Source organism: Oncorhynchus clarkii, chromosome 11, assembly GCF_045791955.1.
Source record: "Oncorhynchus clarkii lewisi isolate Uvic-CL-2024 chromosome 11, UVic_Ocla_1.0, whole genome shotgun sequence".
NCBI lineage: Eukaryota > Metazoa > Chordata > Actinopteri > Salmoniformes > Salmonidae > Oncorhynchus > Oncorhynchus clarkii.
In genome coordinates, this window is record NC_092157.1 from 27242528 (window position 1) to 27386207 (window position 143680).

The 143680-nt window shown below is 43.0% G+C and overlaps 2 protein-coding genes across 2 annotated transcripts; one reads left to right on the forward strand and one right to left on the reverse strand.

Annotated features, from left to right (window-relative positions):
* Positions 1–53976: 53976 nt before the first annotated feature.
* On the reverse strand, positions 53977–66074 carry LOC139420694 (mitogen-activated protein kinase kinase kinase 8-like). Its single transcript, XM_071170916.1, has 8 exons — positions 65939–66074; positions 65106–65488; positions 63760–63933; positions 62750–63011; positions 59173–59279; positions 57761–57913; positions 56186–56429; positions 53977–55976 (listed from the first exon to the last, which is right to left on the reverse strand). The coding sequence occupies exons 2-8, from the start codon at positions 65460–65462 to the stop codon at positions 55846–55848; spliced, it is 1428 nt and encodes a 475-aa protein (XP_071027017.1). The 5' UTR covers positions 65463–65488; positions 65939–66074; the 3' UTR covers positions 53977–55845.
* Positions 66075–66550: 476 nt separating this feature from the next.
* Positions 66551–94447, forward strand: LOC139420419 (mitochondrial poly(A) polymerase). The gene is made up of 9 exons (XM_071170499.1): positions 66551–66728; positions 74347–74513; positions 74650–74883; positions 75376–75600; positions 78652–78863; positions 80783–81009; positions 83596–83688; positions 83803–83876; positions 92459–94447. Exons 1-9 carry the CDS (start codon positions 66551–66553, stop codon positions 92795–92797), a joined length of 1749 nt encoding a protein of 582 aa, XP_071026600.1. The 3' UTR covers positions 92798–94447.
* The last annotated feature ends 49233 nt before the right edge of the window (positions 94448–143680 follow it).

The window sequence follows — 143680 nt, forward strand, 5'->3', positions numbered from 1 at the left end:
TGGAGAAAAAAGGGCTTGCACATTGATAATCACACCAAAGACAGCATTAATGAAAAGTAATAGAAGGCGTCATTTCTAAAAGCCCATTTTACACCATAGCCTGCTGAATTTGCAAGATAACTTTTCCTTCATTTTTATTTCGGCACAAATTAAAATGTTCCACTGACTTGCCCATGAATTTATTCTTCAGCATTGTCTCAACATGCAAGCGCAGTTACAAGTCTGCTAGACTTAGCGGCAGGCAAACAAGCTAAATTCACCGTTGTAGTACGGATGAAGCCGAAGCTGGTTAGATTTAGAAAACATTGAGTAGATCTAGCTTGCTTCATAGGATACCCCTCTGGAGCTCAAATTCCCCTGGGGGCGTGTGGTGCGCACGCGTGCACGCCCCTCACCACTCTCAATCCCTACCAACCACAGGCTTTTAAGTTGACCTCCATTAGGTAAGTGAGCAATTAGTGGACTTATGGGAACTTAGAAACTGTCACAATAACAGGATGTGTTTTTAGGGAGGGGGTGTGGTTAAGCCTGGGTGCCTGAGAGAGGGAGTGGTCATCTTCCCATAGCCTGGGGCTTATTTGGGCATTTCAGATGTGAGGTCTTGTCACTGATAGGCCGTGGGATCAGTTTTGACATGCCACCATCCCTCTATCCCTCTATCCCTCCCTTCCTCCACCCCATTCTCTTTCCCTCCTCCCAGACAGTCAGTATAGTTAGATAAATACACACACTCATATAAAAGAGCATCTTAAGAGCCTAATGGAGTTAAGCGCCCCAATGAAAGCAACACCAGTCCAATAAACGTCATGCTGTAAGGCTCGGCACAAACAAAGGCTCAAGTACAGTTTGGATCTGTTTACGCATCACTACTTAAAGGGACATTGGTTGTACTTGGAAAAATGTCAGTTCCTCGTAAAATGGCCTGTCTGAGAGGTTCACTTGTAGTATGAGTGTGTTGTTTATTTGTGCCAATGTTAGATCAACTCAGACAGTAGACAAGATTTTAATTTAAATGCTGTTTGTTCACGGAGAGGATGTTCCATGCTCTGTCTCTGTTCTTCTCTCTCTCCATTCAAAACGTACTGGCATTGGGAACGTGTTTACGTTGCCAAAGCAAGTGAATCAAACAATTAAAACGGTCTCTCTCATAATGCTACACATTTGGTGCCAATTGCAACCATCGAAAGCTACCTGATCATTAGTTAAACCATCAGTACAAGGCAGTTAACCCACTGTTCTTAGGCCGTCGTTGAAAATAAGAATTTATTCTTAACTGACTTGCCTAGTTAAATAAATAACTATAAATAATAATAAATAAAAAATACATGCTAAACTCACTCTCACAGCTGATCTCAATTGCAATCAACATTGGAGATTTTACCACTCCCTAACACAGATGTCAAGGTTCTCTTTAAGTCTTGATTGAGGCCTCTGGTTGGTATTATCATTGGAACAACTTTAGTCCTACTTTTTGAACATACTAAGGGTGATTTATCTGTTTGACAATCATGAAAAAAATGATTTCCTTGTTTACCATTGCAAATCTACCGTGACAATTTGCAGGTAGCCTAGTGGTTAAGAGTGTTGGGCCGGTAACCGAAAGATTGCTGGTTCAAATGTGCCCTCGATGTGTACTTTAATAAGGCATTTCACCCAAATTCGCACTGGATAAGAGTGTCTGCTAAAATGTACATTTCTCAGCAAGATTGGGGGTAAAATAACCCTGGACAGTCCATGTTCAAAAGGGGCTTTATTGACATTATTATTATTTGTTGCCAAAGCAAGTGAATTAAACAATTAAACGCTCTCTCTCATAATGCTACACATTTGGGGCCAATTAAATGCCTGCCTTGGTTTCTCAAATGACTGCCTCGTCTGGTTCACCAACTACTTCTCAGACAGAGTTCAGTGTGTCAAATTGGAGAACCTGTTGTCCAGACCTCTGGCAGTCTCTATGGGGGTGCCACAGGGTTCAACTCTCGGGCCGAGTCTTTTCTCTGTATACAGCAATGATGTCGCTCTTGCTGCTGGTGATTCGCAGACGACACCATTCTGTATACTTCTGGCCCTTCTTTGGACATTGTGTTAACAAACCTCCAGATGTGCTTCAATGCCATACAACACTCCTTCCGTTGCCTCCAACTGCTCAAAAATGCAAGTAAAACTAAATGCATGCTCTTCAACCGATCGCTGCCCGCACCTGCCCACCCGTCTAGCATCACTACTCTGGACGGTTCTGACTTAGAACTTGTGGACAACTACAAATACCTAGGTGTCTGGTTAGACTATAAACTCTCCTTCCAGACTCACATTAAGCATATCCAATCCCAAATTAAATCTAGAATAGGCTTCCTATTTCCCAACAAAGCATCCTTCACTCATGCTGCCAAACATAACCTTGTAAAACTGACTATCCTACCGATCCTTGACTTCGGCGATGTAATTTACAAAATAGCCTCCAACACTCTACTCAGCAAATTGGATGCAGTCTATCACAGTGCCATCTGCTTTGTCACCAAAGCCCCATATACTACCCACCACTGCGACCTGTATGTTCTCGTTGGCTGGCCCTCGCTTCATATTCGTCGCCAAACCCACTGGCTCCAGGTCATCTACAAATCTTTGCTAGGTAAAGCCCCACCTTATCTCAGCTCACTGGTCACCATAGCAGCACCCACCCGTAGCACACGCTCCAGCAGGTATATTTCACTGGTCACCCCCAAATCCAACTTCTCCTTTGGCCGTCTTTCCTTCCAGTTCTCTGCCCATCTGTAAATAGCCCACCCACCCAATTTTTTAAATTATTTTTTGGTCCTTTGCACCCCAGTATCTCTACTTGCACATTCATCTTCTGCTCATCTATCACTCCAGTGTTTAATTGCTATATTGTAATTATTTTGCCACTATGGCCTGCTTATTGCCTCACACTGTATATATAATTTTCTATTGTGTTATTGACTGTACGTTTGTTTGTGTAACTCTGTAATGTTTTTGTAGCGCTGCTTTGCTTTATCTTGGCCAGGTCACAGTTGTAAATGAGAACGTGTTCTCAACTGGCCTACCTGGTTAAATAAAGGTGAAAAAAAATAAATATATAAAAATTCATGTGTGTAACTAAATCAAGTAAATTGTTACATAATTTGTATTTTTTTTGCCATTTAAGGTGAAATGTTGAAATGAAGTATAGGCTTACTACTTCGATATTCTTCTAATCTAATAAATATTTTTACATTCACCAGCCTTACTGTTTCTGATGCTCTATTTGGGGAGGGAGAATCTATAAAAGTTGTCTGGTATCATAATCACTAGACACGGTAACAACGGCTGCGTGTAATCTCCCATTAGTAGCGTTAAAGAGATCTTGCAGGAGCACGTTAAATTCTACTGTTCGTTGCAATCGAGCGTTCCCACATACAAAAATGATACAGTATACTACGGTTATAAAAACAAAGAGAGCCGCACACTCCATATATATATAATATAAACTCCCAGTCATTTATTGGGAGGTTAAATATATACCCAATATGTTCCCCCTGTTGATGATGCTTATTATGCATTATGGTTAAACCAAAAGATTACATGTAATGTTTTTTTTTTAATGAAATTGGAAATATTTAAATATATAGGTGAAATGAAATGAAACAATAATGTTGATGCTAATATTATGCTAATGATAACAATGGCATAATATATTCAATATGCTGTGGGCTATTGCCTTTTAACATTTTCGCTCAGTTCATTCTGATAAATTTAGCAATTATGACACACCTCTCACTATTGTGATTGGTTGCACTAATTGCACGTTCACGACATTACCCTGAAAAAGACACAGTGATGCCGAAACGTTGGTGGTTTTTTATCCAATAAATTACTGGGAGGTTATTCATATGGAGTGTGTCACTCCCTTTGTTTTTCTAGCTTTTAGTTTACTCTCCGTAGAAGCCTAATGTTTCAGGAAACCTACTGGACAAATAGTAAAAGGGTACATTTTCTATAACTTCTACTGTATGTATATACAGTATGTATGTACAGTATGTATGTGGTCTAAACAGCTAGCTCAGCACTCTAGCTCTTTTCTACAACCTGTAGAGAACACAATATATGGTCTATACTTGGCATGTAGGTTTCTCACTTATGGGTGGCACGATATGGGAGCGGGGAATGAACATCAAATACTGCAAATCAAATACTGTTGTATTTACTGTAGTTAAAAAAAAGTGTTGTGTTTTTGTGGACTGTGGTGTTTTTGCGGACACTACTGTAGTAATTAGGGGTCAGGGCCCAAGCTTCATCTGTCTCCCCGTACAGTTTCACCCTCCATGGGCCGGTCTCACCCTCACGATCCCAACTGAAATTAGTCCCTTCCCAGTCTCACCCTCCCTCCAGCCCAACTGGACCTAGTCCCTTCCCACAAAGGAAGGGCGTTCAAACCTGTCCTGACCTCTAACCTCAACAGCACTTCCTTAGTCGCAGCCAGCCTGGTTTCAATTACAAGATTGTAAAAATAAAAAAAATCAGGGCAAAGAGCGAGGCTTGTACATGTAAAGGGGTGGAGGGGTGAAGAGAGAGAACATTTTGAATCGGTTTCCCTCGAGTGACTTGTCTATTTGATGTCAGCTTTGTGGGACTGGGGCTGGCTGGCTGTGTTGCTCACAGTACAATCTCTCTCTCTCTCTCTCTCTCTCTCTCTCTCGCATCAACTCTCTGTCTCTCTCTTTTTGTCTCTCTCTTTTTATCTCTCTCTTTCAGAGGCACTCACTTCAAAGAGGAAACTCATCTCCCTCCTGCCGTCCTTCTCTCAGCAGAGACCACCAGGGGAAAACAACAGAGACAGAGAAAGAGAGAGGGGGGAGGAGGGAAAGACGGAAAGATGGCATCCCAGATTGGACAGTCTGGGGCCTGGCTTTTGAAGTGAATAAAGACAGAATTATGCTCAGAAGTCATTGATAAAAGCTCACAGGCCGTCACTCAGAGAGAGGGGGGACAACGTTGTGTCAAGTCTGTGTTGGGATGTGCCAGCTAACTGAAGAGTTGGGGGTGGTGGCAGGGGGCTTAAAAACCTGGCGGGGTATCGCCACGACGACAGACTCTTGACAGCACATGTTCCATTCTCCCTCCACTGAGGGGACCTGTTCCTGTTACGTTCTGGCATTGCCGTGACGACGCGGTGAAATGTTTCCTAAGTGGCCGTGCACCGGTGGGTTCGCACGCAAAATAAAAATGATGGCAGCGGTACCCTCAACGTGGTTTGGGTTATAATGACTTTCCATTATGATTGTCCACACAGCGAGCAGAGCAGAGCGGAGAGAGAAAGAGAAGAGAGGAGAGCCCTGCAGTCTTCCTGCCTCCCGTGGCTTGCTCCCCTCCTTCCTCTCTCTCCGTGGTGAAGAGATGCTTTGTTCGCTCCGTGAAGAGGATTTTCCAACCAGGGGCGTTTGGGAAGGAAAGTGGTGAAAAAGAAAAGTCAAGCACCACACTGTGAAGCATCAACTGTTATGTGGTGCTGGTGGTGCTCATAAAATGCCTGTTAAAAAGTGTGTGGCTGCATTCTAAATGGCACTTGTGATTTATATCACTTGTGCCACTGTTATTCTTCAATAGGAGGACCGATATTCGAAAGACTAGTTCAAATCTATTTCCAAACATTCACATTCAAGTATTTCAAGGATATTTTAGTCCAGGTTTGAAAGACAACAGAACACCTCTTGGGTGTGAGAAAATGATTTTGATCTAAGTTAAGATAGACAGATGCAGTGGACTAATGAAGTGGTACATAGAAGAGAGGGTCACTGTAAAAGTTAGAATACCCTCCCCTCTCCTCCCCAATGTACCGGCACAGATCCCAGATCTCACACGCTGAAAAAAACGAAGGTTCTTAAATATAAATATTTAAATATAAATAGCATACATTTTTCTAAACTATTCCACTGTTACTTGGTCTTATTGCACACCTTCCTGAAATGGTTGTTTCAGTTCAGATGGTTACGGTAGTTTCGTGTCTTATTCTTCGCAGCCCTGGCAATGCAGGTTGTGGGTGAATAAAAATGTTGGATATTCCCGCTATAGCCGGATTCCAATAGGAATTACACGTCACTTTGCAAGCCAGCATGAGTTTCAGTCCACGGTATCAGTCCAATAGCAGGCCAGATGAACTATGTATTGAAGAATTTAATAACCACTTCTTAATTTAGGATCTAACTTGGAGAAGGCCACAGGACTGTTAATTACTGAATGCAACAACCATGTTTCTGTCACTAGCAAGCACTAGCAAGCACCCTGGGAAATATGCTAATAAGGCTTAAAACCCTACTGCGGGGTTCTGTAGAGCCTCACGTAAAATGTTTCTGGTTTTACATTTGTGTATGGTATCTCCTATGGCATCGCTCTCAAGAACCTTATTTGGTTCCCACTTGCACCTTTATTTTTAAGAGTGTAGGACTCAACCAGCATCAAAGCAGCTCTTCCTCCGGTGGTATTTAACAGAAGTGTTTGAAATCCCTAGGAGCTGGTGTCCTCTCTCAGGCAGGATGAAACTCTGCACACGCTTACCAGCCATGTCAGACACTACACGCCTCATTCACTACACAGCACAGCCTAGCTGGTACAATGGGCACATTATTGGGATGAAAAGAGAGGCGAGGCACAGTGCAGGGGTAGGGGGTAAAGGGGTGGGGTAAGGGTGCGGCTGGAGAAGGGACAAGGAGATGACAGTGGTGTACCGAGTGCGTGTCATATTTTGGTAGTTGGCAGAAAGGGTACAAAGCGGAGGCCTGTTTGCGACAACACTTTGAATGCAGATAATATTTCACGGTCTATATTCTGCCTCCCACCCACTGTGCTCTGGAGAAGACAGTCGTCTCTTGCCTGCCCAGGATATTATGAATGTTGAATTGTTTCTTTCTTCATTGCAAAGGACACTGATCTTTTAGTTTATTTCTACTACACAGGGGTAGAAACATAGTTTAATTTGTTTAATAATAGTCACATGTACGGGGAAAATGACAATAGTTTATCCATAGAGATGTGCTTGTGTGTGCGTGTGTGCGTGTGTGTGTGTGTGCGTGTGTGTGTGAGTGTTGGTTTGTGTGTATCCATAGGTATAAGCCAGTGTGTGTACAGAACCTGATGTACACAACAGGGAAATGAAAGAAAGGTTAAAACCTCTCCTTAATCAGCGAACAGACCCAGAGGTCAGCTATAATAACCCACAGCCGACTGCTCTGTGTGTGTGTTAGTGTGTGTGTGTGTGTGTGTTAGTGTGCGTGTGTGTTAGTGTGCGTGTGTGTTAGTGTGTGTGTGTGTGTTAGTGTGCGTGTGTGTTAGTGTGTGAGTGTGTTACTGAGGATGTGTGTTAGTATGCGTGTGTGTTAGTGTTAGTGTGTGTGTGTGTGTGTGTGTGTGTGTGTGTGTGTGTGTGTGTGTGTGTGTGTGTGTGTGTGTGTGTGTGTGTGTGTGTGTGTGTGTGTGTGTGTGTGTGTGTGTGTGTGTGTGTTAGTGTGTGTGTCTGCTCCCGATGTGTGAAAGAGATAAAGACTTGCATAACAAAAAGGGGGCCCTGGCCAACACAAGGCCAACATTACTGCCCTATGTACAGTAAGCCAACCCCCTTTTTTTCCCTCAGTGCCAGGCTGTGTCTGTATTCAACATTTTTAAAGCAACATCAGTCACATATGAGTGAAGCTAATAATGACACATGCCGTTGAAGTCGTCGGAGGTGTTTTTCCACGACGTCGCTCACAAGCCATCACAGCCAATCAAAATATCTGACTTATCTTGGAGTTATCGCTGCATTCCACAGTGTTAAAACTGTGGACATGTGTGGGGGGGGGGTGCAAGGGGCCTCTTGTTGCTTTTACACTAATGCTGATGAATATTAATATTTTTAGAGGAACTAGTTAGATTTAGTGGGTGAACTCTGAGCAAACAGGGCTTCTTGAACAAACTACTCTTTGTAGAGAGAACATGGTGGTTGTGAAAAATGTTTAATAATAACTAAACTGTAGGTCTGCAAGGGTGAGAAATGCCTGGCTGGCTATGTGTGTGTGCGTCTACCATGCACTACTGTGTGTTAGCTAGGCTACCTCTTATTCCTCAACACTGTTGGACTGTTTTCCCCCAACAGAATTTTAATCCCATTTTCCACCTCAGTGTGACTTCCTTTCTCAACAGTACTCTTTAATTAAACTGACCAAGAGTCAGAGGAATTAGCACATATAACTTTTAATACGCTCCATGCTGTGTGCCAGCAAAACTAATGGACAACATTACTGACACCGCTATTGCCGCTAACACGCTGACCTGGGTTCAAATACTATTTGAAATAATTTAAATACTTTGAGTGTTTACTCTAGCATGCCTGGAGTGCCAGATGGGCCGGGTTTGTAATTTTGGATATATTCTATTGGTCCATTTAGCCAGGCAAGCTCAATCAAGTCCAGATAAAGTATTTCAAATGATTTCAAATAGTATTTGAACCCAGTTCTTTTAACAGGCTAACTCCACTGAACAAGTTCTGTCCCGCGGAGGGAGATTGTCATGTAGTTTTTCCAGTGTTAATAACATGACCTCTGAGGAACAGGTCACGCTGTGTGTACGAAAACTGTCTATTGGCTTTCTCCCTGAAAGGCTGTTTCTGGTAGATAATCACCAGTAGGAATTTGAGAAGGTCACAGCTCCCTTACGTTATGAATGCCATACAACTAATAAAACACGGCAAGTTCAACCCCTCAGGAGCCCAGCGGCCGCAGAGAGGGAGGTGTGTGTGTGTGTAATCTCGGACACCCAGAACTAAACTAGCTTAATTGCGTCAGATACTTGATTAAGTTTTGAGGGGAGATGTGTATCAGGCAAGTCTATTGGCTAAATGTCCCCTACCCTTACTACATTTGAAAGATTCTAAAACCTGCGAAAGCTAGATTTGTATAAATGATCAGTAACGTAAAAACTACGAAGCGTAAAAAAGTTCCCCATTAGTCGTCGACGCCTCCCAGTCAGTTGACAGATACTACTAAGTTACGTGCATCTGTGCATGAGAGATTAGTGTGTGTGACAATTTCTCTCCTTTCCCTTTTTGACCTTCCTTACTTTGTCACCAGCTTCATCCACAGTTCTTTCCTCCTCCCTTACACATCAAACCACCACAACATATTTCAACACCAGAAATTGCACAACAAAAATGAAACAACACACCTATAAAAAAACATGTTGAGCCTCATTCAGCCTCATTCTGTAGTCTCATTCAGCCTCATTCTGTAGAGACTCATTCAGCCTCATTCTGTTGAGCCTCATTCAGCCTCATTCTGTAGAGCCTCATTCAGTTGAGTCTCATTCAGCCTCATTCTGTTGAGCCTCATTCAGCCTCATTCTGTTGAGCCTCATTCAGCCTCATTCTGTTGAGCCTCATTCAGCCTCATTCTGTAGAGCCTCATTCAGCCACATTCTGTAGAGCCTCATTCAGCCTCATTCTGTTTAGCCTCATTCAGCCTCATTCTGTAGAGCCTCATTCAGCTTCATTCTGTAGAGCCTCATTCAACCTCATTCTGTAGAGCCTCATTCAGACCCATTCTGTAGAGCTTCATTCAGCCTCATTCTGTTGAGCCTCATTCAGCCTCATTCTGTTGAGGCTCATTCAGCCACATTCTGTAGAGCCTCATTCAGCCTCATTCTGTAGAGCCTCATTCAGACCCATTCTGTAGAGCTTCATTCAGCCTCATTCTGTTGAGCCTCATTCAGCCTCATTCTGTTGAGGCTCATTCAGCCACATTCTGTAGAGCCTCATTCAGCCTCATTCTGTTGAGCCTCATTCAGCCTCATTCTGTTGAGGCTTATTCAGCCACATTCTGTAGAGCCTCGTTCAGCCTCATTCTGTAGAGCCTCATTCAGACCCATTCTGTAGAGCTTCATTCAGCCTCATTCTGTTGAGCCTCATTCAGCCTCATTCTGTTGAGGCTCATTCAGCCACATTCTGTAGAGCCTCATTCAGCCTCATTCTGTTGAGCCTCATTCATCCTCATTCTGAGGCCTCATTCTGTAGAGCCTCATTCAGCCTCATTCTGTAGAGCCTCATTCAACCTCATTCTGTAGAGCCTCATTCAGCCTCATTCTGTAGAGCTTCATTCAGCCTCATTCTGTAGAGCCTCATTCAGCCTCATTCTGTTAAGCTTCATTCAGCCTCATTCTGTTGAGTCTCATTCAGCCGCATTCTGTAGAGCCTCATTCAGCCTCATTCTGTTGAGCCTCATTCAGCCTCATTCTGTTGAGCCTCATTCAGCCTCATTCTGTAGAGCCTCATTCAGCCACATTCTGTAGAGCCTCATTCAGCCTCATTCTGTTTAGCCTCATTCAGCCTCATTCTGTAGAGCCTCATTCAGCCACATTCTGTAGAGCCTCATTCAGCCTCATTCTGTTTAGCCTCATTCAGCCTCATTCTGTAGAGCCTCATTCAGCCTCATTCTGTAGAGCCTCATTCAACCTCATTCTGTAGAGCCTCATTCAGACCCATTCTGTAGAGCTTCATTCAGCCTCATTCTGTTGAGCCTCGTTCAGCCTCATTCTGTTGAGGCTCATTCAGCCACATTCTGTAGAGCCTCATTCAGCCTCATTCTGTAGAGCCTCATTCAGACCCATTCTGTAGAGCTTCATTCAGCCTCATTCTGTTGAGCCTCATTCAGCCTCATTCTGTTGAGGCTCATTCAGCCACATTCTGTAGAGCCTCATTCAGCCTCATTCTGTTGAGCCTCATTCAGCCTCATTCTGTTGAGGCTCATTCAGCCACATTCTGTAGAGCCTCGTTCAGCCTCATTCTGTAGAGCCTCATTCAGACCCATTCTGTAGAGCTTCATTCAGCCTCATTCTGTTGAGCCTCATTCAGCCTCATTCTGTTGAGGCTCATTCAGCCACATTCTGTAGAGCCTCATTCAGCCTCATTCTGTTGAGCCTCATTCATCCTCATTCTGAGGCCTCATTCTGTAGAGCCTCATTCAGCCTCATTCTGTAGAGCCTCATTCAACCTCATTCTGTAGAGCCTCATTCAGCCTCATTCTGTAGAGCTTCATTCAGCCTCATTCTGTAGAGCCTCATTCAGCCACATTCTGTTGAGCCTCATTCAGCCTCATTCTGTAGAGCCTCATTCAGCCTCATTCTGTTGAGTCTCATTCAGCCGCATTCTGTAAAGCCTCATTCAGACTCATTCTGTTGAGCCTCATTCAGGCTCATTCTGTTGAGCCTCATTCAGACTCATTCAGGCTCATTCTGTTGAGCCTCATTCAGCCTCATTCTGTAGAGCCTCATTCAGCCGCATTCTGTAGAGCCTCATTCAGCCTCATTCTGTAGAGCCTCATTCAGTCTCATTCTGTTGAGCCTCATTCAGACTCATTCTGTTGAGCCTCATTCAGCCTCATTCTGTTGAGCCTCATTCAGCCTCATTCTGTAGAGCCTCATTCAGCCACATTCTGTTGAGCCTCATTCAGCCTCATTCTGTAGAGCCTCATTCAGCCTCATTCTGTTGAGTCTCATTCAGCCGCATTCTGTAAAGCCTCATTCAGACTCATTCTGTTGAGCCTCATTCAGGCTCATTCTGTTGAGCCTCATTCAGACTCATTCAGGCTCATTCTGTTGAGCCTCATTCAGCCTCATTCTGTAGAGCCTCATTCAGCCTCATTCTGTAGAGCCTCATTCAGCCTCATTCTGTTAAGCTTCATTCAGCCTCATTCTGTTGAGTCTCATTCAGCCGCATTCTGTAGAGCCTCATTCAGCCTCACTCTGTAGAGCCTCATTCAGTCTCATTCTGTTGAGCCTCATTCAGACTCATTCTGTTGAGCCTCATTCAGCCTCATTCTGTTGAGCCTCATTCAGCCTCATTCTGTAGAGCCTCATTCAGCCACATTCTGTTGAGCCTCATTCAGCCTCATTCTGTTTAGCCTCATTCAGCCTCATTCTGTAGAGCCTCATTCAGCCTCATTCTGTAGAGCCTCATTCAACCTCATTCTGTAGAGCCTCATTCAGACCCATTCTGTAGAGCTTCATTCAGCCTAATTCTGTTGAGCCTCATTCAGCCTCATTCTGTTGAGGCTCATTCAGCCACATTCTGTAGAGCCTCATTCAGCCTCATTCTGTAGAGCCTCATTCAGACCCATTCTGTAGAGCTTCATTCAGCCTCATTCTGTTGAGCCTCATTCAGCCTCATTCTGTTGAGGCTCATTCAGCCACATTCTGTAGAGCCTCATTCAGCCTCATTCTGTTGAGCCTCATTCAGCCTCATTCTGTTGAGGCTCATTCAGCCACATTCTGTAGAGACTCATTCAGCCTCATTCTGTAGAGCCTCATTCAGACCCATTCTGTAGAGCTTCATTCAACCTCATTCTGTAGAGCCTCATTCAGACCCATTCTGTAGAGCTTCATTCAGCCTCATTCTGTTGAGCCTCATTCAGCCTCATTCTGTTGAGGCTCATTCAGCCACATTCTGTAGAGCCTCATTCAGCCTCATTCTGTAGAGCCTCATTCATCCTCATTCTGAGGCCTCATTCTGTAGAGCCTCATTCAGCCTCATTCTGTAGAGCCTCATTCAACCTCATTCTGTAGAGCCTCATTCAGCCTCATTCTGTAGAGCTTCATTCAGCCTCATTCTGTTGAGCCTCATTCAGCCTCATTCTGTTGAGTCTCATTCAGCCGCATTCTGTAGAGCCTCATTCAGACTCATTCTGTTGAGCCTCATTCAGCCTCATTCTGTTGAGCCTCATAATCCATCTTCTTCTGGATATGTTTCTCAGATGAGAAGGTGTCCAGGGTACCTCCCTCTGTGTGCGACCCTGACCTCTGACCTCTGCTCCAGGGGCCCATCTCCAGCTCTCTGACACCCTGAGAAAAGCCTTATTAAAGTGGGGGGAAGAGAAATATAGAAACAGAGAAAAAGTGAGATGGAGAGAGAGAGAGAGAGAGAGAGAGAGAGATTGTAGTGTGAGCAACAGAGCCAGTCCCGGCCCTACAGTAGACAAGTCACTCAAGTGAACTGTTTCAAAATGTTTTCTGTGTACTAGCCTGTCCATTCCTTTGGCCCGGGGAAGGCCTTTCTCTGCTTAATGAGTCCAGCTGACTCCTTCACTCAGGGTCAGGGGGAGACTGGGGGACGGGGGAGGCATGGGGAGGTAGGGGGTGGGGGGGGGTCAGTGTTAGAGACACATATTGAAACCTAAACCCCTCCAGAGTCTGTAGTCAGACAGGCCCAGCAGGGCTGAGGCCCTGGAACCCTCCCACACTTGAGCAGACAGAGTAGAGAGGGAGGCGCAGGGATCAAAGATCAGGTCCTTATTGAGTTCCTCTACCCTCCCTCTCTCCCCCTCTTTTTCACTCTCTCTCTCTGCTTTGGTTTCGGTGTGCCTTGAAGCGTGTGTGTGTGTGCGTGTGTGTGTGCGTGCGTGTACAAGAAAGAGAAAGTGCACGTCGGTCGGTTGGTGTCTTCACGTGTGTTTTTTCTTTGAGTCTGACGTAAGGCCTCTGTTGTCCCTATGATCTGTGTGTCATTCCCAAAGGACTCTCTCCTCCAATGAAGGGAGACCATAGACCATCGCACCTGGGTGCAGTCCACCTTTAGCCCCAATGTCAACACACACCATAACCAAACACATGGGTATACGTAGTATCAGCAACAACAAACCCTGTCTCCTCACTCCTCACCCGGAGTCAGAAGACAACCCACTGAACCTCAGCTTTCAAATCAAACTAAATGAGAGCTCAGCACATTTTGAATGCCTAAGACAAACATTGTGATGTGCAAAATGAAAAAAAGCCAATCAGTAAATATTAAAGATACTCTTATCTTGTGGTGCCTGTCTCTGCGTATAAAACTATCTTTATATGAGACAAAACTATAGCTCTGTCACTGCTGTCACACTGTGTGTGTTTGACTGACTCTCTCTCTTCTTGGTCCCACAAAGCCAGTGTCGGTGTTCTCTCTCCTCAAAGGGAGTCAGCCTCTCTCTCTCTCTCTCTCTCTCTCTACTCAGCACTTTGTTGAAGCACCTTTGGAAGCGATTACAGCCTGAAGTCTTCTTGGGTATGACGCTACAAGCTTGGCACACCTGTATTTGGGGGGTTTCTCCCGTTCTTCTTTGCAGATCCTCTCAAGCTCGGTCAGGTTGGATGGGGAGCGTCACTGCACAGCTATTTTCAGGTCTCTCCAGAGATCCTCGATCGGGTTCAAGTCTGGGCTCTGGCTGGGCGACTCAAGGACATTCAGAGTATTGTCCCGAAGCCACTTCTGCATTGCCTTGGCTGTGTGCTTAGGGTCATTGTCCTGTTGGAAGGTGAACCTTGCCCCAGTCTGAGGTCTTGAGTGCTCTGGAGCAGGTTTTCATTATGGATCTCTCTGTACTTTGCGCTGTTCCTCTTTCTTTCGATCCTGACTAGTTTCCCAGTCCCTGCCGCTAAAAGACATCACCACAGCATGATACTGCCACCACCATGCTTCACTGTAGGGATGGTATTGGCCTGATGACCATAATGTTCTTGGTCCTTCTCCCCCGATTGCTCAGTTTCCTGGGCAGCCAGCTCTAGGAAGAGTCTTGGTGGTTCCAAACTTCCTCCATTTAAGAAGTATGGAGGCCACTGTGTTCTTGGGGACCTTCAATGCTGAAGAAATTTTTTGGTACCCTTTCCCAGATCTGTGCCTCGACACAATCTTGTCCCTGCGCTCTAAGGATAATTCCTTCGACCTCATGGCTTGGTTTTTGCTCAGACATGCACTGTTAATCCAACAGTGCATCCAAATCATGTCCCATCAATTGAATTTACCACAGGTGGACTCCAATCAAGTTGTCAAAACATCTCAAGGATGATCAATGGAAACAGGATGCACCTGAGCTCAATTTTAAGTCTCATAGCAAAGGGTCTGAATACTTATGTAAATAAGGTATTTCGGTTTTCTATTTTTAATACATTTGCTAAAATTTCTAAAAACCTGTTTTTGCTTTGTCTTTATGGGGTATTGTGTGTAGATTCATGAGGAACATGTTTTTACGTTATCCATTTTAGAACAAGGCTGTAATGTAACAAAATGTGTAAAAAGTGAAGGGGTCTTCCCCAGTGATTTTACCCACGCACCGCTACTGTGAACCACTACGATAAATGTAATAGTTTTTCCCGAGTGTATTTTTAACAAAGCTGAAATTTACTTTACTTAAGTTCAAAGTGTAGGAATGTAGGCGAATTAATTCACTGACATGGCGTCATAGCAGGAAGATCGGAATGCTGTGAACCAAGTAGTTGTGAGTTCAAATCCCAGTTGAATAATAATTACTGCATAAATTACTGAAACATTTAATCATGTAAGTAAAATATGTATGTTAAAAGCACTGTGTCTGTCCTAATGACTCATTCTTTTATGTAAATATATATTTTTTACACATGTTCTTTCCGTAAGGGTGGAGTGAGGAGAAGTGGTAGGAGGAACACTCTTACTCCAGTGTGCAGGTTAAACAGTACAGGTTTAGTATGCTTCTGTTCTGTGTGTTCATGAGGTAGGGGGAGATAAGCTGTGTGGGCTATGTGTCAAGTAAAGAGCAAATGGTCATTGCAAAAACATACAGAGGGTGAACAAAAAAGCACACAAACAGGTGTACAAATACACACTCTCAAACAATGACCCGGTAAAGATCAAACTATCTACCCTGTTAGATACTGACACACATTTACTTTTTGGACATTCTCTCTGCCAACATAGAACCCAGCTAGCACATATTGTTCTGAGAACCATATGTTTCTTAGAGCTTGGTGAAAGTGTGGTTGTCCTATGGTTATTTTGCATAAACCTTTCCACGTCTTTCTTGGAATGGTGTAGGATAGTTGCTTGACTGGAACATTCTTAGCACATTTAAGGAACTTCACTTTTTTTTTTTGTATTTCTTTACTTTAACAGAACGTTTCCTAAAAGTTCAAACATTTTATAAATAAGAACATTCTCCAACTGGTTTGACATTGGGGATTTTCTTAATCAGTTCAGAGAACGATAAAAAAAAACAACGTTCTTCTGTGGGAATTGTTGTACTTCATCATACCGTTTCTTACAAGTACAGTCAAGGTTCTATTTAAAGCCATGTTCTAAAATTCTTCCAAGAACCTAAAGAAGAAAAAAAATTCTGTCGGAATTTCAGTACTTTAGCATAACGTTTCCTACAGGTTTCCTGGTGAATCTATTAAAGAAACGTTCTCAAATTGTTCCAAGAACGTGAAGAAACAATGTTCTTGTGTGGGAGTTTCAGTGCTTCCACAGAACGTTCCACGCAAGTACACATATACAGTGCTTTCCGTTCTCGGAGCATAAAGAAAACTTTCCACACAAAAAAAAAAAAAAAAAAACTTCAGTATGGTTCAGAGAAAATACATTCTGTTCTCAGCATCAACAAAACTCTCTATCGTTTATCTTGTTAAGTGTGTTCAGGTTTGTAGGCCATGCCCACTAATTAGCCACACCTGATATTGATGCCTGTTTCCTTTCAAATGGGGTCTGTTTGAATATACTAAAATAAACAGCTTTGTATGTGTAAAAAAACACAGCACGTTAGCTCCTTCCTGGTGACCCCGTGGACTAATTCCAAGAATAGAGAACAGAAAATTATAGGTTAAAATCTCACTGATGCCGTGTCACAATAAGAAAGAAATGTGTTTGCATGATTTATGCCTAGGAAATACATTTCCACGTGTCCTATCTGGGCTCTTACTGAAAGTTTTAAGGAAGTTATTCAAAAACCTCCAAATAACCTAGAATTTCCATTCTCAGAGCATTAATAAAACCTTCCAAGAAAAAGTTCAGGGAACCAGACCAAAACGTCCCTGCAACCGAAAAATAAAAGGCAAATTGTTCACTTCTGTTCTCAGACCGTTAAGGAAACATATGGCTTCGTTCCCACAACTAATGTGAAACCGAAAATATACGTTCCAACAACTTCCAAGGAACCAAATGCGATAGCTATTTAGCAAAACTGTGTAATCTGTCAAGCGACCTCCCTAGATGCATGGGTCCTTTGAGAGGTTATTCTCACCATTTTCACTAAAAAACATCACATGTGATTCTCTGCTTTTCTGAGGTGTAAAATTGACCCTGATCCACACACACACACGAAGCGCTTCGCCCCGTAACGAAACAGTAGTCTCAATGTTTCAGTTTGTGGTAAATCTTGTATTTTTAACGTTTATGTGCAACGGGTCAAACAATTACCAGCGCATAAATACATAACCTGTCGTCACGCTGAGTTAAGGAACCAGCCGGGGGAACAGGCAGGATGTTTTATGCCCTGTCAGGAGGCACACAGGCAGGCAGGGCAAACAGGGGAGTGGGCTGGGGCTGCCAACAAACCCTAAACTCAACCAATCACATATCGTACCGAGACTTAAACCGAACCCTAACCTTAACCAATTAGAATGACTTCCATAAACTTAACTGCTCCCCTTAGTTTCTTCCTTCTAGGCAGAGCTACCCTTAGAACAAAAATGGAAAAAGGAATCCGGCTGGGGCTGGGGTGATCTAGGTAGAGGTAAGTAGCCTACAGTGGAGAGAGAGATAGGGCTGTGTGATAGGCAAGGAAAATAGAGATGTGTATTCTGAAGCCTGTCTAGCTGCAGTTAAGATCAAAGAGAACCAGTCTGATAAGAGACACCACAGAGCACCTCCGACTGGAACCTAAATACACATCATACATCCCAGGCCTGGGGAAAAGGAGAACACTGCTTTTTCCCCCTGATATATCAGCTTAGTGAGGAATGAGGATGGAGGAGGAGGGACAGTTCGTTTCTTATGCTACTGGGCACTACTAATACTAAACATAGCTAAGGAGAGCTGATAGTCAAATCCAAGCTACGTCTGAAAGAGGTTACAGTACATCCAGGTGCAGGAAAGATTTAAAAAAAGATTAAATCAATTAAATAAAGAGTGAATTTCAAGAATTGACCACTGAATTGGCTCAAGATACCACTAAAATTAGACCACCCACCCCAGTGTTTCTGACCATAACCGCCTGGCCAACATAACCGTCTGGCCAGAGTATATCCATTAGCAACCAGCTCTCCAGACCCACTTTGAGTGTGACCTTAGAGTTGGCATGGCCCACTTTAGTTTGTTACCATTTATTTATCTAGGTGATATCTGAGATCAGGTCTGCGGCAACCTGCCATAGTCTACTATACTGAACAAAAATATAAACGCAACACGCAACGATTTCACAGATTTGACTGAGTTACAGTTCATATAAGGATTTTAGTCAATTGAAATAAATTAATTAGGCCCTAATCTATGGATTTCACATGACTGGGCAGGGGTGCAGTCATGGGTGGGCCTCCCAAGCCAGGCCCAGCCAATCAGAATTAGTTTTTCCCCACAAAAGGGTTTTATGACAGACAGAAACACTCCTCAGTTTCATCAGCTGTCCAGGTGGCTGGACAAAAATGCACATTTTAGAGTAGTGTTTTATTGTCCCCAGCACAAGGTGCACCTGTCTAATGATCATGCTGTTTAATCAGTTTCTTGGTATGCCATATAGAACCCAGCTATGATATGCCACACCTGTTAGGTGGATGGATTATCTTGGCAAAGGATAAATGGATAAAGTAACAGGGATGTAAATATTTGTGCACAACATTTTTGAGAAATAAGCTTAGTGTGATTATGGAACACTTCTGGAAATGCTGCCAAAGGTGCTTCAACTAAGTACTGAGTCAAGGGTCTGAATTAGGGAATTAGTGAATTAGGGATATCCAATATTTTCCTTGCCAAAAAAAAGGACACCGTTACCGTTAACGGATATTACATTTTTTTGTGGCCTTTTAAGCATTCTAGTACAGTTAAATAGGTAACACACACACACCAAAATGTTATTTTGTTGGCATTTTCCGTATGTCCTCATTATGTAAACCCTGTTTCTTGTCTGCATCGAAGTAGCGGTCCTTGTACCTAGCGTCGAGCATGTTGGCGATAGAGTAAAGAGGCTCAGAGAGAATTCCACCGATTCGCTTGTTCACAGCCTCTTGTAGAGTACTTTTGCAAGTTTTAACCCCACGGTCTGTGTCGGAAGTTGTTGTTGAGCAGGCGTTTCAATGCCATGACAGAGGGTATCACTTCTGCTGCAGACACAGTTGAGCTTATTTCTCCAGTCAGTTGTTCTAATGGAGCTAGGAGTGTTCATGTTTCAAACATGTTCTCAAATGCCATTGAAATGGCAGCAGTGGTATGAGAACCAGCACATTCTTGAACATGCAATACGGCTTTCCTCAGTACGAAATCCTTGTCGACCCACTGTGCTGTCAGACTCAGTATGATCATGGGGCTGACATGGCTGGTCCAAATGTCAGTTGTGAAGCTAATAGCCGTGAAGCCCATAGCAAGTAGCTCATAGATGTGCGTTTCAACAATACTGTGTAACTCCAGTAGGGCAACATCTGAAAAAGAGTGCCTACTTGGTAGTGTGTACTGGTGCTCGACCAGTCAGCGAAGCCAACATTATCCACGACAGAGAACGGTTGATTGTCAAGGGCAATGAATTCCCTTATCTTGGCGTTAATGGATTTCACCTTTGAGTTGTCTCGTTGAAATGTTCTTACTCTTTAAAATGACTGCTCAATTTGAACTTGTTTAGTTGCTGGAAGTGTGCGTATTGTTCTGCTTTTGTTCTGTGTAGCGCTGTATTTTCCGTGGCGTCATTACGTCATCTACTTACGTTATATAGGTATGCACGTCATCTACCTACGTTATATAGGTATGCACGTCATCTACCTACGTTATATAGGTATGCACGTCATCTACCTACGTTATATAGGTATGCAAGTCATCTACCTACGTTATGTAGGTATGCACGTCATCTACCTACGTTATATAGGTATGCACGTCATCTACCTACGTTATGTAGGTATGCACGTCATCTACCTACGTTATATAGGTATGCACGTCATCTACGTTCGTTATATAGGTATGCACGTCATCTACCTACGTTATATAGGTATGCACGTCATCTACCTACGTTATATAGGTATGCACGTCATCTACCTATGTTATATAGGTATGCACGTCATCTACCTACGTTACATAGGTATGCACGTCAGCTTTGACCTCGGTTTTGCACATCTGTGTTTAACTAGACATCGGACAATGCCGATGTTGACATTTTTAGCTAATATCGTCCGATTCCGATACGTTCACCAATATATTGTGCATCCCTAGTCTGAATACTTATGTAAATGTGATATTTTTTTTTTTTAATTATAAATGTGCAAAATAATCTAAAACCCTGTTTTTGCTTTGTCATTATGGGATATTGTGTGTAGATTGATGAGGAGAAAAACAACAATTTAATCCATTTTAGAATAAGGCTGTAATGTAACAAAATGTGGAAAAGGTCAAGTGGTCTGAGTACTTTCCAAATGCACTGTGTATTATAAATGCACACACGCACATGCAGGCAGACATATGCACACACACACACCACACATCCCCGGTCAGAGGCATTCAGGAAGCTTGAGGAGGATGTGAGGACAGGAGGGATGGGACAGTTCCCTTGTCACTCCTCAGCATTTGGGTTGGATTGATCTGTACTGCCGCATGTGTGTGTGTGTATGTATGTATTTTGGTTGGACTGATCTGGACTGAACTGGAATACTAACCTAGTCTTTCCATTCACCTCCCACAATAATCTCTTGGGCCACCCCAAGGACTGGACTCACACAAGCTCACCGGAACCACAGTGTCTAAAAATAACACACACATACTAACATACGCTCTAACATCACAATGGGTTGGCCTTTATACTAGCTATAGGAGACGACTTCTGAGTTCCTGTGTGTACGTGTTCGTGCTCGTTTTGCCTCCGTTTCCCTTTCCCCTAAGACTGAGCCACAGGAATCACACAAGAGGCAGCTTTACTCGTTCTGTGAATCCCCCTGACTCCCCAACCGCATGAATTCAACTTTTCCCCCATCCTGTATTTAGTGCTGTGTGAAATACATAAACCAACCCTTTATGAAGGCGAAAGACTGACTTTGCTGTGTTATTAGAATTGACAGTGAGTCGTTGAATAATGTTATACATTTCTGTGGTTTCCGGGGCTGGCCCCTAAGATCAAACAGGAACATTAATTCAGTGTTTTCCAGAGTTTGGCCTCCCCAGCTGATATTTATCGCAACATGTCAATGAGCTCACTGTGTCTGTCTGGCACTGGCACACCCTCCTAAACCTTCCCCTTCCCCTTAGTGTTGAGGCCGGGGGATGGTGAACTGCATGGCGGTTCCTGTTGGGGCCAGTGCCTAGGATGTTCGACAGGAATACATGGAAAAAACAAACCCTGAGATAAAGCATTTGAACTGTGAATGGATAACACATGTGCCAGCATGTGTTTGTGTGTGTGTATGTAGCCAGGGTCTGGCCACTGGCATACCACACACCCCCGCCCAAACAGTAAAAAAAATAATATATATATATGTAAAAATAAAAAAAGGCATTTTTTTTTTGCATTACAGGAAATTAGCTGTAAAATGGAAAACATTTGGCTCATGACAGAATAGCAGAAAATGTGCTTTAAAAATACTCAATTCTCTCAGCCTCATTGCAAAATGTTTAGAATAGCATGAAACTATCTGTAAAACAAATAAAATAGATAGCGTTATGTGTAGAAAAAGCAACATTCTCTCTTAGCCTCATGGACAAATGTGTAGGAATATCCCCAAAACAAATATATATATTTACACTACCAGTCAAAAGTTTTAACACACCTACTCATTCAAGGGTTGTCCTTTATTTTTACTATTTTCTACATTGTAGAATAATAGTGAACACATCAAAACTATGGAATCATGTAGTAACTAAAAAGTGTAAAAATACAGTATATTTTATATTTGCGATTCTTCAATGTAGCCAGCCTTTGCCTTAATGACAGCTTTGCACACTCTTGGCATTTTCTCAACCAGCTTCATGAGGTAGTCACCTGGAATGCATTTCAATTAACAGGTGTGCATTGTTGAAAGTTAATTTGTGGAATTCCTGTGTTTGAGCCAATCAGTTGTGTTGTGACAAGGTAGGGGTGGTATACAGAAGATAGTAAAACGAGTCCTAAATCGACATAACCTGACAGGCCGCTCAGCAAGGAAGAAGCCACTGCTCCAAAACCGCCATAAAAAAGCCAGACTATGGTTTGCAACTGCACATGGGGACAAATATCATACTTTTTGGAGAAATGTCCTTTGGTCTGATGGAACAAAAATAGAACTGTTTGGCAATAATGACCATCTTTATGTTCGGAGGATAAAGGGGGAGGCTTGCAAGCCAAAGAATACTATCTCAACCGTGAAGCATGGGGATGGCAGCATCATGTTGTTGGTGCATTGCTGCAGGAGGTACTGGTGCACTTCACAAAATAGATGGCAACATGAGGTAGGAAAATTATGTGGATATTATGGCAAAAAAATGGCTTAAGGACAACAAAGTCAAGGTATTGGAGTGGCCATCACAAAGCCCTGACCTCAATCCTATAGAAAATGTGCGTGTGCGAGCACGGAGGCCTACAAACCTGACTCAGTTACACCAGCTCTGTCAGGAGGAAAGGGCCAAAATTCACCCAACTTATTGTGGGAGCTTGTGGAAGGCTACCCGAAACGTTTGACCAAAGTTAAACCATTTAAAGGCAATGCTACCAAATACAAATTGAATGTATGTAAACTTCTGTGATGAAAGAAATAGAATCTGAAATAAATCATTCTCTCTACTATTATTCTGACATTACACATTCTTAAAATAAAGTGGTGATCCTAACTGACCTCTAACACTTTATTGGTTACTTCATGATTCCATGTGCTATTTTGTAGTTTTGATGTCTTCACTATTATTCTTCAATGTATAAAATAGTAAAATTAAGATAAACCCTTGAATGAGTAGGTGTCCAAATATATACATATATGGTTCCATTGGAAAGTATTTTAGACCCCTTGACTTTTTCCACATTTTGTTAGGGTACAGCCTTATTGGAAGGTGAACCTTCACCCCAGTCTGAGGTAGGTTTCCTCCAGACGTGACGCTTGGCATTCAGGCCAAAGGATTCAGTCTTGGTTTCATCAGACCAGAGAATCTTGTTTCACATGGTATGAGTCCTTTAGGTTCCTTTTGGCAAACTCGAAGTGGGCTGTCATGTGCCTTTTAATGAAGAGTGGCTTCTGTCTGGCCACTCTGCCATAATGGCCAGATTGGTGGTGCTGTAGAGATGGTTGTCCTTCTGGAAGGTTCTCCCATCTCCACCGAGGAACTCTGGACCTCTGTCAGAGTGACCATCGGGTTCTTGGTCACCTCCCTGACCAAGGCCCTTCTCCGCCGATTGCTAAGGCTCTAATCACAGCCAAAGGTGATTCAGCAAAGAACTGAGAAAAGGGTCTGAATTCTTATGTAAAATGTCTAAAAACCTGTTTTTGCTTTTTCATTTTGTGTAGATTGATAAAAAAAATATGTATATATATATATATCCATTTTATAAAAAGGCTGTAAGGTAACAAAATGTGAAAAAAGTCAAGGGGTCTGACTACTTTACAAATGCACTGTGTGTGTGTGTATATATATATATATATATATATATACATAACCCCAAAATTATGTGGCCACTTTCTAGTCGAACATCTCATTCCAACCAAAATCATGGGAACTAATATGGAGTTGGTCCCCCCTCTCTCTATATATATATATGTTTCTTTTGCCGGGGGGTTGGGACCCTTGCTCAGACATTGCAGGGGTCCCCACAAAACTGGAGTAGACCACTGTGACCGGCCCAGTCAGTGGAGCCATTGTGGGGACAGAGAGGAGAGAGGCAGGGAGGAGAGCTATAGCAGGGCATTAATCCCGGCCTCAACACACACACACACAGGGCCTGGGTTGTCTGTGTCTATAAATGGTTGAGAATAGGACACAGTTCTCACTGTGTGTGTGTTTAAAGAAGAGACAGAGTGAATGGAAGACCGTCCTCACTGTGTAAGTGTGTGTTTAGAAGGAGAGAGTGAATGAGGGACAGACAGCCTCCATTGTTCACTGTGTGTGTTTGAACAGTATGACCTTCCCCATGTCTATAGAAGAGAGGAACCAAAAGAGAGAAAAGGGCAGTTGTGAACGATTCCAACACAAAAAGACACAGAGCTAAATGTGGCTCACTGTTACCCCTGGGTCTGCGAGAGGAAGGGTGAGAAGAGTGAGGGTTTGTCTATGGTTAGAGCAGTGTCTGTTGGGATAGGAGGTTCCATTGACTGTGAGGAGAAGAGGAGGAGGAGGATGAGGAAGAGATGGAGGACTGTGGAACCTCTGTGGTTACACAATGTTCCGGAACTCGCACCCCACCCGCACCCCACCAACGGGATTCCATCGTCAGATGAGACCTATATGGAAAATTACTGCATTAATTAAAACCTCTACAGGCAGGTGGGACACAGGTCAGCCAAGGGACCCAGAGAGCAGAGAGATGTCTCTAATTCCTTCACTAACAATAGACTATTAATTCTGACAATCCCACTTATGGCCACCACATGAGTAAGGTCATTTGAATAATAATTGCCATCTGAAATTCAGTGCTCGTGTGCGATTCATTCAAAAAGTCTTGATGAGGGTTCAAAGAAAAAAAGAGGCCATAAATAATGAAAAATAAATAGATGTCTTGCAGTCTGGGGTACACAACACAACATGACACGAAAACATTAACTTCAAATAGTAGCTCATCCTGGTCGGCTGTAAATTGAAAATGACAACATTAAACCCAGTGTCATCAACATAAAAGCACCGAGTCGAACTTGAGTTGAAATTCCGTATACAATCATTGCTTTATATGTTTATCATTTCCCCACCAGAGTAAAACAACACAAAGCCCTGACAGATAATTCCACTTAATTTTTTATTTCTTCCTTTTCTTCTTCTGTTGGTCATTACTGTATGTTTCTTTTCTTCAGAAGGGAAGGATGGTGCCATGCTGAGAGAGAGAGAGAGAGAGAGAGAGAGAGAGAGAGAGAGAGAGGTAGAGAGAGAGAGAGGTAGAGAGAGAGAGAGAGAGAGAGAGAGAGTGTGTCCATGGTCAGTCTGGTCTCTTCAGGGGTAGAGGAAAGGTGGCTGGAGTGGTGTGTCCATGCTCAGTCTGGTCTCTTCAGGGGTAGAGGAAAGGTCCCTGGAGTGGTGTGTCCATGGTCAGTCTGGTCTCTTCAGGGGTAGAGGAAAGGTGGCTGGAGTGGTGTGTCCATGGTCAGTCTGGTCTCTTCAGGGGTAGAGGAAAGGTGGCTGGAGTGGTGTGTCCATGGTAAGACGTGGGACCATGAGAAGAGGAATCGACATGGTTATAGGGTGGGACACTAGGGCACTGGGACTTTGAAAATGAAACAATGGTTTCAGATGAAGAGATACTATTTCAACGATATAGTTATTGTCTGCATATTTTTCTCAAGTCCTATTTTGTGTTTACAACAGCATGGATTAATTCCCAAATGTCCCTATCATACTATACTAGTAGTTGAAGAAAAGTTACATTCCCTTTCGCAGAAGTATATGAATACATTTCAAAAAGGGGCCAAGAGTTTTTCTGGTCAGGTCACATAGTCAAGAAAAACTAAAGGCCCTAAACTTGAGGTGAACTTGAGTTTCAGTGTTGGCATGTCATATTTCAATAGGCCTCCTGTTATACCGTGTGCAAGTGATGTGTTCTTACGTCATACTTCCATGTTCATGTCCCTGGTCTTTTGAATGGGTTTCAAGATTATATCATGAAATTCATGAAAATGCAGTCATATAAGATATTTATAAAATTATATTTGTGTTTGTGGATTAATTTATTTCTGCCAGATGCCTTTCATGACAAGTTTGCACTAAAGACAATTGCACTACATTTTTTCAAGTTGCAGTCCATTCAAAAAGCCTACAAAAATGTTGAACTACAAGGCTGCTTGCCGCATCACTTGCATGGCTTATTATCCCTCTAGTGGTCACAGAGAGAATTTCACTACTGACACAGGTAGTATTTTTTAAGAGGGTGTTGATTTTTCTGAAGTGAGAGGAGAGTGAGTCATGCTGGCACCGACCGCCTGCCTTTCAGAATCAGGAAGGAGGGCTATAGTGTGTGTGTGTGTGTGTGTGTGTGTGTGTGTGTGTGTGTGTGTGTGTGTGTGTGTGTGTGTGTGTGTGTGTGTGTGTGTGTGTGTGTGTGTGTGTGTGTGTGTGTGTGTGTGTGTGTGTGTGTGTGTGTGTGTGTGTGAGGGCTATATCTATGTGAGAGACACCACCACCCTCTGAGTCAGGCCCTGAGCTTTACTGTTATTCTGCTCTACTAGGAAGAATTAGGGAATTTAGGGTCTATGTTTTTCCTGCAACACGGGTTAGAAAATCAGACATTTTCTGTGTACTTAGGCTAAGCCCTCCTCGGTCCTGCTAGGCACTATTCATTTATAACAGTGGGCAGGGAAAGCATCGTGAGGTGTTTATACGTTACAGCAGAAAGGAATAACATAAATCCCTGTGTAAACGTAATCCGTCTGTGATTGTAAACAGTCTGTCACAGTAATGGTTTAGGAAACAAATGAGGACCTCATGGTGGTGCCTCCAGTAAAAGCCTCCACCCCCCCCCACCCCCCCCCCCCCCCCCCCCCCCACCCTCTACCCCTTCACCCCAGTACCCCCCACCCTCTCCGGGGCCTCGAAGCTGAGCCTTGGGTTGGGAGAGGAAGGGGAGCAAGGGGATTCCTGGTCCCGGATCCTCTTGCCTCATGTGCGTCAGGAGGAGACACATTTCACAGGAATTTCTTTAGGACATCACAGACAACAATAACACAAATCTGTTAAGTGAAGTGGTATTTTTTTTAACATTTTCTACTTCTTCTCCAAAATCAGGGGCTGTGGCATGGTGAGCAATGCAGTCCCCCCTCCTCCCATCTCAGGCCAGGATAGGGAGGGAAGAGGACGACTGAGGGGGAGAGGAGGGGTGAGGACCCCCTGACTCCAAAGTGATCTAAGCCAGGAGGGGAGAGGGGTGAGGAGGCGAGAGAGGGGTGAGGAGGGGAAAGGGGAGAGAGGAGAGGAGGGGTGAGAAGCCCCTGACTGACTCCAAAGTAATCCAACAGGAAGCAGAGGAGGCTACCCAGAAACCCCAGTGGCATGGCCTCCCTAACGTGACAGAGCCACTATTCATATTCCAGGATGAAAGAAATTAAAACTACATCAACAATATCAGATGCAGAGAGAAAGAGAGAATGAGAGGGAGGCGGCGGGAGAGAGGGGGGGGATAGAGAGAGTGTATGTGTGAGAGAGAGAAAGAGAGAAAGAATAATGCCTTTCCTCCCCTGGTTTCCAACTGATGTTGTTTTAATGGTGTGTGAAGAGAGGGGGGTGAGAGTGAGGGGGAGGTAGACTTTGAACATAACTTATTTGCTTGTAATATCACCCCCTCCCTTTGTCTCCACTCTCTCTCCCTCTCTTTCTCAGTGCTTGAATGCAAAAAGGCTAAAAAGAAAACAAATACACTGCATAAAATAACTTTGGCTATTGCTCCTCTTATCTTTTAGAAAAAGTTTGATCAAGTAAATATATACTCTGTTTTTGGCCATAAACCATTCTCTTGAAACTTTGGCGCCACAACAACACAAACATGGTTGTTGTCGTGACAAACATCAGTCTCTCTGATCTCCTCATCTTCCTGTTGTACACAGAACAGAAGTAGCAGTGAACAATAGCTGGTTAACCAGAGGTGGTGGGAGGGAGAGAGGGTGAGGCTAGAATCAGTTAGGATGTACTGCCTGCTGTCCTCTCCCACACACATTCCAGCCAGCCTGTGTGTCTAGTTAAAAGCAGATAAACTATTTAGTGCATTACTTTTGAACAGGGCCCATAGGGTCAAAAGTAGTGCACTATATAGGGAAAAGGGTCCTCTTCCCGCTGACCATCGAGTAATACGCTCTATATACAAAAGTATGTGGACACCCCTTCAAATGAGTGGATTTGGCTTTTTCAGCCACACCGGTTGCTGAAAGGTGTATAAAATCGATCACACCGCCATACAATCTCCATAGACAAACATTGGCAGTAGAATGCCCCTACTGAAGAGCTCAGTGACACCATCATAGGATGGATAGGATAGGACCTTTCCAACAAGTCAGTTTGTCAAATTTCTACCCTGCTAGAGCTGCCCCGGTCAACTGTAAGTGCTGTTATTGTGAAGTGGAAACGTCTAGGAGCAACAACGGCTCAGCCGAGAAGTGGTAGGCCACACAAACTCACAGAACGGGACTGCCGAGTGCTGAAGCGCGTAGAGCATAAAAATAATCTGGCCTCTGTTGCAACACTCACTACCGAGTTCCAAACGGCCTCTGGAAGGAAGGTCAGCACAATAACTGTTTGTTAGGAGCTTCATGAAATGGGTCTCCATGGCCGAGCAGCCGCACACAAGCCTAAGACCACCATGCGCGATGCCAAGCATCAGCTGGAGTGGTGAAAAGCTCGCCGCTATCAGACTCTGGAGCAGTGGAAACGCTTGATCTGGTGTGATGAATCATGCTTCATTCTCTGGCAATCCGACGGACTAATCTGGGTTTGGTGGATGCCAGGAGCCGACCTACCCCAATGCTTAGTGCAAACTGTAAAGTTTGGTGGAGAAGAAATAACGGTCTAGGGCTGTTAAAAAAAATATATATAGCTTAACGCTACAGCATACAATGACATTCTAGACAATTTTGTGCTTCCAACTTTGTGGAAACAGTTTCCTTGAAACTTTCCTGTTTCAACATGACAATGTCCCCGTGCACAAAACAATGTCAAAACAGAAATCGTTTGTCGAGATTGGTGTGGAAGAACTTGACTGGCCTGCATTTGGGATGAATTGGAACACCAACTGCGAGCCAGGCCTAATCGCCCAACATCAGTGCCTGACCTCACTAATGCTCTTGTGGCTGAATGTTCCAACATCTAGTGGAAGCCTTTCCAGAAGAGGGGAGGCTGCTATAGTGGCAAAGGGGGGACCGACTCCATATTAATGCCCATGATTTTAGATTGAGATGTTCGACGAGCAGGTGTCCACATATTTTTGGTCATGTAGTGTATGTCAGGGGTAGAGAAAACAGGCCGGACAGACAAGCCTGAGAGTGACAGAGAGAGAGAGAGAGAGAGAGAGAGAGAGAGAGAGAGAGAGAGAGAGAGAGAGAGAGAGAGCAACACTCTGTATAGCCAACTGCCGGCACACACAGTGACACACACACACTCTCACACGTACACACATACACAGAGAGGGAGAGAGAAGAGAGGTCAAAGGTAACACAGACTACTGACATAAATCTTCCTCTTCTTCCTCTTCCTCCTCCACAAAGTTGACTTCTGTCTTCCTGCTACGGTTGTGTCTCCACAGTTCCCTGTTGAGTGTTCCAAAGGTACTTTAACATGGGAGTCTTGGACCAATAAAAATAGTGTTGGCCTCACCCTGCAAACAGACTGAAGTTGAGGAAAGGAATGAGAATGTCGGGGCTTCGTGTGTGCGATTAAAGTGGTAGGTTCAGACATAGGCTGAGAGAGAGGGGGACAGAATAAGAGGTTACTACATCCCGCTGGGAAGCAGGGGAGGTAAAGGTAGAAGGAGGGAGTTAAACGAAGGGAGGATGGGAGAATAGAGAGAGGGGCGTGGGGGCGGTTAGCAGCGGGCAGTCCAGAGGACAATGTGCACACCATAAGTGTTTGGTGCCTCGTTTCAAGTGAACACTTGGCACTCTGAAAGGGATGAAAAAGAACCCACCTCACACCTGAATGCTCATTTCCCTGCCTTCCAGCCCTCTGGGCTTCTCTCAGTGAACACTACATTCCTAATGACCATGTAATACAATGCCTAATAGTGTTTCATCATGTCAGTGTTAGAGAATTAAATGAAGCGAATTCTATGCCACCTTAGGAACTCTTACCATACATACAATGTAAATAGTACACAAATCTACTTCTCTTTCAATTAAATTCAAATTAGAAACTGTACTTTCAATGCCAAAGGGCCAATAAGCACCAGCAGATGAACGTAAACGTGAATTGAAGGAATAAATAGAGAATTGCTTTATCTGTAAAGTGGAATAGTCTATTTTGACTCCTTATTCTCCCTCCTTCTCTCTCTTCTCTCTCTTCTCTTTCCCACTCTATTCCCTGGGCCTCAGCCTCAGTGTGCATCCCAAATTCCCTTTTGACCAGGGGCCCTCATGGTTCTGGTCAAAACTAGAGCACTATGTAGGAAATAGAGAGCCATTTGTGACCACTGGCGATTTCACCATGAAAATAGTTTTTGGGAGATGCATGCCAGCAAAGCCACTACACAACACTAAACAATACATTCATTTCACTATAACGGTGACAAACAGTGCCCACAAACTGTTAGGGCCTACATAAAGCTGTCCCAACAGCAGAGCTTCTTTTCAGCACCATGGAGTGAATCTATTACCACCGCTACACCTGGCTATCAGCTGAGTCTGGCAGCGAAACAGGTCATTCAGCCTCATTTACCGCCTTTTAAAAAAACAGAGCTGATATGGCTGACTTGCTTAAACAAATGTGGTTTCTACTAACATTTGAGATGTACAAACTATCGCATAAGGGAACGATTAGCGGATAAGAGGCAATCTGTATTTTCGATTAAGACATTACTTAATGAGCGAGCTAAGACAGACGTAGTCAAAATAACTATTTTTTCAGCACTTTTGAAATGTACAGTGACAGAATTCAGAACATGGGCCATTCTTACTGTATTCTCCCTGTCCACCAAGTCAAAACTGTAGGATAAATAAAGGGGGCATACAAGCGGACAATGAAAGCTCTTACAATATTCGCTGTGGTCCTTCTTGTGGCCATATTTTGGCATGAAACTTTGTCATCAAGTCTGTCATTCTCTGGATTAATGGTGCTTTCAAGACAACTGGGAACTCAGAAAAAAACAAGGTTGAATCATGACATCAGTGATCTTCAGGTCGGAGCTCTAGAAAGAGGCCCAAGTTGCCGACTTCAAAACGTATTTTCCCAGTTGTCTTGAACTCACTAAAGTCTGAGATTTCCCAGTTTCCAGTTGTTTTGAACACGGCAGGAGTCATGATGGCTTGACATCATGGCCAATGTATTCAACCTTTCCTGGCCCACGGTGTTGTGCTTTTCCTTTTAAGCTTGGAAAAGAGACAGTTAAACCCAGCCTTGGACCACACACCCTCTCCACTGAATAGCAGGCAGGGGAAGCAAAATAGGGATTGCTTTGCAACACTTCAAGCTATCCACTGATTCCTTACAAACAACAACAATTGTTAAATTTGTGATTTCCAACTTTTTGTGTAATGTTCATGTCCAATGGCCAATGAACACTGATACGTTTTATCTATCATTTCTCTCCCTGTAGGTTTTGCAGTGATGTCCCCATGAGTGACAGAACACTGAGCCAATCACGGAACAACTAGAGAAGATTACCAACCCTTATGCTCTGTTTTTTTCCACTGTGTGCCGTCCACCACCACAGAAAGCACAGAGTTGGGCTGAAATACCTACATTTTGGAACTGCCTTACTCAAGAAACCAACCATGTTTGTATGCAGCTTTATTAACTCAGTGACAATGTTTTGTACATTGTTTGCAAACTGATATGTGACACGTATTAATGCCAAAATAACATGGAAAGCAGGCAACCAAAAAAATAACTGTTTGCAATGCAGCCTAAGTGGGATAAATCAGGGTTGAAGCCACAGAATGTGTTTCCTCCTGTTAATTAAGATTTAGTGCTTCTATTAACAACACTTGCCGGTGCTCTGTTTGTGTGTGTGCGTGTGTGTGTGTGTGTGTGTGTGTGTGTGTGTGTGTGTGTGTGTGTGTGTGTGTGTGTGTGTGTGTGTGTGTGTGTGTGTGTGTGTGTGTGTGTGTGTGTGTGTCAAAGCTCCAGATACACCATGCCAAGTACTCTGGAATAGGGATTAGAAGATTAAGGAGACAGTGAAATAATGAAATAACTTCTGCCAAGTTCTGTTAACTACAATCCACACATTTTTCACTCAATGTGCTCCTATTTCCCCAGTATAGACATGACCACGACCACTCTGTTCTGTGTATTGGATATCGTGATTTTACCTGGTTTGCGCTGTAGGTTTTCATGGGAGGAAAAAGTGGGGTTTGCTTCGTGAGTGCTGTGTTTCAGAGACAGGAGTGTGAGCAAGTCATGTTAACAATGCTCAACGTGAGACAAATGGCCCTGCTCAAAAGTAGTTGGAAAACCGGGACATGTTAGGAAAGTTGCAGGACTTTTGCAACCCTAAGACACCCCCACTGGGTTGGTTCTGGATATGTTGTTTTAACTACACAGGGTCATAGACTTCGCGGCGCTTTCTTTAGCCTTTCAAACAGCCAGGATGTTGAGGGACTAAGTCGGCATCCCAAAATGGCCCCCTATCCCTTATATATTGCATTACTTTTGTATGAGCCCTGGTCAAAACCAGTTCATTAATAGGGAACAGGGAGCCATTTAGGAGGCATCCCACTACAGTCCGACCACTGGCTATCAGCTTGTTTCATTTGAGTGTTTGTTTTACAGTAGTTCTATGTGTATCAAGTTATTGCCTATCACAATCAAATTATGTTCACACACACACACACACAGATAAGTACAAAGACTTAGGTCCATATTTTCAAGGGGGTCTCCCTTTGGGGAAGAGAGGTGCTTTCACTGAGGCTGGAGCAGAGATTACGACCCTTATCTTTACTGCAAGACTGGGAAACATACAGAACAGCAACACAAACAGCGCGTGAAGCAGCAGAACTGTGTAATGTGATAGCAGGCTACTGATGGAATCTATAGGTAGGGTAGTGGAGTGGAGAGGTTCTGTGTAGGTACTCAACAGAAAGAGCCTACAGTGAAAACAGCATTAAAATACCTCAACTTCTGATTGATCGTATTTAAAGTTCTTCATAATGTCACAACACACAGTATGTTGTGGTGAAGGTATTAGACAGACGTTAGGCAGACATTTATATCATAAATTCAACTGACATTGGGAGCACTAAACATGTAACATTCAGCCTGCATCCCAAATAGCACCCCGTTCCCTACATACTGTAGCTACGTGTGCACTATGGGCCCTGATTGTGCACTATATAGGGAATAGGCTGCTATTTTGGATGCAGATTTACATTTGATACAATCTGACTTGCCCCTAAAGAATGTTATTTCACAAAATCCTGTAGAGGTCCTGTCCAGTAGAACCCACGCTCATATCAAACATCCACCACCTTTCAATCTTTGACTGAGTAACACAAACTGCAAAAGATGGAGATTTTAGATATTACTGCTGCGGCCAACAAAGGACTTATTATTCCAAATGTTTATTGGTGATAAACACATCTGGAAACAGTTATCACCTCACTACCATGGTGGCAAACATTCACCACCCACCCAGTCCCTGTCAAAGTGCTTCCATACTCAGATACTCTCTGATTCAGAGGGGTTGGGTTAAATGTGGAAGACACATTTCAGTTGAATGCATTCAGTTGTGCAACTGACGAGGTATCCCCCTTCTCAATATGTTTTACTCCATGTCATTATAATGCCATTGCCAATGACAATACAGTAGCCTACTGTACACAGTATAAGCTGGAGAGAAAACTGAACTAGCTCCTTCTGGCAGAAGAGAGCCCACGCTTCCCAAATGGAACCCTATTCCCTTTATAGTGCACTGCTTTTGACCAGGGCTCTGGGGTGCCATTTGGGATGCATACTGAGTGTCCTCAAGAAGCACCTCAGGTAGGAACAGGCAGAAATTCTAAACTGGAAAAACCACTGGTGGTGAGCTCTGGTGAAATGAAACTACTCTGACTGAGATGTTGTCTTGCCACAGACAAAATCAGCTTGTTTTTCTTATTGAGACATTCAGATTCTGGAGGCCATTTTGCACCCAAGGGAGCAGGTTCTTCTCCAAAATAATTATTTCAGGACTCAACGTCAACTAAACAGAATTTGGGATGCGAGGTAACTTGATAAACACAGAAGTAAAACAAACATTGAAATGAAATGAAATAGAGAGAGTGAATTGGGGTGACCTGGCAGTCTCAGTGTCTCCAACCCACAGTTGTTTGTGTCATACTGAGATCCCAATGAAATTGCAGATCCAGAGAGAAAGGCTTGATGAAGACTCGGCCAGAAGCAGTAGAGCTTCGTCCCAAATGGCTATACCCTATGGGTCCTGGTCAAAAGTTGGGCACTACATGGGAATAGGGTGCCATTTGGTACACACATTTTATAGGAACAACTTGTGTTCTTCAGATTGTGTGATGTTGGCTAGGCCAGGCTGTCTCTAGCCAATCTGTGCCCCCGGGCATCCCTCTCTCCCCATAGATCCTCAGCCAGGACTGTCCAGGCTTTGCAAGGAAGCCTAGGGGAAAGGCACCTCAGAGAATATGTATCATGTTCCTGCTTCGAGTCAAACTGAAGGGCCTCAGCCCTCATCTCAGCTCGGCCCAGCAGAGGGCAAAACAAACAGGCAAACAACGTCAGGGTGACACCACAGCCAAATAAAACAAAGATAATATGCAGGGGCACGGAGGGATGCACACACACATACACCCACACATACCAGCAAACACACAAATAAATACACACAGCCCACAGACCAAACCAATTTTAGGAGGAAAAATAAACAGAATATGAGTGACTCCCGAGTCATGCATATACATAAACAGTGATAATGTATGTATGGCAAACACCGGGGGAATGACTCACACTCCCCTACAGCTGACTCAGGTTGTGTCACTAATGGCACCCTATGCACTGGTGCACTGCTTTTGACCGGGGCCATAGGGCTCTAGTCAAAAGTAGTGCACTAAATAGGGAACGGGTGCCGTTTTGGACGTTGCCTCATACGTAGCCTCATTTACAATACAGGACACAGAAGTGGTCTGAAGCCACTACCCTAAAACCTACTAATGTCAATGTGCCAGGTGCCACAGGTCGCATCCCATAAGAGAAGCACTGAGAGGAAAGAGGCTTCTTCATTGTAGTCTGTCATGTAAACGGCTCGTCAAATGTCATCCATTGGCAAATACAGAATACACTCCAGTCATAAAGTTCTGGAGTCTGCCCCAGCTGGTGCTTCTGACTCGGGTGACGTCCCAAATGGCACCCTATTCTCTATGTAGTGACCTCAAACGTAGTGCACTATGTAGGAAATAGGGTGACAGTTTGGACTCAAGAGAGAACTACGGCCATACAGACAAAGCTTTGTCAGGGGGGGCTGAGGAGAGGGCTCCTGTTCTGATGCATATTTGCATGTGATGATGGAGCACTCCTGACTTGAATAGAGACTGCCACTCTATGGACTGTGTCCCAAATGGCACCCTATTCCCTATTTAATGCCCTACTTTTGACTAGGGCACAAAGGGCTCTGGTGAAAACCAAAGTAGTGCACTATATAGGGAATACTGTAGGGTGCCATGTGGGACAGCCATAGACTCTCAATGGGCCTGTCAGTTTGAAAAGCCTCGGCCAGAAATGACCGATTTCTGTTTTTGCAAACATTGAAATTACTCTTTCTTTTTTCTTTTTTTCCCCTACGGCCAAACTGTTGTGTGAAGAAAGCAACCGTATTGCCATTGCAGGCACCGGCGTTTTAGCATCTTGCACATCATACTTACAACTCTACACACACACACACACACAAAAAACAACTCTCACACACACAGGTTCTGAGGTGCAACAGATTACAAAGTAGAGTGTAGTAAGGGGAGTTCTCCATGGCCTGTCCTGGTCTCTCTGGAGTAATCACCTGCTCGGTTGACTGCAGTGTTTCTACAGGAAACAATGGCTCCATTGTGACCAGTGGATTCCTTTGTGCCCTGGGTGAGCTTAGAGCCCCAGCACAGCAGCACTGGGTCCTGACTCGCAAACACATATGCACACACATGCAAGCATGCACACGCGCAATCCCTTTTGTGAGCACTGGCACACACACACACACACACACACACACACGAACACACACCCCAACGTCTGGAGCAACTCACTCAACCTTCTCCTATGGGACCCTACTAATCTTCCTGTGTGTGTGAGGGGCTTCACACCTGCCAGCACAGCTCTCACACACGCTCACAGAGACTTGGCTAGATGTGCTTTTACTCAGCCACATTTCCTCACTCACAACACATCATGTGGCGTCCATGAGAATCTCTTTAGTCACTCTCTTATTCATGGACTAATATTGGCATTTTTCACACCAAAAAAATTAATTGTTTCAATAGAATCTAGTGAAGTTAAGAGGGAGGTAAGGGCATTCTACTTGTTGTCCCATTTCAAAACACAGGCCAATTGCATCCTCTGCTGGAGATGTTAATATTTTCTGATTTCATGTGTAATACCGCTTGAAGCCCAAGCGAGGGGGATAAAGCACAACATGTTGAATTCAAGTTTCTGATTTAGCTAGCCTGAGGAAGTCCCTCCTTTATTCCAGGGTTTCCTAACTATGGCCAAAACAAAACGTGCATCCTGTTTGAGAAACCCTGCTTTATGCCATACTGTAATCATTTTGCCACTGTGGCTTATTTATTGCCTCACCCTCCTTATCTTACCTCATTTGTACACACTGTATATATACTTTTTCTATTAAATAAAGGTGAAATACATTCAATTCAATTAAAATGCAGTGGTCGGAAAAGGTATTCCATTCTCATACTTGAGTATAAATAAAAGATGCCTTAATAGAAAATTAATCAAGTAAAAGTGAATACTAGAGTAAAAAGTCTAAGAGTACACTACATGACCAAAAGTATGTGGACACCTGCTCGTCAAACATCTCATTCCGAAATTATGGGCATTAATATGGAGTTGGTCACCCCTTTGCTGCTATAATAGCCTCCACTCTTCTGGGTAGGCTTTCCACTAGATGTTGGAACATTGCCGTGGGGACTTGCTTCCATTCAGCCACAAGAGTATTAGTGAGGTCAGGCACTGATGTCGGGTGATTAGGCCTGGCTTCCAGTCGGCGTTCAAATTCATCCCAAAGGTGTTCGATGGGGTTGAGGTCAGGCCAGTCAAGTTCTTCCACACCGATCACGACAAACCATTTCTGTATGAACCTCATTTTGTCCTGCTGAAACAGGAAAGGGCCCCAAACTGTTACCACAAAGTTGGAAGCACAGAATCATCTACAATGTCATTGTAGATGTAGTGTGGGCCTAGCCCGAACCATGAAAAACAGCCCACCAAACTTTATTGTTGGCACTATGCATTGGGGCAGGTAGCTTTCTCCTGGCATCCGCCAAACCCAGATTCGTCCGTCAGACTACCAGATGGTGAAGTGTGATTTATCCAGAGAATGGATTTCCACACTGCTCCAGAGTCCAATGGCGGCGAGCTTTACACCACTCCAGCCGCAATGTGCATGGTGAACTTAGGCTTGTTTGCGCCTGCTCGGCCATGGAAACCCATTTTCATGAAGCTCCAGACGAACAGTTCTTGGGCTGACGTTGCTTCCAGAGGCAGTTTGGAACTCGGTAGTGAGTGTTGCAACCTGTCATGTAATCAAACTTCAATAACTACTAACAGTGTTAGTATAACTAACGGAGTAAAATAACTACTAACAGTGTTAGTATAACTAACGGAGTAAAATAACTACTAACAGTGTTAGTATAACTAACGGAGTAAAATAACTACTAACAGTGTTAGTATAACTAACGGAGTAAAATAACTACTAACAGTGTTAGTATAACTAACGGAGTAAAATAACTACTAACAGTGTTAGTATAACTAACGGAGTAAAATAACTACTAACAGTGTTAGTATAACTAACGGAGTAAAATAACTACTAACAGTGTTAGTATAACTAACGGAGTAAAATAACTACTAACGGTGTTAGTATAACTAACGGAGTAAAATAACTACTAACGGTGTTAGTATAACTAACGGAGTAAAATAACTACTAACAGTGTTAGTATAACTAACGGAGTAAAATAACTACTAACAGTGTTAGTATAACTAACGGAGTAAAATAACTACTAACAGTGTTAGTATAACTAACGGAGTAAAATAACTACTAACGGTGTTAGTATAACTAACGGAGTAAAATAACTACTAACGGTGTTAGTATAACTAACGGAGTAAAATAACTACTAACGGTGTTAGTATAACTAACGGAGTAAAATAACTACTAACGGTGTTAGTATAACTAACGGAGTAAAATAACTACTAACGGTGTTAGTATAACTAACGGAGTAAAATAACTACTAACGGTGTTAGTATAACTAACGGAGTAAAATAACTACTAACAGTGTTAGTATAACTAACGGAGTAAAATAACTACTAACAGTGTTAGTATAACTAACGGAGTAAAATAACTACTAACAGTGTTAGTATAACTAACGGAGTAAAATAACTACTAACAGTGTTAGTATAACTAACGGAGTAAAATAACTACTAACGGTGTTAGTATAACTAACGGAGTAAAATAACTACTAACGGTGTTAGTATAACTAACGGAGTAAAATAACTACTAACGGTGTTAGTATAACTAACGGAGTAAAATAACTACTAACAGTGTTAGTATAACTAACGGAGTAAAATAACTACTAACAGTGTTAGTATAACTAACGGAGTAAAATAACTACTAACAGTGTTAGTATAACTAACGGAGTAAAATAACTACTAACAGTGTTAGTATAACTAACGGAGTAAAATAACTACTAACAGTGTTAGTATAACTAACGGAGTAAAATAACTACTAACAGTGTTAGTATAACTAACGGAGTAAAATAACTACTAACAGTGTTAGTATAACTAACGGAGTAAAATAACTACTAACAGTGTTAGTATAACTAACGGAGTAAAATAACTACTAACAGTGTTAGTATAACTAACGGAGTAAAATAACTACTAACAGTGTTAGTATAACTAACGGAGTAAAATAACTACTAACAGTGTTAGTATAACTAACGGAGTAAAATAACTACTAACAGTGTTAGTATAACTAACGGAGTAAAATAACTACTAACAGTGTTAGTATAACTAACGGAGTAAAATAACTACTAACAGTGTTAGTATAACTAACGGAGTAAAATAACTACTAACGGTGTTAGTATAACTAACGGAGTAAAATAACTACTAACAGTGTTAGTATAACTAACGGAGTAAAATAACTACTAACGGTGTTAGTATAACTAACGGAGTAAAATAACTACTAACAGTGTATCTTTATGAAGGCACATTTACTGCCAACTTGACGTTGCTTCACATTATAAGCCACATGAGAGAGAGATGCGTTCCTCATGAACTCCTACATTCCCACAGGCCTCATCAGCACATGACAAATAAGGATAACATCTCCCCTTTTCAGAGAACAAATGGTAGACTGCCTTTGTCTCAGCAGACCTCAAGGGATTATTCTGCCCTTATGTCGGTAGGTCTGTTCCTGCCTAGTTCTTCTGGAACATTTCAACATAGTCATGAACGTAAAATATGAACTTTAACCCAAAATGCATATAATTTATTTCAACACAAAACTACCCCACAGGTAATTTAGAACTGTAACAACTTAACATCTGTTGTGTTGTCTTTTGTTTAGTTTTTTTGGTTCCCTCAGCACTGTTCGTGTGACTTGAGTCAGTCACCCACGCCTGTTTTCCAGGTGTGAGTCTGCTGAGGTCGCTGACTCTGAGACGCTTGTTGAAGCATTGCTGATCCGCAGTCCTTCTCTAATTGTCCTTTGAGCTGATCACAGCTGTGTTTGGGAGTGATGGGTTTAGCAGCGATGGGAGTGTTGGCACTGTGCTACGAATCTGTCGTGCCATCAGCAGTTGCGCTGGGCTGAAGCCATTCTAGGGTGGAGTTGACAGGTAGGCCAGCAAATATGCATTTTTCTACATTGTAATGGACACGGTTCAACCTTTGGTAGGTAGGCTGCTGTCAGGCTTCAGCTGTGGTACAGCAAAGCCAAGTTAGCCCATGCTCATGGTTCTAACAGGGGAAGTAATATGATAGAACAATGACTTTGTTGTGGGTCTCTTATCATTATCTGGATAGACACTTGTGGTTTCTAGCTCTCGTTACGCCAATCAAAGCAGTGGAACTTTACACCAATCAAAGCAGTGGAGTGTGTAGTGAAGCAAAACTTCAGTAACTCTGGGACTTCCCTTCCTGTGGCGGTCCTCATGAGAGCCAGTTTCATCGTAGTGCTTGATGGTTTTTGCGACTGCACTTGAAGAAACCTTCAAAGTTCTTGATATTTTCCGGATTGACTGGCCTTCATGTCTTAAAGTCATGACGGACTGTCATTTCTCTTTGCTTATTTGAGCTGTTCTTGCCATTATGTGGACTTGGTCTTTGCTGTCTTCTGTATACCACCCCTACCTTGTCACAACACAACTGATTGGCTCAAACACATTAAGAAGGAAAGAAATTCCACAAATTAACTTTTAACAAGACACACATAGGAAAAAGACACTCCATTCACATTTGCAGTTGGGATTTGTCACTTCAAGCCCAAATATACCATACTTTGACTAAAATTATGACTTTTTGATGTAAATCGATGTGCAACATCATGGGTAAGCTCTGGCCCTCGTCTTTCAGCTCGAAGAAGTGGATTTCTCCTGGTGTGGGTGTTTAATAGTGGTAGTACTTGGTCTAATAGTCGACTACTTGCCGTATGCCTTGAGGGATTTTCTTTTTTAGAAAAACAGACAATTAGTAGTTGACTGAGTGAGATGTGACTTCAAAGAAAGAACTATGCAAAAAGGTATGGCAATGTCCTACCAAGTAAACGCTAGCTCCTTGTAGCTGCGCAATGCAGGTCTCGCTCTGTCCCATTGACAAGATGAGGATGTTGAAAAGCCAATGTCAATGCCTCATCATTCTGCTTGTTTGTGCCTCCTTGGCTTGGTACAGAAATGAATAGATTTGCCCAGCGAGGGAATGAGGGATGCAAACTTACTTTATCTAACTAGATAGGCTACTCCTGCTTGGTGGACTTGTATAATGTTGTGCCAGTTGTCTTGTAGGGAGATTGATGCAGAAAAAACGCCTGCGGCAACCTCTGTGTCTGTCACAAACTCCCTGGTGTGGGAAACTGCTCGGAAATTACCGTGCCAACCCTCTGTGTGCTTTTATTTTGCTTGTAAAGCCCTATTCAGACTGTAAAAGTTTTACTGGGGTAGCTCAGGTAATGCAATAATGTGCACCAGCACAAATCACCACATCCATAATTTTAGTCCCGTCCGAATCTGCAGTGTCAGTCACATTTTACTCAGCAGGAATGTTTTTGTCCCAGCCCTAAAAAAACAACCTTTTTTCAGCAAACTCCCAGGTCCTCTGATAATACTTATCTCTGTGAATCGCCCTCCCTGTGTTTTGAGGGATATTAGAGTTCAACAGGTGCTGCAGCCCAGTTTGGGTAAGCACATGGGAACAAATTTAAGCTTATTCATGTAGCCTACAGATGAATGATCTGTTTTGTCATATATCAACTTTCATAGTGCCATACGTCTCTTTAAAAAGATAAAGTGGACGATATTGTGCCAATGATTCCATAAATTGCCAAATACATCAGTTAAGTTATTGTCTGCATAGTTTACAGTTCATGGTTCTTATTGATATGCATAATTATTTTGACTTTCTCCGAACTGAAGGATATGAGGCCAATATTAGGCTATTCCTAGACACTTAAAATATCTTCACTCCTAGAAGAGCCTCCAGGCTTCCGTCATATTGGCCAATTGTGAACGAGGGAAAAAATGAATTACAGGGGCAGGCAGTTAGGTAAAACTAATCCCGCCCGAATCGTCCACTGGAAAAGCAGGCAGACATTCTGGGGTAGTAACTACATAACCGACGTTCTATAATGTATATCTTATTTTCTCACAATGATGAGACTGCGTATAAATGGAGGGTTTTATTCTAGAATCCAATGAAATCTCAAATCTCTTATGAAGTGTTCCTTCATCCAAATAATGGTCCGAAATGAACACACACACCTTTGTCTTTAGTTACCATCTAATGACGCCAAAGACGGTAGGTCAAAGTTGAAACAGAGAAATTGGCTTGGCTGAAATATGGGAAATGTCCTCAAATCGCAGGAAAAGTGGGAGCTAGCCAGCCAACTGGCCTTGCTCCCCGACATGCGTTGTTTGCGGCGAGTACTGAGGATGCGGCTACGGAGGATATGGAGAGAAGTTTGGAGAAGCAACAGCTGCGCTCAATACGGTTGACAGTTCTGATGATATTGGTTGGGAGGATGAGGATCAGCAATAGGAACAAGAGAGACCATCCTACAGAAAACAGTGGCATTTCTAGTGGAGAGAGCGTGATGATGGTTAAGTTAGGGAACAAGAGTAATGATGTATCAGAGTGGAAGGTAGTGATGGTGTTTGATGTGACCACAGGGCCGCATCTACACCCTGTCCCATTAACCAATGACGTAAAGAAAGAGATAGGAGAAGTAAAACTAGCTAACTAACTTCATTGGAAATGTTAGACTGCTAATATTCTGTGCTAGCCATGCTCAGCACAGATGCTAAGTTCAGGGGAAACCATTATCTCTTTGCATAGATGATATTAAATCAAATTTGAAGGGAGGCATAGTGATTTTTTAGTTTAGCATTGCTATTGAGGTTTGAGAAGATTTTGCCTGAAAAAGTATGGACAGGATTCCTTAGTTTCAATGTCAGAGAATTTGTCCCATCCCCTTTGCGGTGTTTAGAAGCTGTTCAGTGGAAAGTAAAGAAAATATGTGCCAAGTATGGAGGGGAACATAACTACGGTCACTGTGGGAACAATGTGAAGGCTAAGTGTTGTAATTTTAGGGTGGAACATAGTGCAGCATTTGCTGATGCCAGGTGCAGAGAGAGGCCCAGAGATATAGAATCAATCATGATGTCTCATATGCAGAGGCTGTAGGCAGATTGGTGGAACTACTAGGTGGACTGATGGTGCTACCATGGCTGCTCCCGTAGTAAGTGGACGTACTGTCAGAACTGGGGCTTCTACTAATCCTGGCATGCTTTCGAGGCCCATTCAGAGAAATTGCTCCCATAACTGTCAAAGGACACTTTGATAGTAAATACATTTGACTTATAGCTTTCATTGGAAAGGTTATCATCGTGACTCGGATTGTAGAAAGCAGAAATGGCAGGTTGAATATTATTGTGGATACGGCAACAGAGTTATTGGGGTCAACAAATGTCACCCACTAGGCACACACTGTTGAATCAACATTGTTTCCACGTCATTTTAATGAAATGACGCGACTTGTCTGGCCTAACCAAATCATTTTTGGCATAAGGAGTGCCAAGGAGTCGAATGATGGCACAGACTGCTACACTACCCAGGCTAGACTTGACCCAATCAGAGACCTTCAATTCCCAATGTTCTACCATTCAGTTCATTGTAAACTCAGGGTTTTTAAACACATTTTCTTCTAATAACTGAAATGTAGGCTATAGCCTATTATCACGTTTGTTATTTTATAATGTTGAAGGCCTCAGCAAGTACAGTACCCATCCCCAACACCCCGATCACCACCACCCCATGAGAACTAATTACATTTTCTACCCTCTGGACTCACCATTAACACACCACACCCAAAATACCATTACAACACCTTCCTACTTCCTTCCTGCATCACATCCACTTACCCCCTACCTACCAATTTCCTCATGCTATCACCCCACTTCCCAAACGCCACACCATCCCATTCAGCAAACTCCCACACTTTTACCCTTGCACTTTCCCCAGGACCTCTACACCAGGCGGTGTCAGAGGAAGGCCCTAAAAATTGTCAAAGACCCCAGCCATCCCAGTCATAGACTGTTCTCTCTACTACCACATGGCAAGCGGTACCGGATTGCCAAGTCTAGGACAAAAAGGCTTCTCAATTGGGCCAACCAACCAGTGCTCCCGCACATTGGCTAACTGGGCTATCTGCACTGTGTCCCACCACCCGCCAACCCCTCTTTTACGCTACTGCTACTCTCTGTTAATCATATACAGTATGCATAGTCACTTTAACCATATCTACATGTACATACTACCTCAATCAGCCTGAGTAACCGTTGTCTGTATGTAGCCTCGCTACTTTTATAGCCTCGCTACTGTATATAGCCTGTCTTTTTACTGTTGTTTTATTTCTTTACTTACCTATTGTTCACCTAATACCTTTTTTTGCACTATTGGTTAGAGCCTGTAAGTAAGCATTTCACTGTAAGGTCTACTACACCTGTTGTATTCGGTGCACATGACAAATACACTTTGATTTGATTTGATATACACTGAGTATACTGTAGCAAGCATTAGGAACACTTACCTAATATTGAGTTGCAGCTAGGGCTGTGGCAGGAATGAAATTAGCTCAGCAGGTCATTGTCATGCAAAAGACTGCTGGTCTCACAGTAATTGACCATTAGTTAACATTAATACGTTGAGCGTCTCCAGGCCTCCATACAAGCAGCCTTATGGACGTCTACAGTGGAAAAGCTTGATCTGGTGTGATGAATCTCTGGCAGTCCGACGGACAAATCTGGGTTTGGTGGATGCCAGGAGTCACCTGTTACAATGCTTAGTACAAACTGTAAGGTTTGATGGAGGAGAAATAATGGTCTAGGGCTGTTTAAAAAACAATATATACAATACCGTTCGATAGTTTGGGGTCACTTAAAAATGTCCTTCTTTTTGAAAGAAAGGCATTTTTTTTGTCCATTAAAATAACATCAAGTTGATCAGAAATACAGTGTAGACATTGTTAATGTTGGAAATGACTATTATAGCTGGAAACTGCTAAAATGTTTAATGTAATATCTACATAGCCGTACAGAGGCCCATTATCAGCAACCATCTCTCCTGTGTTTCAATAGCACGTTGTGTTAGCTAATCCAAGTTTATCATTTAAAAAGGATAAATGATCAATAGAAAACCATTTTGCCATGTTTACAAGAGAGAACTTGTAAATCGGTCCATGTTAGCACAGCTGAAAACTGTTGTCCTGATTAAAGAAGCAATAAAACTGTCCTTCTTTAGACTAGTTGAGTATCTGGAGCATCAGCATTTGTGGGTTCGATTACAGGCTCAAAATGGCCAGAAACAAAGACCTTTCTTCTGAAACTCGTCAGTGTATTCTTGTTCTGAGAAATGAAGGCCATTCCATGAGAGAAATTGCCAAGAAACTGAAGATCTCATACAACGCTGTGTACTACTCCCTTCACAGAACAGCGCAAACTGTCTCTAACCAGAATAGAAAGAGGAGTGGGAGGCCCCGGTGCACAACTGAGCAAGAGGACAAGTACATTAGAGTATCTAGTTTGAGAAGTCCTCATGTTAATTAATTCTGTGTTCCCGGTCCAAAATTACCGCCCCATTATAGCTGATTATAAATCCATAATAATACATATATTATCACCTAATGTTGTGTTAGATCCTGTTTGTCAACTTAAGTTCTTGTGAACTTTACACGTTTTGAACTTCTATTTGCTAGTTATAGCCTGTAGGCATCATTGACCTGAGCTCATACAACTTGTTTTTGTTTTAAAAAAGCACGTATGGATTATTTTGACTATAACAAATTCTCAGATTAAACGTATTGTGCTATTTATCACAGACTACCTTGTGTCAAAGTTTAACAAGGACTACAGTGTCATGATCAAATATATGATCAAGAGCCTCACATACAGTATATTGTTTGGTCATTGTGCTGCCACAGAATGAATTGTGAGCAAGGCCTTTACATACCAAAGCTGCGAGAAAAGTTCTATATATTATTGAAACGATGTTGCGATTGTTTGTGAGAATGCCAACAGGTGTGGTTCCCGAGGGGGAAAGATTCTATTGGGGAAAGGTTCCCGTGGGGGTTGCCATGGAAGCCAAGAAGAGGAGTGAAGTGTGTCTGTGTGTGTGCGTGTGTGTGTGCTCAAACACACATGCATGTGGGGGTCTGGGAGAGGAAGTGTGTCCATCTGATGAATGGGCATGTGCCTGAACAAAATTTTATAAACTAATTGTAGTCTCACCCATTGATTTCTAATGACCGGTCAGGACCGGGAACACCACAGGTGTACAAAAGTGAAATAAAACACCCCAAATTTGATGAAAATCATCAAAATGTATTTTTTTATTCAGATGCCCGGTGTGGACAAAGTCATGGAACCTTATGACAATCAGATTGAATTAACTACATTTTTCAGAGAGAACTTGTAAATCGGTCCAATTCGACCGGAACACAGCAGGAGGGTTAAACAAATGCATTTCAAGGTGTTCAAAGTCATGCATTGAAAGGCATGTGGCACTTAACATCCTTCCTGTTGGCAGATCTCTATAAGTGACCAGGGGATTCTCTCTACCACATGGGAATGCCTCCGTGAAGTTCATCAATGTAGCCATGGAGCCTATTTTAACAGTTCACAATATCATCTGTATGGATGTGGAATGCGAGTGGATGAAGATAGCCATGCCTAACCAGGTGCAGTCAGTGGAGGACCTGTACCCGGCCAAAGACTATAACCCTTTGTCCCGAGAGCCCACAGAGAAGGATCTTTAGTGGATAAGGAACCGGACAGAGCAGGTTCAGTGGAATGGCTTGTCAGACCACTGAACAACTATTAATTTAGAACCTCAGAGAGTTACCACAAGTCGCAAAGAAAACAGGAGCTGCCTCCACTATTCCAGCACCATTTCAACTTCAACATTTCAACATCATCAAATCACCTCTGCTTAGTTTAATAACTAAAAGATACCAAAAACTATTTTGTCCAATCAACATAAGCTAAATATGATGTGGCTATCCATGGTTCTGATTTCTGTTTGTGCGTGTGTGTATGCACACGCGTACTTGTAGAGAAACGCCTATGCCGTCCTCCTCTCTTTCATGTTGACGAAACGGTCTATCGCTATCATACAGTACACACTTGTATTTGTTGTCCTAGGCTACATGTCTAAAATGCTTTCTCGCAAGCCTAACTTACATTCATGGGCAACGTTATGTAACAGTGCAGCTTCCGTCCCTCTCCTTGCCCCTACCTGGGCTGGAACCAGGGACCCTCTGCACACATCGATAACAGCCACCCTCGAAGCATCGTTACCCATCACTCTACAAAAGCCAGGGGAACAACTACTTCAAGGTCTCAGAGCGAGTGACGTCACCCATTGAAACACTATTAGCGCGCACCCCGCTAACTAGCTAGTCATCTCACATCGGTTACACTTAGCTAGTTAACATTAGCCTTCTACATCTAGCTACTTTACATATTGAACTTCCAGCCTCTCAGGTCAGGGGCACAACAATGTATGAATTAATGTTTGGATCAGAATCGCCGTTATAATCATTGGCCAGTAATTTAGGAAAGGGCCCGTTTTAGCTAGCTGGCCACCGGAGGACAACAACACAACAAGATGCAACAATTCAATTTTTTTCTGTTAATGAAGTGATTTGATAGGAGAGACTCCAAATCCAAGTTGGCTTCCCTTGACACTTTTTTTCTTTCTTTCGATGCTCAGTTTAGCTCCATGCTGATTTCCATACTTTTTTTGTCAAGAGAGGCCAAATGCTCGCTGGCTTCCCTTGCATTCAATGCTACGGACGGCAAAAGTGTCAATGGCATGTTTGGACCAGACAGTATCAGTGGGGCGCTGTTTCTCTCACACAGTGCTTTCTCCTGTGAGGTACATTCAGCCTCTTACGAATTTAAGGAAAGTTATGAAACACATAAGATACATTATTTGATGTTTTATTTTATACATTTTTTGAAAGTTTTTTGGGGGAAGCTTGGATCCATGAATACACGTCACTGTCTAGGGTACAATTTGCCCAAAGAGGTGAAGTATTGCGATGAGATATACGACTGTACTTCTGATTCTTATTCTAAAAAGGAAAGTTTAGACCCTCAGCCTTGAGGTCACTGAGAAGTACCAACAGTGATAGAAGGATCATCTACTAGCCCAGTATGAAAAGGGCTAGCCTCGGGCTAACTTAATTTCCATCCCTGCTGACGTATAACTGTCTTCACAGATCATTTGATTAGTCATGTACAAAAGATGCACTCGGGGAACAAAACCGTTTGTGTTTTGTATGGGAAAACAGTGAGCCCACAAGTCCTTTGTGAGATAGCTAGTCAGCTAGTTAATATTAGCTCACCGTTCGTGTAGTCACACTTTTCCACATGGTGACAAGCTACCTAATGTTAGCCCACCAGTGCAGGGCTATTTAGCTAACGTTTCAAATCAAATCCAACTTTATTGGTCACATATACATATTTAGCAGATGTTATTGCAGGTGTAGCGAAATGCTGGTGTTCCTAGCTCCAACAGTGCAGTAGTATCTAACAATTCACAACAATACACCTACACATTTAAAAGTAAAAGATTGGAATTAAGACATTTATAAATATTAGATTGAGCAATGTTGGCGTGGCATTGACTAAAATACAGTAGAATAGAATGCAGTATATAGAGTTGAAGTTGGAAGTTTACATACACTTAGATTGGAGTCATTAAAACTCATTTTTCAACCTCTCCAGAAATTTCTTGTTAACAAACTATAGTTTTGGCAAGTTGGTTAGGATATCTACTTTGTGCATGACACAAGTAATTTTGCCAACAGTTGTTTACAAACAGATTATTTCACTTATAATTCACTGTATCACAATTCCAGTGGGTCAGAAGTTTACATACACTATGTTGACAGCTTGGAACATTCCAGAAAATGATGTCATGGCTTTAGAAACTTCTGATAGGCTATTTGACATAATTTGAGTCAATTGGAGATGTACTTGTGGACGTATTTCAAGGCCTATCTTCAAATTCAGTGCCTCTTTGCTTGACATCATGGGAAAATCTAAAGAAATCAGCCGAAGACCTCAGAATTTTCTTTGTAGACCTCCACAAGTCTGGTTCATCCTTGGGAGCAATTTCCAAATGCCTGAAGGTACCACGTTCATCTGTACAAACAATAGTACGCAAGTATAAACACCATGGGACCACGCAGTCGTCATACCGCTCAGGAAGGAGAAAAGTTCTGTCTCCTAGAGATGAACATACTTTGGTGCGGAAGGTGAAAATCAATCCCAGAACAACAGCAAAGGACCATGCGAAGATGCTGAAGGAAACGGGTACAAAAGTATCTATACCAAAAGTAAAACAAGTCCTATATCAACATGACTTGAAAGTCCGCTCGGCAAGGTAGAAGCCACTGCTCTAAAACCGCCATAAAAAAGCCAGACTATGGTTTTTCAACTGCACGGGGACAAAGATGGTACTTTTTGGAGAAATGTCCTCTGGTCTGATGAAACAAAAATAGAACTGTTTGGCCATAATGACCATCGCTATGTTTGGAAGGAAAAAGGGGTAGGCTTGCAAGCCAAAGAACACCATCCCAACCGTGAAGCACAGGGGTGGCAGCATCATGTTGTGGGGGTGCTTTGCTGCAGGAGGGACTGGTGCACTTCACAAAATAGATGGCACCATGAGGTAGGAGAATTATGTGGATATATTGAAGAAACATCTCAAGACATCAGTCTTGAGTTAAAGCTTGGTCGCAAATGGGTCTTCCAAATGAACATTGACCCCATGCATACTTACAAAGTTGTGGCAAAATGGCTTAAGGACAACAAAGTCAAGGTATTGGAGTGGCCATCACAAAGTCCTGACCTCAATCCTATAGAACACTTGTGTGCAGAACTGAAAAAAGCATGTGTGAGCAAGGAGGCCTACAAACCTGACTCAGTTACACCAGCTCTGTCAGGAGGAATGGGCCAAAATTCACCCAACTTATTGTGGGAAGCTTGTGGAAGGCTACCCGAAATGTTTGAGTGTATGTAAACTTATGACCCACTGTGAATGTAATGAAATAAATAAAAGCTACTATTATTTTGACATTTCACATTCTTAAAATAAAGTGTTGATCCTAACTGACCTGAGACAGGGAATTTTTACTCTGATTAAATGTCAGGAATAGTGAAAAACTGAGTTTAAATGTATTTCATTTTGGGGGTGGGGGGGGGGGTGTAATTACAGGCGAATATACTGATTAAATGTACCTTGTCCAAGAGAGGTTATCAAAACATCTCCCCAGGGTAAGCCTACACAAAACACAGACCCTATACGAAGTAGTTCTAAAATCCCCTACGGAAAAATTAATGTTGTAGAAATGATTGGAACCATTTCCGGGTTTAACAACTAAGTTTTATGGGTATTATGACTCATACTGTTGTACTCAATACGCTCTCTACCAGACGCATGGATAGAATGTTTGGAGCGTCGTATAAGGTAACCAGTACATCCACATAATAATACAGTCCATAGTCAAAGGCGATTACTAGAATTTGTTACATTTTGGACTATAGGCTAGACCAATTATATTCCAAAGACATCTTAAATCTTTTTTCATCATTTTGTCCTGTGCGTAATATGCGGTAGGCTAAGTATTGTAAACTCAGCCAAAAAAAGAAACGTCCTCTCACTGTCAACTGCGTTTATTTTCAGCAAACATTAACATATGTAAATATTTGTATGAACATAACAAGAATCAACAACTGAGACATAAACTGAACAAGTTCCACATTGAATAATGTGTCCCTGAACAAAGGGGGGGGTCAAATCAAAAGTAACAGTCAGTATCTGGTGTGCTCACCAGCTGCATTAAGTACTGCAGTGCATCTCCTCCTCATGGACTGCACCAGATTTGCCAGTTCCTCCTGTGAGATGTTACCCCACTCTTCTACCAAGGCACCTGCAAGTTCCCTCACATTTTTGGGGGGGAATGGCCCTAGCCCTCACCCTCTGATCCAGCAGGTCCCAGACATGCTCAATGGGATTGAGATCCGGCCTCTTCGCTGGCCATGGCAGAACACAGACTTTCCTGTCTTGCAGGAAATCACGCACAGAACGAGCAGTATGGCTGGTGGCATTGTCATGCTGGAGGGTCATGTCAGGATGAGCTTGCAGGAAGGGTACCACATGAGGGAGGAGGATGTCTTCCCTGTAACACACAGCGTTGAGATTTCCTGCAATGACAACAAGCTCAGTCCGATGATGCTGTGACACACTGCCCCAGACCATGACGGACCCTCCACGTCCAAATCGATCCCGCTCCAGAGTACAGGCCTCGGTGTAACGCTCATTCCTTCGGCGATAAACGCAAATCTGACCATCACCCCTGGTTAGACAAAACCATGACTCGTCAGTGAAGAGCAATTTTTGCCAGTCCTGTCTGGTCCAGCGACGGTGGGTTTGTGCTCATAGGCGACTTTGTTGCCAGTGATGTCTGGTGAGGACCTGCCTTACAACAGGCCTACAAGCCCTCAGTCCTGCCTCTCTCAGCCTATTGCGGACAGTCTGAGCACTGATGGAGGGATTGTGTGTTCCTGGTGTAACTCGGGCAGTTGTTGTTGCCATCCTGTACCTGTCCCGCAGGTGTGATTTTCGGATGTACCGATCCTGTGCAGGTGTTGCTACACGTGGTCTGCCACTGCGAGGACGATCAGCTGTCCGTCCTGTCTCCCTGTAGTGCTGTCTTAGGCGTCTCACAGAACGGACATTGCAATTTAATGCCCTGGCCACATCTGCAGTCCTCATGCCTCCTTGCAGCATGCCTAAGGCACTTTCGCGCAGATCAGCAGGGACCCTGGGCATCTTTCTTTTGGTGTTTTTCAGAGTCCGTAGAAAGGCCTCTTTAGTGTCCTACGTTTACATAACTGTGACCTTAATTGCCTACCATCTGTAAGCTGTTAGTGTCTAAAACCTTTACAATGAAGATCTGTGAAGTTATTTGGATTTTTACTAATTATCTTTCAAAGACAGGGTCCTGAATTTTTTTTCAGTACTATTTTAATTCAGTACTTTATAGGCCTATGCATATGGGTGTTTTGAATGAATCATTACCTTAGAAAGCGCTATCCATTTCATTGTGTAAAGAACATCCACAAAGACCATGTTGTCCACTTAGTTTCAACCTGTCAAATCGATCAATCACAATGAGGTGAGTTTTAAAAGCACATACTGTTTTCAGGATAAGTGTTTGGTGTGATTTTCAATTGCATTGATGTCAGAGTGTTAGAGGGACAATAGAGCCCTAGGCCAGTAGTACCAGGCCAGTAGAGATCTGAATTATATTTAAGTATTTGGGTACTACCAACTCATGTCCAGAGTGCATAAGAGGAGATTACCGTGACTCAATGGTCACTCAGCGGAATTTTACTGCTGTCATGACACATGACTGTCGGTTTGGCATTGATATGGTCAACACAGCAGTCTTTCATGAAGAGGGCAGGTGTCCTTAATGTTTTGTATACTCAGTGTACATCACCGGATTTACCTCATACTCTCCCTTGGGGGCTCATTGATAAACAGCGACATAAAATGGCTTCAGTGGATTCCCCTGCAACGCTCATCGCTGATAAGATCAAAGACTGACTCAGTGTCAATAATGAGTTGACCATAGCTTCATAATGAGAAACCAGCTATGGTCTCTATTTCTCAATTTCAATTTAAGGGCTTTATTGGCATGGGAAAGATATAAAGCAAGTGAACTAGATTATAAACAATAATAATGTACAGTAAACATTACACACAAAATTTCCAAAAGAATGAAGACATTACAAATGTCATGTTATGTGCAAATAGTGAAAGTACAAAAGGTTGCCTTGTGGCAACAAGTCGCAAATCTTCCTGCTGTGATGGCACACTGTGGTATTTCACCCAATAGATATGGGAGTTTATCAAAATTGGATTTGTTTTTGAGTTCTTTGTGTATCTATGTAATCTGAGGGAAATTTGTGTCTCTAATATGGTTATACATTTGGCAGGAGGTTAGGAAGTGCAGCTCAGTTTCTACCTCATTTTGTGGGCAGTGTGCACATAGCCTGTCTTCTCTTGAGAGCCAGGCCTGCCTACGGTCGGCCTTTCTCAATAGCAAGGCTATGCTCACTGTACATAGTCAAAGCTTTCCTTAAGTTTGGGTCAGTCAATGTGGTCAGATCTTCTGCCACTGTGTACTCTCTATTTAGGGCCAAATAGCATTCTAGTTTACTATTTTTTTTGTTAATTCTTTCTAATGTGTTTAATGTGTAATTATCTTTTTGTTTTCTCCTAATTTGGTTGGGTCAAATTGTGTTCTATACTGGGGCTATTATGTGGGGTCTGTTTGTTCTCTCTCTTTCATTCTCTCTCAGAGATTCCACCTCAGGGCGAACGTTGGTGTGAGCTATTTATCATATTATCTTTGCGTGCATTTCCCTTTCACACTGACTGCATCCCAAATAGCACCCTATCCCCTATATAGTGCACTACTTTTTACCAGAGCCCATTGGGCTCACTATGTAGGGAATATGGTGCCATTTGGGATACTCGCTGTGTGGGGGATGGTGATCATCAGAGGGGTTTGCCTCAGATCTATTAGTGAATAACACAGAATTTACAGTAGCAGGTTTCTCTGCATCTCAGCCACTCATACAGCCATATATGGTCATGACATGTCAGTGTTAGTCATAGTTAGCTGAGGTCAGGGAATACCTAGTTGATACCCGCCCTCGCCCTGTCACCGGTCCTGCCCACACACTGTTACCATGACATCAGCGAGATTGGAGCAACATGCTTCCTGATAAGGAAATTGATCTTCGATGCTATCAAGGAACTGTTCTTCATACACAAAGTACCAGAAAACACAGAGACGGATACTGTAGTTGTGTAACAGAAACATTTGAGCATGTTGGATGGAGCCCACTCACATAGTAGTTGAAGGAAGAGTTGTAATGTATATAGTATGCAAACTTTATAATAACAATTTGCAATTCTTCAAAAACATTTCAGAGTAGGAACTAGTAACTACAGGTGTTTGTGTGTATGAGCTGACTGCCTGCGCTGTGACATGATCACACAGAGTGGAAGCTGACCAAAAATGAAAACCTCCCACTCACTCACCATAGAAACAGATGGCTTTACCTTCAATATGATGTCCCCCTTCCATTTGATCTAGTTATTCAACCATTAACATGACAAAAACACAGGTGTTGACTTTTTCATTTTATTCAGATGAATTATATTACATGTTATTCAGTAATTCAACTTCATATTGAGACAAAGAGACTGAAGTCAATTTACAAAATCCTATAGACATTTATCTCATTAGAAAACCACAAATCCAATAGGTAAAATACATGTAAAAGATCATTGATTACACATGTACTACACAGTGTAACTTGCATGGCAAGTACTCAAAATATAATATTCAGATTCCACAGGAACAAACAAAAAGTTCATTCAGACAATATGGTTTGTACAAACCGCAAATACATTGTCAGAAATCATATTGACACACAGAATGTCTCAATCATAAGACACATGCAGACATTTCTTTACGCTGAAAAAAAAATAAAAAGGTTTTTAAATGGTTCTTCCTAAACTCTGAAGGTTCCTTGGGGAACTCTTTTTCGATAAAGAACCTTTGAGTTAAATGTGGGGTTCTTAACGTGATGATTCTTCGGAATTCTAAAAGGTTTTTGAATTGTGTTGAAGCCTGCAGATGTGTCCCTTTCATAGCAGACAGTAAATTGGCCAGTGTTAACTAGTGTTGATTTTTCAGTGTAACATTTCTAGTGTTGATTCATGTTAAATTAACACTGTAGAGGTAAATGAACACTCAGTAGTGTAAAAGAACCCCATTGTTGGTGTTAATAACCAGAGTTGAACCAAAACCACACCCATCATTATCATATTTCCCAGCAGGCCCTAGTGCAGGTATATTTTTTTTACATTGTTTTTGCATGCACATTGATTGATTCATAAATCCTATGCTACTCAAATATAAATAACATACATTTTTATAAACAAATCCAATCTGTTACTTGGACTTGTTGCACCCGTTGCTGAAATGGTTGTTCCAGTTTAGATGTTTAAGATATGAGTATCTTAGTCTCCCCAACCCTGGCAGTCATTTTGAAGGCAGGTTGTGGGTGAATAAAATGTCAAACATTGAATATCTGCAGTCTGGCTGGATTCCAATAGGAATTACACATCACTTATAAAGCCAGCATATTGTGGCCTGTAAAACTATGAGTTTCAGGCTGCAACTAGGCACTCAAAAAAGGCCTTATGAAATATGTTTCGTTTTAAATAATTTGATTTTAATGACAACATATTCACTTAGGATTTCTCTTGGTGAAGCCACAGAACTGAAAATTAGTGAATGCAACAAGCATGTCTTTATCACTAGCAAACAGTCATGGGTAGTACTTTCAACTCTAATATTCACTCGAAAGGCACCCTGGGAAATATGCAAATAAGGCTTAAAACCCTACACCGGTTTTGGATTTTGGTATGGTTGTTCAAAGAACCATCCCATTTATGCTTCTTCAAAGACCCTAACATGGTTCCCCTATGGCATCGCTCTCGAGAATGTCATTTGGTTCCAACTTGCACCTTTATTTTTAAGAGAGCAAGAAACAAACTTGTAAAACATGCTAATATATCATGTATCTACAGAGCACATCACAAGATGTCGCTTATTCCACTGTTGACCAATGAAACCCAGAGTTACTGAGTAACACATCTCTTTCAACCAATGAGGCTCAGCACTGTTGAGAGATGGCAAACTAAGATAGCTACAGCGTCCATTTCACCTGCTCTACCCAACCCTCTGTCCTTCTGCTGACTCTTTCAAAACATATCAGACACACATTCACCATTGAGTCTTCATGAGTTCCAAACTCAACTTCCTGAGAGTCTCTGACCTATCAGTTCACCCATACCAAAATGTCCCCATGGGGATAATAAAGTCATTACCTTAGTACCAGGCTAAGGTTAAAGGTTACAGTTATAGCTTTACCAGACCAAATTCTGTCAGAGGTCTTACTAAATGTGTCTTTGGGTTACGCTCAGGGTTAGCCATACTCTGTAGCAGGGGGGCCTCTTACTAGATTATAGTACCCAGTCATTGCCCCCAGGTCGATGTACAGTGATCCCTTCCTCCTCAGGTGGGCAGAGTCCTCAGGCTCAGAGTACAGAGACGATTCTGCAAAAAAAGGGAATTGTATTGTTATTGGTAACAAGTTTCATACAGATGTTAGTGTGTATGTGTCGCTTGAGGAAGTGTGCGTAGGCATTTTACCACAGCACAGTTAACATTTTAAGTCCCTGCCTACCTCTGTAGGGAATATGAGGAACAAAGTATATTTTAGGGAAGTACGATAATAGAGAACAGGAAGATATATAAGTCCCTACCCTGTGTGGTGTCAGGCTGCTGGCTGTGCTGCCTCAGAGGGTGGGAAGCCTCCACCAGGGCTGAGTCCAGGCTCCAGCAGCGTGGCTGCTCCTCCCTGGGAGGGTTGATGGCCTCGTTCCTCAGGAGCTCGGCTGCAGAGCTGCGCTGGGCAGGGTTCCTCTCCAGGGCTCGCTCCAGGAAGGACCTCATGGCACCACTGCAGTCCTCTGCTATGTCCTCCAGGGGAGGGGCCTGCTTGTGGATCTGAGGGGAGCCATGGAATTAGAATTGGAGTAAAGCCATCCTACCATATAAATAATTAGGGTTTCACAGCTATTCTTATAGTTCTACACTCTAAAAAAAATGCTGGGTTAAAAACAACAAAACTGTGCATCCAATCTTCCGGTCTCAATAACCCAGCATCGACAACCCAACACTGCTCTTTTTAAAGAAAACAACCCAACTAGGTCTGATGCAACAGTTTCACATATGAGTCTTCTATGGAATGTGAGAATGCGATGTCAGGTTAGGCGAGACCTAGCCACCATCACTATAAGCATTCCTTGTCTTTTTAGTCATGGTGATGGCTAGGTAAGAATAAAAGCTATCCTGCAACTCATGCTATCTCTGGGCACAACTCCCCGAGTGTAAAACAAGTTTCATGTACAAGTAGGGTTGCAAAATTCCTTGAGCTTTCAATAAATTCCCTGGTTTTCCCGAAATCTTGAATCCTGGAATAAGATCGAATAGCTAAACAACCTGCTTGTGCCATGCTTATGTTTGCAATAGCCTAATATTACAACAGACAAATAACTACATTTGTTCCAACTGTTTTGTGTACAGGCGGCAGCGTGGAGTGACTGCACACTGAGCAGCAGCTGAAAGGACTTAGGCTATTGGATGCCGCATAAGCAGAAATCTCAGTATTTTTAGCGACAGAAAGTCAGGTTCGGGAACTGCAGCCAATCCAAAAAAAGAATCAAATCAGGAATGTGATCATGAAAAACACTGTTAAAAGCTAAACAGAACTATTGTACTGAGCCTGAAGGAGTATGCTGACAATGTGCCAGAGACAGATGCAGCATCCCAAATGGTAACTTATTCCCAACATAGTGCACTACTATTGACCAGGGCCCCTAAGGCTCTGGTCAGAAGTAGTGCTCCATACAGGGAATAGGGTGCCATTTGGGATGCAGGCAGTCACGTTAAGGGATCACATGATGTTTGAGAAATGATCTTGCAAGAATCTAGGCCTATGCCGTGGAAATCTAAACTGGGTGATGAAAACATCTGTCTGCTTCAAAGACTGACTACAAGTGGGGGTTTCCCCTCCTTCAGCCCTGTCAGTGTAGCAAGAGGAAGGCCTGTATGTTCACCATTCACTTATCTATACACTTCATCCATCCACTTTCCATTGTCCCATTATTTAGTGGAATGACTATGCAGAAACAACCTCTGCCACACTACTTTATACATTTGTGCATTTATTGGAAGTGCATAAATCATCTAATAGTTGTTGTTTTTTTACTTTCAGGAGATGCTTACTATGTAGAGGTAGGATGGGTAGAGAGGGAGATAGGGAGAGTAGCACTTACTATGTAGAGGTAGGATGGGTAGGACCTGCGTGGGTATCTCCTGACCCAGGGCGGGCTGCCAGTTTGCATGTGGATAATGGTGGTTCCCAGACTGTAGATATCCGTCTTGGTGTTGTGTCCTCGACACAGAACCACCTCCGGGCTCATATACATCTGAGGAAGAAAACACAAGAGCACAGTTACCCAAAGGGTCAATGGTTACTCAAAGGGTCAATGGTTACTCAAAGGGTCAATGGCATAATGTCAATTGTTGAAGAAGAAAATGAGTGTTTGGACAGTACCCCATATTTTTCTTCATCAAATGTAAAAAAATGTTTAAAAAAATGTAGTCATGTTGCCAGTGATAATCATAATCATAACAGTTATAACATGAATAATAAAGTGTCCCTATGACTATGTATTAATACAGGAACCCTAAGAGCAGCTGGGCTGGTGTTAGGCTCGGAACTGCACTATGTACGGTCTGTGAAATGTGAAACAGTAAACATCAGACCAGAGTCCATCTCTCAACTGGAATTTCCAGCCTTCCCCCATGTTAGCTAATGTCAGCCTAGTCTCAGCAGCTCCACTCTGTTGGCTAGCTATCTCCCTCCCTGTTATTAATGCTGGGTGTCAGTCTCTCTGCCCTGGGACTTTCCCACTCAGCCATCAGGGGTATAGGTCACCACAGAGGGGAGGAGAGGGTTGAGGAGAGGATTAGGAAGAGGACGATGAGCAGAGTGAGGGTCGTGAGAAAGAACAGAGTGAATGCCTCCTCCAAGATTTTCCCAACTGAATAAGGATGTAAATTGGAATCTGAAAATGCTAGTGTTCAAAGGCTTTCAACCTACTGTATTATTACTGATAAACAATGTCAATTTGAGACAACTCTGTAGCCTATGCATTGCTCACAAAACCTATAGTCCACCTATAAACCTATACATTATCTCTTCGTGTTTGATGTGATTCCCCTGCACCATTTCATTTGCTATGGGACACTGTGAGACAAACACTGACACGTCTACTAACTAAATAATTTTCAGAATGCCCTGAGGCATCGCTTGATCTCAATCTTCAACGGAAAAACTGCCGCTTTCCCTTCTAGTAAACACACCTATTGAACTTCACACAAAGTAAGAAGTTGTTCTTGTTGTTGTCATGTCATAGGTCACCAGGAAGTAAACTGAAATCCCCCCCCCCCCCCCCCCCCCCCAAAAAAATGAATTGACTGAATTGAAAATGAATTGACCCTAACCCTGTATGTCATATCGTAGGCCTGAGAGTGTCTTTTGTTGTTATGTCATAGGCTTGAGAGTGTCTTTTGTTGTTATGTCATAAGCCTAAGAGTGTCTTTTGTTATGTCATAGGCTTGAGAGTGTCTTTTGTCGTTATGTCATAGACCGGAGGGTGTTGAAAAGAGCAGAGTCACTTACCTCTGTGCCGCGCAGGTCCCTAGGGGTGTACAACTCCTCTGTCATCTGCACCGTCAGGCCAAAGTCCACCAGCACCGCTTTGTCTGACATCAGAACAATGTTGCTGGCTGAATAGAGAAAGGGGGGAGAGAGGGTGAGTGAGATTCACCAGAAAAGCTGTGCAGTTCAGCCATGTCAAAGCTAAAGAACATGTGTTGCAAGATACAGTATAATCTCCATCAGAGCCTAATATAGTGTGTGCTAACATGCTACTCTGTTAATTGTTTGTCACAAGGTCCACATTTCTTCTATCATTTGCTGAAATTGCTCTTGACATACAGTATGTGTGATAGGAACTGTATGTACATTTAAGGAAGCGAGAAGTATCAAAATTTGCACTGATGTAAAGTTAAAGTTCACACAGAGGCATGTTGAGTCTCTGAATGGCTTTTGACTGAGCTTAAAGAAAAAGGGAACTAAAGCGTTTAAAAGTCATTACTGAAGTCAAACAAACATCTTTCAGGGTTTTGGCACAGAATTTGACAGTTATAATGAATAAGCAGGCTTTTCCCAAACCTCCTCTCCCTCCTTGCCCCCCTGATCCCTTACCTCACTGAGGTAACATTACATATTTTGTTTGTCCCAAATAGCACCCTATTCCCGATATAGTGCACTACTGTTGACCAAAGTCCTATGGGCACTACATAGGGTACTTCATAGGGAATAGGGCACCATTTGGGAAGCAACCTTTGACTGGAGGACAGGAAGAGCACAAGACCACAGTGAAACGTCAGAAAGTAATAACTCACTGGTTTCTTCTAAGAAGCCCTACAGTCAATCCTGCTGCAGGGAAGGAGGGAGGGTCTGACTGGAATTTCCAGATGCTACATATAGTGCATTTAGTCTTTAGCCAAGCCCTGATTGACTGACTGAACGATAAAAGACTGGTCCACAGGTCTTTGTTTAAAGTTCATTGCAATACATTAACCTCTATAGATAGTATAACTTTTACTAGGGAACACCCAACATTATAAAGTTAACGTTAATACAATACATTTACTGGAGGAGAGGGTATCGCTCGCTGAGTTTAAAGCTCTGCTGCTGACCATTGTAATTGTTTTTAATTTACAGTATTGTGCTCGTGTCGCATGTACACGCGGACTACTTCCTGCTGACCTTTCGCCAGGTCCCCCTCAAAAAAAGGGGTTTCTAACCTCAAAGGTCTTTTCATGGTTAAATTAAGGTTAAATAAAAATGCATTTATCAACACAGTTTTGACTGATGTTAGCTGTAGCGCCACAGAGCTTTGAATGCTGTGTTGTGATTGACTTTAGCTCAAGCGTCACGTGCGACGGACAGCGCTGCGCTACTCCACTGTTAGCTCACTGCCACCTGCCTGCAGCCCTAGCCTTGCTATCTAATCTATCTCGCTCTAAAATCCTGTGTTTCAGCAACTTCAGTAGCTAGTTAATCAGATACTGGGTGTTGCCCCAAATGGCTCCCTATTCCCTATATAGTGCACTACTTTTGACCAGGTTAAAGGTAGTGCACTAAATAGGGGTTAGGGTGCCATTTGGGACAACCCCTATAAAAAACCCGTTAGCTACCTGTCTGACCTGAACACCGTCAGCAACACCACAGCTTCATCCTGCCTTCTTACAAGGTGGTTTCTTTAGTTGTCTGTGGTTGAGTTTCCTATGAAGCCGTTGGTTCAAGGTGCAGTTTACTCTAAAGTCCTATCTTGGTTACATTTGACATAAAGTGGATAGTGACAGTAACAACCCACTGGGCACACCATGTCATTTCAATGTGGAGCATTGGGCAGTATTGGTTACATACGTTGATCAATGAGATTTCAACCTATTTTCCCAATATGTTATCACCATGCTTTCAACCATCTAAAAGCACAACCAAATTCCAATAGAAAATCACTGTCTGGTTTTTGGTTTGGTTGTCACCTAAAACTGCACTTTCAGCCATTTAAAAGCACACCAAAGTTCAAATGGGACTACAATGTCAGATGTTTTGTTTTTACAACAACTTAATGTGTCATCACTGCTTCATCTAATAGCACAACCAAATGAACTGGAATGCAGTTAGTTGAAATTACATTAAAGTACATGGTGCAAGTGATCAATGCCGTTTGAGAATCTGTGAAGATTTTTATAGCAATTGTTTCGATTTCCAAAGACCTTCAACCCTGAACATGCACGCTTTCCACGATTATATAAAAATACATTTGTTACAGTAACTTCAAAATGTGGTCATGGATGCGTTACTCATTTTAAAGTTGAATGTTACATTAGTTTGTAAGATAGTAAATAGCCTAAAGTTAAGTCTCTTACAAAAGCAATATTGAATTGTGTTTGGTTGACAATGCAATCAAGCACAATTCTACTGCTTGGATAGTTCCCTCTGATCCACTGGCTTAATCCTATTCTTTAACTTTTATTTTTGGTTGAGCTGGAGATGTGAATCCAACATGTCATTTGTTAATTTGTCGACAGTTAATAGGCTATTTACTGTATTGCAAAAGTGATATTGAATTGTGTTTGGTTGTTAACGCAACCAAATATAAACTTTTGAAGGAGATCGCTCCATCTTTGCCAGTGAGTCTTGCTTTAATTCCAGTTTGTCTACAAATTAATAATTGACAATGTCGGATTCACGTCTCCATTTTGACCAAAAATCTAGGTGAAAGAATAGGACTAAATCAAATCAAACTTTATATTCTTTAACTTCCATTTTTGGTTGAGATGGAGACATGAATCCAACATATATTATTAACTGTATGTTCCATTTGAAATCCTAGGCCTACAAGGGCTGAATTTAAACAATATCTGTTTATGACTGCTCAAATGCTATATAGGCCTAAATAGCATCATTGAGGATATATGATTCATAAAGTATGGTTACATTTCATTTGCTCTGTTGAACCTAATGTTTGGAATTCATTTGATAGTGCCAGTGAATCTATTAAGTGTAGATTTCTCCACAACAATTCTCACGATAGCACATTGGCAATAGTCAGTGACAAATATCAAAGCTAAGCTGGGCTTGGTTAAAACCCTGGATGGGAGACAGAAATAAAAACTGCTGTAGATAGATCGACTCTCCAGTAGGAGGTGCAGCCCAGCCTACGTTTTTTTTCTTCTAGTGGATATTACGTTGAAGATCTGACGTTGTTTCAAAGGTACAAATTCAACATATCTTATACAAGGTTTGTCTCTGTTGAAAATTGGTTACCGTGATGGCATAATCCTGTGGATGAAATGTTACCCTCAAAACAACTTTTTTTTTTTTAATTCAATGTATTTTCCACGTAGATTCCATGTCATAATATACTGACAAATTATGTTGAAACAACATAGATTTAACCAGCTTGGGCCCAGTGGAGGTAACACATATACTACTAGTGTACATGGGAACCTGGGTTCCATTTTTGATGTGTTTGGGGCTAGAATTTGAGAAAAACTGAGTTTCTAAACCGTGGTAAAAGCAGAGGCTATAGGCCTATAACTTGCTCTAACTCTAATGCTTACTAATTGAGTACTAATGTGCATTTTTTTTACATTTGTTTTGGGCATGTTCCACTCACGTTTGATGTCGTGGTGGATGACATTGTGAGAGTGCAGATACTCCAGGCCCCTGAGGACCTGCTGGGTGACCCAGATGATCTCAAACTCCCTCATGGGTCCACAGCTGTCCAGTTTCTCCAGAACTGAGCCTCCCTCACCGGCCTCCATGAACAGATGGATGTTCTGGTCCCAGAGCAGAGCACCGTAGAGCTCTGCAATGTTCTCGTGGCGGAACCGGGCCTGGATCTCCACATCGGCTGGTTTGAAATGCTCCATGGGGATCTAGTAGCATGAATAGAACCATTAAGGCATTAAAGAACATCCTATAGACATTATATTTAAAAAGAGATTTAGACATGTACAGTAAAATATGTCTATTATGCAAAGTATCTACACAGTCTTTAGTATGTAAACATTCCACTGACTATGGAATTGCCAGACCAGGAAGCCACTCCCATCGTGTGTAACTATTTGTGGGCGGAAATAATATAAAAGCCATATCCTCTTCTACCCCAGGTGAAGTACCATTGTGATTAGAGTGCCTGCCTCAGATTGGAAAGTTGGGAGTTCAAACCTTGGCCGGGTCATACCAAAGACTGTAAAAATGGGACCTGATGCATCTCTGCTTGACACTCAGCACTAAGGAGATAGATTGGGGGTTAGGCCCTGCGATAGACTAGCGTGGGGGGTTTCCTGTGGGGTAACCAGACAAACACTTTCAGTTTCTATCTGTCTGCAATACTGGCTTTTGAGATGTCGCAGATAAATATTTTTCTCTTTCTACAGTACAGAGTGTTCCTCTTTCTAGATGTTCTGTTGCAGCTTTCAAAGTTTTTGGGTGCAAAGACCTGACTGACTTCACATGTGACATTCTGCTTTTATATTGGCCTAACAAATTAGTTTCTATTGCTTTGAAAACAAAACTTCCTGCCAGAAATCAATCTTGGCACATAGATCGGCCAGCGGCAGTTTCGAGAAATCCACTCTGCAAACATGCCAGACATTCCTGCACGCGGACTCATTGACTCACCCGTTTACATGCCATTCGCTTCCTGGTAACGGTATCCTGGGCCAAGTGGACTTTCCCAAATGAGCCCTTTGGAACATGGCCGCCGGAACCTGGAGTCTTGTAGGTCCACATCCATGGAAACAGAAGTACATCCAAATCGATGCGATAGCGTCCCTTCTTCAGCACCATGTGTTTCTGCACAGAAGTAGTGAAATGCAGTGTGAAAGGTGCTGCTGAACCAGTAAAGGCTTTAAATAACCCTACAGACAGATGGTCTATACTTGACCACATACATACACGCAGACAAACAGACGGACTGATTGACTAACAGACGAAGGGACAGACAGTTTCAACCACACTTATACACACAATGCCACTTCTAAGATTTCATTGTCCTTTGCATATGACAAATAAACTTTGATACACTGTATATACAAAAGTATGTGGACACCCCTTCACATTAGTGGATTCGGCTATTTCAGCTACACCCATTGCTGACAGGTGTATAAAATCTAGCACACAGCCACACAATCTCAATAGACAAACATTGGCAGTAGAAGGGCCTTACTGAAGAGCTCAGAGACTTTCAACGTTGCACCATCATAGGATGCCCCCTTTCCAATAAGCCAGTTCATCAAATTTCTCCCCTGCTAGATCTGCCCCGCTCAACTGTGAGTGCCGTTGTTGTGAAGTGGAAACATCTAGGAGCAACAACTGCTCAGCTACACAAGCTCACAGAATGGGAATAGGCCACACAAGCTCACAGAACGGGACTGCCGAGTTAATCTGGGTTTGGCGGATGCCAGGAGAACGATATCTGCCCAAATGTATAGTTCCAACTGTAAAGTTTGGTGGATGAGGAATAATGGTTTGGGGTTGTTTTTCATTGTTCGGGCTAGGCCCCTTAGTTCCAGTGAAGGGTAATCTTAATGCTACAGCATACAATGACATTCTTTAGACGATTCTGTGCTTCCAACTTTGTGGCAATAGTTTGGTGATGGCCTTTTCCTGTTTCAACATGACAATGCCCCCGTGCACAAAGCGAATGTCAATACAGAAATGGTTTGTTGAGATCGGTGTGGAAGAACTTGACTGGCCTGCACAGAGCCCTGACCTCAACCCCATTGAACACCTTTGGGATGAATTGGAACGCCGACTGCAAGACAGACCTAATCGCCCAACACCAGCGCCCAACCTCATTAATGCTCTTGCGGCTGAAAGGAAGCCCGTCCCCGCAGCAATGTTCCAACATTTTGGATTGTGATGTCCACATACTGTACACCACATTACCAAAAGTATCTAATGAGACCTTTGTGGGGGAAGATACAAAAACATACAAAAACACCACTAATGTCCTGAAGTCTCACCTTGTTCAGTAACACACCCATCTCTTCAGGCTGGTGCTGCAGTGATTCTGGTGGCATGTTAGAGATCAGGTTGACGAAGGAGAGCAAGTCCGACACCGTCCCGTACCGGACCATACCACCACCGTTCCCCTGCTGTGTGCCCTGGGTCCCTCCCGTCACCCCTGTCACTTCGTCCCCCGAATCATCCACAGTCTCCTCGTTCTCATCCATCTCCTCCTGAGAGAGACCTTCTTCACACAATGCCCCAGCCTCTTCCTCCTCGGTGTGATAGAGATTCTCAACAGCGCCAATGATATCCTCTATGTTCATGTGAGCCAGCAGGAGTTCTATTCCAGCATTGGCATATTTGTAATCCATTTTGATATTCTAGCTTCTGCTGAGTTCTGAAATGGAACGGTGATGATTCATTAGGAAACTGAAATTCCAATATGGGCTGGAAAATAATGACATATAATTTATAGATTGCAAATTGACCGCAAGAAGCCCAAACAGATATAATATCTGACTAAAATATTTCAAACCTTGTATACAATCATATACCTCTCTATTATGCGTGGGAATACTTTTGAACAGATTTCTTAAATTAAAACCACTTGTAGATTACTTGCTCGTGTTTTTTTAGAAAACTTGGGTGGCTAATAAAATCACTCGCGGACCTACCCTGCTGTAGGTTATCGCTAAGTGAAAGAAGAATGTACTCGAGTGTAGACTACGTCAACCAATTGCCCTCCCAACACTGCAACACTGAACACTCAACATAACTAAAGTCACTAACATAGCAAATATAAACGGACCATTATTTGTTTGAAATAGCGTAATAACGATGTGCTTACCTGATTCTTTGTAATAAATAACGTAGGGTAGGATCCCCTCCGAATACGCTACTCCATTCTTGCGTCCGACTGCTGTCAACTCTAACGCGCACTAAAGAACCTACGGACTGTAATTCCCACTCACGAGCTAGGAAGTACAAGAGGAAGTCCTTATCAGTCTCTGTGTTTAGGTGGTATTGTGTAAATAAAAACATAAGCCGAAAGTGGTGTCTTGCAACTTTAGTGTATTCCTCTGTAGTTTCGTTGTTATTTTCATAGTCTTGGATTTCCCCCTAATATTTGATTTCTGTAGGCAAACGGATTCATCAGATGCCATGGGATAGTGCGGTATTTTCACTACTCCAACAATTCTGCCTGTGCTTCGATACAAATATTTCGCAATGTGCCCTGTTGTATATGAGAGAACTGACTATATAGTGACAGCATGATTAAAAAAAAGTGTCATCGTGAGACTATTTGCAGGTTACATAACTGAGGGCCCATACCATACACTCATTTCAATCAATTGATCACTTTGGTCTTGCAAATATAGGAAAAACGCAAAACTCATGTTTGACGCTGATTGAGCATTGATTTTTGGCAGGTTTCGGATGCCATAGAACATACACACGCATGCGCTTTCACCGTAGTCTCAGTGCAGCGATGGCGTCTTCCATTACGGTGTGCAGGTTGCATTTGAGGGGCAGCCTCTCTAAATGCTTTAAAAAAGTAGATTCATGTTTTCAAAGAAAGTTCGGAACTAGTACTGCTGCTACGAAGACCGATGCACCCAATAAGAAATATAAAATCGGTAGGTTTCTCATCCACCGACCACACACACAACAGGGCTGTAACCACATGATTTGTAACGTTAGATTGCTGACGTTGCTACCTAGCCAAATGTGACCGACCGACCGGATCAAATAGGTCTTATGTAGCAACATTTGCATTTTATTTATTTGTTTACATTGGATAAAGTAGAGACTCAGAGTTACAGAATGGTATATCATCATTTTTGAGGAACAATGGTTAAGTAATTCTGCTTTGAAAGTTGATAAACTTCTCACTTTTGAGAACGGCCTTTGAATGTTTTGGTAGCTACTGGAGAGCTCTTCTTTGTCTACACCCATTCAGCATCGTTCACACCCTCTTAAGCTTTAGCCCCACCCATCTCATTTCGATCTCGGATGTACAGAGCCACGCTCAGGCCGACGATTTGTTTACCACTGATTTCAAAACTAGATCCGACAGAGAGTGGAGATCAACACTTATGCAGCTCCACTACACAATACATTCAAAAAAGACGAGTTCACCAGGACACAGACTGGCCAGCTCAAATAGACAGAAGCAATCTATATGGCAGACCAATCTGTACTCCTCTCTTCACATGTCCAGCCCACTCATTATCTCAGCTAATCATGGCTAGTGGGAAGGTTGCTGGCTTTTTCTGTGGCTTAACCAACTAGGCTCGTAATTTAACATTTAAAATTTTATTCGTATTTACAGATGGCATACACGTTTGTTATTAAGGCACATGAAAGTTCACATTTTCCCAGAAGGCATTTCTGGCAAAAAAAAAATGTAATTATCAAAATGCATGTTTCCATTCAAATGACTTTCCTGTGAAGTAGTGACAAGCGACATACGCCTGGTTTTCTGAAACGAGTCACATGTCTATTAATTATAGTGAGCTGCCAGTTCTCCAAAGAGTATCAATGGATAACTGCTTATCTCCAGCACAAACTCCCTTCCACTTGTCAGGTCATGTAGCCATTGTCTCTTGCATGAAATCGACTAGCCCAATAAGCCTAACGTTAAACCAAGGACCTTAGCTACATGTTCTGTTTCGAGGCGAATTGGTTCTGGCAGCCAAATAAGCTATCTGAACGTGAATGGATTCTCAATTGCGGTACAGTTCTAGAAAAATAAAGCCCTCTACTTTCATATCACAATATACACTTACTGTACAAAACAGGAGGTTGGTGGCACTTTAATTGGGGAGGACATGCTCCTGGTAATGGCTGGAGCGGAATGACATCAAATGCAGTGCATTCAGAGAGTATTCGGACCCCTTGACTTTTATTACATTTTGTTACGTTACAGCCTTATTCTGAAAATGATTAAATAGTGTTTTCCATCATCAATCTACACACAATACCCCATAATGATAAAGCAAAAACTGTTTTTGGGGGGCAGATTTATAAAAAATAAACATCACATTTACATAATTATTCAGGCCCTTTACTCAGTATTTTGTTGAAGCACCTTTGGCAGCGATTACAGCCTCATCTTCTTGGGTATGATGCTACAAGCTTGGCACACCTGTATTTGGGGAGTTTCTCCCATTCTTCTCTGCATTATTGCACAGCATTATTGCATTATTGCACAGCTATTTTCAGGTCTCCAGATATGTTCCAAGTCCGGGCTCTGGCTGGGCCCCTCATGGACATTCAGAGACTTGTCCAAACCACTCCTGCATTGTTTTGGTTGTGTGCTTAGGGTCGTTGTCCTGTTGGAAGGTGAATCTTGCCCCAGTCTGAGGTCCTGAGCAGATTTTAATCAATGATCTCTGTACTTTGCTCCTTTCATCCTTCCCTCAATGCTGACGAGTCTCCCTGCCGCTGAAAATATCCCCACAGCATGATGCTGCCACCACCATGCTTCACCTTAGGGATAGCGCCAGGTTTCCTCCAGACATGATGCTTGGCATTCATGCCAAAGAGTTGAATCTTGGTTTCATCAAACCAGAGAATCTTCTTCCTGATGGTCTGAGAGTCCTTTTGGTGGCTTTTGGCAAACTCCAAGTAGGCTGTCATGTGCCTTTTACTGAGGAGTGGCTTCTGTCTGGCCACTACCATAAAGGCCTGATTGGTGGAGTGCTGCAGAGATGATTGTTCTTCTGGAAGGTGCTCCCATCTCCACAGAGAAACTCTGGAGCTCTGTCAGAGTGACCACTCCCTGACCAAGGCCATTCCCCGCCAGGCAGCCAGCTCTAGGAAGAGTTTTGGTGGTTCCAAACATCTTCCATTTAAGAATGATGGAGGCCACTGTGTTCTTGGGGACCTTCAATGCTGCAGAAATGTTTTGGTACCCTTCCTCAGATCTGTGCCTCGACACAATCCTGTCTCGGAGCTCTACGGCTTGGTTTTTGCTCTGACATGCACTGTCAACAGTGGGACCCTATATAGACCGTTGTGTGCCTTTTCAAATAATGTCCAATCAATTTAATTTACCACAGGTGGACTCCAATCAAGTTGTAGAAACATCTCAAGGATGATCAATGGAAACAGGATGCACCTGAGCTCAATTTTGAGGATGTGAATACTGACAGTACCAGCCAAAAATGTGGACACACCTACTCATTCAAGTGTTTTTGTTTATTTGTCCTATTTTCTACTTTGTAGAATAATAGTGAAGACATCAAAACAATGAAATAACACACATGGAATCATGTAGTAACCAAAAATCAAAATATATTTTATATTTGAGATTCTTCAAAGTAGCCACCCTTTGCCTTGACAGCTTTGCACACTGTTGGCATTCTCTCAACCAGCTTCACCTGGAATGATTTTCCAACAGTCTTGAAGGAGTTCTCAAATATGCTGAGCACTTGTTGGCTGCTTTTCCTTCACTCTGCGGACCAACTCATCCCAAACCATCTCAATTGGGTTGATGTCGGTGATTGTCGAGGCCAGGTCATCTGATGCAACACTCATCACTCTTCTTGGTTATATAGCCCCTACACAGGCTGGAGGCGTATTTGTTCGTTTTCCTGTTGAAAAACAAATAATCGTCCCACAAAGCGCAAACCAAATGGGATGGCGTATCGCTGCAGAATGCTGTGGTAGCCATGGTGGTTAAGTGTGCCTTGAATTCTAAATCAATTACAGACAGTGTCACCAGTAAAGCACCCCCACACCATCAAACCTCCTCCTCCATGCTTCCCGGTGGGAACCACACATGCAGCATGCAGATATCATTACTTTCACCTACTCTGCATCTCACTAAGACATGGTTTTCAGAACCAATAATCTGGCTGTCCTCATGAAAACCAGTTTCATCATAGCGCTTGATGGTTTTTGCAACGGCACTTTCAAAGTTCTTAATTTTCCGGATTGACTGACCTTCATGTCTTAAAGTAATGATTGACAGTCATTTCTCTTTGCTTATTTGAGCTGTTTTTGCCATAATATGGACTTGGTCTTTTACCAAATAGGGCTGTCTTCTTTATACCACCCCTACCTTGTCACAACACAACTGATTGGCTCAAACTTATTAAGAAGGCATTAAATTCCAACTTTTAACAAGGCACACCTGTTAATTGAAATGCATTCCAGGTGACTACCTCATGACGCTGGTTAAGAGAATGCCAAGAGTTTGCAAAGCTGTCATCAGGGAAAAGGCTGGCTACTTTGAAGAATCTCATATAAAATATATTTTGATTTGTTTAAAACGTTTTTTGATTGCTACATGATTCCATGTGTTATTTCATAGTGTTGATGTATTCACTATTGTTCTACAATGTAGAAAATAGTCAAAATAAAGAAAAATCCGTGAATGAGTAGGTGTGTCAACTTTTGACTGGTACTGTATGTAAACATGCTATTTCAGTTTTTTTAATACATTTGCAAAAATGTCTAAAAGCCTATTTTTGCTTTGTCATTATGGGGTATTGTTTGTAGATTGATGAGGAACAAAATGAATTGAGTCCATTTCAGATTAAGGCCATTCCATTTACTCCGTTCCAACTATTATTATGAGCCGTCCTCCCCTCCGCAGCCTCCTTTGCTGTACAATGTTTTAACCTATTTTAACAGTTGCAGCCGATAGGATTTTTTTTAGTGACAAAATGTTTGTGCCGCCTGGCTTCGTTTAGGTCAGGGATGGGTAACTTTGAGGTAGGGGCCACAAAAAATCTCCACCCAGTGAACCTGCCCTGAACTTAGTCACAGTTACTCAACCTTGCACATTAGAGGCTGCTGCCCTATGTAAATTGACATGGAACACTGGTCACTAATGGAACACTGGACACTTTAATAATGTTTCCGTATTGTTTTACTAATTTCATATGCGTCATACTGTATTTTAGTCAAGGCCATCCTTTTCAACTATTGCTGTACATTATACTATTCTATCCTACAGATATACTATGTATTCTATCCACTTCCTGTCCACAAGGTCTATACATCCCATATCATATATATTTATATTCCGGACCCCGACATTGCTCGTCCTAATTTTTCTATATTTCTTAATTCCATTATTTAACTTTTAGATTTGTGTGTATTGTTAGATATTACTGCACTGTTGGAGCTAGTAACTCAAGTATTTTGCTACATCTGCAATAACATGTGCTGAATATGTGTGTGCAGCCAATAACATTTGATAAGGAAATCAGTCAATTGAAATAAATTCATTAGACCCTAATCTATGGATTTATTTTTACATGACTGGGAATACAGATAGCTTTTAAACTTTTCTTTAAAGGTAGGGGCGTGGATCAGAGAACCTTTCAGTATCTGGTGTGACCATCTGCCTTATACAGCTTGACACATCTCCTTCGCATAGAGTTGATCAGGATGTTGATTGTGGCCTATGGAATGTTGTCCCCCTCTTCAATGTCTGTGCGACGTTGTTGGATATTGGCGGGAACTGAAACAATGCTGTTGTACACGCTGATCCAGAGCATCCCAAACATGCTAAATGAGTGACATGTCTGGTGAGTATGCAGGCCATGGAAGAACTGGGACATGTTCAGCTTCCAGGAATTGTGTACGGATCTTTGCGACATGGGGCCGTGCATTATCATGCTGAAACATGAGGTTATGGCAGCGGATGAATGGCACGACAATGGGCCTCAGCATCTCATCACGCTTCTCTGTGCATTCAAATTGCTATCGATAAAATGCAATTGTGTTTGTTGTCCGTAGCTTATATCTAGCCCATATCAATACACCGCCACCACCATGGGGCACTCTGTTCTAGAGGGCGACCGATTAATCAGAATGGCCGATTTAATTAGGGCCGATTTCAAGTTTTCATAACAATCGGAAATTTTTGGACAATGTTTTTTTTATACCTTTATTTAACTAGGCAAGTCAGTTAAGAACACATTCTTATTTTCAATGACGGCCTAGGAACGGTGGGTTAACTGCCTCGTTCGGGGGTAGAACGACAGATTTTCACCTTGTCAGCTCGGGGGATCCAATATTGCAACCTTACAGTTAACTAGTCCAACGCAATAACGACCTGCCTCTCTCTCATTGCACTCCACAAGGAGACTGACTGCCTGTTACGCGAATGCAATAAGCCAAGGTAAGTTGCTAGCTAGCATTAAACTTATCTTATAAAAAACAATCAATCATAATCACTAGTTAACTACACATGGTTGATGATATTACTAGATCTTATCTAGCGTGTCCTGCATTGCATATAATCTGACTGAGCATACAAGTATCTAAGTATCTGACTGAGCGGTGGTAGGCAGAAGCAGGCACGTAAACATTCATTCAAACAGCACTTTTGTGCGTTTTGCCAGCAGCTCTTCGTTGTGCGTCAAGCATTGCGCTGTTTATGACTTCAAGCCTATCAACTCCCGAGATGAGGCTGGTGTAACCGAAGTGAAATGGCTAGCTAGTTAGCGCTCGCTCTGAGCCTTCTAGTAGTTGTTCCCCTTGCTCTGCATGGGTAACGCTGCTTCGATGGTGGCTGTTGTTGTTGTGTTGCTGGTTCGAGCCCAGGGAGGAGCGAGGAGAGGGACGGAAGCTATACTGTTACACTGGCAATACTAAAGTGCCTATAAGAACACCCAATAGTCAAAGGTTAATGAAATACAAATGGTATAGAGGGAAATACTCCTATAATTCCTATAATAACTACAACCTAAAACTTCTTACCTGGGAATATTGAAGACTCATGTTAAAAGGAACCACCAGCTTTCATATGTTCTCATGTTCTGAGCAAGGAACTGAAACGTTAGCTTTCTTACATGGCACATATTGCACTTTTACTTTCTTATCCAACACTTTGTTTTTGCATTATTTAAACCAAATTGAACATGTTTCATTATTTACTTGAGGATAAATTCGTCAGAATAATTGGTATAAGCTTTATTGGCCGTCCAATAATCGGTATCGGCGTTGAAAAATCATTATCGGTCGACCTCTACTCTGTTCACAACGTTATCATCAGCAAACCGCTCGCCCACATGTTGTCATACACGCTATCTGCCTGGTACAGTTGAAACCGGAATTCATCTGTGAAGAGCACACTTCTCCAGCATGCCAGTAGCCATCAAAGGTGAGCATTTGCCCACTGAAGTCGGTTACGACGCCAAACTGCAGTCAGGTCAAGACCCTGGTGAGGACGACTAGCATGCAGATGAGCTTCCCTGAGACGGTTTCTGACAATTTGCGCATAAATTCTTTGGTTGTGCAAACCTACAGTTTCATCAGCTGTCCAGGTGGCTGGTCTCAGACGGTGCCGCATGAGAAGAAGTTGGATATGGAGGTCCTGGCCTGGCATGGTTACACGTGGTCTGTGGTTTTGAGGCCGGTTGGACGTACTGCCAAATTCTCAAAAATGACATTGGTGCTTATGGTGGATAAATTAATATTCAATTCTCTGGCAACAGTTCTGGTGGACATTCCTGCTGTCAGCATGCCAATTGCCTGCTCCCTCAACTTGAGACATCTGTGTCATTGTGTTGTGTGATAACTGCACATTTTAGAGTGGCCTTTTATTGTCCCCTTCACAATGTGCATGTGTAATGATGCTGTTTAATCAACTTCTTGATATGCCACACCTGTCAGGTGGATGGATTATCTTGGCAAAGCAGAAATGCTCACTAACAGGGACGTAAACAAATTTGTGCACACAATTTGAGAGAAATACGCTTTTTTTTTTTTTTTGTGCGCATGAAACATTTCTGGGATCTTTTATTTCGGCTCAAGAAACATGAGGACCAACAATTTGCATGTTGCGTTTTTGTATTTTTGTTCAGTGTAATTAGCGCAGGTACTCCTCTTTCTAACGTCTGTTTTCCGTTTAACAAGCGCTGTAACATGGACATATGGCAGTGTGGGAACCGTAACCCTATAAAGCTAGTGTAGTAATCTAACCTTTTTTTTTTCGTTTTTTGAAAATTATTTATTGCTGATATGAAAGATGCATTCCTTATGTTTCCCAAACTGTGCATTTTAACATTCAGAACGAGCGTCAGGGTTCTTTAATAAAACTCCCCCGGCCAGAACATACTGAAGGTAGTTGGCGTCCTATGAATGTTATAAATTAACTTGCCATGATGTGACTCTTTGTTTTTGCCTTGTCTTTAGAATTTAATGATGGCTAGATTTCGTCATGGGTTATGATTTTCAGACCAAAATAAATGATATCATCTTGCTAAAGTATGTCTGTTTTCTTGGTTTTAGACTCAAAGGATGGAAACAAATCTTTTTACACAGTCCAAGAGGAGAAGATAGAGCAGGCAGAGAGATCTGTCCTTATCAGCTGCCCGGCCAAAACCAACGAGAAAAAGTTCCTCAGCTATTTATCCAGACATGGAGATATCAACAAATGTTTCTTTTATGAAAGCTACGTAAGTATTTCAGTTGTGCTGAAATCTGAGTCTACAAATAAACACTCAGAAATAAGTAAATAATACAAAAACATGCTGTAAAGGTTGTGAAAGATAACTGACTGTGCTGTCACTGTGCTCATGTTTGGCCTTCCAGGGTACATATGCCGTGGTGGAGTTTTCCAACAAGGAGAGCCTCACATCACTCCACGAAGGGACGGCCATCCCCAGTATCAACCATGAAGCTACAGTGCCTTTCAAGTCCAGACTGCTTTCGCTCAGAAACGCTGGTCCTGTGGACATGTCCAACGACCAGTCCGCCCCTCCGTGCCAACCACAGACCACCATACACATTAACGACCTCATACAGAGACTTTCCAAAGAAGCCAGTGTAGGTCGACATGACCTGGTTTCAAATACTAGCTAAACGACTGAAGTTGTCTGTCTGAATAAAGATTAGCATAGATACATAGAGTACCAGTCAAAAGTTTCTACATTGTAGAATAAAAGTGAAGACATCAAAAACTATGAAATAACACATATGGAATCATATAGTAACCAAAACAGTGGTACTACAAACAAATCAAAATATATTTTATATAGCCAGTCTTTAGTAGCCAGGCATTTGCTTTGATGACAATGTAGAAAATAGTCCCAAAAAATTAAGAAAAACCCCTGAATGAGTAGGTGTCCACATTTTTGACTGGTACTGTATGTCTCAGGGACAACGAATAGGTATTGTTAGCTTTTGTGCTAATTGTTTCCAAGATATTCAACTTTATTATTGTTGGTTAACAAGGATCTCCAGATAACCCTTGCTTTAGGCTTAATATTGAACACAAATAATAACACTGTTTTGGTGTTCTCTCTTTCTTTATCTCAGATAGACCAACAAATCTCCTCCCTTACAGAGACATACCAGCTGACGGAAGAGAACGTCTGCCTACGCTTCCTGGTCTGCTCTCTTCTAAAGGACATAGCTGCTGCATATTTCCCAGAATGCACCATTCGGCCCTTTGGCTCCTCCGTCAACGGCTTCGGGAAGCTGGGCTGTGACCTAGACATGTTTCTGGACCTGGACGGCATCAGTGGAAGGAATCTGAAAAGGGTGAGGATGAGGACTATGTAGAAACCACATGTCATGGTTCTTAGATGCCAATTTTGACCTCTGGTTTTTTTTTTCTCATAAAACAGCTGTAGAGAGATTTGTCTCATGTTTTCTGCCTCATACCTTCTCCTTTTTAATAAGATTGTCTTTGTTTACATCTATTATTACAATAGCTTGTGTAAGATAGGACATCAAGAACCCTGTTAACCAGACCCTTACTGTTGTTGAGCTGTAGAACATTTGTTCAAAGAGACGGGAGGGACTTCCTGTAGCTATTTTTTTTTTTTTACATTTACATTATAGTGTGGGGGAAAAGCCCCATAAGGCCTTTATCAGTGCTTCTCTCTCGTGCGCTCCCACACACACACACACACACACACACACACACACACACACACACTGGGTAAACATTCCGCTAAGAAGGATCTTAGGGAAGTGAGAGATGTGCACAATGCTACAAATCACCATTTCCTCACCTGTAGTCAAGGCTGTTAAGTAGAAACAGAAGACCCTTGTGCGTAAAGAGAGTTTGCAGAGCTTGTCAAAGCTCTGTCTTCTATGTGAATGTTGAGAGTCAATCTGACTTGCAAATATTGACTTGGTTTTATTAGATTGAAATGATGCACTTTTCTCTATGTATGGTAGGGTTTAAAAGTGGGAACCAGGTTACTGAGATTTTCCGCCCAAACCCATTCTCATTTCCCGAGATAAATAATGTTGAGAAACCGGTATTTTTTTTGTCTAAGTCTGGCTTATCTAAGGCCTTCTCTGCTCTACTATCTGCATGATCAATCATCAACGCTCAGTGTGATTTACTTAAGTCTATTTACTTAAGTCGCCATAAATGGAAAGGGCTGGGTGCGACAGCTTCTCCTACCTTGCCACCATCCCGTTGCATCAGATCAGCACAGAAAAAAAGAATCCATTGAATATGTCACAACTTGTGAGATGATATGCAGAGAGAGAAGGTCAATTTAGCCGAGATGCAAAAATGCTAAATATGCACGTGCGACGTAGCCTATCAACTCTGGCTTCATTCAAACATTAGACCAGTCATCACAACGCTAGCAGCCTACCATATTTACTCAACATAAAGTCCCCAGTAGCAGATGACATCCTGCAACTAGTGAGGTCTGGCCGCCTGACAACCTGCCCGCTCGACCCCATCCCCTCCTTTCTTCTCCAGACCATCTCTGGAGACCTTCTCCCATTCCTCCCTTCTCTCATCAACTCATCCCTCCCCTCTGACTTCAAAATGGCCCGAGTTGCTCATCTCTTCAATAAACCAACACTAGACCTGTATCCCTTTTCTTTCCAAAACACTTGAGCGTGCTGTCTATGATCAACTTTCTCAACCATCAGATCCTCCTCTCTACTCTCTCAGGGCTGGGTGTCTCAGGCTCTGCAAACTTGGATTGCATCTTATCTGGCAGGCCGCTCCTACCAGGTGATGTGGAGAGAATCTGTGTCTGCACCACGTACTCTCACTACTGGTGTCCCCCAGGGCTCAGTTCTAGGCCCTCACCTCTTCTCTCTATACACCAAGTCACTCGGTCATATCCTCACATGGTCTCTCCTATCAATGTTATGCGGATGACACTCAACTACTTTTCTCCTCCCCCCCCTTCTGACACCCAGGTGGCGACACGCATCTCTCCGTGCCCGGCAAATAGCTCAACTTGGATGTCGGCCCACCACCTCAAGCTCAACCTCGACAAGATGGAACTGCTCTTACTCCCGGGGAAGGCCTGCCCGCGCCAAGACCTCTCCATCACGGTTGAAAACTCCACAGTATCACCCTCCCAGAGCGCATAGAACCTTGGCGTGACCCTGGACAACACCCTGTTGTTTTCTGTAAACATCAAAGCAGTAACTCGCTCCTGCAGGTTCATGCTCTACAACATCCGTAGAGTACAACCCTAATCACACAGGAAGCGACCTAATCCAGGCACTTGTCCTCTCCCGTCCGGACTACTGCAACTCGCTGTTGGCTGGGCTCCCTGCTTTTGCCATCCAACCCCTACAACTTATCCAGAATGCAGCAGCACGGCTGGTTTTCAACCTTCCCAAGTTCTCTCATGTCACTCTGCTTCTCCGCACACTCCACTGGCAAGACCATGGTGCTTACTTACGGAACCCTACCTTCAGGCTCAGCTCAGTCCAAGCTGTTCCTTGTCCTGGCACTCCATTGGTGGAACCCCCCCCCCCCCAGCTCTGACTACTGACAGCTACATTATCAAGGGAAAAATGTGCTTTCTATGCGGGTGTCCCACCTAGCTATCTTAAGATGAATGCAATCTCTAAGTCGCTCTGGATAAGAGCTTCTGCTTAATGACAAAATTGTAAAACGTCCCTTAGGCTTCTTGCATGGCTTCTATAAATGTAATTGCTTACTATACGTGCAGGCTACACATGACCTCTGGACGCAGTTAAGGTAGACAATTCCCTGTGACAGTCACCACAACAAGCGGGATATCATGAAGGCAAAACAGCCATCACCTTCCCAAACTCCCCCGATAGCCAGGTGCAAGGGGAGAGAGACGGGTCAACAAGCTGTCTGACATTTTTCCGTCAAAGTTAGGCTAAAGCGAATGTAAAGTTTACTAGACCTATGGTCATTTTTTTACCTGCTCGGCCAACTTTTTTTTTTGAAGGTTATATCAACGAAATAGCGTGGTGACTTCGAGAGAACTTTGATTAAATGGCAACAAATACAACAAGAAAATGGTAGATTCATGTATATATTTCACCATTAACAGTGGTGTAATCCTGTCAGGTTTTTCTCCCGCTGGCAGTATATGCGTTTCAACAGAACGGGAATACCGGGATGCCTTGTACGTTTTTTAAATTTTCTCGGGAAGGAAAATTGATAGATTCTCTGGTAAAATATTAAACCCTTGTGTGGGCAGGCACACACAATTGTTAGTGTCTATGTCGTCCATAAAAAAAAAATTCAGCCTTGGGCCTGCCATCTTCACTCACAATACTGTAACCCTATGCATTTTAACACTATGTTTCAGTAATGAAAAATGTTATGTTCCATCTGCCCAGCCAAAAGCAGGGCTCTCCTTGGAGTACCAGACAAAGAGGTCTGCGTCTGAGCGGGCGTGTACCCAGAGTATCCTGTCTGTGATCGGGGAGTGTGTAGACCAGTTTGGGCCTGGCTGTGTCGGGGTGCAGAAGATCCTCCAGGCTCGCTGTCCCCTAGTCCGATTCGCCCACCAACCGTCAGGGTTCCAGTGTGACCTCACGGCTAACAATAGGTAACACACACACACACACACACACACACACACACACACACACATATTTTTTTGGTTTAATCAGTCTCAAACAGAAGTTGGTTTACATCCATCATGGTTAATCATCAGTGTGATTAAATTAGAACAGCTTTTATGATGCTTAACCAGTGCCTTTTAAACAATTGTGAATCATGAAAGCACATTTCTGCCTGCCTAGGTGTGATTTTGAATTGTTAATCTTTAAAGTTCCCTTTCACAGAACTATTAGTCACCCTTTTAAATGGCATTTAGCTCTCATGCTTCATCGAAACTCTCTACCATGTTAGTTCCTCGTTGCCCTTAATCTACTGGCGTTGCACAAACGAGACAGAAACTTAAGTTATTTAGAAACGGCTCTGAATGCTGGTTCCAAGCTGGCTAGTCCAAAACTGGTTGGGCACCAGAGAGGGGGGAGGATAAGAGGGAACATAAAAAAGAGGTGGCTTGTGTTTATGCCCTGAAACTAGTCAGGCACCAATGAGGGAGAAGGCACCAATGAGGGAGGGGGGGGGGGGGGGCACCAATGAGGGAGGTGGCGAGAGAGGGCACCAATGAGGGAGGTGGCGAGAGAGGGCACCAATGAGGGAGGTGGCGAGAGAGGGCACCAATGAGGGAGGTGGCGAGAGACAGGGCACCAATGAGGGAGGTGGCGAGAGACAGGGCACCAATGAGGGAGGGGGAGAGAGACAGGGCACCAATGAGGGAGGGGGAGAGAGACAGGGCACCAATGAGGGAGGGCGAGAGAGACAGGGCACCAATGAGGGAGGGGGAGAGAGACAGGGCACCAATGAGGGAGGGGGGCACCAATGAGGGAGGGGGAGAGAGAGCGAGAGAGGGCACCAATGAGGGAAGGGGAGAGAGGGCACCAATGAGAGAGGGAAGAGAGACAGGGCACCAATGAGGGAGGGGGAGAGAGGACGAGACAGGGCACCAATGAGGGAGGGGGAGAGAGGGCATCAATGAGGGAGGGGGCGAGAGAGGGCACCAATGAGGGAGGGGGAGAGAGGGCATCAATGAGGGAGGGGGCGAGAGAGTGCACCAATGAGGGAGGGGAGAGATGGCACCAATGAGGGAGGGGAGAGAGGGCATCAATGAGGGAGGGGGAGAGAGAGAGATGGCACCAATGAGGGAGCGAGGGAGAGAGAGAGAGAGAGCACCAATGATAGAGAGAGGACACCAATGAGGGAGGGGGGAGAGAGAGGGGGGGGCACCAGGGAGAGAGAGAGAGAGAGGGCACCAATGAGGGAGGGAGGGAGAGAGAGAGGGGGCACCAATGAGGAAGGGCGGGAGAGAGAGGGCTCCAGGGAGGGTTAGAGAGAGAGAGTGCAAAAGGGAGATGGAAGAAGTGAGACTGCTTGTTTCACTTCTTCTCTTGGTCTGACGGATACTGTGGTTAGCCTGAGAGGTAAGCTACCACATACACACCTTCTAATGTTCAGAAACAAACCCACCCACGCCTCAGTTTATTAGGAAATAGAGTAGAGTAGAGCGCATTTCTCAATGCTTATGTTAAATCATAGAAGGGTATGGTTATGCATGGTTTGTCATACGGAACCTTTCAAAATAGAGGGATGTTTTGGTACTAAGTGAGAATTGTAAAGTTCAGCTAAATGCTGCCCTCTGGAGGATATTGTGCCACTGTCTTTCATATTCTCTTCTCACCAACTTCTGTAACCTTCATGGTTTCTCACATCAGATTGAGAAGTTTTGTACAGAGACTATCATATCAAACAAATATATATCAGATCGAAAATAGCATGTTATACCTGTTATAAATTGTAATATTAGGAATGGTGATAGAAAGTAATTTTAAGAAAGATCCATTTAAAGGCACAGACAGGGTTAAGTGTGTCATTTAATGAAACTACTGTAGTCCTAACTGTCATTCTGTGTGTCCACAGGGTAGCGATGAAGAGCTCGGAGCTTCTGTACCTGTATGGGGGGCTGGACCGGCGGGTGCGTTGCCTGGTGTTCAGTGTCCGGTGCTGGGCTCGGGCCCACAGTATCACCAGCAGCATACCTGGAGCCTGGATCTCAAACTTCTCTCTCACTGTCATGGTCCTATTCTTCCTCCAGAGGAGAACTATTCCTATCCTACCCACCCTGGACCACCTCAAGGAACTAGCAGGTATCTTACAATGGAGCACTGTGGACAATTTAACAATCAATACTATCGGTACCTCACCTCCAAAAGAGCTAGCAAATAGTAGTCTGTAGTTCTGCATTGTTACACTTCCTAGTTTTATTCAGAAAGGTAGAAATGGACTTTCAGCGGGGAGCAATGGACCACTGAGCGAGTGCCAATTGGGTTATTAAATTATTATTTATTTAATTTCAAGCAATTGATTGTTGAGCCTTGTTGTCAACAAATATCTGTGTTGGTGTAGTGCAGTGATGCTCACACTCCTGCTTCCCTTGTCACCTTGGCTGTCAGATAATTGCATTCCTCCCTCCCTCCATCCACCTTAGCCTAGACAGAGACACTATCTCAGGCAGCATCACATAGTGCTTAAAGGCCCCATCACTCTGGCAGGGGCCAAGACCCTCCCAGCATTGGGCATCTATTTAATCACGCACAGCTAATTCATACACACCACCAGCCTCTCCTCTGACCCTCAGCTGACATGGTCAAGAAGATTGGTACCAAGGCTCTGATGGAGAGCCAAGCTTGATCAGAATTTTTTTTTCTGTTTTCCCTCTTCTTTCTCTCGTTTGTAATTGCTCTCTTTGACATCTTATCCTCCTTTTTTGCTCTCTATCCATCCCACTCTTTGCCTGTCAGTTTTCTGAGTGACAACATTAATCTTTTAAGGCTCTGTAAAAATCTGCGTTGTGGAGGGAATAACGTAATCCAGACGTTAATCCAAGATGACGTAGCAGTCGGACGTGTGTTTGTCTTGTCCCATGTAAAGAGTCGGTTTCGTGTTTTTTTTATTCGTATATATTTTTAATCTCACTTTCCACCGACGATCTAAATATACTTTCCTGCAACCCGCCTCACCCAATGTGGTACTGATCTGCTATTTTTATACGTTATAACCGGAACCTCCATCAGAAGCTAGCCAGCTAACTAGCTAGTAGTCACTGTTATCCACAGCTAGCGGTCTTCTCCTTTTTAGATCGGACACAAGCCAGCTTTAGCTCGGTCAATACCTGCCAGTCTGCACAGCGTGATATCAACCCAGAGCATATCGGACTGCTTTTCTCCACCACATCACCGGATTCCTGCCGCAAGCTCTGGGCCATTACACCGGATCATCTTAGCTAGCTAGCTGCAACTGACTAGCTACTGCTGGCTAACGCCTCTGTCCCGAAGCAAGCACCTGTTAGGTTTTAGCTAGCCTCGAACTAGGCCCATCTCCCGGCTAGCCGAAGAGGTATACCTGCTAATTTTGTGGGCAACAATACTTTTGCCAATTGGCCTGGACCCTTTATTGCCGACGCGGAGCCCCGCTGATCCATCACGACTGGTCCATCCCCAACTACAACATTTTCCGTTAAGATAAATCCCCATTTGGCAGTTCTTTCTATTGTTATTAACTGTACGTTTGCTTATCCCAGGTGTAACTCTGTGTTGTTTTTGCTGCTGTGCACTAAATTTCTTAGATTTTCCACAGAACTCAGTGGTCTCCTTTACACTCATGTGAATTGGTTTATATCGATAGGGCTTAATTAAACTGTTTCTTTCAGAAGAAATATAAAAAGCATATGCATAACCATGGTAGCAATTGAAAGCGAACAGTTTGGCGATAATGGGGAAATGTATTAGACAAAAGGTGAGTGCATGACAGTTGATGACTGAATACGAACATTACACTGTTGATTTTAAATGTGTATTTTACATTTACTGTTATTTTCACCGCATTTGTTGACAACAAAATCCGAAAATACTCTGGATACATTCAGTAACATGATAAGAATATTCCTGGAAAATGGGGTGTAGGTGCAAAGAGTGTGGAAAGCTGTCATCAAGGCAAAGGGTGGCTACTTTGAAGAATCTCAAATTTAAAATATATTTTTATTTCACACTTTTTTTGGTTACTACATGATTCCATATGTGTAATTTCATAGTTTTTGATGTCTTCACTAGTATTCTACAATGTAAAAAATAAAGCAATCCTTGAATGAGTAGGTGTCCAAACCTTCATCGCAAAACAGTGTGTTTTAATATAGTTTTATCTAAAAATGATAACGTTTTTAAATGTTTCATTATTTTTATGAAATTCACTGAGGAGGATGGTCCTCCCCTCCCTCCTCTGTGGAGCCTCCACTGATAGCATGTTACTTTACAGCCACTTCGTTCCAATGCTTATTGGTGCCCAAATCAGCCATTTTCAACCTGTATACAGGTATGAATGTATAGGGTTAAGCATTGTTCTGGACTTAGAACATCCACTTTTGTTGTTTTCTATTAAAGTTTGATTTTGAGACCTAAAACCTGGAAAAACAAAATGGAGAGAACTGAATTTGGGGGAAAAACAGAATCAGGCAAATAATAAAACAGATTTTATGGGGACCTAATCTTTGTCTTGTTCAGACTGCCCAATTCCGGTCCTAGACATCTACTATATTGTATGTAATTTAAGCTTTCCCTTTTCTCTTATACAAGGCCCTGCATGTGTAATGTGTCATTTACCTTGTGTGTAGTGTCTTACCTTGTGGTATATACCTTATCATTTACCTTATGCTCCCCCACCCCACCCTTTTCTACAAGGCCCTCTAGATAAGAGTGTCATCGAGGGAAACGACTGCACATTTGTCAGCGACTTCACAAAAATACAACTGCAAGACAACACAGAGACATTAGGTGGGCCCATAGCATAAATGTGATTATTTTGTATTTTATTTCCACATGGAAACAGGTTTCTTCATCCGTATGAATGTGGTATTTCTTAACATACTCTTTTCTATTTCCTTTCAGAGCAACTGCTGCAGGAGTTCTTTGAGTTCTATGGAACCTTCGCGTTCAACCGCATGTCGATCAATATCAGAAAGGTAACACACAGACAAACAATGAATGCGCACTAATTGGCGGGAGTCAGTGCGCATTAGTGGAGAGAAACTTGTCTAGCGCGTCTTTGCCATATACTCTTTTTTAAAATTTTTATTATTATTATTATTTTTTATAACCAGCGCACCGGTTTAAACTTTATGACCTGTGTATGGTCTAAATCGGGTATTCCCAAACCCCAGGGGTACGAGCAATGCAAACGGGGGTACGCCAAATAAAAATGTGATTCACATTTTAAAACAAAAAATTATATATATATATATACAGTGCAGTCCAACTAGTGAATTTACATCTCTGTGTGGCACAACACACACGCACACACACACACACACAGTGTAGGAAGGAGTTGATTGAGTAAATGATTAGATGGAGATCTTAGTACTGTCTTTCGTTGTGCCTGTGATGTACAGTGCCTTGCGAAAGTATTCGGCCCCCTTGAACTTTGCGACCTTTTGCCACATTTCAGGCTTCAAACATAAAGATATAAAACTGTATTTTTTTGTGAAGAATCAACAACAAGTGGGACACAATCATGAAGTGGAACGACATTTATTGGATATTTCAAACTTTTTTAACAAATCAAAAACTGAAAAATTGGGCGTGCAAAATTATTCAGCCCCTTTACTTTCAGTGCAGCAAACTCTTTCCAGAAGTTCAGTGAGGATCTCTGAATGATCCAATGTTGACCTAAATGACTAATGATGATAAATACAATCCACCTGTGTGTAATCAAGTCTCCGTATAAAAGCACCTGCACTGTGATAGTCTCAGAGGTCCGTTAAAAGCGCAGAGAGCATCATGAAGAACAAGGAACACACCAGGCAGGTCCGAGATACTGTTGTGAAGAAGTTTAAAGCCGGATTTGGATACAAAAAGATTTCCCAAGCTTTAAACATCCCAAGGAGCACTGTGCAAGCGATAATATTGAAATGGAAGGAGTATCAGACCACTGCAAATCTACCAAGACCTGGCCGTCCCTCTAAACTTTCAGCTCATACAAGGAGAAGACTGATCAGAGATGCAGCCAAGAGGCCCATGATCACTCTGGATGAACTGCAGAGATCTACAGCTGAGGTGGGAGACTCTGTCCATAGGACAACAATCAGTCGTATATTGCACAAATCTGGCCTTTATGGAAGAGTGGCAAGAAGAAAGCCATTTCTTAAAGATATCCATAAAAAGTGTAGTTTAAAGTTTGCCACAAGCCACCTGGGAGACACACCAAACATGTGGAAGAAGGTGCTCTGGTCAGATGAAACCAAAATTGAACTTTTTGGCAACAATGCAAAACGTTATGTTTGGCGTAAAAGCAACACACCATCCCCACTGTCAAACATGGTGGTGGCAGCATCATGGTTTGGGCCTGCTTTTCTTCAGCAGGGACAGGGAAGATGGTTAAAATTGATGGGAAGATGGATGGAGCCAAATACAGGACCATTCTGGAAGAAAACCTGATGGAGTCTGCAAAAGACCTGAGACTGGGACGGAGATTTGTCTTCCAACAAGACAATGATCCAAAACATAAAGCAAAATCTACAATGGAATGGTTCAAAAATAAACATATCCAGGTGTTAGAATGGCCAAGTCAAAGTCCAGACCTGAATCCAATCGAGAATCTGTGGAAAGAACTGAAAACTGCTGTTCACAAATGCTCTCCATCCAACCTCACTGAGCTCGAGCTGTTTTGCAAGGAGGAATGGGAAAAAATGTCAGTCTCTCGATGTGCAAAACTGATAGAGACATACCCCAAGCGACTTACAGCTGTAATCGCAGTAAAAGGTGGCGCTACAAAGTATTAACTTAAGGGGGCTGAATAATTTTGCACGCCCAATTTTTCAGTTTTTGATTTGTTAAAAAAGTTTGAAATATCCAATAAATGTCGTTCCACTTCATGATTGTGTCCCACTTGTTGTTGATTCTTCACAAAAAAATACAGTTTTATATCTTTATGTTTGAAGCCTGAAATGTGGCAAAAGGTCGCAAAGTTCAAGGGGGCCGAATACTTTCGCAAGGCACTGTATATACCGAGTGGCTAGGACATGCAAGCCCCATACTATTGTGGAGGACTTCCTGCTGCCACAAATATAGCTGAGATCAAATGGAGGAAAAGGCCAAAAAAACTATACAGACAATGCCTCCATCAAACAACAGTTTCACGACGCATCAGTGACATGGCAGGAGATGTTTTGAAACAGTTACTGCTTCACATACAAGCCAGTGAATTCTATGCATTACAGCTGGATGAGTCAATAGACGTGGCGGGCCTGGCTCAGCTCCTGGTATATGTCCATTACGTTTATGGGGGGTCAATTAAGGAAGACATCCTCTTCTGGAAACCAGGACAACGTGAGAGGATATTTTAAAGTACTGGACAGCTTTGTGAAATGAAATGGACTCTGATGGTCAAGATGTGTTGGTACCAAAGCCATGACAGGGAGACATATTGGAGTGGTAACGTGCGTGCAAGCAGTTGCTCCCGACTTCACTTGGGCACTTTACAGCATCCACCGAGAGGCTCTTGCTGCCAACAGCTTGAAAGACGTTTTGGACACTACAGTGAAAATGGTTAACTTTGTTAAAGCAAAGCCCCTGAACGCTCGTGTATTTTCTATGTTATGCTATGATTTGGGCAGCGACCATGTAACGCTTTTACAACATACAGAAGTGCGCTGGTTATCAAGGGGCAAAGTATTGACACGTTTTTTTTTTTAATTGAGAGATTAGTTTGTTTTCTTTACTGACCATAATTTTCACTTGTCTGACCGCTTGCATGATGAGTTTGTCACACGACTGGCCTATCTGGGGGATTTTCTCACCTGAATGACTCTCCGGAACTACAGTACCAGTCAAAAGTTTTAGAACACATACTCATTCAAGGTTATTTTATTTTATTTTTTTACTATTTTCTACATTGTAGAATAATAGTGAAGACATCAAAACTATGAATAACACATATGGAATCATGTAGTAACCATAAGTGTTAAACTAAACAAATCAAAATATATATTATATTTGGGTCTTCAAATAGCCACGCTTTGCACCCTCTTGGCATTCTCTCAACCAGCTTCATGAGGTAGTCACCTGGAATTCATTTCATTTACCAGGTGTGCCTTGTTAAGTTAATTTGTGGAATTTCTTTCCTTCTTAATGTGTTTGAGCCAATCAGTTGTGTTGTGACAAGGTAAGGGTGGTATAAAGAATGCAGCCCTATTTGGTAAAAGACCAAGTCCATATTATGGCAAGAACAGCTCAGATAAGAAAAGAGAAATGACAGTCCATTACTTTAAGACATGAAGGTCAATCAATACAGAAAATGTCAAGAACTTTGAAAGTTTCTTCAAGTGCAGTCGCAAAAACCATTAAGTGCAATGATGAAACTGGCTCTCATGAGGACCGCCACAGGAATGGAAGACCCAGAGTTACCTCTGCTGCAGAGGAGAAGTTCATTAGAGTTACCAGCCTCAGAAATTTCAGCCCAAATAAATGCTTCCAGAGTTCAAGTAACAGACACATCTCAACATCAACTGTACAGAAGAGACTGCGTGAATCAGGCCTTCATGGTCAAATTGCTGCAAAGAAACCACTACTAAAGGACAGCAATAAGAAGAGCAATGAACATTAAACCAGTGGATATTTGTCCTTTTTAAAATTTCATAAAAAAAAAAAAACTTCCAACCACCGTGTCTTTGTGAGATCTCCACATGTGTATTTCCCACCATAAAGCATGGAGAAGGTGGTGTTATGGTGTGGGGGTGCTTTGCTGGTGACACCGCTTGTGACTTATTTAGAATTCAAGTCACACTTAACCATCATGCCAACACAGCATTCTGCAGCGATACGCCATCCCATCTGGTTTGCCCCTTAGTGGGACTATCATTTGTTTTTCAACAGGACAATGACCCAACACACCCTCAGGCTGTGTAAGGGCTATTTTACCAAGGAGAGTGATGGAGTGCTGCATCAGATGACCTGGCCTCCACAATCACCCAACCTCAACCAAATTGAGATGGTTTGGGATGAGTCAGGCTGCAGAGTGAAGGACAAGCAGCCAACAAGTGCTCAGCATATGTGGGAACTCCTTCAAGACTGTTGGAAAAACATTCCAGGTGAAGCTGGTAGAGAGAATGCCAAGAGTGTGCAAAGCTGTCATCAAGGCAAAGGGTGGCTATTTGAAGAATCTCAAATATAAAATACACTGCTCAAAAAAATAAAGGGAACACTAAAATAACACATCCTAGATCTGAATGAATGAAATATTCTTAAATACTTTTTTCTTTACATAGTTGAATGTGCTGACAACAAAATCACACACAAATTATCAATGGAAATCAAATGTATCAACCCATGGAGGTCTGGATTTGGAGTGGCACTCAAAATTAAAGTGGAAAACCACACTACAGGCTGATCCAACTTTGATGTAATGTCCTTAAAACAAGTCAAAATTAGGCTCAGTAGTGTGTGTGGCCTCCACGTGCCTGTATGACCTCCTACAACGCCTGGGCATGCTCCTGATGAGGTGGCAGATGGTCTCCTGAGGGATCTCCTCCCAGACCTGGACTAAAGCATCCGCCAACTCCTGGACAGTCTGTGGTGCAACGTGGCATTGGTGGATGGAGCGAGACATGATGTCCCAGATGTGCTCAATTGGATTCAGGTCTGGGGAACGGGTGGGCCAGTCCATAGCATAAATGCCTTCCTCTTGCAGGAACTGCTGACACACTCCAGCCACATGAGGTCTAGCATTGTCTTGCATTAGGAGGAACCCAGGGCCAACCGCACCAGCATATGGTCTCACAAGGGGTCTGAGGATCTCATCTCGTTACCTAATGGCAGTCAGGCTACCTCTGGCGAGCACATGGAGGCCCCCCAAAGAAATGCCACCCCACACCATGACTGACCCACCGCCAAACCGGTTATGCTGGAGGATGTTGCAGGCAGCAGAACGTTCTCCACGGCGTCTCCAGACTGTCACGTCTGTCACATGTGCTCAGTGTGAACCTGCTTTCATCTGTGAAGAGCACAGGGCGCCAGTGGCGAATTTGCCAATCTTTGTGTTCTCTGGCAAATGCCAAACGTCCTGCACGGTGTTGGGCTGTAAGCACAACCAACACCTGTGGACGTCGGGCCCTCATACCACCCTCATGGAGTCTGTTTCTGACAGTTTGAGCAGACACATGCACATTTATGACCTGATGGAGGTCATTTTGCAGGGCTCTGGCAGTGCTCCTCCTGCTCCTCCTTGCACAAAGGCGAAGGTAGCGGTCCTGCTGCTGGGTCTCCTCCACGTCTCCTGATGTACTGGCCTGTCTCCTGGTAGCGCCTCCATGCTCTGGACACTACGCTGACAGACACAGCCAACCTTCTTGCCACAGCTCACATTGATGTGCCATCCTGGATGAGCTGCACTACCTGAGCCACTTGTGTGGGTTGTAGACTCCGTCTTATGCTACCACTAGAGTGAAAGCACCGCCAGCATTCAAAAGTGACCAAAACATCAGCCAGGAAGCATAGGAACTGAGAAGTGGTCTGTGGTTACCACCTGCAGAACCACTCCTTTATTGGGGGTGTCTTGCTAATTGCCTATAATTTCCACCTGTTGTCTATTCCATTTGCACAACAGCATTGGAAATTTATTGTCAATCAGTGTTGCTTCCTAAGTGGACAGTTTGATTTCACAGAAGTGTGATTGACTTGGAGTTACATTGTGTTCTTTTGAGCAGTGTATATTTAAATATGTTTAACACTTTTTTGGTTACTACATGATTCCATATGTGTTATTTCATAGTTTTAATGTCTTCACTATTATTCTAAAATGTTGAAAATAGTACAAATAAAGAAAAACCCTTGAATGGGTAGGTGTTCAAAAACTTTATACCGGTAGCGTATATTCAATGTGCGAGACAAAATTGAGGCTATGATTATGAAGTTGGAGCTCTCTTCTGTCTGCATTAACAAGGACAACACACAGGTCTTTCCATCATTGTATTATTTTTTGTGTGGAAATGAACTCAAGGTTACGGACATTGTCAAGTCTGATATTGCGAAGCACCTGAGTGAGTTGGGTGCACAATTGCGCAGGTACATTCCCAAAACGAATGACACAAACAACTGGATTCGTGATCCCTTTCATGCCCTGCCTCCAGTCCACTTACCGATATCTGAACAAGAGAGCCTCAACGAAATTGCAACAAGTGGTTCTGTGAATATTGAATTTAATCAGAAGCAACTGCCAGATTTCTGGATTGGGCTGCGCTCAGAGTTTCCTGCCTTGGCAAATCACGCTGTTAAGACACTGATGCCCTTTACAACCATGAACCTATGTGAGAGTGGATTCTCAGCCCTCACTAGCATGAACACTAAATACAGGTACAGATTGTATGTGTAAAATTATTTCAAACAGAGACTCACTCCAATACAAACCAACATTGCAGAGTTATAACCTGTGGTTATTCACAGTTTTCAATTAACAAATAGTTTTATATGTAAGATGGCTAAATAAAGAGCAAAATTATTCATTATTATTTGTGCCCTGGTCCTAGAAGAGCTCTTTGTCACTTTCCACGAGCCAGGTTGTGACGACTCACACTCATTCTTATGTTTAATAAATGTATTTTGTGTGTGTGTGGCAGGTTTACAATGATCCCTGGTTCGAATCCAGGCTGCATCACATCCGTCCGTGATTGGGACTCCCATAGGGCGGCGCACAAACTGGCCTAAGCATCGTCTGGTTTTGGCCGGTGTAGGCCGTCATTGTAAATAAGAATTTATTCTTAACTGACTTGTCTAATTAAATAAAGGTTCAATTTATTATTTTTTTTAAGTATAAAGCATGTGCGTGCACACACACAACATTTTTGTTTTAATCTGCGTCAACTAGCAAGTCATTCTGTTTCTCCATTCATCCTTAGACATAAGGGGACAGTGCTTCACTGAAAGCTTTAAACAGAAATGACCTCTTTCTTTTAGCTCTACACAGACTCTTTCACCCCTGTGCCTAATTGCCATAGTTTATAAATGGCCAGCTCTGAGGGAAGCTAGTAGTCGTAAAGTGTTGTTTGTCGATCACACACCAACATCACACTGACGTCCCTCGGTACCTGCTAAGACTACAGCCGTCCGAGGACTGTGTGATTGATGACTGCTCCTCCTCCACCCATCTCTATATGAACCCAACCTCTAGTTCTTCGCGCTCAGTAAGCAAAAACACACAACGTGTTTATTCAGTCATAGACGCCTGTTCATTTGGATACCATTTACCCAGTTAGTTTCTTTGCTTGGTTGCTCATTTTCATTGTCGCTCCTCCTTAGTCTAAAGATATAGTGTAGTAAAGACGTTAACCTGGGGTCAGTCGTGTGCATGTCCCAGGGTCAGGATTGACGTAATGAAGGAAGGCCTGTAGGAAGCGTGGTGGCCATTGCCTTTCAGTAGTCGAGAAACCACCATCAATCATCTTTACTGTGTGCTGTCTCTCTCCTGTCTCCCTCTACCTACCATCTCTCCCCCCTCTTCTCTACCTGCTCCACTTCTCTCTGACTGATGGCTTTATGCTCCATGGTCATCAATCCCTCCATCCAATGGAGCTGGAGCCTCCACCTCTCTCTTTCTTTCGCCGTCTATCCAGTCATCCTTTTTTATTTATTTTTTACAACCCCAGGCTTAGATAGGAGTTAGATGTTTTGCAGGCCATGTTTGACCTGAATTCAAACAGTACTTGTTTAGTGTCGAATACCTTGTGTGGTTCGATTGAGCCAGACTGGAGTGTTGCGCCTTTGGGACTATTCCATTGGTTCCATTTCGTCAGGCAAGCTCGATCGGGCAGCAGCTAAAGCTTTTGAAAGAAAACCAACGCTATTTGAACCCAGGCAGGTGGGTAGGTTGCGTGCAAAGAACCTTGGAGGGCTCTGCTTACGTCCCGAATGGCACCCTATCCCCGTGTCACAGACACATTATCCAAAGCAGCAATGGTGTAGCCTTGCTGTCATGCGTGACAAGGACTTAGCAAGATGGCAGAAACAGATCTAGGACCAGCCTAGTGATGGTGTCAGAGAGGGTCAGTGGTATGATAGATGAGGCGTGGTGAATCTGTGTCTACCCTGCTGGTGCTGCCCCCAGGCTCGTTCCTCATAGCTAAGCTGACACTGGCTGTGTCCCAGATGGCATCGTATTCCCTACATAGTGCACCACTTTTGACCAGAGCGCTATGGGCCCTGGTCAAAAGTAGGGCACTATATAGGGAATAGGGAGCCATTTAGAACGTGGACACATCCACGTGTTTGCCTGGCCTGGGAAGAGGAGAGGTGTGCCAGACTCAGACCAGCCCGATCCATTCTATCTGGGCATAGATGACAACAGCCACAAAACACCTGACCTCACCAGCGTGACCAATAAGATAGATGGACCGTGTATAAAGACCAGTTGGTGTTTTGACAGCTCTTTCTCACTTTCACCATCTCGTTCCCTCTTACTTTTTCTCTCTTTTTCTCTCTCTCCATCTCACGCTTTCTCCTTCTCTCGCTTGCTCTCGTTCAATCTCTTACTTTCTCTTTCTTTCTCTCTGTCTCACAGGGCAGGGAGCAAAACAAACCCGAGATGTCCCCATTGCACATCCAGAACCCCTTTGAGCCCGCGCTGAACGTCAGTAAGAATGTTAACGGAACGCAGCTGGAGCGCTTCGTGGCGCTGTGTCGGGAGAGCGCCTGGATGCTGCAGCAGCGGGAGTTCAACGTACCGCACAGCGGCAGCGCTACCGGAAACAACGCCCCCTGGGGCCTGGCAGCGCTCCTCATGCCCTCGGTCTCCCAGGTGGCCGGGGTTAAAGGTCGTAAGAAGAGGAAGAGGGAGCCGGCCAGCGAGAGGATAAAGGGCCTGCTGGAGTCTCTAAAGAACAGTGAGGTGAAGAGCTAGAGAGCGGCCATGCAGTACAGCCCCACTAGAGGTCACTGGTGAGTTCTGGGTCTATGGGTAACAGTGGCTACATGGCCGTAAAGAATGGACTTGTGAGGACTTGTCCAATTGCTTTTCACACAACTGCAAATAACCGATCAGAGCCAAACCAAGCTGTACTGATATGGCTTGCGCCATGGTTGCTGCAACCTACCTGAAAAGGACAATGTGACAACAGTTTGGTTTTGTTCAGCACGGTAGTGTGAAAAGGGTACCTGTGACCAGACTCGTTATAAGAAAGTCTGACTACTCTACATGGCGACGTTTGCACATCGATGTACATAAAGACTTGAAGTTATAGTGTCCGCTGACATCGTTTTGTTTGTATACATTTAGAGCCGATGTATTCAGATGTTTTTTTATTAAAGATCCTGAACAGTCATTCTGAAAAGTAATTCTCTCATGGCTAACTACCAGGAAGTTTGAAAAGGCGGGCTGAGTGGGCGGGGAGCTTATATTCATGAGCTCGCCTTGACTGACAGCTCTTTGAAACGCTTATGTCAAGCAACTTGGATGCAGTTAGCAGTGTTGCAGTGAAATCATCTCAAGCAAATTTTGTGAGACACAAAGCAACTCAAACAACATTGAAATTGCATCAATTAGGCCTCCCGAGTGGCGCAGTGGTCTAAGGCACGACATAATAGTGCTAGCTGTGCCACTAGAGATTCTGGGTTCGAGTCCAGGCTCTGTCGCAGCTGGCCACGACCGGGAGACCCATGGGGCGGCGCACAATTGGTCCAGCGACGTCGGGTTAGGGGAGGGTTTGGCCGGCAGGGATGTCCTTGTCCCATCGCGCTCTAGCAGACCGGGCGCAGTGCACGCTGACACAGTTGCCAGGTGTACGGTGTTTTCTCCGACACATTGGTGCGGCTGGCTTCCAGGTTAAGTGGGCATTGTGTCAAGAAGCAGTGCGGCTTGGCTGGGTTGTGTTTCAGAGGATGCACGGCTCTCGACCTTCGCCTCTCCCGCGTCCGTACGGGAGTTGTACCGATGAGACAAGACTGTAACTTCCAGTTGGATACCATGAAATTGGGGAGAAAAAGGGGTTAAAAAATATATTTTTTAATTGCATTGTTTACATAATAAAAAATATATCTCCCCATTTTGGCATGTCTCTTGTGATGTGGTTCACAGCAGCACTGATGGCTGTGTTCACTTGACTAGCCAGTAACTAGCTAACACCAGACACAGATGAAAGGGGAAATGTGTAAGTATCTTTGCCATAGATGAACAAGGTAAACTTTTAATAAGATTTTCTGACACCCTACAGTCAAATTTTGGCACCAGTAGAGTAGCTATTTAGCCTCTCTGCAAACACGCCTTCTCTGTTGGTGCTACTTATTTAAATTAGGTAAGAGAATATCATGTTACCATTGTTGAATTAAAATGTGTTAAATTGATGTCCCCTTAATAATGGATCCAAGTGTTTGACATCGGGGAGGGGACCAGAGTAACTTTATGATCAAACTTTATCAGTGTAGAAGATCTGTTTTCCTTCAAATATCATCACATTTCATGAAAAACATCATTTTGACTGTTCAGGACCTTGAAATCAGTGTCACAAAATGGACTAAGACTTTTTAATGACATAATAAAAACGGTTGTGGTCAAGTTTATTGAAATATGTTTGGAGGATAATGAACAGTATGACAGTCACTCATTCAATGTGCTAAAGGGATCTGTTATTTCTGGATTCAACTTTTACCATCAACTGTCGAAAAGCAATATTTTCGCCCCAAATGGTACTCTATTCCCTATATAGTGCACTACTTTTGACCAGAGCCCTATGAAAAGTAGTGCACTACATAGGGCATAGGATGCCATTTGGGACACCTCCAATGACGCACTCATGCGTCATTGGACACTTAGTCCATACCGTTGGTTGTCCAGTCAGTCTGGAGCAGAGAGGAACCAGCGGTGTGGTTATTTTGTCAAATGGATTGACCTCTTCCTGGTTACTGGTTAAGCTAACATGTCAAATATGTAGCTAGAGAGTAGGCACATTCCGCTTTAAACACAGGTCCTTCGTTTTCTCGGTGGAGACGGAGAGAGACAGGGCCTTAATGTTGTTTTTACAGAATCTGCTCACAATGCCTGATTGCCAGTCATGTTAATTAGAGATGTGGCATTTCCAAGCCCTGATAAGCTTGGTGAACTGTGTACACAAGATCAGGCCACTTAGACCGTTATTTCATCAAAACTTCTTGCCACCTAAGCACTCTCTGTGAATGACCCCCTACTCACTGAATAGTTTGCCGTTAGGGAAAGGGAATGTGTGTTTTTTTTCCAGCTACTGTACGTTTCTGCCTCATTTGCGGTTCTTCAAACCATAGAGGTACTACTGTAGGACTCATGCTAAAAAGTGGGTGTGTTTTGAGAGAGTGAGTGAGAGTGTGGGTGTGTTTTGAGACCGGGAGAGTGGGTATGTGCATGAAGGTCCCAGGAGATTGGTTCAGGAGCAGGAGTGTGCGGTGGCCCCACAGCTGTTTTTCCACTCTGTGCAGCGGGAGGTTAGGGGGTGAAAAGGGATCCAGTTTTAACGGTTCCTCCTCTGAGACGGGAAGGAGAGGAGCACCAACTGCCTCCTCTCTCACTCACACACACACACACACATACTTTATACACTGATTGACTACATACACAAATACATTTTATACACTCACGCCAGGATAGCTTTGAACTTAACTTCTCTCCTCCTCTCACCGATTCTCTACCACGTCTGAGTAGCTGTAGGTTTAGAGAGCTTGTGTTTGAGGTTTGTTCAGGAGGGTGCAGCTTAACAGAACGTTGAGATATAAATTAATTTAGCAAAACATACTATAATCAGATTTTCTGTCCTTAATTCTGTACTTAATTATGACCGGCGTACTATTAGAAATGTATTCTTACACAAGAACAATGATTTAACATGACAAACTCTTCTCTTAGATGTATCGCTATGTAGGTACCGTAGGTATTCACGTTGTTATACAATCGTAGTTTCTGACCATTTGCGGACATGAGCCAATACCTCCTCAACAGAGAGGTGGGAAGGTTCCGGGTCACAGTAATACTGTGTTATACCTTCTCTTAATGTGTACCTATGGTTTGTAACTGACTGGTTCTTCCCGTATGTAGCCCACCCGCATGTCTGTCCTCTGCAGAAGTCGTACCACTCCACAGAGAAAGGGGGGGTGTTTCCTAAATGATAGCCCATTCCCTACATAGTGCAGAACTTCCCCATATGGGCCCTGGTCAAAAGTAGTGCACTAAATGGGGAATAGGGTGCCATTTGAGAGACACCCCTCACTCTCTGTGCAGGGGTACTCCTTCTGAAGAGGTTGCAGTGTGTCTAGCTGCTCTTGGGATTCTCAAGGGGTGTGTTTGGCTAACCTGCCAGCGCTGGCCCCCATCCCCAGTGTCTGCGGGCAGCACACCGTCGACTCTGATTTATGAGCCAACGTGGTGATAGGTCGGCGCTGGATTGGAACACTCAGAGGAACTCGGGAGGTTCTAGCGGCGAACACGTCGTGGACGTGGGTTCAAATAGTATTTGAAATCTTGCAAATATTATTAGTGCTCATTTTAGCCTGCCTACAGTGATAGCTGGAAGGGGGTCTCTGTTGTACAACTGTTTTATTTCCACAGTACAAGCAAGCTCAATCAAGCCCAGCTAGAATAGTTGAAATTATTTAATATAGTTGAAGCCAGGTCTGGTCAGTTTGTTACTTGGGGATTTTCTTGGCTCCAAGCTGCTCGCACTTCAGAGCCTTAAAGGAATTTAAAAGGGTGTGGATTGAGGGTTTGTAAAAAGGATGGATTGGGGGCAAAAATCAGATGGAAAACAGGATTAAAAAATGGTCTTGGCTTGCAGTTGGATTTGGAATTCCACTTTTAAAAGCTTTTATTTTGCAAGCTTTTAACACTTTTTTTTTTTTTACACTAAGATTAAATGTATCCTTTTAAAACCTGGTGTGAAATAGTTGACCACTGAGAGCGCAGTTTTTATTGTAATTTCAGAAATGACCTCTTTTTGTAATTTGTTTGAAAACACATTCCAGTGCTATAGTATGTCTCTCAAATGCCACCTTATGTCTCAAATAGTGCCCCGGCACTACGTTTGACCAGGGGCTCGTGGGGCCCATAGGGCTCTGGTCAGACGTAGTGCGCCATATAGGGAATAGGCTGCCATTTTAGTCCTCATTTGGCCTCTTTAGAACCACTTTGATCAAACCATCTGATCCATGCTACTCCCCAGGCTCCACACACATGCTGTGTCCCAAAATGGCACCCTATTCCCTCTATAGTGTTCTACTTTTGACCGGCTCTGGTCAGAAGCAGTGCACTCTACAGAGTAGGGCTTTGACGATACCGATATCACTTTTTCTCCACTCCAAAAATGAAAACACGAAGCAGACCAAACTATTTGGTCCTTTTTAAAAACCTGCTTTATGTAGAATAGTGTGCTACAGCTTGGAAAATAAATGCATGCGACTCTGGATGACAACGATGTTTAAAGTTGTTAAATATGGTTAATGTTTACTTTCCTTGCCACGGTACTAACGAGTGTCATGATACTGGTATCGTCAGAACCCTAATGTAGAGAATTCGGTGCCATTTGGGTTGTACTCTCAGTTTACAGAGACCTGTGAGTAGTGGAGAATTTGTTTTATCTCCAATCACTTCCCCTCCCAGTTCCATGAATTGTTCTGACAGCGTTGTCCGGGACTATTACATGGGTTCCGTGTGTTGAGGGACATACGGACAACTGTCCCAAGTCTCCCAGGCAGTGTATCAGTGTATAGCTCCACCAATCCTCTTTTAAATCCACACCACCCGCTCCCCCGTCATCCAACCAAGCAGAATTGTCCCTCTCCCAGCTCCTCTCTCTCTCTCTCTTCCTCTACCCTCCTGTCTGTCTGTCTCTCTTTCATTTGTATTGTATATGCCATTTAGCCTGTCTCTCTCTCATGGGAGGGGTGTAGGTAGAGCAGACTCTGGTCCCATGAGGTTATCAGTGTGTGTATCTCCTCTCAAGTTCTCCTAGTTGCGGTGGCACGTCAGTCTAGCTTTCATTTTCAGTCACTGAAAGCTCCCAGGTCTGGAACCAAAAAAAACTAGCTATCGCAGTTAAACTATGGGAAACCGTTTTCACTTCTAAGAAAGCAGAGTAAAGGTAGCCATTGGCGACTTGGCCAACTATGTAAGCAATGTGAACAGTGGAAGGGAATGCCTCTGTCTCACTGTACCAAAAGGGCAATTGCTTCAGGTCAGGGTTCAGGGCACTCTGCTGCCTTGCCCTAGTTGGTGCCTGGCACAGGGTTGGTAATTTAATTTTTTCCAACTTTTTCTATGTAGATATTGATGATGGTGATTGGTTGTAGATGTTTTGTTTAATAGGACTTACGTACTGTAATGTGAACTTTTGGGATCTCTGCTTAATTGCTGATTTCTATTTTATTTTTTTATTAATAAATTGGATGGTGGCACCGTAGTTGTTTGCACCTTTATATCCGTCATAGCAGACCTAGGGTGGATGACAGAGAAGGCCACCCATTCAGTAGCTAGGGTGGATGACAGAGAAGGCCACCCATTCAGTAGCTAGGGTGGATGACAGAGAAGGCCACCCATTCAGTAGCTAGGGTGGATGACAGAGAAGGCCACCCATTCAGTAGCTAGGGTGGATGACTGAGAAGGCCACCCATTCAGTAGCTAGGGTGGATGACAGAGAAGGCCACCCATTCAGTAGCTAGGGTGGATGACAGAGAAGGCCACCCATTCAGTAGCTAGGGTGGATGACCGAGAAGGCCACCCATTCAGTAGCTAGGGTGGATGACCGAGAAGGCCACCCATTCAGTAGCTAGGGTGGATGACTGAGAAGGCCACCCATTCAGTATTTAGGGTGGATGACCGAGAAGGCCACCCATTCAGTAGCTAGGGTGGATGACCGAGAAGGCCACCCATTCAGTAGCTAGGGTGGATGACCGAGAAGGCCACCCATTCAGTAGCTAGGGTGGATGACTGAGAAGGCCACCCATTCAGTAGCTAGGGTGGATGACCGAGAAGGCCACCCATTCAGTAGCTAGGGTGGATGACTGAGAAGGCCACCCATTCAGTAGCTAGGGTGGATGACCGAGAAGGCCACCCATTCAGTAGCTAGGGTGGATGACTGAGAAGGCCACCCATTCAGTAGCTAGGGTGGATGACTGAGAAGGCCACCCATTCAGTAGCTAGGGTGGATGACTGAGAAGGCCACCCATTCAGTAGCTAGGGTGGATGACTGAGAAGGCCACCCATTCAGTAGCTAGGGTGGATGACCGAGAAGGCCACCCATTCAGTAGCCAGGGTGGATGGCCGAGAAGGCCACCCATTCAGTACCTAGGGTGGATGACCGAGAAGGCCACCCATTCAGTAGCTAGGGTGGATGACTGAGAAGGCCACCCATTCAGTAGCTAGGGTGGATGACCGAGAAGGCCACCCATTCAGTAGCTAGGGTGGATGACTGAGAAGGCCACCCATTCAGTAGCTAGGGTGGATGACTGAGAAGGCCACCCATTCAGTAGCTAGGGTGGATGACCGAGAAGGCCACCCATTCAGTAGCTAGGGTGGATGGCCGAGAAAGCCACCCATTCAGTACCTAGGGTGGGTGACTGAGAAGGCCACCCATTCAGTAGCTAGGGTGGGTGACCGAGAAGGCCACCCATTCAGTACCTAGGGTGGATGACCGAGAAGGCCACCCATTCAGTAGCTAGGGTGGATGACCGAGAAGGCCACCCATTCAGTAGCTAGGGTGGATGACCGAGAAGGCCACCCATTCAGTAGCTAGGGTGGATGACCGAGAAGGCCACCCATTCAGTAGCTAGGGTGGATGACCGAGAAGGCCACCCATTCAGTAGCTAGGGTGGATGACCGAGAAGGCCACCCATTCAGTAGCTAGGGTGGATGACCGAGAAGGCCACCCATTCAGTAGCTAGGGTGGATGACTGAGAAGGCCACCCATTCAGTACCTAGGGTGGATGACCGAGAAGGCCACCCATTCAGTAGCTAGGGTGGATGACCGAGAAGGCCACCCATTCAGTAGCTAGGGTGGATGACCGAGAAGGCCACCCATTCAGTAGCTAGGGTGGATGACCGAGAAGGCCACCCATTCAGTAGCTAGGGTGGATGACCGAGAAGGCCACCCATTCAGTAGCTAGGGTGGATGACCGAGAAGGCCACCCATTCAGTAGCTAGGGTGGATGACCGAGAAGGCCACCCATTCAGTAGCTAGGGTGGATGACTGAGAAGGCCACCCATTCAGTACCTAGGGTGGATGACCGAGAAGGCCACCCATTCAGTAGCTAGGGTGGATGACCGAGAAGGCCACCCATTCAGTAGCTAGGGTGGATGACTGAGAAGGCCACCCATTCAGTATTTAGGGTGGATGACTGAGAAGGCCACCCATTCAGTAGCTAGGGTGGATGACCGAGAAGGCCACCCATTCAGTAGCTAGGGTGGATGACCGAGAAGGCCACCCATTCAGTAGCTAGGGTGGATGACTGAGAAGGCCACCCATTCAGTATTTAGGGTGGATGACTGAGAAGGCCACCCATTCAGTAGCTAGGGTGGATGACCGAGAAGGCCACCCATTCAGTAGCTAGGGTGGATGACCGAGAAGGCCACCCATTCAGTAGCTAGGGTGGATGACCGAGAAGGCCACCCATTCAGTAGCTAGGGTGGATGACTGAGAAGGCCACCCATTCAGTACCTAGGGTGGATGACCGAGAAGGCCACCCATTCAGTAGCTAGGGTGGATGACCGAGAAGGCCACCCATTCAGTAGCTAGGGTGGATGACCGAGAAGGCCACCCATTCAGTAGCTAGGGTGGATGACTGAGAAGGCCACCCATTCAGTACCTAGGGTGGATGACCGAGAAGGCCACCCATTCAGTAGCTAGGGTGGATGACCGAGAAGGCCACCCATTCAGTAGCTAGGGTGGATGACCGAGAAGGCCACCCATTCAGTACCCAGGGTGGATGACCGAGAAGGCCACCCATTCAGTAGCTAGGGTGGATGACCGAGAAGGCCACCCATTCAGTACCTAGGGTGGATGACCGAGAAGGCCACCCATTCAGTACCTAGGGTGGATGACCGAGAAGGCCACCCATTCAGTACCTAGGGTGGATGACCGAGAAGGCCACCCATTCAGTAGCTAGGGTGGATGACTGAGAAGGCCACCCATTCAGTAGCTAGGGTGGATGACCAAGAAGGCCACCCATTCAGTAGCTAGGGTGGATGACTGAGAAGGCCATCCATTCAGTAGCTAGGGTGGATGACCGAGAAGGCCACCCATTCAGTACCTAGGGTGGATGACCGAGAAGGCCACCCATTCAGTACCTAGGGTGGATGACTGAGAAGGCCACCCATTCAGTACCTAGGGTGGATGACTGAGAAGGCCACCCATTCAGTAGCTAGGGTGGATGACTGAGAAGGCCACCCATTCAGTAGCTAGGGTGGATGACTGAGAAGGCCACCCATTCAGTAGCTAGGGTGGATGACTGAGAAGGCCACCCATTCAGTATTTAGGGTGGATGACCGAGAAGGCCACCCATTCAGTAGCTAGGGTGGATGACTGAGAAGGCCACCCATTCAGTAGCTAGGGTGGATGACTGAGAAGGCCACCCATTCAGTAGCTAGGGTGGATGACTGAGAAGGCCACCCATTCAGTAGCTAGGGTGGATGACCGAGAAGGCCACCCATTCAGTAGCTAGGGTGGATGACTGAGAAGGCCACCCATTCAGTAGCTAGGGTGGATGACTGAGAAGGCCACCCATTCAGTATTTAGGGTAGATGACTGAGAAGGCCACCCATTCAGTAGCTAAGGTGGATGACAGAGAAGGCCACCCATTCAGTAGCTAGGGTGGACGACCGAGAAGGCCACCCATTCAGTAGCTAGGGTGGGTGACCGAGAAGGCCACCCATTCAGTAGCTAGGGTGGGTGACCGAGAAGGCCACCCATTCAGTAGCTAGGGTGGGTGACCGAGAAGGCCACCCGTTCAGTAGCCTTCTATTGATTCAACATCTGTATGGCTTTAATTAATAAAATGAATTGGAGGATGGGCCCACGCCACATACAGACACCGTTGTACCAGATACCTACCCCTACCGGAATGAAGGACAAGGGGTGAGTCTGTCTCCATGGTAACACCCTCTCCCGGAACACTTTCACAGCCTCCCAAATGGCACCCTATTCACTATATAGTGCACTTATTTTGACCAGGGCCCTGGCTCCTGATCAAAAGAAGTGCAGTATATAGGGGAGAGGGTGCCGTTTGGGACGAATCCTGGAGGCTGGCCGAGGATGGCTTCTCATAGGGGTCAGCTGCTCATTGGAAAAGGATGTGATGGCAAAATGTTTACAACATTGTTACTGTACATCCTGGCTGTGGTTAAATCTAGCATTGTTTGCGATGAAGATTGGGACTGGCAGGCTACCTGTACTGCCTATTTGAGTGCCCTGTGAAGGGCAGCTGTTTGGTCCCCCCCTGTTTGGTTGGTCTCAATGCAAATCTCTGTGTGCCCAGTGCGGGCCTTTCTGTGGTTGCCCTGGACACTGGTAGGATCCAGGATACATCCAGGTGGGTGGAACAGTCTGTCCATGGGCTGAGGGAGGGTAGCTGGCGAATGGCTCTATGCCAACGAGATGATCAGAATCCGCCAGGGCCAGATCTCCTCCCTCTCTTTTTCATAATCAGCCAGAACTGAGAGAGAGCCTAGCTCCTGGCTCCCCTACACACACACACCTCATCTCCACCTCCCATTGCCCTAATAAACCACCATACTTTAAGACTGTCTGACCAACCACTATCAGGGGACACAATTACTACCACACCAAATATAGCCTTCTTGAGATCCATTCATCCTTTTAATCTGACTTCTGTTATACCATACCACTTCAATTAGCCAAACACAACCGTTTCCCTCTCCTGTTTGGACCAGCAGAATGAGGGCAGTGAGTAAGTTTGAATAACAAGGGGCTGTTAGCTAGCTACAATACCATATGGTAGTCCGATTCGTTTAGTTCACTTTCCTTATGACCGCTGATTCTGATCAGGATTCATTGTTACTGGAAGACTGACTGACTAGACTAAAAAGAGGAAGCTATTTAAGGAATTCAGCGGCCACATACATCTGAAATGAATCGTCCGAGGAGGAGGAGGAGGGGGTCTAATGTATTTTGTGGAATTGGACTGGTGGGGGAAGGGAGGTGGCCTATGCTCCGTATCGAGCATGAACAATACCACTGAAGGGAAACATTTAGCAGGGAGGGAATAGGAATGAAATGTGGTGTGAAGAAAGGGAGTAAAAGGAGGGACTTACTAGTCTGATTGTAGTGACAGAGCCTATGTGGGTCCATGGTTTCCCAGAATGAATTCCATTACCCACTGTTACTGCATGAACAAACCACAGCCAATGTAACCTAAGACGGCACATAGGAAGGGTTTCTGCTGCTGGGGTCTGTCTGTTGGGTGTTCAGAGACATCGACCAATGTCACCCGCCTTCTGGCTGTGCGCGTTGAGAGATGTGTGTGTGTGTGTGTGTGGACAAGCACCTTTTATCTGGTCAGCTTAACTGGGACAGAACAGGGCAGGAAGTGTGTGAGAGGTACAAAAGAGGCCCTGTCTGAAGCTATTTTTCACACCCACCGTCAGAAGTAGGGTAGCTTTGCTGGCTGGGAGACATTACTCTCTATTGTCAGCTGTCTATTGTCTCGGACAATCAGTGGCGTAGATACAGCAATCTTTCACTGGTCATTGGTCACACCCCCCGCAGTGTGATGAGTTCCGTGTCCACTCTGCAAGATCTGATTGGCTGAGGGATTTGAGAGTACAGTGGAGGAGAAATGGCATACAGAAGAGATACAGAATGCACATAGACTTTTCTCCTTATTCCCCAGATATGTCCTCCCTCTTTTCCTCAACCTCTTTTTTTTTTCTTCTTTTTTCCCCCCTGCAGAATCAGGGAAAATATGGAAAATGCTGATATGAAATAATACGCTGCCCACCCCCCCTTTACTCCCCTCTCTACTCCCACATTCCTGATTGGCTCCAATTAAATCCGTCCTAGTTTAGCTTGTGTAATTACAGTTCTATCGGCTTCCTGGTGCAGGTTCAGTCTCTGGTTAACGAAGGCTCCATCAACTCATTACACACATACTCACTCACAGAGCGGTGACTACTTCTTGTTAAAGCTTCTGGGATGTGAGGACTTTACAGGTTCATTACTGTCTGATCTAGGATCCTTTATGATCTTATGTTCTGACAGGTGAAACTGATCCTAGATCAGCACTTTTTTTTTTTTAAATAAAAACATTTTCTTTGTATTGCTGCATCCCCTATTCTGAAGACCAAAAGTTGTTTTGGCTCTACTCCAGCACTTTGGTTTTGAAATGAGGGTATTTTCATCCATATTGGGTGAACCTTTTAGTTATTTTTGTACATAGTCCCCCATTTTTAGGGGACCAAAAGTATTGGGACAAATTGACTTGTGTATTAAAGTAGTCAAGTTTAGTATTTTGTCCCATATTCCTAGTACGCGATGATTATATCAAGCTTCTGACTTTACAAACTTGTTGGATGCGTTTGCTGTTTGCTTTGGCTGTGTTTCAGATCTCTATTTTGTGCCCAATAGATATGAATGGTAAATGATGTGTTGTGATTTTGGAGTCACTTTTATTGTAAATTAGAATAGAATATGTTTCTAAACACATCTACATTCATGTGGTATGCTATTACGGATAGTCCTGAATTAATTGTGAGAAAGTTAGACGCGCAAATATGATACCCCAAGACATGCTAACCTCTATGCTAACCTCTAACTATTACCATTTGTTACATTTTATTTCACCTTTACTTAACCAGGTAGGCTAGTTGAGAACAGGTTCTCATTTACAACTGCGACTGCGACCTGGCCAAGATGAAGCAAAGCAGTTCGACACACACAACAACAGAGTTACACATGGAATAAACAAAACATACAGTCAATAAATACTATAGAGAAAGTCTATATACAGTGTGTGCAAATGAGGTAGGATAGGGAGGTGAGGCAATAAATAGGCCATGGTGGCAAAATTATTACAGTATGGCAAATTAAACACGGGGGTGATAGATGTGCAGAAGATGAATGTGCAAGTAGTGATACTAGGGTGCAAAGGAGCAAAATAAATAACAATATGGTGATGAGGTAGTTGGATGGGCTATTTACAGATTGGCTATGTGCAGTGATCTGTGAGCTGCTCTGACAGCTGGTGCTTAAAGCTAGTGAGGGAGATACAGTGGGGCAAAAGTATTTAGTCAGCCACCAATTGTGCAAGTTCTCCTACTTAAAAAGATGAGAGGCCTGTAATTTTCATCATAGGTACACTTCAACTATGACAGACAAAATGAGAAGAAAAAATCCAGAAAATCACATTGTAGGATTTTTAATGAATTTATTTGCAAATTATGGTGGAAAACTTTTGTTATTGACCAAATACTTATTTATCTTAATACTTTGTTATATACACTTTGTTGGCAATGACAGAGGTAAAACGTTTTCTGTAAGTGTTCACAAGGTTTTCACACACTGTTGCTGGTATTTTGGCCCATTCCTCCATGTAGATCTCCTTTAGAGCAGTGATGTTTTGGGGCTGTTGCTGGGCAACACGGACTTTCAACTCCCTCCAAAGATTTTCTATGGGGTTGAGATCTGGAGACTGGCTAGGCCACTCCAGGATCTTGAAATGCTTCTTACGAAGCCACTCCTTTGTTGCCCGGGTGGTGTGTTTGGGATCATTGTCATGCTGAAAGACCCAGCCACGTTTCATCTTCAATGCCCTTGCTGATGGAAGGAGGTTTTCACTCAAAATCTCACGATACATGGCCCCATTCATTCGTTCCTTTACACGGATCAGTCGTCCTGGTCCCTTTGCAGAAAAACAGCCCCAAAGCATGATGTTTTCACCCCCATGCTTCACAGTAGGTATGGTGTTCTTTGGATACAACTCAGCATTCTTTGTCCTTCAAACACAAAGAGTTTAGCTTTTACCAAAAATTTATATTTTGGTTTCATCTGACCATATGACATTCTCCCAATCTTCTTCTGGATCATCCAAATGCTCTCTAGCAAACTTCAGACGGGCCTGGACATGTACTGGTTTAAGCAGGGGGACACGTCTGGCACTGCAGAATTTGAGTCCCTGGTGGCGTAGTGTGTTACTGATGGTAGGCTTTGTTACTTTGGTCCCAGCTTGCTGCAGGTCATTCAATACACGCAGTCAGTCAGGAAAGCTAAGGCCTGCTTCTTCAGGCAGAAATTTGCATCTTGTAGCTCCAACTCCAAAAAGTTCTGGGACACTGAAGTCCATGGAAAACAAGAGCACCTCCTCCCAGCTGCCCACTGCACTGAGGCTAGGTAACACGGTCACCACCGATAAATCCATGATCATCGAAAACTTCAAAAAGCATTTCTCAATGGCTGGCCATGCCTTCCGCCCGGCTACTCCAACCTTGGCCAACAGCTCCACCCCCCCCCCCCCCCCCCCCCCCCGCAGCTACTCGCCCAAGCCTCTCCAGGTTCTCCTTTACCCAAATCCAGATAGCAGATGTTCTGAAAGAGCTGCAAAACCTGGACCCGTACAAATCAGCTGGGCTTGACAATCTGGACCCTCTATTTCTGAAACTATCCGCCGCCATTGTCGCAACCCCTATTACCAGCCTGTTCAACCTCTCTTTCATATCGTCTGAGATCCCCAAGGATTGGAAAGCTGCCGCAGTCATCCCCCTCTTCAAAGGGGGAGACACCCTGGACCCAAACTGTTACAGACCTATATCCATCCTGCCCTGCCTATCTATGGTCTTCGAAAGCCAAGTCAACAAACAGGTCACTGACCATCTCGAATCCCACCGTACCTTCTCCGCTGTGCAATCTGGTTTCCGAGCCGGTCACGGGTGCACCTCAGCCACGCTCAAGGTACTAAACAATATCATAACCGCCATCGATAAAAGACAGGACAGTACTGTGCAGCCGTCTTCATCGACCTTGCCAAGGCTTTCGACTCTGTCAATCACCATATTCTTATCGGCAGACTCAGTAGCCTCGGTTTTTCTGATGACTGCCTTGCCTGGTTCACCAACTACTTTGCAGACAGAGTTCAGTGTGTCAAATCGGAGGGCATGCTATCCGGTCCTCTGGCAGTCTCTATGGGGGTGCCACAGGGTTCAATTCTCGGGCCGACTCTTTTCTCTGTATATATCAATGATGTTGCTCTTGCTGCGGGCGATTCCCTGATCCACCTCTACGCAGACGACACCATTCTATATACTTTCGGCCCGTCCTTGGACACTGTGCTATCTAACCTCCAAACGAGCTTCAATGCCATACAACACTCCTTCCGTGGCCTCCAACTGCTCTTAAACACTAGTAAAACCAAATGCATGCTTTTCAACCGTTCGCTGCCTGCACCCGCACGCCTGACTAGCATCACCACCCTGGATGGTTCCGACCTTGAATATGTGAACATCTATAATTACCTAGGTGTCTGGCTAGACTGTAAACTCTCCTTCCAGACTCATATCAAACATCTCCAATCGAAAATCAAATCTAGTCGGCTTTCTATTCCGCAACAATGCCTCCTTCACTCATACCGCCAAACTTACCCTAGTAAAACTGACTATCCTACCGATCCTCGACTTCGGCGATGTCATCTACAAAATTGCTTCCAACACTCTACTCAGCAAACTGGATGCAGTTTATCACAGTGCCATCCGTTTTGTCACTAAAGCACCTTATACCACCCACCACTGCGACCTGTATGCTCTAGTCGGCTGGCCCTCGCTACATATTCGTCGCCAGACCCACTGGCTCCAGGTCATCTACAAGTTCATGCTAGGTAAAGCGCCGCCTTATCTCAGTTCACTGGTCACGATGGCAACACCCACCCGTAACACGCGCTCCAGCAGGTGTATTTCACTGATCATCCCTAAAGCCAACACCTCATTTGGCCGCCTTTCGTTCCAGTTCTCTGCTGCCTGTGACTGGAACGAATTGCAAAAATCGCTGAAGTTGGACACTTTTATCTCCCTCACCAACTTCAAACATCTGCTATCTGAGCAGCTAACCGATCGTTGCAGCTGTACATAGTCTATCGGTAAATAGCCCACCCATTTTTACCTACCTCATCCCCATACTGTTTTTATTTATTTTATTTTCTGTTCTTTTGCACACCAATATCTCTACCTGTACATGATCATCTGATCATTTATCACTCCAGTGTTAATCTGCAAAATTGTAATTATTCGCCTACCTCCTCATGCCTTTTGCACACAATGTATATAGACTCTCCTTTTTTCTACTGTATTATTGACTTGTTAATTGTTTACTCCATGTGTAACTCTGTGTTGTCTGTTCACACTGCTATGCTTTATCTTGGCCAGGTCGCAGTTGCAAATGAGAACTTGTTCTCAACTAGCCTAGCTGGTTAAATAAAGGTGAAATAAAAAAAAATATAAAAAAAATTCACTAGGTCCCCCCGTGTGGTTCTGGGATTTTTGCTCACCGTTCTTGTGATCATTTTGACCCCACGGGGTGAGATCTTGCGTGGAGCCCCAGATCGAGGGAGATTATCAGTGGTCTTGTATGTCTTCCATTTCCTAATAATTGCTCCCACAGTTGATTTCTTCAAACCAAGCTGCTTACCTATTGCAGATTCAGTCTTCCCAGCCTGGTGCAGGTCTACAATTTTGTTTCTGGTGTCCTTTGACAGCTCTTTGGTCTTGGCCATAGTGGAGTTTGGAGTGAGACCTTGAGGTTGTGGACAGGTGTCTTTTATACTGATAACAAGTTCAAACAGGTGCCATTAATACAGGTAATGAGTGGAGGACAGAGGAGCCTCTTAAAGAAGAAGTTACAGGTCTGTGAGAGCCAGAAATCCTGCTTGTTTGTAGGTGACCAAATACTTATTTTCCACCATAATTTGCAAATAAATTCATAATAAATCCTACAATGTGATTTTCTGGATTTTTTTCCTCATTTTGTCTGTCATAGTTGGTGTACCTATGATGAAAATTACAGGCCTCTCATCTTTTTAAGTGGGAGAACTTGCTCAATTGGTGGCTGACTAAATACTTTTTTGCCCCACTGTTTGAGTCTCCAGTTTCAGTGATTTTCTGCAGTTCGTTCCAGTCATTGGCCGCAGAGAAATGGAAGGAAAGACGGCCAAAGGAGAAGTTGGATTTGGGGGTGATCAGTGAAATATACCTGCTGAAACGCGCGTGCTACAGGTGGGTGCTGCTATGGTGACCAGTGAGCTGAGATAAGGCGGGGCTTTACTTAGCAAAGACTTATAGATGACCTGGAGCCAGTGGGTTTGGCGACGAATATGAAGCGAGGGCCAGCCAACGAGATCATACAGGTCGCAGTGGTGGGTAGTAGATGTGGCTTTGGTGACAAAGCGAATGGCACTGTGGTAGACTGCATCCAATTTGCTGAGTAGAGTGTTGGAGGCTATTTTGTAAATTACATCGCCGAAGTCAAGGATCGGTAGGATAGTCAGTTTTACAAGGTTATGTTTGGCAGCATGAGTAAAGGATGCTTTGTTTGGAAATAGGAAGCCGATTTAATTTTGGATTGGAGATGCTTAATGTGAGTCTGGAAGGAGAGTTTACAGTCTAACCAGACACCTAGGTATTTGTAGTTGTCCACATATTCTAAGTCAAAACTGTCCAGAGTAGTGATGCTGGACGGGTGGGTAGGTGTGGGCAGCGATCGGTTGAAGAGCACGCATTTAGTTTTGCTTGCATTTAATAGCAGTTGGAGGCCACGGAAGGAGAGTTGTATGGCATTAAAGCTCGTCTGGAGGTTAGTTAACACAGTGTCCAAAGAAGGGCCAGAAGTATACAGAATGGTGTCGTCTGCGTAGAGGTGGATCAGAGAATAACCTGCAGCAAGAGCGACATCATTGATGTATACAGAGAAGAGTCGGCCCGAGGATTGAACCCTGTGGCACCCCCATAGAGACTGCCAGAGGTCTGCACAACATGCCCTCCGATTTGACACACTGAACTCTGTCAGGGAAGTAGTTGGCGAACCAGGCGAGGCAGTCATTTGAGAAACCAAGGCTGTTGAGTCTGCCGGTAAGAATGGTGATTGACAGTCGATTCAGAGGTTATCATTTCTGAAGGGTTATGATAATTCACAGGAATGCTGGCCCATGTTTACTCCAATGCTTCCCACAGTTGTGTTAAGTTGGCTAGATGTCCTTTGGGATGGTGGACCATTCCCGTTAATCTTTTGTTCTGCCCATTCACCCTCTGCATGGCACACATACACAATCCACGTCTCAAGGCCTTCTTTAACCTGTCTCCTCCCTTTCATCTACACTAATTTGAAGTGGATTTAACAGGTGACATCAATAAGGGATCATAGCTTTCACCTGGTCAATGTATGTCATGGAAAGAGCAGGTGTTCTTAGTGTTTTTGTACACTGTATTTTCTTTTACAGTATTTATCATCAACATTTTATGAATTTTAACCAAATTCAAATGGACTTAACTCCATCATTTCAAAACGTACTACATGCTATCATACATCATTTAAAAGCACTTTTCATATAGCGTGTTACAAACTAGACTGTAGGTAGTAACTTACTTTTAAAAGATCGTGATTGGGTATAAATAGGCGTTTTGGCGATTGGTAGGCTAAATTCATTGTACTTCCCCATTTCCATTTCCTGAAAGTCAGACTCTTCCCATATGCCAACTCAGTTCGCTCAGCTTCAGAAGACTCTGCATTCACCAAGTTTTAGATGCATTCTCCAGACTATTTTATTTTATACAATTGTGATATGATTAAGTGTAAAAAAAATAACAATGCCCTTATTAGGGTGTGACACCTTGTCTTTAAATGCATGAGGGTGATGGATTGTAGTGTGATTTCCTTTAGATCAGCACACCTGCTTAAAAACGTTAGTGCCTCATTGGAAGGACATCTGTAGCAGCAGCCCAGTCCCAGTGACAAGGAAGACTGACTGGGCTTCAAGGATGACGGGCTGTAATGCAGAAACAGGTCTGTGATCCTGTGATGTCCCAGGTGGAGCTAGCTACTGTGGTCACCCACAGCTACTGCCTTGAAACATTCATGTCACCGTTAATACCTACCTACCTTGTTCATTGGAGGCCTATACCCATACAAACAGTCCATCCCATCCTGTCCCAACCATTCGCTGTACTGTAGGGCTTCAGCTGCCCACAACGCATCTCTTATTACCAAATATTTGGATTCTGGAATTTGCAAAGTAAGCCTGTCCGAGCCAGGAAAACAACAACAACATCGTGCTGGTTCTTTGCATGGCCTCTTCTTTTCCTCAACTATTATACCCAGACAGAGCTATCATGTTACTTTAATGAACCCCATTAGGAAGAGTAGTCCCTGTTGGGCCTCCAGTGGGTCTGCTCTGTGCTCTCCATCCCTCCCGCATCCCCTCCCTCCACTGGCTGGTTGGGTTGCTGGGCCACATTACTGTCTGTCTGACAGCTTAATGACAACCCCCCCCCCCCCCCCCCCCCCTAGGGAAGTGGAAACACAGAAGCTCCACCGTTGTCATCCTCCAGACAATGATAGCCTGTTTAAGGGACCCTCTAGAAGGCCAGGGACGTGGGAAGGTATGCATCGGGCTGGGGGGCAGTAAACAGGCTAACTCATATTGCATTAGTGATGGGCTCCATAATGAACAACAGGCTGTGTGTGTAACCGGGGGTTCCTGCATGCCACACGACCTTCAGGATGCTCCATGACCTGGCTGACCTTGTGGCTCCGCCAGGGGAAGATTGGCCATTACCCATGCTAACTCATTTAACCTCATCAGGAGACATCCTTATTCAAACAATCTGATCACATTTTATTTGTCACATGCTTCGTAGACAACAGGTGTAGACTAGAACCGTGAAATGCTTACTTACAGGTCCCTTTCCAACAATGCAGAGTTAAAGATGAAGAAAACATTGAAATTGTGATCTGAGGAATAAATACACAGTGAATAACGAATAGAAATAACGAGTAAAAATAACAAGGCTATATATACAGTGCCTTGCGAAAGTATTCGGCCCCCTTGAACTTTGCGACCTTTTGCCACATTTCAGGCTTCAAACATAAAGATATAAAACTGTATTTTTTTGTGAAGAATCAACAACAAGTGGGACACAATCATGAAGTGGAACGACATTTATTGGATTTTTCAAACTTTTTTAACAAATCAAAAACTGAAAAATTGGGCGTGCAAAATTATTCAGCCTCTTTACTTTCAGTGCAGCAAACTCTCTCCAGAAGTTCAGTGAGGATCTCTGAATGATCCAATGTTGACCTAAATGACTAATGATGATAAATACAATCCACCTGTGTGTAATCAAGTCTCCGTATAAATGCACCTGCACTGTGATAGTCTCAGAGGTCCGTTAAAAGCGCAGAGAGCATCATGAAGAACAAGGAACACACCAGGCAGGTCTGAGATACTGTTGTGAAGAAGTTTAAAGCCGGATTTGGATACAAAAATATTTCCCAAGCTTTAAACATCCCAAGGAGCACTGTGCAAGCGATAATATTGAAATGGAAGGAGTATCAGACCACTGCAAATCTACCAAGACCTGGCCGTCCCTCTAAACTTTCAGCTCATACAAGGAGAAGACTGATCAGAATTGCAGCCAAGAGGCCCATGATCACTCTGGATGAACTGCAGAGATCTACAGCTGAGGTGGGAGACTCTGTCCATAGGACAACAATCAGTCGTATATTGCACAAATCTGGCCTTTATGGAAGAGTGGCAAGAAGAAAGCCATTTCTTAAAGATATCCATAAAAAGTGTTGTTTAAAGTTTGCCACAAGCCACCTGGGAGACACACCAAACATGTGGAAGAAGGTGCTCTGGTCAGATGAAACCAAAATTGAACTTTTTGGCAACAATGCAAAACGTTATGTTTGGCGTATAAGCAACACAGCTGAACACACCATCCCCACTGTCAAACATGGTGGTGGCAGCATCATCGTTTGGGCCTGCTTTTCTTCAGCAGGGACAGGGAAGATGGTTAAAATTGATGGGAAGATGGATGGAGCCAAATACAGGACCATTCTGGAAGAAAACCTGATGGAGTCTGCAAAAGACCTGAGACTGGGACGGAGATTTGTCTTCCAACAAGACAATGATCCAAAACATAAAGCAAAATCTACAATGGAATGGTTCAAAAATAAACATATCCAGGTGTTAGAATGGCCAAGTCAAAGTCCAGACCTGAATCCAATCGAGAATCTGTGGAAAGAACTGAAAACTGCTGTTCACAAATGCTCTCCATCCGACCTCACTGAGCTCGAGCTGTTTTGCCATTAGGAATGGGAAAAAATGTCAGTCTCTCGATGTGCAAAACTGATAGAGACATACCCCAAGCGACTTACAGCTGTAATCGCAGCAAAAGGTGGCGCTACAAAGTATTAACTTAAGGGGGCTGAATAATTTTGCACGCCCAATTTTTCAGTTTTTGATTTGTTAAAAAAGTTAGAAATATCCAATAAATGTCGTTCCACTTCATGATTGTGTCCCACTTGTTGTTGATTCTTCACAAAAAATACAGTTTTATATCTTTATGTTTGAAGCCTGAAATGTGGCAAAAGGTCGCAAAGTTCAAGGGGGCCGAATACTTTCGCAAGGCACTGTAGGCAGTAGAAAATAACATGGCTATATAGAGGCAGTAGAAAATAACATGGCTATATAGAGGCAGTAGAAAATAACATGGCTATATAGAGGCAGTAGAAAATAACATGGCTATATAGACGTAGTAGAAAATAACATGGCTATATAGACGTAGTAGAAAATAACATGGCTATATAGAGGCAGTAGAAAATAACATGGCTATATAGACGTAGTAGAAAATAACATGGCTATATAGACGTAGTAGAAAATAACATGGCTATATAGACGTAGTAGAAAATAACATGGCTATATAGACGTAGTAGAAAATAACATGGCTATATAGAAGTAGTAGAAAATAACATGGCTATATAGACGTAGTAGAAAATAACATGGCTATATAGACGTAGTAGAAAATAACATGGCTATATAGAAGTAGTAGAAAATAACATGGCTATATAGAAGTAATAGAAATTAACATGGCTATATAGAAGTAATAGAAATTAACATGGCTATATAGAAGTAGTAGAAATGAACATGGCTATATAGAAGTAATAGAAATTAACATGGCTATATAGAAGTAATAGAAATTAACATGGCTATATAGAAGTAGTAGAAATGAACATGGCTATATAGAAGTAGTAGAAAATAACATGGCTACGTACAGGCAGTAGAAAATAACATGGCTACGTACAGGCAGTAGAAAAGAACATGGCTACGTACAGGCAGTAGAAAAGAACATGGCTACGTACAGGCAGTAGAAAAGAACATGGCTACGTACAGGCAGTAGAAAAGAACATGGCTACGTACAGGCAGTAGAAAAGAACATGGCTACGTACAGGCAGTAGAAAAGAACATGGCTATGTACAGGCAGTAGAAAAGAACATGGCTACGTACAGGCAGTAGAAAAGAACATGGCTACGTACAGGCAGTAGAAAAGAACATGGCTACGTACAGGCAGTAGAAAAGAACATGGCTACGTACAGGCAGTAGAAAAGAACATGGCTACGTACAGGGAGTAGAAAAGAACATGGCTACGTACAGGCAGTAGAAAAGAACATGGCTACGTACAGGCAGTAGAAAAGAACATGGCTACGTACAGGCAGTAGAAAAGAACATGGCTACGTACAGGCAGTAGAAAAGAACATGGCTACGTACAGGCAGTAGAAAAGAACATGGCTACGTACAGGCAGTAGAAAAGAACATGGCTACGTACAGGGAGTAGAAAAGAACATGGCTACGTACAGGCAGTAGAAAAGAACATGGCTACGTACAGGCAGTAGAAAAGAACATGGCTACGTACAGGGAGTACCAGGGCTGAGTTGATGTGCAGGGGTACGAGGTAATTGCGGAAGCTATGTACTGTTCATATAGGTAGGGGTTCCTATACCTAACAACATGTTCTAGAAGTTCTTACTCTGCTGACTTCTGCTGCAACTTATCATTATCGGTCGTTTCAAACATGTAACTGAATAAAGCAGTCAAACCTTTTTTTCCTTCTATGTATTTCCTTCCAGGTGATTATGGTATGGCCTAGGCATACATCCTGAGTGCTGTCTGGGTGTGTCTCTGCCTTCCTCAGTGTGTTTAGGTAGTAGGCGTGGGGGCCTGAAGACACAGGCCAGGCCAGATGTCAGATTCTATAAAGCTGTGTCCCAAATGGCACCCTATTCCCTATGTAGTGCACTACTTTTGACCAGGACCCACGTAAAAGTAGTGCAGTGTATAGTCAATAGGGTTCCATTTCAAACTTTGAGTCTCAATGCCTAAACCTCAGACAGAAGGTTCCAATTCTGGGGCTCGGCCAATAGGGACAGGTTGACCTACTCAGACGGACAATATTTGAATGTGGCCATGTTTATTTTCTTTTGATTAAATAGGCATTTGGTGCAGTTGGACAAGACTCTGTAACTCTAATGCTTTTATTCTTCTCCTGGCCCTCACAAGGGATCAGGGGGGTGAGGAGGTGGTGGTTCAGGATAGCTTTTGGTCTTAATTTAAGGTTAGGGATAAGGTTTCCAGTGTGGTTGGGGTTAGGTTTAGGTTTAAAATAAAATTTTAAGAAGATAAATTGTAGAAATAGGTGGGTTTTAGTCATTGTGACTTAGTGGCCGTGTTAGCTAGTGACAACTGAGCAGGTGGGGTGAGGAGGAGGAAAGGTTGGGAGGAGGTGGGGCAGGGGTGATGAGGAACAGTTGGAGTACATTCGTATCCCTCGTTGACCGGTTCGTACCGAAGGCATTCTCCATTCAGGCTGCATAGGCTTCGATTTTCTAAACTTTATTTAATGACAAGAAGACACCATTTTCCGCCACCATGCTAGAGTGGCTAAATGCTAATCCCGGATGTTGTGTATCGTGTTGAGCCAATCAGACTGCAGCAGTCATTTTATTTTATAGTCATCCCTAACGTAACACAGCAGGAATGAAAAAAACAGAACCCCTGGTCTGATAGTTTCAACCTGATTGGCTGAACCAGAGATATTTTTGAGAAGTTTGGAAACTCCATTGGAATCGTATTAACACCCATTGTGTACGTTGTCAATGGGCCAGGAGGTATATTCTGGGCGATTCTGGGACAAGGACGAGACCACTCCTCCAAGTAGTGAATGGGAGTCAACATTAGCAGGAATTACGTGAACAAGAAGTACAACATTACAAATCTTTTCCGAGATGTGAGATAAGCTAATTGCCACCCAAGATGTGAGTTAATTAACAACCGCATGACAACGTGATTGGTCGACAGTCTGCCAGGAGGAGCATTATACGTTTCTCCATTAATTTCCCGCTGGGATTCTTATCTCCTACTTTTTTATTGTCTCTGGCTGAACACGATACAGAACATGCGGAATTAGCCTTAGGCGACTAGCATTGTGACGGAAAATGATGTTTGATAAAGAAAGTACATTGTACAATACATTGTTTTCCGACCTTCTCGCCATTAAATAAAGTTGAGGAAATCGAAGCCTTTGCAGCCTGAAAGGAGAATTATTTTAGGTACGAACCGGTCCACGAGGGATGTGAATGTATTGCCGGGCTGCATGCAATGCGTTTGGCCGGTAAGATGAAATGACTCAATATCGCCATCCGCCACTTTTGGGCTAACTACCTCTTCTGCATTGCTCTGCCTCTTGTCTTGCGTTTCTAATGAGTTGTGTACCATTTATATACCGAGGGGAGGATCTGGAATTCTGCTTACAGTAACCAGCTGTACATTTCATCCAGTCATCACCTCTCCGCCCCAATGGTATCCCCCCATCCTCTCATTCTCATTTACACCCTTACATTTAGACAGCCGTGAACAAGTAGAGGGAGTGACAGCCAAACGAATGGGACATATTTTGAGACGGACTCCATTTATTTTGCACACATTCGTTAGTTAGGCACCCCTCTTCCAAAAACCCCACCCTGTCTACACCCCCCAACTCGCTCTAATTGCATCTGGGTTAACCGTTGAGGAAGGTGAGGGGTGGAAAATTCCAGAGCGGTAAGATAACTTCACTCTTGGGCTCCCTTCTTTCCAAATTAAAGGCATATGTGGAATTTTGTGCCAGAGCTCTGACAGGGAAGGAGCGAGTGGAGGAAAAAGAGGGGGGAGAGAAGTGTGGTGCGATTACGGGACGGAGCACATGTGCTTCTCCACCTTCTCAATCCACCTCACCCCATCTTCCCAAAAGCCCATCTTAGCATGGGCAGTACCATTGAGGACTTTCACCATTTTGAAGTACCCGAAAACTTAAATTAAATTCTAAGTCTTATATAGCTGCCTGTCCCTTTTTAATAGCAAATAAACACCTGTAAATGTTGGGTATAAATGAATTGTTTACACAGCTCATTATTTTCTACAATTCTGTCATCGTTGCTCTCCATGGCGCCACCAACAAGAAAACACAACATCATATTCAAGCTAGCATTGATCAAATTCGCTGAGCAAGATTTGGGCGAGGCAGCAGCCAGGCATTTTGGAATTGATCCAAAACGAGTTAGAGAATGGCTAAATCAAAAAGTTGAAATTCAACATTTGAGGTGGATCAGAATAGGGCAAGACTGAGAGGTGGGTGGAAGCTGTCTACATTAATGAAACAGGCACTTGGCTCAAATAGATGCCTGTATCTAATAAGCTCTGGTTGTGTTCAGTGATTGAAGCCAAAATAAATGCCCAGGCTATTAATTTAAGTTTAATGGTATTTAACTCGGTGGGACTTCACCCAGTTAAATACTTGGGTGAAGGAAAGAGCACATAATTCCATCCAGGTCTTAGGGAGGTTTCAGCCAATGAATTATACTTGTGAGCAAACATTCCATAACTGCAGGTGGCAGTAAATCGCCAACCTTGTCTTTATATCTGTTCAAACGACACACTCCAGGTGGCAGTATGCACCCTTTCAGTTTGTTTACCAACTCATAGAGAAGAAGAAAATGGACTACTTCAAAATGGATATGGCCTCATCGGCGCTGCCCGTCCTCTATCATTCTCTATGGTCTGACATTTCCTCCTATTCTATTCAATCCCACAATGCCATTCTTCTACCCATCAGTGATCTTTCTCTTCTTCTGTCTGTCCTCCTGTCTGTGAACCTGCTTACTGTATTATATATCACAGGATCATATTGGATGAGGCCTAAATGACACCCTATTCCCTACATAATGCACTACTATTGACCTGAACCCTATGCGGGTCCTGGTCAAAAGTAGTGCACTGTATAATGAATAGGATGCCATTCAGATGCAACCCTTGTGATGCTTCTGCCAGATACAGTATGTTAGACCAGTTAGCTCAGTGTTCCACCACATGGCCTGCTGCTCTTGTACTCCGGCTTCGTTAATGGCACCCTATTCACTCCATAGTGCACTACTTTTGACCAGTGCCCAGTAGTACATTATACAGGGAATAGGGTGCCATTTCGGATGCATACTCTGTCTTCTTGTCCATGGTTTGATTTCTTTCTGCTCTCCTTTTGTTTAAGAGAGAAGAATGGCAGGGTTAAAAAAATAATACTGCTGCCTTTGAAGTTGTAGAGAAGAACTTGTGTGGAGGAGAGGAGTGTGGAAAGAGTCCCTGCAACTTGAAATAGTAACTACAAAAAAACGCTTTGATATTTTGGATACTGGAGGAACACGGCCGGTACGGTAAACCCTACTATTTACACTTGGGTAATAGAGGCTTTCGTCCCAAATGGCACCTTATTTCCAATAGGTGCACTACTTTTGACCAGGGCACATGGGTTGAAAAAAGTGCACTATATAGGGTAAAGGGTGCCATTTGGGATGCAAGCAGAGAATTTCCATTTTCTCTCAGATAAATAACCACACTGATCTTTGAGACAGATTTCCATCTTTCCATTTCAAATGAGTTCAGAGACAAGACGGTGGATTGAACAGAGGCTTTTCTCTCTTCGTTTTCTCTGTGTTCAGAATCTGAACCCTCTGGGATGAGATTTGAAAGCACAAATTAATATCTTTAATGGCAAGACTTTTTTTTTTTTCTTCGTTAATGACATCATTCTTAATGAATGTAAAAGTCAAGTAAGTAGCGAGATGTGTAAGCTATATTAACCAACGTATGTATATTAACCAACGATTGACACATATTGGTTGCGATAGATGGGAAGCAATGGCCAGTACATTTGATCTACTTTTCAAATAGTTTTGATTGTGAACTGCAAATACACTAGCTATTGGCGACCAGACATCCGTTATTACATTACTGTTTTGGCGGCTGTCTGAATGTCAATGTATGAGTAGACTATGTATTTGGCAGCAGAATGTGAACGGGAATACTCACCCGTTTTGATTACATGAAAATCGCCTCTCTCCAACGTCTGGCCCATTCACACTCTCTCTCTCTCCCATTCCACTGGCCAGCAAATCAAAACATGGGTGTGTGCTGAAGGGGGGAGAGCGAGAGAGACCTGAAGCGGAAGAAGTGTCTAGCTCTTCAGAGACACCTACACCTCTAAAAGTAAGATTTAAACAATAAAATTAAATAACTCAAAGTAGAAGGAAGATTGGAGAAGTGAGTGAGAACTATAACACAGTGGATTGGAGGAGGAAGCAGCTGGTTTGTTGTCCATGTCCTCTCACAGCATTTTGACTACGGCTGTATCCCGAATGGTACCCTAATCTCTCTGCACTGCTTTCTGCACTGCTGGTAGACGGTCAAGTAACGTTTTACTTGACAACCAGCGTCATAACACGCTATGACATGGTCATAACCTGTCGTATGGTCATAACACTGTCATGACACATATTTAGACCAGCTGTGACTTGTATTGCTATGTAATGGCTGGTTATGACACCTACATAAGTGTCAAAACCCACATTTTATTCAAATGAGTTTGTTTCTTCAATCTTTTGTTGTAATGAGTTATTTACAGTCGTGGTGTAACTATGTGGGTCATGAGTGTTATGACACGCTATGTCAGCTGTTATGACATTATCGTGTCATAAAGTGTTAGGACACTGGGTGTCAAGTAAAGTGTTCCCTTACACTCAACTATCACTTCTCCATACTACAATGAAAAGAATCATCAGATATTACTGGGGGTGCAGAAGAGAGAAAACATGTATATGTGGGATGCTATGGGCCCGGGTTAACAGTAGGACACTATAAAGAAAACCGCTTTGGTTATCTGGTTCTCTTGTCTCGTCTCCAACCCGCCCTGCCCTTTGCCTGCCTGCTGGGGTTTCCTGTGCTGGGGAGAGAGACGGGTGGCAGAGGGCCAGGACTGGAAGCATGTGTGAGCAATCTGTAGAGTCCGAGTGGGGGGTGTGTGTGTGCGTGGCTATGTGCACACGTATGCATAGCTAGGTTCACATACCTACGTAATAACACATTTTAATGGTACACTTTAATGCCGGGGTACTCTGCATATAGCAGCATACATATAATCACGTGTGCATAATCATGGTATTTTCAATCTATGATGAGTGGTTTGGGTTTGAGGTCCAGTTTGCTGCCAATGAGCTTGATTTGAGATCTGAGCTGCAGCGCTCTGTTTATTTTCCTAATCGTCTGCAGACTAAATAAGACCTAAAAATCTTTTCATTTCCATGTCAAACTCGTCTTATGCAAAGACACCCACCATGTTTTCTCATTTAAAAACGACCTGTTTCCTTATTTTGTTGGTTCGTAAAGCTCAGATTAATGTAATGAATGTGTGTCATTGCTCAAGCACACAAACAAGTGACCATGTTCGACCCCCCCCCCCCCCCCCCGGAGTTAGGAGTTATTCCCACGAGGCCTGGAGAGTCTCCGAGCGATGCGAGTGACCGCCGTGTGAGAGAGAAAAATATGTTTTATTGTCATACCTGATAGGTGTAGTGAAATGTGTTGTTTCACAGGGTCAGCTATAGTAGTACTGCGCCCCTGGAGAAAATTAGGATTTAAGTGCCTTGCTCAAGGGCACATCGACAGATTTTTCACCTTGTGGTAAACGAACCAGGGACCTTTAGGTTACTGGCCTTAACCGCCAGAGAGAGAGGTGGAAAGATAAAGAGAGAGTGAGTGTGTGTGGTGCGTTGTGTGTGTGTGACACTACAGACCATTTTAGGCAGACAGGCCGTGTGATAAACCACTTTCTTACTTTAACTGCATGCTGGCCCTGAAATGTTTCCCCTATACAGTGCATTACTACCTCCCATAGGGCTCTGGTCAAAAGTAGTGCATCATAGGGAATATGGGGCCATGACACACAAACTGTTAGTTTGCAAACTATTTCAGCAGTGAGTGAACGCTTGAAGTGTGTCAGACATCAGGGCTGTTTGTGCCTCCAGAAATGCGTTATTGTAATTCCTGCAGTACAACAGACTCATTTCCAATTTATCAGAGCCCCAAATCACAACCTGATCTGATTTTCCACCCAAATAAGGAGCACAACATTGTTTGTTTGTTATGGAAGGCTGGATGGCTTGTTTCAGTAGGGGGGGGGGGCTTGAGGTTTGGGGTGATGGGGAGTCTGGTGGAAAGTGGAACAGAAACCTACACAGTAAATGAAATCAACACATAAATAGTTCATTTTAACACTATCTCAGATAACATATGGTTCCTCTCTACAATGTAAAAAATTACTCTGATTAAAATGTTATATTTTGAGTGTTAGTGTAATGCTTTGTAGTGTGAAATTAACACTGCATTACACTTGCCATTGTTACTCAAATTGAACACTGAGGTAATTAACACTGTGTTATTTCTATTCAACACTAGTGTTAATCTAGAGGTAACTGCTATTAGTGTTGTGCAATGTTGGATGCAATGTTGGATGCAATGTTGGATGTTGTTTTAACATTGTGTAAAGCCTAATTTGCATATTTCCAATGGTGGCTTTTCTTTTTGAGTGAATTGTAGAGTTACCACCCATGACAGTATTTGTTAGTGACAGAGAGATGGTTGTTGAATTCTTTCTTTTTATAGGTCTGTCTTCACCAAATTAGTATCTAGGTGAATGTTAACAATTACAGCGTGTACTCAAATGCTGTTTCTATGTTTATAAATGTTGTACAAATATAAATGAGCTGGTTTATAAGGAAATGTAACACAACTTTTCCAAAATAAAAATGTAATACAAATGTAACTTTGACAGTACATTACATATAGCATTCAGTCTTGCTTTGTTGGCCTAGTTTGGCCCTAATACAGTGGTGTTAGGAAAATCCTGGTTTACAAATTACAGGTCACATCAGGCCTGCAAATCGCATTATGCTGGCTGGCAAAGTGATGTGTAATTCCAGTTTAGGAATCCAGCCAGAGTTAAGATACAGTTTAACTTTTTATTCACCCGTAACCTGCATTCAGATGACTTCCAGGATTAGGAACCTTGGTTTTGGAGATCACCTAAATCATTTAAACCGGAACAACCATTTCAGTAACAGGTGTACTAAATCTAACTAATTGATTGGATTAATTTAGAAAAATGTATGTTATTTATCTTTGTGTAGCATGAGATTAGTGAATCAATGTACATGCAAAAAGCACAGATTATTAAAAACAATCGCCCCAAAAAATAACAACCTGCATAGAATGCTGGGAAATATGATAATGAAGGGTGTAGTTTTGATGGGATAATTTTATTAACACTAACACTGGAGTTATTTTACAGCACTGAGTATTAATTTCACTGTAACAGAGTTTTACTCCTGAATCAGCGCTAGAAATGTAACACTGAAAAATCAACACTGGCCAATTTGCTGTGTATCCTTTTGTCATCATCACAATGATGTTCCCCAAATGTCACACTATTCCCTATATAGTGCTCTATCTAGGGCCTTGAAACTCAACTCTGGACCTTGAAGCCAGTTCCACAACAGGTGGACCTCGTATGGTAAAGAGTTGAATACCCTTTCCCTAGTGGATAGGGTGCCATTTGGGACACAGACAGGATTACAGATTCAACGGCAGGCTGGGGGCTCAGAAGCACTTTGCATGATCTCTCTGTCGTCTCACCGGGTCATATTTACATGAGTAATGTTGTGGAGGAGGTGTGTTCTTCCAGGAATAGCAATTACTGTATCAGACAGTCCTATACAACCCAACATTACTCCTAGAGTACCAGAGACCTACAAAGAAGTGAGTTGAACCGAAAAACAATGAAATGTAGTTTTTCCATATTTGACCTTACTTTCCAAACACTGTGCTGGTTTAAGTTTCAAAGTTTTCAAAGGCCTTTTACACTGTTTTCCGCAGACGTAAGTGAACCACCAGATATAAGAACCTGTAGTCCTTAGTAAGTGGGGGGCCTATAAAGGAAGGCTAGGCACTACGTTGGGGGTTTTGCTTTGCTCAGGTTTTATGATACACTAATCAGTTTTCAAAAAGCAGACTGAAGTGGCATCTGGGTGGGAAACCCCCTACAGTGTGGTTGTGTGTTGTCTTGCTCCTGGTTGCAGTGGATGGCTGGGCGCTGAACCTAACTAAGCAAAGTATTGTATTACACTGCTACAGCAAATGCACCAGACAGTCCAGTGAGATTTAACGGTGTGTTTGTGATCTTTCATTGCGTTATGTTGTTGGCTTTCTTTCATTTGCTGATGGAGAGATACATGGGGGAACGTGGTGATGATGCCATCCGTTTATGATGATGAAAGGGACATTTAGCCATGCTTTCTCCCTGGCTGGTCAGTGTGCATGGTGTGGATGTCCTGTATCTCTCTCTCTCTCTCTCTCTCTCTCCATTCAATTCAAAGGGCTTTACTGGCATGGGAAACACACTACCGGTCAAATGTTTTAGAACACCTATTCATTCAAGGGTTTTTCTTTTTTTTTTTTACAATTTTCTACATTGTAGAATAATAGTGAAGACATCAAAACTATGAAATAACACACATGGAATCATGTAGTAACCAAAAAAGTTTTAAACAAATCAAAATATATGTTATATTTGAGATTCTTCAAATAGCCATGCTTTGCCTTGATGACAGCTTTGCACACGCTTGGCATTCTCTCAACCAGCTTCACCTGGAATGTTTTTCCAACAGTCTTGAAGGAGTTCCCACACATGCTGAGCACTTGTTGGCTGCTTTTCCTTCACCCTGCAGTCCAACTCATCCCCAGACCTAAACCAAATTGAGATGGTTTGGGATTGTGGAGGCCAGGTCATCTGATGCAGCACACCATCACTCTCCTTCTTGGTAAAATGGCCTTTACACAGCTCGGAGGTGCGTTAGGTCATTGTTCTGTTGAAAAACAAATGATCGTCCCACTAAGCCCAAACCAGATGGGATGGCATATCGCTGCAGAATGCTGTTGTCACGCCCTGATCTGTTTCACCTGTCCTTGTAATTGTCTCCACCCCATCCAGGTGTCGCTTATTTTCCCCGGTGTATTTATCCCTGTGTTTTCTGTCTCTATGCCAGTTTGTCTTGTCTGTTCAAGTCAACCAGTGTGTTTTTCCCGTCCTCCTGCTTTTTCTATTCTCTTTTGCTAGTCCTCCCGGTTTTGACCCTTGCCTGTTTCTGGACTCTGTACGCGCCTGCCTGACCAGTCTGCCTGCCCTGACCTCGAGATTGCCTGCCACACTGTACCTCCTGAACTCTGAACTGGTTTTGACCTTTTGCCTGTCCACGACTATTCTCTTGCCTACCCTTTTGGAATATAATAAATATCAAAGACTCAAACCATCTGCCTCCCGTGTCGGCATCTGGGTCTGGTCTTGCGCCGTTATAGCTGTGATAGCCATGCTGGTTAAGTGTGCCTTGAATTTGAAATAAATCACAGACGGTGTCAAATTCTTAATTTTCCAGATTGACTGACCTTCTTGTCTTAATATAATGATGGACTGTTGTTTCTCTTTGCTTATTTGAGCTGTTCTTGTCATAATGTGGACTTGGTCTTTTACCAAATAGGGCATCTTCTGCATACCACCCCTACCTTGTCACAACACAACTGATTGGCTCAAATGCATTAAGAAGGAAAGAAATTCCACAAATGAACTTTCAACAAGGCAAAGCTGTTAATTGAAATGAATTCCAGGTGACTACCTCATGAAGCTGGTTGAGAGAATGCCACGAGTGTGCTAAGCTCTCATCAGGGCAAAGGGTGGCTTATTGAAGAATCTCAAATATAACATATATTTTGATTTGTTTAATATATAAATATATTTTGACACTTTGTTTTGGTTACTACATGATTCCATATGTTGTTATTTCATAGTTGAAATGTCTTCACAATTATTCTACAATGTAGAAAATAGTAAAAATAAACAAAAACCCTTGAGTAGGTGTTCTAAAACATTTGACTGGTAGTGTATGTTTACATTACCAAAGCGAGTGAAATAGATAAACAAAAGTGAAATGAACAATAAAAAACAGTAAACATTACACTCAAACAAGTTCTCTCTCTCTCTCTCGTCACTTTCCTCTCCTCTATTCCCTTGGCTCAGCTGGACAGCAGATTGGCTTTGTTTACAAAGGAAGAGGGAGGTGGCAGGGCCGAGGAACGCTGGCTTTTGATCACAGGTTATTTCAAACCAAAACTCGCTCAGGAGCCAGAGGTGTGTGTGTGTGTGTGTGTGTGTGTGTGTGTGTGTGTGTGCGCGCGCTCATAGCCTCATAAAGCCATGCAGCGCTTTAAATGTTTCCTACACAGGACGGAAGCCATGTGCCACTTCAATCACTCAACATCTGAGGAAAGCTTGTTTGACATAACAGTTTAGCTATTAACTACGGTAGCTATTAGTGCTACTAAATGATTATGTATGTGGTTGAATAAGCATGAAGGCACTTAGGTATCCACATGGGTCTAACATTTACAAATAAATAGAAAGTAAGAGATTGGAGGAAGAAGAAGATGAAGATGGGGCAACAGAAGAGCAGTAAGAGGGAAAAAGAGGGAGTGTTGTGTAATATGGTGTTTGTGCTGTGAGTGGAGTGAGGTCACCCCTGGCCTGTCCTAGCTGGTACCAGGCACATCCCCCCCCCCCCCCCCCCCCCGTGTGTGGACAAGGACGAAACAACACAAACCAGTCAATACTATTGTGATGGTTGGTAATGTTGACACCCAGTCAATACCATTGTGATGGTTGGTAACGTTGACACCCAGTCAATACTATTGTGATGGTTTGTAATGCTGACACCCAGGCAATACTATTATGATGGTTGGTAATGCTGACACCCAGTCAATACTCTTGTGATGGTTGGTAATGCTGACACCCAGGCAATACTATTGTGATGGTTGGTAATGCTGACACCCAGTCAATACTATTGTGATGGTTGGTAACGCTGACACCCAGTCAATACCATTGTGATGGTTGGTAACGTTGACACCCAGTCAATACTATTGTGATGGTTTGTAATGCTGACACCCAGGCAATACTATTATGATGGTTGGTAATGCTGACACCCAGTCAATACTCTTGTGATGGTTGGTAATGCTGACACCCAGGCAATACTATTGTGATGGTTGGTAATGCTGACACCCAGTCAATACTCTTGTGATGGTTGGTAATGCTGACACCCAGTCAATACTCTTGTGATGGTTGGTAATGCTGACACCCAGTCAATAATATTGTGATGGTTGGTAATGCTGACACCCAGTCAATACTCTTGTGATGGTTGGTAATGCTGACACCCAGTCAATACTCTTGTGATGGTTGGTAATGCTGACACCCAGTCAATACTATTGTGATGGTTGGTAATGCTGACACCCAGGCAATACTATTGTGATGGTTGGTAATGCTGACACCCAGTCAATACTATTGTGACGGTTGGTAATGCTGACACCCAGTCAATACTATTGTGATGGTTGGTAATGCTGACACCCAGGCAATACTATTGTGATGGTTGGTAATGCTGACACCCACTCAATATTATTGTGACGGTTGGTAATGCTGACACCCAGTCAATACTATTGTGATGGTTGGTAATGCTGACACCCAGTCAATACTATTGTGATGGTTGGTAACGCTGACACCCAGTCAATACTCTTGTGATGGTTGGTAATGCTGACACCCAGTCAATACTATTGTGATGGTTGGTAACGCTGACACCCAGTCAATACTCTTGTGATGGTTGGTAACGCTGACACCCAGTCAATACTCTTGTGATGGTTGGTAATGCTGACACCCAGTCAATACTATTGTGATGGTTGGTAACGCTGACACCCAGTCAATACTCTTGTGATGGTTGGTAACGCTGACACCCAGTCAATACTCTTGTGATGGTTGGTAATGCTGACACCCAACTGAGGGGACAGAAGAGGACCGTTTATTGATTGTGGCTCACTAACATAATGCTGAATGAAACCAATAACATAATACTCAACAACACCGTTATGTAAGACATCGACTCAATGGACAATATCCTATAACAGCCTGTACAATGCTGAGAGAGAGAAATAAACATGTAAACCTTTTAGGCAAACCTCTAAACTGAGGTGAAATTCTACAAGATCTTGAATTTACGGTTGACGACGCTGTTGTTGATGTTGAAACCTACCATCTTCATTACTGTGCCAGCCAGCCAAGCACACAGCACATTTTTGGGTGTTAAAATCAAAAGTGTTGTGAGTGTTAGATATAAGTGTTAATTATTGTGGGATTGAAATTGACACCACTAGCTGTGAATAAATGTGTTAACCAGGTGGTGGTGTTGTTACTCGACAGTGTTGAGTTCATTTTCCGTTAACTCTCTAATTGATTTTAATATAAATTGGAAGGATCACAATAATTCGAATAGAACAAAATTGATGAGATATGCCAAGAACTGTGGTTTGAAACAAATGGTTAATAATACTACTAGATCAACAACTAAGTTGGGTCATCGTTCAGACACATGCATTGATCTGATTTTCTGTAATATACCATTGCAATGCTTAAAAGCCAGATCAATGCCAGTGGGCTGGACAGACCATAATAATGTGACCATAACCATGAACACCAAGGTTCCAAAGAAACCCCCTAGGATTGTGGTCAAAATACATTTTAAAACATTTAATAATGAGCTATTTCTAAATGATTTGGCTGCTGTACCCTGGGAGCTGATTTATCTAGAGGATGATTTAAATCACACTACAGGAAGTTTTATTGATTTGCTCATGGAGGTAATGGACCATCATGCCCCTATAAGAAAGAGTACAGTTGGTGCCCGTCCATCTCCATGGATTGATGATGAACTGGGTGAGGCTTTTTCTCAAAGAAATATGGCAAAAGTCTTAGCAGCCAAATTAAAATTAGAAATTGATGAACAGAATTATAGAACATTACGTAATTATGCAGTCAAATTTAATCGAAAGAAAAAAGTTATTTTACAACAATGCTTTTACTGATTGTAAAAATGATTCTGAAAAGGTATGGAACACAGTTAAGGGCTTACTTGGTACATCTATCTCATCATGCCCATCTAGTGTGGAGTTTGACGGGAGAATAATAACAAAACCGTTTGATATTGCCAATAATTTTGCAGATTTTTTTACAAAGAAAATTAAATTACTGAGCAACAATGTGAACATACATTCTTCCAAACAAGCTATTGTCCAATGGATTGATGATCATATTATGAGCAACAAGATCTGCTCTTAGTCTGCAAACGGTGTCAGTGGAGGAGGTGTTAAACCTATTGAAGTCATTACCTGATGGTAAATTTACAGGTTATGGTCTTATGGACAATCTTTTGCTTCGCTGTGCTGCTCCCCAGATTGCAGTTCCACTGAGATACATATTTAATTGGTCACTTGAAAAGGGGATGTTTGCAAATGTATGGAATCATGCGAAACTGTGTCCTATTCCGAAAGACTGCAAAGAACCCATTACTCCTGCCAATAGTTAACCAACTAGTCTACTCCCTACACTCAGTAAGATATTGGAGGGTATTGTGAGTAGACAAATGTGGGAGTACATGGAAAGGAATGATCTGATTACAGCCAATCAGCATGCTTATCGCAAAAACCATTCCACTACCACTGCATTGGTTGACATGACTGACCAGTGGCTCAATGCTATGGATAATGGCAAGTTTGTGGGTGTACTATTTTTAGATATCAGTGCAGCATTTGATTTAGTGGATCATTAAATAATTTTGACAAAATGAATGCATTATGGTTTTAAGGAGGTAGCATTGAATTGGGTACAGTCATATCTAACTGACAGGAAACAGACCACCTATATCAATGGTTCATTTTTTTCCCCTCGTGTTAAACTGTGGAATACCGCAGGGCAGCTGCCTTGGGCCATTTCTTTATTTAATATATACCAATGATCTTCCCTATGCCTTAGCTGAAACTCAAGCTACTATATTTGCAGATGATACTACAATTTATGCAGCAAGACAATCGGTTCAACAGGTACAGCAAGCTTTACAAGGAGATTTGGAGAATATCAGGGAGTGTGTTTGCCAAAACAAACTTGTTTTAAACACCAAGAAAACCAAAGTTATGTTGGTCTGTTCAACTAGGAAAAGGCCAAAACAGCATGGGATACAATTAAGTATGGGAGGAGTACAAATTGAAGAAGTGGCAGAAACCAAACTATTGGGAGTGCAGCTAGACAACTGATTATCATGGTTGTCTCAAATAAATAAATATTATATCTATGTAAAAAAATAAAAAAAATAAAACAGCATGCATAATCAGAAGGATAGCTAAATTTTTACCAGGATAAATTCTTCAGCAAATAACACAAGCATTAATTGAGAGTCAGGTGAACTACTGTTCTGTGGTCTGGGGAAATGCATCATCAAGTGAAGTTAGGAGGCTGCAGAATGCACAGAACAAAGCAGCAAGAATTGTTTTAAGGTGGAGATATGGTTCTTCTGTTGCAGTCATGCGCAATGTTCTTGGTTGGTCAATCGACAAGATAATTGAAAAACACATGCTTATTTTATTTCATAATATACATAATTTATTCACAACGGTATTCAGTTGGTAAGAGACAGACATTCCGTAAATACTAGGAATAGATTGTCCACCATCTATGCGTTATCCAGACAAATCGGCTAAAGAACATTTTGATTTAGAGCAATAAAGAAAAGGAATAAATTAACTGAGCAAACTAGAAACCTTTCAATATATAAATTTAAACATTATTTTAAAACTATTTAAATATAATACATAGATACGTTGTGGGACTATAGTAGATTTTAAATTGAGTATTTATTGGGTCATTATGTTAGTATATTATGTATGTTTGTTATATGTGAAAATGTGTTTATATTATAAATTGTATTTTAATGTTTAAGGACTCTGAAGAAGATTGGTCCAAATGTGGACTTAAAAATAAATAATATTAAAATCAAATCTAAGTGAAAAAGACATGGGATGGGCCTCTATCATATTCCCCAGCATGCTTTGTTGCAGGTTATTTTATAGAATAGTTTGTTTTAATATCCATGTTTCTGCATGCACATTGATTGATTAATTGATCTTATACTACACAACGATGAATAACATACATTTTTCTAAACTAATCTAATCTGTGAGTGGTTGGATTTACAGTATTTCACCCGTTATTGAGATGGTTATGCCAGTTTAGATGGTTTAGCTTGTCTCAATTATTAAATTGGAATTTGCAACACCCAATTTGTTAGGTAACCAACCCTCTTGGGTTTTAGTTCAGCAACACTTTGAAAGGTGTTAGTTTAACACTATTTTGGTGGTTCGCATATAATTACTAAGAAAATGTAAACACTGTGGATGCTAAAATTCCAATTGCAAATTTGCTGTGCAGCCAGCCAGGCATTATTTTACAGCTGACCACTAATAATACTAATGATGCCTTTTAAAGTGTTGCTAGACGAAGCCCTGTGGGTCCCCCATAGACCCTCCATCACTCACAGAGTGCATCCCACATAGCACACTATTTCCTTTACAGTGCACTACTTTTGACCAGGGCCCATAGCTCTGGTTAAAAGAAGTGCACTTTATAGGGATTGGGGTGGCATTTGGGGACACAGACCCCAGTCTCTGAGAAGACATTAGGGGCATTGTTCATTCTGTAGTGGCTGACAGACAGCCCCTGAAATGAATGACCCACATGGGTTTAGTGCCTAGGTACAGTAGACATGGGATTCCTAACTCTGTGAGTTGAATCTCCTCCCCATCTTTTACCATGTTTCTTAGGGTAGAAGGAGGGAGTCACTCTCTGCGCTCCAGCCTCTTAGGATCCACAGCGGGCCCCCGTTTGCTTTTCCCAGAATCCTTCGAGGTGACTAATTATAGCGTCAGCCTATCTGCACCCTATCCCGTCTCTACACCCTGTGTGTTCAGATGTCGGCCCCATTCCCCTCCGCTTCTAGCTAGTCCAGGCCAGTGAGTCCTCGTCCTCCCTCCCTCTCGCCAGATGTGGAGTTTTTTTTTTAACTGGGAGTGTAAGTCTGGTTCTCTCTCTACTCTCGGCAGCAGCAACCCTGGGTTCAAATAGTATTTGTTTTTCTTACAAATAACTTTGAGCATTTGATTGAGCCTGTCTGGCGTGCCAGATCAGGTAGGGGTTGCACGTCTGGGACTGTTCTATTGGTTCAATTACACCAGGCAAGCTAAGTCAAGTGCAGCTGAAGTATTTGAAAGAAAAGACATACTATTTAACCCCAGGTATGATCAGAGTCTGAAATCATAGAAGCATGTCATTTAACTCCGGGTCAATCATTTAGCATGAAAAATATCTTTAACGTCTCCCTCCCACCACCCACTCTATCCTGCAGGTCAAGTATACCACAAAGCCTCAATTTATTTCACAACACCATGACCTACAGAAATCAGATAGAGGGAGAGGTATGAGTTAGGGAGAGAGGGAGCGAGTGGGAGAGGTACTGTGTGAGAGTAGAAAAACAAAAGCCCACCAGGCTTTTGAGGCTCAATTGAACATTAAATCACTTTTCGGGGGAAGAAAATGTGTTATTTATTTTTTAGCTACAATAAATGCATGTGCTTTGGTAAAGACAGAGGGCATAGAAGCCAAGCCAAAACATCTTAAAAGGTTTTTTTTTCTTTCTCTATCCGGATCCTGCTGGAATCTAACCTCTCCAAACATGGATGTTGTTTTGCTCTGCGGAAAGAGCACCGTTCCAGAGTTGGGGTGTAGGTCTGTTGGAGGTCTGTGGTGAAGAGAAGAACGCCTCAACAGTGAACTTATGGGGGTTGTCTATGGGCTAACAATGGGAGGGAGACCAGAAAGCTGTGGTCAAAATGTGGAGGATGCTCTAGAGAATCTATTGTATTCTCTGCCCCACCTAATCAAGTCTGCTCCAATACCAGAGATGTGTAGTCCCTACTCTGCAAACTGTTTTATAGAGCCCATAGGAAACATTCATTAGATTCACCATTAAAGGGATACTTCGGGATTTTGGCAATGAAGTCCTTTATCTACTTCCCCAGAGTCATATGAACTCATGGATACCATTTTTATGTCTCTGCATCCTGTATGAAGGAAGTTAGAAGTCATTTCGTGAGCCAATGCTAACTAGCATGCTACTAGCATGCTTGCAGTTACCATAGACTTCCAGTCATTGTGCTAACGCTAGTTACATGGTTCACCGGTTCAACTTAAACTATCGTCGCCTCGTTATTCTAGTTAGTTAGTTAGCTAGCTAAGGAGTGGACCCGCTAACATCACAGTATCATAAACCTTACTCATGTGACTTAAATGTTTTTGGTTGCACTTTGCCCTAAAGCTATTACTTACATGATAGTTAGTTACAGCATATTGCTGTACATTGCAGTACATCGCAGGCAGTGTGTGTTTATGGGACTCCCTGTTTGTCAGATCATTATGGGAATGGGCCCATGTTCCTTCCTTAGTATGGCCCCTGTATATTTACGGGACAGGTTGTGTGTTCTTTCATGTACTGTAACCATAGAGTGATACTTGGAGCATGACGGTGTGCAAACAGGACAGTCGGACATTAAAACACACTAAGTGATTCATGGAGTTTTCTTCTAATCTTTAAGGAAGATGTTTGTGTTTTTAAAAAGACAACTGCGCTTTACTCACTGTGGATGGTAGAAAACAAGCGTCGTTTCGTGCATGCTTGTGCTATAGTTTAATCCACTTTAATGGATTGATCCAGCTTAAAAATATTACATTACGTTAAAGGCTGTGTGGGTATGGCAAAATATCAATCAACAAGTTCACCCTCTCGGAGACAGAGGAAGAGTGTCTGTCCCCTGTTTCATTGGCATCTATACCTTCTATTAGTCCACCTAAAGCTTTGCTAGGTCTCATAAACAACCCTTTCAGTAAAAACACTTTAAATACCTTGATTAAAGTCTGTAAGCAAACAGAAGGGCTTAGATCTATATATGAACAAACACCTTTCTGTAAGAACCCCGTCTCACCCAAACCCCTGTGAGATGCTATTACATTTTCTTGGTTCAACAAAGGAGTGAAAACATTTGGTCGTCACTAACACAGAGAGGCTGCTGCCTACATACAGACTCGAAGTCATTGGCCACTTTAATAAATGGATCACTTGTCACTTTAAATAATGCCACTTTTTAATAAGGTTTACATATCTTACATTACTCATCTCATATGTATACACTGTACTCTTATACCATTTATTTGCATCTTCCCTATGCCGCTCGGGTCATTGCTCATCCATATATTTATATGTACATATTCCTATTCCATCCCTTTAGATTTGTGTGTATTACGTAGTTGTGGAATTGTTAGATTACTTGTTGAATTTTACTGCACCGTCGGAACTAGAAGCACAAGCATTTCGCTACACTCGCATTAACATCTGCTAACCATGTGTATGTGACCAATAAGATTGGATTTGATTTATAGAGAAGGTGAACTACTATCCTTTCAACAACTGCCATCTCATTTTCAGTTACACCAAACTAATTTCTTCAAGTACCTACAGGTTAGACATTATGTTGCCACTCAGCAGGGAGGTAGGATTCAGCCCATGAGGAAACCTATAACTGATGAACTGTGGCTGGAAAGGAAAGGGGCAAAAGGTTTTATATCGTACATGTTCTCTAGTCTTCAAGCTCTGCTGTGGGGAACGATGCAGCTCTGAAGGCTTGCATGAAGTGGCATGATGACCTTGGACTTATTTTTGAGGATGAGAAATGGGGAGAGCTCTTTTCAGATGCTCAGCATCTTTCATTTAACACAAGGAACAAGTTGATGCAATTCAATATTTTACATAGGGTCTACTTTACACCAGAGAGACTGTATAAGATCACTTCTAAATATTCAAAATGTTGCCCAAGGTGTAAAACAGGGGTGAGCACACTTATTGGGAAGACATTATTCAGGACTTATCACAGGTCACTAATAAGACTGTTCCACTAGATCCTTTCCTTATTGTTCTTGGAGATGACTCTGTTCTACCAGTTAATATTGGTAGCAAAACCAGATTCATTAAATTGGCAGTCATTGCAGCCAATAAGTGCACAGCTTTTATATGGACGACTGACACTCCGCCAAGCAAGTAAATGTGGTTAGAAGACTTCCTATGCTTCCGATATTCCATCTGAAAAAATAACATACAATTTATGTAACAAACCCTTTAAATTTACTGATGTCTGGGGGGACTTTCAGTAGTTTCTAGAGTCGTCACCTTAGCTGCCACATTATTATTTTCTTCATTAATATATTATTATTATTATTTGTTTTTGCGTTGAATCATTTATTTTCTAGCATTGGATGTGAAGGTCATTCTGTTTCGTTTTTTTGTTAACAATTGAAGCTAACACCGGTGGATGGTAGGGAGGGGGGTGTTCATGTGTTGGCGAGGGGAGGGTTTTGCACGATGTGCTCCCATGTAGCAAGCTGTGTAGGTGGAAGGAATAACGGGGCATTATCTGTGTCATATTTTCCTGATGATTGTTAAATTGTAAAAAAAATAATAATAATTAAAAAGCCAATAAATATATTGTAAAAAAAGAAATAATAATATTAATGGAGATATGTCAGTTGGGTGGGGCAGATCCTCATAGTTCTCATGATACCCGCGGTAGTGCTCTGGTCTGTCTGTAACTGAACAGTCAAACAGTTTATGGCACCAGTTTATGGCACCCAAATGGCACCATATTCATATTTGGGGCACTGAACAGTGATTCTCTGCCTGTATTTTCTCTCTCTCTGTGCTCTATCTGATGTTCTCTGTCTGATGTCATCTCTGTCTGATGTTCTCTGTCTGATGTTCTCTGTCTGATGTTCTCTGTCTGATGTCATCTCTGTCTGATGTCATCTCTGGCATGGGAAGCCCTGAGCAGGACAAATTGAACTGGCTAAGCTTCACACAGACACACACATGCACATAATCATGCTGTCTAGGCGAAGAACACTTTCAGTCAGACTTAAATATCACATGCCTGAGGTCAAATCTGATGCGAAGCCATGGACGTTCAGCCTTCAGCAGTCAAAGAGAGCACCACAGGAAGACCAGTCCACTGTCTCGTGTCTTTCCTTTAACATCTCATCGACTTCAGATAAGAAGTTATTGAAACTTTCACACAAAGGCTGTGTCCAAAATGGCACCCTATTCCCTATATGTTTGGCCAGGGCCCTTAATATATAGGGAATGGGAACCATTTCAGATGCTGTAGATACTGTAGATGGTTACCTTTCCCAAGAATCTCAGTAGCTCATTTGAATCTGCAGCTCTGCGGCTTGTTTCACATGGAGGTGGATCAAAGTGACTCTGCATCATCAGGCAGCACTCAGTTCAGAGGTGAGGAGCTTTACTTGAGCCTCACTGTGTTGAGAGTTACCCCTGTGCCCCCTCTCTCCACAGATCTCCACAGATCCCTTACCTTAAAACAATAACTAGATCCCACAGCTGCAGGGACAAAACAAAAAGCCTCCGTGCACCACCGGATCAGATGCCTCTGATCTCTGGAGCAGATGCCTCTAGGTGACTTTGCACCACCATGCAGGGTTCAGGCAGACCTGGGTTCAAATAGTATTTCAAATATTTCAAATACTTTAAGTGTATGTTTAGCCTGGCTGCAGTGCCAAATGGGTGGGATTTGCAGTTTTGCAACTAATGGTTCCATTTCGTCAAGCACGCTTAATCAAGCACAGATTAAGTATTTTAAATGTTTTCAAATAGTATTTGAACACAGGCAGGGCCCGGGGCAGGCTTCAGGATCAGACCAAAGATGGACCACATACTGCTGGACCTTCTCTCTCTCTCTCTCTCTCTCTCTCTCCCTTATTTTCTCTCCATTCTTTCTTTCTTTCTCTCTTTCTGTCTCTCTCCACATCTTTGATCTGTTACAGGAGGCGCTTACCTCTGTCAAACCCAGTCATTTAAGGATTTGCTTTGTTGGTGTACAGTTAGTTTGATTATGGGTATTATGTGCAAGGAGGTCTGAGAGCTGTTGAGTGGGGGTACACTACCAGACATCAACTGTGGCCCTTTTGCAATGTGACAGACAGTGTTTTCTGCATCCCAAATGGCACCATAATCACTATATAGTGCACTGGGCCCTGGTCAAAGCTAGTGCACTATATAGGGGAAGGGTGCCATGTGGGAAAAACTGTGTGTTTGTACCACATTGATTTATAAGCAGTATGTGTGTTCCAGTACTGATACAAACAGTACAGTACTACTATTTAGGCTAGGTACGGATTTTGTTGCTCTATTTAGGAATTGCTTTATATCCAGTGCCTTCAGAAAGTATTCACACCCTTTTATTTTTTCCCTTTTTTTGTTGTGTTACAGCCTGAATTTAAAATGGATTACATTTAGATGTTGTGTCACTGATCTACGCCCAATACCACGTAATGTAAAAGTGGAATTATGTTTTTAGAAATGTTTACAAATGAATTAAAAAAGGAAAAGCTGAAAAAATGTCTTGAGTAATAAGTATTCAACACGTTTGTTATGGCAAGCCTAAATAAGTTCAGGAGTACAAATATGCTATAAAAAGTCACGTAATAAGTTGCATGGACTCTGTGTGCCACAATACTGTTTTACCACTAGGCTACACTAGACAGGTAGCCTAGTGGTTAGAGCGTTGGGCCAGTAACCGCAAGGTTGCTGGATCGAATCCCTGAGCTGATGAGGTAAAAATCTGTCGTTCTGACCCTGAACAAGACAGACTTTGCCTAGTAAAATAAAAACAATTACATGATTAGTATTAAGTGACAACTCCGTCTCTGTACCCCATTTCAGCTGTAGTGAAAAGAAGAAACTAAATAGATTTGATATAGAGGAGTGAGGGACTACAGCAATGACATCATTCAATGTTCTTACCTTCTCATTCATGTATCATCCACTAAATGGATCATTCCTATTGTCTAAGATGTTAGACGAAATCAGATCTTCAAGAAGTTTTGCTGTTTGTTTACTTTAACCACATGTATGAGAGAATAACTCAGTAGTACATTGTTGTATGTTATGTGTTCACAGTTTGACTAAATTGCAGCGTGGTTTCAAAGGGTGCTGGCTGGTTCACTGGACATTGGTTTCAAAGGCAATCAAACATGATGACCATTGGAATGAAAGAAAACAGTCTTCGTACAAAATGACATCCTATTCCATATATAGTGCACTCCTTTTGACCAGGGTTCATAGGGGATAGGGTGCCATTTGGGATGCAGGCACAGTTTGTATCTGGACTAGTACTATGGCCCGATTGTTTGTTTGGGTTTGTTTGGGACGTCTTGTGGTTCTGTGTGATAGATTGTGGGCATCGAGTAGCCACAGAATAGTCTCGGGTTCCTGAAATAGTCAGTCCAAATTATAAGTATAGTAAGGCCTCTGAAGTGAAATGAACGGTTTTGGTGCATGGAGGAGGCCTTGCATGCAGTTAGTTATTATAGCTGGGCCAAGTTTAGTGCATTCCTTTCATAAAGAAGAGAAATCTGCAATAAATTCATGGTCAAAATGAGTACGATCCAAAACATGTCTAAATTCTCTTACCAACTAGGCAAGATTGGCATTGACAGTTATTAGTGAGAACTTGGCCTAGCCCTTGCCTATATACAGTGCATTTGGAAAATGTTCAGACCCCTTGACTTTTTCCACATTTTGTTACGTTACGACTACACACAATACTCCATAATGACAAGGCAAAACTAAGTTTAAACTCATTGGCCTGAATGCGAAGCGTCACGTCTGGAGGAAACCTGGCACCATCTCCATGGTCAAACATGGTGGTGGCAGCATCATGCAGTTGGGATGTTTTTCAGCAGCAGGGACTGGGAGACTAATCAGGGTCAAGCCAAAGATGAACGGAGAAAAGTACAGAGAGATCCTTGATGAAAACATGCTCCAGACCTCAGACTGGGGCGAAGGTTCACCTTCAAACAGGACAACGACTCTAACCACACAGCCAAGACAATACAAGAGTGGCTTTGGGACAAGTCTCTGAATCTCCTTGAGTGGCCCAGCCAGAGCCCAACTTGAACCCGATCGAACATCTCTGGAGAGACTTAAAAATAACTGTGCAGCTACGCTCCAACCTGACAGAGCTAGAGAGGATCTGCAGAGAAGGGAGAAACTCCCCAAATACAGGTGTGCCAAGCTTGTAGAGATATACCCAAGAAGACTCGATGCTGTAATCGCTACCTAAGTTGCTTCAACAAAGTACTGAGTCTGAATACTTATGTACAATTGAAGTCGGAAGTTAACATACACTTAGGTTCGAGTCATTAAAACAATTTTTTCAACCACTCCACAAATGTCTTGTTAACAAACTATAGTTTTGGCAAGTCGGTCAGGACATCTACTTTGTGCATGACACAAGTAATTTTTCCAACAATTGTTGACAGATTATTTCACTTATTATTCACTGTATCACAATTCCAGTGGGTCAGAAGTTTACATACACTAAGTTGACTGTGCCTTTAAACAGCTTGGGAAATTCCAGAAAATGATGTCATGGCTTGAGAAGCTACTGATAGGCTAATTGACATCATTTGAGTCAATTGGAGTTGTACCTGTGGATGTATTTCAAGGCCTACCATCAAACTCAGTGCCTCTTTGCTTGACATCATGGGAAAATCAAAAGAAATCCGCATAGACCTCAGAAATAAAATTGTAGACCTCCACAAGTCTGGTTCATCCTTGGGAGCAATTTCCAAACGCCTGAAGGTACCACGTTCATCTGTACAAACAGTTGAATGCAAGTATAAACACCATGGGACCAGGCAGCCGTAATACCGCTCAGGAAAGAGACGCATTCTGTCTCCTAGATATGAACGTACTTTGGTGCGAAAAGTGCAAATCAATCCCAGAACAACAGCAAAGGACCTTGTGAAGATGCTGGAGGAAACAGGTACAAAAGTGTCTATATCCACAGTAAAACGAGTTCTATATTGACGTAACCTGACAGGCCGCTCAGCAAAGAAGAAGCCACTGCTCCAAAACCGCCATAAACAAGCCAGACTACGGTTTGCAACTGCACATCGGGACAAAGATCATACTTTTTAGAGAAATGCCCTCTAGTCTGATGAAACAAAAATAGAACTGTTTGGCCATAATGACCATCGTCATGTTTGGAGGATAAAGGGGGAGGCTTGCAAGCCATAGACACCATCCCAACTGTGAAGCACGGGTGTGGCAGCATCATGTTTTGGGGGTGCTTTGCTGCAGGAGGGACTGGTGCACTTCACAAAATAGATGGCTTAATGAGAAAGGAAAATTACGTGGATATATTGAAGCAACATCTCAAGACATCAGTCAGGAAGTTAAAGCTTGGTCTTCCAAATGGGTCTTCCAAATGGACAATGACCCCAAGCAGACTTCCAAAGTTGTGGCAAAATGGCTTAAGGACAACAAAGTCAATGTATTGGAGTGGCCATCACAAAGCCCTGACCTCAATCCTATAGAAAATGTGTGGGTAGAACTGAAAAAGTGTTTGCGAGCAAGGAGGCCTACAAACCTGACTCAGTTACACCAGCTCTGTCAGGAGGAATGGGCCAAAATTCACCCAATTTATTGTGGGAAGCTTGTGGAAGGCTACCCGAAAGGTTTGACCCAAGTAAACAATTGAAAAGTAATGCTGCCAAATACTAATTGAGTGTATGTAAACTTCTGATCCACTGGGAATGTGATGAAAGAAAAAAAAGCTGAAATAAATCATTCTCTCTACTATTATTCTGACATTTCACATTCTTAAAATAAAGTGGTGGTCCTAACTGAGCTAAGACAGGGAATTTTTACTAGGATTAATTGTCAGGAATTGTGAAAAACAGAGTTTAAATGTATTTGGCTGAGGTGTATGTAAACTTTTTAAGGTGTATGTAAACATTTACAAAAATGTCTAAACCTGTTTTGCCTTGTCATTATGGACTATTGTGTGTAGATTGATGAGGATAATGTTTTATTTAATCCATTTGAAAATAAGGCTGCAACGTAACAAAATGTGGGAAAAAATCAAGGGGTCTGAATACTTTCCGAATGCACTGTATTTCAACCGAATACTAGAATGTTGACGTTGGGTTGCATGTTTTATTCTTCATGTTTTTGAGTATCAAAACAGAAGGCTTAGGCTAATTAAGAATTTTTTTACAATTTCTGATGACCAATAGCCAGGGGTGGTGTTCTTAGATTGCTGATCTAGGATCAGTTTTGTCTTCAAGATCATAATTAATAAGATTATGGATGGGGGGACCTGATTCTAGATCAACATGGGCCCAGAACTGATCGAGGCAGATCAAAGGGAGAGAATAAACATGCATGCGAGGTGGCACTGAGCTACGCCAGGTCAAATATAATATCCACTTTATCCTATACTAAGCTTTGTGTTGTACAGTGGCCACACTAGCTAACAGTACTATACCCTGTTGGCCTCCAATAGTCCATTACCTGATAGTATAACTCATACAGCAGCAAGCCTCTTTTCCTGTTCTGGTGTGTTTGGCACAGGCCCAGCCTTAAATGAAGACAAACCCTAAATATTACTCAAATGGCACCTTATTCCCTATTTCGTGCACTACTTTTGACCGTAGGGCCCTGGTGAAATGTGAGCACTATATAGGGAATAGAATGCCATTTGGGACACATTTCTATAGTCATTAGTTGTAAACTTTGATGAAACTTTGGTTGAAAAACCCAGTTCAAATGTAACTGTTTTATGTCAGAGGACAAAGGAACCAAAGAGAATAATCTCCAAAGAGATGATCATTCATACCAGCAATTTTCTATTTACTTCACAAATATAATTCAGGCAGATTGGATGTGAGCTGAATGCCTACTACCAGGATGTGTATCAGAAACCTGCAGTCACACCGCCTACCTACCTTTCTCCAGGTCAGGTCAGCAGTCAGCCCACTAAGATGAGAAATATCAGAGTTGTGTCTCAAATGGCACCCTATTCACTAAACACTCTTAGAAAAAAAGAGTTCCAAAAGGGTTCTTCGGCTGTCCCCATAGCACCCTTTTTGGTTCCATATAGAACTATTTCAGGATCCATGTAGAACCCTCTGTGTAAAGGGTTCTACACGGAACTCAAATGGGTTCTACCTGGTTAGAATCACCTTTGGTAGTGATTATAGCTGAGAGTCTTTCTGGGTAAGTCTCTAAGAGCTTTGCACACCTGGATTGTATAATATTTGCCCATTATTCTTTTAAAAATTATTCCAGCTCTGTCAAGTTGGTTGTTAATCATTGCTAGACAGCCATTTTCAAGTCTTGCCATATATTTTCAAGCCAATTTAAGTCAAAACTGTAACTAGGCCACTCAGGAACATTCAATGTTGTCTTGGTAAGCAACTCCAGTGTATATGTAGCCTTGTGTTTTCGGTTATTGTCCTGCTGAAAGGTGAATTTGTCTCCCAGTGTCACTTGGAAAGCAGACTAAACCAGATTTTCCGCTAGGATTATGCCCGTGGTTAGCTCTATTCCGTTTAGTTTTTATCCTGAAAACGGACCTTACAGATAATTGTATGTGTGCGGTACAGAGATGAGGTAGTCACACAAAAAATCACGTTAAACACTATTATTGCAACTTATTATATGATTAAGCATGTTTTTACCCCTCCTCACGCCTACTCCCGCTCCCCTGCTCTGGTACTCACCCATCTACTAACCACCGGTCCTGACATCATCATTACGCCCACCTGCTCCCCATCGTTACGCACACCTGGATCTCATCATCAACTTGATTACTCTCTATTTAGCTCTCAGTAGCCTTAGTCATCAGGCTGTATTGGTTTTGTTCATGTTCAGTACACTTCTCCTGTTTTTGTTTATCGGCCTTTCTTCTCATTAAACTTCTGGTTTTAATTTCTGAAAACACCATTCCACTTTGACATTATGGGGTATTGTGTCTAGGCCAGTGACACAAAGTCTCTACACAACAACATGTGGAAAAAGTCGAGGGGTGTGAATACTTTCTGAAGGCACTGTATGTCACTGGTTGTTGGAGATATCTGTTGTATGGTGAACGTGGGCTTCATCACGGTTTATTTGTGAGTAAATCTGGATTTGATAATAGCTCGTGCTTACCCAGTCACCAACCTCACCACACGTCACTGGAGGAACAGGTTATAACAACATGAAACAGAGTGCAGATAGAAAGTTGAGTGCAGATGGAAAGAGATAAAAAAACATAGCATGCTGAACACTAAACAAAGAGTAACAGATTGGTTCAAAGCAAACCAATGACGTTCACTGATAATGTGGTGACATGGTTTTATCAATCTTATAATTGATACACTGTACATTGTTTTGTATTATATAAGCAACAGCATGTACTGGAACTGATAATAAAGAAGACATTATGACTTGATAATCCTATATCCTATCACCTCGTCCCCAAGCTCAATTGCTAGAGCCAGCTGGTGGACGAGATTACATATCCTACATCTCTTCTCCTCTGTTCAGGATACCATCTCCAACTTCTCTCCTCCAATTTAGAGCCAGGTCTCTACGAAGTCCATCGTCTCTACATGTTACTCAAAATGTTTGATCATCTGTACAGCAGTGGCTTTATCTATACAGCTGTGGTATAGACCTACAGTAATTGTTATAAGGGCTTTATTGAACACACATACAGTACCAGTCAAAAGTTGGAACACACTTACTCATTCAAGGTTTTTTCCTTCTTTTTTACTCTTTTCTACATTGTAGAATAATAGTGAAGACATCAAAACTATGAAATAACACATTTGGAATCATGTTGTCCCACTAAGCGCAAACCAGATGGGATGGCGTATCGCTGCAGAATGCTGTGGTAGCCATGCTGGTTAAGTGTGCCTTGAATCCTAAATAAATAACCGACAGTGTCACCAGCAAATCACCCCCACACAATCACACCTCCTCCTCCATGTTTCACAGTGGGAACCACACTTGCAGAGATAATCCATTCACCCACTACGCGTCTCTCAAAGACACTCCGTTTGGAACCAAGTTTGGACTCATCAGACCAAAGGACAGATTTCCACCGGTCTAATGTCCATTGTTCGTGTTTCTTGGCCCAAGCAAGTCTCTTCTTATTATTGGTGTCCTTTAGTGTGGTTTCTTTGCAGCAATTTGACCATGAAGGCCTGATTCACGCAGTCTCTTCTGAACAGTTGATGTTGATATGTGTCTGTTATTTGAACTCTGTGAAGCATTTATTTGGGGCTGCAATTTCTGAGGCTGGTAACTCTAATGAACTTATCCTCCGCAGCCGAGGTAACTCTGGCTCTTCCTTTCCTGTGACGGTCCTCATGAGAGCCAGTTTCATCATAGCGCTTGATGGTTTTTGTGACTGCACTTGAAGAAACGTTCCGGACTGACCTTCATGTCTAAAAGCAATGATCGTTTTTCTTTACTTATTTGAGCTGTTCTTTCCATAA

Bases quoted from the DNA above. Each gene is read 5' to 3' on its own strand.
- LOC139420419 (XM_071170499.1), top strand. From the start codon at position 66,551: ATGCGCTTTCACCGTAGTCTCAGTGCAGCGATGGCGTCTTCCATTACG. The intron at 75,601-78,651 runs GTGAGGATGAGG...CCATCTGCCCAG, and splicing joins GTGGAAGGAATCTGAAAAGG to CCAAAAGCAGGGCTCTCCTT. The intron at 83,689-83,802 runs GTGGGCCCATAG...ATTTCCTTTCAG, and splicing joins AGACAACACAGAGACATTAG to AGCAACTGCTGCAGGAGTTC.
- LOC139420694 (XM_071170916.1), bottom strand. From the start codon at position 65,462: ATGGATTACAAATATGCCAATGCTGGAATAGAACTCCTGCTGGCTCAC. The intron at 63,012-63,759 runs GTGAGTCAATGA...TCATGCTACTAG, and splicing joins AGCGAATGGCATGTAAACGG to ATCCCCATGGAGCATTTCAA. The intron at 57,914-59,172 runs GTAAGTGACTCT...TTTCTTCCTCAG, and splicing joins GGGACCTGCGCGGCACAGAG to ATGTATATGAGCCCGGAGGT.